Source organism: Diabrotica virgifera, chromosome 7, assembly GCF_917563875.1.
Source record: "Diabrotica virgifera virgifera chromosome 7, PGI_DIABVI_V3a".
Lineage (NCBI taxonomy): Eukaryota > Metazoa > Arthropoda > Insecta > Coleoptera > Chrysomelidae > Diabrotica > Diabrotica virgifera.
The window spans coordinates 231,627,066-231,771,244 of NC_065449.1; the positions used below are offsets into that span (position 1 = coordinate 231,627,066).

Below are 144,179 nucleotides of genomic sequence, written 5' to 3' on the forward strand. Positions count from 1 at the left end.
TCTAAGTTAAAATATATGAACAAAGAAAGTTTTTGCTAAAAAAGTGTTATTTCAAAGGACAGATGTATATGTTTTTATTTTGCAATAAACAAATTTATTAATTTATATCGAAATATATTAAAAATTTAAAATTTATCAATCATTATCAAAGGTCATTGGAATGCCCAATCAGAGCAAACGTATCCGCTGTCCTGCGCGTAACACCAAAAATTAATGTTTATTTAAAAAAATTCCTGACGGAATATTCCCTGTTAGTTAACCGATTTTAATTTTGCAAGTTGCAAATGAAATGTATAGTATTCTTCTCTATGTAAAAAATAATTCAACTTGCTGTCTGCTTTATTTTTAGTCCTGCAACATTTTGAAAAAATGAATTTTTTTGCGAAAGCCGGATTAACAAATTTATTTTGCAAAATCTATTAAACCGATCTTAATTAAATTTGCAGTGTTGTTTTCTTATATCATAAAGTTTTTTACTGCTATTTTGCAACAAGGGTGAGAATTTTTAAAATTTATAACTAATTCTATATTGTAGGAAATTTAATTCCGCAACTTTTATCTCAGTGCGACTTTCCTCGAAAGTGAATACTTTTAAAGTTATAATAAAAAAACGAAGAAAAAAATCGAATTTTTCCTTCCTTTTTTGACATTTTGATTATTTAAACAATGTTTCGGACCTTTTTGAGTGGGAGGATAACTCAAATATTACTATATGAGTTATTTTCAAGTATTTTATGCAAAAAATATGAGTCACCTCTCAACATCCAAATAGTAATATTTTTACAGATGCGCCCTGGTCTATCAAGAATGTTAAAAGTTTTATACAAGGCATAATATAATAAAAACTTTAAAAATATATTAATATACCGATCGAAACGTCTTATTCACTTCTTCTTCTTCCTTAGCTTTCCCCTTGTCAGGGTTCGCCGTTCCTTGCTCTTCAAACTGTTTTCGTTGGTCCTTTCCTTAAGCTTCGCTCTACAGTTCTTTTCCAAATTTACATTGTGTGTGACTTTAACTTTATCCCTCTGTTGTTCTTACAATCCTCAATGTCTCCTTTATCTTTATACAACGATACCTTTACCAATGATACTTTATACAATTGTACCATGGTAGTTGCTGGGTGGATTGAGTAGCTCAGTAACTAGCAGTAGCGGTTCCAAGCCCGGATAAAGGAGGAGGATTTGCGTCAGGAAGGGCATCCGACAGTAAAAACCTTGCTAAATCCATGAAAGGAAAGGTCTTGTACACTGTTTGTTTGGTTGTACCATATTAAAAAGAAGATAGTTTTGTTGGTCGTTTGTCCTTACTGGTAGACTTGGAGCATATATCCCTTTGATTTTCTTAGTACAATCTTGATCATACTTCCGGCACTCTTAATTTTTCTCTATATTGTAAGTTCATCTTAAAGTTTGATTAGGACATCTCTTATTGAATCTATTTAAATAGTTCTAGATCATTCCGTCCGAATAGATCTTGTTGATCACTATTTTAGATCATTAGAGTAATTGTACTAACAATTGTAACAACTTGTAATGAGCCTAACGTCAATTCTACACTGTTAAAACATCCGTCATGGGAAAATTGCTGAAGATAGCTCATAATAAAAATGTGAAATTACATATTTTGTTAATTAGCTTAGAAGCACATTTTTAAGATTTTTATTTCATTTTACCTTGTATTTACCACGAGAAAAATAAATCAGTCTCACGTTTGTACTTGAAACAATAATTTTCCCAAGCTGCTCTATTACAACAACGTTTTTTAATGACTTAAAAACATTTTCTTACACTGCTCATTTACGAAGCCATTTAATCTCAAAAGATCATATATGTAGTGGAGTCACTGAAGGTGGATATTAGCTATTACCTCCGATTTCGTTGAACCTCCATCGATTTGCATGAAAATTAGTGAGTGGTTATAGGATATCTCAAGAAACAAAGGTGACATGGTGCCAACTTGCGCTTTTACCCTGGGGGTGAAAATTATTTTATTAAAAATAACCCCATAATTCCATAGAGGGACAAATAATTTCAAGTAAAATTTGTTATATAAAGTTATTAAAATCAAAACTTTTTGAGTTATTAAAGATCAAAGATTTTAATTTTTGTTGAGAAAAATGCACGTTTTTAACCAATTTTTCATCAATAACTCAAAAAGTGTAAGTTTTTACAAATTATCAAAATTGAAGCTAATAAAAAATGAAATAAACCCCTTTCTACAAAAACCTTTTAATGTTAACTATAAGTGAGTTATAGGTAATTGAATATATATTTTTTTCGGCGAGTAAAAAACTCTTAAGTATTCAAGCTGAAATAACAGGAAACTGATGCATTTTATAACATAAACTTATTAAACATTTGTCAAAGTACTTAAAAATATCTATTAAATGAGCCCCCGAACATGTTGATAGCGTTAGAATTTATACTCCAAAATTTTTTCAAAATTTATCTTTTAAAAATTTTTCCAAAAAATGTTATTTTTTTTTAATAACTCCGTTTGTGTTTACGATTCAGGTTCATCTAAAAACTGTTTTAAAGTTAATTCCAAGTGCTATTTAAGCAAGTTGAATCTAATCTTTTAAACCCCTTACTTTTTTAAAAATAAAAGGTTAAATGACCCCGGTTGCATGGTTCCCACAACAAAATTTAAGATTTAAACGTTTCTATCTCGGTTATTTTTTACCCTACAGAAATAGTAAAACAGGTAAAATATTTGACACAGAAAAAACTAAAATTGGGTTATATATAATTTTTTACGTATATTAAGTATTTTTTTAGTTATCATCAAAAGAATATGAGAATTACAATATTTTTAAAAATCATGATTTTTTTTAATTACACCTTTTTTTTTAAATATGCATTCTAAACTGGTCAAAATTATCGAAAACATTACTTATGCTAATATAAAGAAGTTTTTGTAAGAATTACTATAAATTTTAATTTTTGTGGAAATGGCGTATGTTTTATTTTTCACTTTTCCTAAGAAATTCGAAACGGTTCTTTTATTTTCATTATAACTTGCTTAATTTTTACGCTATTACCTTGTTCTGAAGCTCATTTGATAGGTATTCCGAAGTACTTCAAATGTTTAGCTGGAATATTTTATACATTGCATCGTTTTCCCGTACTTAGATTTGAGTACTCGTCGAAAAAAATTCACATTCAATTGCCAATAACTCACTTTGAACTAACATTAGTTTAGGTCTTTATGTGAGGAATGTATTCAATTTTTTATTATCTTCAATTTTGGTAAGTATAACTTTTTTGTAAAAGCTTACTAGTTTTTAATTTATACGTGAAATACCGATTTAAAACATGCATTTTTTTACGAAAAAATAAAATCTTTGGTCTTTAATAACTCAAAAAGTGTTGAATTATTTTATCACTTTATATAACAAATTTTGCTTATAATTTGTCCATCTATCAACTTATGGTATTATTTTTAATAAAATAATTTTCACCCCCGAGAAAGGGTGGCATCCACCCCAGGATAAAAGCGCAAGTTGGCATCATGTCACCTTTGTTCCTTGATGTATCCTCTAATTACTCACCAATTTTCATGAAAATCGATGGAGGTTCAACGAAATCGGAGGTGAAAACCTTCAGTGACTGCACTAATGTATATGATTTGGCAAATAACAAAACAGGAAATGAGTTTATTTCACACAATGTGTCAAAAGAAATGCAAAATTTGTTTTTAAGACAAAAAAAAGTAAACTAAGTTAGGTTAGATCAATGTATATTACTATACAGGGTGTTTCCTTAATAATTGTCCATATAGTAACTGGAGAAACCTTAGCACAAAGTACGAAGATTTAACCTAAAACACTTAAATAAAATGTGGTTCCTTACTGAGTTACAGGGTGTTTTATCTAAAAATTTAAAAATTATTTTTGCTCAGCATTTTAAAACTATTCGACGTACCCTTTTCATACTCGGCAGGAAGTATAGGTGCTGCACAAACTACTAAATTATGTTAAACAAACGTTTCTGTCTATTACCAGACGCGTACGACGGGGGAAAGTGAATGGTTGACCCTTTCCAAATTCTACGCCACTGGCGGAATTGTTATTTTAGTTCAATTTTTGGATTCTCCAATACTTTCTATGAAAATAATATACTCTTCATTCGTAACGATAAAGTCATTACTCTTCGAGATCTTTGAAGTTAAAAATGAAACGACACGCTTATTTTGAAATGTATTGTGTCGCTTCATTTTTAATTACAAATATCTCGAAAACTAATAATTTTATCGTTACGAATGAAGAGTATATTATTTACATAAAAATTATTGGAAAATCAAAAAATTACACTAAAATAGCAATTTCGTCAGTGGCGAAGAATTTGGGAAGGGTCAACCAGCCACTACCCCCTGTCGTACGCCTCTGGTAGTAGCTAGAAACGTTTATTTATCTTAATTTAGTAGGGTGTACAGTACCTGCACTTTCTGCCAAGTATGACAATGATACACCAAATAGTTTTAAAATACTGGGTACAAATAATTTTTAAATTTTAATCATATGAATCATATCATAAATTAATCAAAATAACTGTGCCGTTTCATATTTAACTTCAAATATCTCGAAAACCAATTAATAACTTTATCGTTACTAAAAATGGCACTAAAATAGTAATTCCTCCAGTGGTGTAGAATTTGAGAAGGGTCAACCATTCACTATCCGGTGTCGTACGCCTCTGGAAATATCTAGAAACGTTTGTTTATCATAATTTAGTAGGATGTATAGTAGTCGCACTTTTTGCTAAGTATGAAAAGGATACGTCGAATAGTTTTAAAATGCTGAGAAAAAATACATTTAAGTGTTTAGGAACCACATTTTATTTAAGTGTTTTAGGTTAAATATTCGTATTTTGTGCTAAGGTTTCCCCAGTTACTATACGGACAATTATTAATGAAACACCCTGTATACTACGAAAATAAAGAAATATATTAAAGTATATCACGGGATCATATTATTATTATGATAAATATTATCAGCTGCCATGAAAATATCCTTCTGATTGCCTTATTTTTCATGAGAAGATCAAAGGCTCTACTACTCGTACTAATAGGTATATGAATCTAACAAATATACTGGCATCTCAAAATCATACTACCATCTAATAGCACCAAGCGTAGTGTCTAATATAAAAATATATGTTATTGTTATTTTTTTATCAATTTCTCCACCCTTCGTAATAGTAATAATGTTCAGAATGTGACGCTCCCCTTATCTAAAACCTATTCTAGTTTCTAAAATTATTTTGTTCAGTATTTTAGGATGTAACAATTAACAACAAAAGAAAAAAATGAGCAACAAATAACAACGCTTGAATTGGAGAGAATGCGACTAAAAACTACAAATGTTAACTAATGAAAAAATTAAATGAAACTTCTTTCTTCTACTGCCTGACTCGATTATTACAATTATCAATATTTTGCGGTTCTGTGTTTAGATATGGATTAAATTTAGTAGGTTAGTTGCAATTTGAGACAATGTAACTAAAGACACTGACTATTATTATAGTCTGGGCTGATTATCGGAGAATAGGCCATTTTTGGGAAAAGTTATTTACCAGCAATTTTATTGCTGGAATCGATCTTATGATTGTATATATTAATAATATAGATATGCAAAGTCCGCAGATTGTGTGCTACTTTTTTTATAAACAAAATGGCGCCCGAAAATCGTGTTTTTTTCAATTGTTGCTCTATAACTCCAAAGATTTTAACTTTAGACCAAAAACACCCAAATAAAAATTCACCGCAATTAAATTCTGCATATAGACGTGTTTTTTCCGATATACTTCGACGAAAACTTTCCCCGGAAAAGCGGGTTTTTCCAACAAAATCTTTAATTTTCAACTAAACTTTAGATAAGTAGTTGTTAATCAATAATTAAATAACTTGGTAACATAAAAGCCCTTTCCGTATATATTATAATTCCAGAAGCCGATGGAAACTGAATGAACAGTTTAGCAACAATTGAAATGTTAATTAAAAATTTAAGGTCGCTATAATAACGACAATAATTATGATACATAAGAATAACTATGATTTTTTCATAAAAAGATACTATACCTATCTAATGTACTTTACAGAATTGAAATTGGACTACTTAAGCGGCCTCAGGAATATTTTAAAATTATAAATAATTTTTTGGCTTATAAACAAATAGAATATCTCGGGAAATGTTAAACTAAATTAAATTGTGAAAACGGTATTCGAAACACAGCGGCAGGACGCTTCTTTTAAAAGAAAAAACGTTTAATTATGACGAGTGGTTCCTGAGATACAACCGGTCAAAATTGACCGAAATTTACGGCAAAGATATAAACAATAGGATCATAATTTTCAAACCATCACCTTTTTATTTTTATCCTCTTTCTCCACACCAATTTTCATATCTTTAAAATCCTCATAACATATATTATTATACGTGTGAAAATTGCCAAAAATAGCAAAATTCCAATCAAAAATTAGGTTGGAGAAAATGTAACCCTCAAAGTTCAAAATCGGTATACGTTAAAAAAAATGCATTTTCTCGGCTTCCCATGGAGCAATTTCCTTCATTCTTTTTTTGTTCCCAAGTAACTCGAGTAGAGCCATCGAACTAACGCATTATTAAATGTCAAACTTGCTTTTGTTTTGTTATAATAAATTAATTTATTTATTAAAACACAATATTTTAATTTGTTTAAATAAAAACTGTTTAAATAATTATACAGCTTTCAAATGAGAATATTTATGTTTTTAACTTTAAAAGGTACACTTGTAGTAAGTTTATCTAAAAAAAGCCTACAACTGAAAAAATATGTAATTTTCTGTTGTTATAAATAATTTAATCTATTATAACAAAACAAAAGCAAGTTTCACATTTAATAATGCGTTAGTTCGATGGCTCTACTCGAGTTATTAGGAAACAAAAAAAGAATGAAGGAAATTGCTCCATGGGAAGCCGAGAAAATGCATTTTGTTAACGTATACCGATTTTGAACTTTGAGGGCTACATTTTCTCCAACCTAATTTTTGATTGGAATTTTGCTATTTTTGACAATTTTCACACGTATTATCGATAGTTTTTATTATACTAATATATGTTATGAGGATTTTAAAGATATGAAAATTGGTGTGAAGAAAGAGGACAAAAATAAAAAGGTGATGGATTGAAAATTATGATCCTATTGTTTATATCTTTGCCGTAAATTCCAGTCAACTTTGACCGGTTGTATCTCAGGAACCACTCGTCATAATTAAACGTTTTTTCTTTTGAAAGAAGTGTCCTGCCGCTGTCTTTCGAATACCGTTTCCACAATTTAATTTAGTTTAATATTTCCCGAGATATTCTATTTGTTTATAAACCAAAAAATTATTTATAATTTTAAAATATTCCTGAGGCCGCTTAAATAGTCCAATTTCAATTATGTAAAGTACATTAGATAGGTATAGTGTCTTTTTATGAAAAAATCATAGTTATTCTTATGCATCATAATTATTGTCGTTATTATAGCGACCCTAAATTTTTAATTAACATTTTAATTGTTGCTAAACTGTTCATTAAATTTCCATCGGCTTCTGGAATTATAATACATACGGAAAGGGGTTTTACGTTACCAAGTTATTTAATTTTTGATTAACAACTACTTACCTAAAAGTTTAGTTGAAAATTAAAGATTTTGTTGGAAAAACCCGCTTTTTCCGGGGAAAGTTTTCATCGAAGTAAATCGGAAAAACACGTCTCTATGCAGAATTTAATTGCGGTGAATTTTTATTTGAGTGTTTTTGGTCTAAAGTTAAAATCTTTGGAGTTATAGAGCAAAAATTGAAAAAAACACGATTTTCGGGCGCCATTTTGTTTATAAAAAAAGTAGCACACTATCTGCGGACTTTGCATATCTATATTATTAATACATACAATAATAAGATTCGATTCCAGCAATAAAATTGCTGGTAAATAACTTTTCCTTGTATTTTGCTAATTAGCTCAGAGTATTAAAGAAACTATTATTTTTACTCTGCAATACGTGTGCACCAAGTAGGATTGTCACTTAATTTTGTAAAGTAAAAGCGCAAGAATTAATTTTGAGTAATACTTCGACACAATTCTAAAAGGTTATGGGCCAAGAGCCGTATTTGAAGTACAGTTATTTGGTAGTATGGTTCAAATGAAATATTTTGAGAAACTCTCTTAACATGGCTACAATCACTAATAATTTGCCACTGCTATCAAGTGAAGAGAAAGATAGACGCTACTAAAATGTTCTGCTGGAGAAGAATGTTGCGAATTTCATGGATCGACCGTAGAACAAATAATTATATTCTAATCTATAAGAGACTCTCCGGACAATCCAACTACAACATGGAGAGACTCATTATTCCAAGAGAGCTAGAAGGCCGAAGAGACAAGGAAGGTGTTCAACGAGATGGATTGACCAGATCGCAAAAGACCTATGCATGATCTAAGAGAAATGACCTGAGGCAGAAATCTATGGAGACGGACCATACAGATATTACGACGACCACTTCAGAGGGTCAAGGACTCAAGAGTGAAAGAGACCAAGTGAAAAATTTTAGAATTAGAATTCTAGTCTTATTGCGCGAAAAATGAGAAACGGAGATTATAGAAAATGTAATAAAGGAAGGATCTGAAGAAAATCAAATGCACCAGGTAAAGAAAAAATATGCAAAGGCGAAATCAATTATACTTCAATGCCTAACAGATAAGCACTTCCTGCGGAAACTTCAAATTGGCGAAGTTCATTAGACAAGGTTTTCGAAAAGAAAAGTATTTTGTTCAAAAGTTTATTTAAAAAGAAAGCTACTATCCCTGAAATTAAAAGGTACACATAGTTTTGAAAAGTCATTAAATTTGAAGGAAAATGCATAACCTTTGAAGCATTATTTGTAACAAAACTGACCATAATCTTTGATCAGTTGATAGACTCAGTCGTTTTGGAAAAGAAGTAATTTTTAATAAAAATAAAATTGAAATAAACGAATGAAAAGCAAAGAATGGAACGCATTTCCAAAGGGGAATGATGGGACATTTATTTATAATAAAATTTTCTTTAAATAAGCAAAGCTTGTTGGACAATGAAGATTCCTGGCACAAAAGACTGCATCATTTGGACAGAAGTGCTATTCATGAAAGGAGGTAAAGCAACCAAATATATTTTTGCCGGGGATATCCTTTCGGATTGTTCCTGCGCCAATTGCATCTTTAACCTCGTTTCAGACCACTAGTATCTATGCATGCTAACCCAGGGGGACCGACGGCTTTACGTGCCTTCCAAACACGATGACGGGTCGTATCATTTGTAGAAACGATAATCTCGTTGGTGGCGAAAATTTAGCCCGTGTGCTCTGGCACAGAATAGGGAACAATTGTTTTCTATTCTGTGGCTCTGGCTTATAAAGACAGTATACAGTATGGTGCAAATGTCTGGAATAAATTCGTTATGTCGTAAGCCAGCGACTCACAAGGTTATTCAATTCTCTATTCGGTAACATCCACATTGTTAAAATTATTTATATAGGGTGTCCAAGAAAAATTATTTTTAATTTAATTAATTGTCAGAAAAAAAAAGAATTATATGTAATTTATTTAATTCAAATTACAATTTACTGCTGTCAGAAAACAGAAAAAAAATGTTTATTTGATAAGTAAACATTGCGTTTCGCTTAAATTCAATTTTCAAACTGCCAAGAGGCAGATGGGTAGCAGCTTGAATATTGAAATTAAGCGAAAAGCAATGTTTATTTATCAAAAACCATTTTCTCTGTGTTCTGACAGCAGTAGAATGTATTTTAGACTAAGAGCCGCTATAGGTGAAAATTCTTATTCATTTTAGGCACGACGGGACCCTATAACTTAAATAGTAGAACCTAAAAGAAAACGTTTGAGCACTGTGCCGTCACTTTTCAGTGGCACATGCGTCTACAGTGGCGCATCAAACTTTCCACTTATGGACGGGATACATAAATTAAAAAATACCCTCCCTCATTACCAGAATTTAATTTTTTTCATTTTTTTAAGTTTTATGTGATTAAGACATAAGATTCATCGTAATTTTAACCCACCACCCCCTTTTCCCTGCCCCCACCATCAAAAACTTTATTTTTCGATTTTATTTTTTTTGGTGGGATGCAATCAATTTTAAAATTTCAAAAAATTTACACGGATATTTAAGGCTTTTATAAAACACGTCTATTTTTTATAGACCTATGGGTTGAATGTACATAACCTCAAAAAAATTTAAAAAAATTTTTTTTTTTGAAAAAAAGTATATAACTTTTTTTTTGGGATAGCTGCAGATCTAATTTTTTCTTAGTCTTGTGTATTTTATCAAACACTATATTTCTAATTTTTTTCAGATTTTTCTGAACGTTATTCACCTTCAAAAATCCAAAAAACTGTTTTTTAGGGGGGTTTTGGGGGGTTTGAACGTGTTTTTCTGATTTTTAAATATTCTAAAGAGCTCAGTTACTTCAAGTTATATATAACCTATAAAAACAAAATTGATTTGATATATTATGAAGTCTATAAAATAGAGAAAATCCCCCAAAACCCCCCAAAAAACAGTTTTTCGGATTTTTGAAGGTGGAGAGACTTACGAAAAAATCTGAAAAAAATTAAAAATATAGTGTTTGATAAAACACACAAGATTAAGAAAAAATTAGACCTGCAGCTATTCCTCAAAAAAAGTTATACGCTTTTTTGAAAAAAAAAAATTTCTTTTAATTTTTTGAGGTTATGTACACTCTACCTATGGGTCTATAAAAAATAGGCATGTTTTATAAAAGCCTCAACTATACGTGTGAATTTTTTGAAATTTTAAAATTGATTGCATCCCACAAAAAAAAAATAAAACGAAAAATGAAGTTTTTGATGGTGGGGCAGGGGGAAGGGAGTGGTGGGTTAAAATCACGATGAATCCTATGTGTTAATCACATAGAACTTAAAAAAATAAAAAAAATTTAATTCTGTTAGTAAGTTCTGTTAACTTTTAATTTATTTATCCCGTCCATAAGTGGAAAGTTTGATGCGCCACTGTCGACGCATGTGCCACTGAAAAGTGACGGCACAGTGTTCAAACGTTTTCTTTTAGGTTCTACTATTTAAGTTATAGGGTCCCATCGTGCCTAAAATGATTAAGAAATTTCACCTATAGCGGCTCTTAGTCTATTTTGAATTAAATAAATTACATACATTCTACTTTTTATGTCAATTAATTTGATTAAAAACATTTTTTTTTTTAGATAAATATAGTATAAATAATTATGTAAATGTTTATATTACTGAATAGAGAATTAAATAACCTTTCAAATGAGCTAGCACACGACCCCTATTCTTATTTAAAAAAATCCATTACCTACGTCGTCACGCCCTGATGGATGACGTAGATGAAATAATTAATTTATTCCAAACATTTGTACCATACTGTATAAGATGCTGAGCCACGGACAGCACAGTTATTTTAAGTAATATCTATTCAGATACAATTCTTAAACAAACAAGTCAGGCTCTAAGATATCGTATAGTATTTATAAAGTCAGTTGAAACATTTCATTCCGAACGCGATTTATACGGCTAGTTCTAATGCTACGGCTAATGCTACTTGGAAATTCGCTATCGCCGGCGACGGTCGGTGGGTGTACATTACATGTTATTTACAGATAAAAAACGCTTCTTGACTAGTGTTAACTCATAACAGTGCTGTACAGCTTAATATTAGTTTAGTATTTTCTATTTTAGTGTCCTATTATTATTCATCGACACTTGACACATAATAATATATGAATTTAAATTATTTTTGTATACCTTTATAATTTTTATCTTTTCTTGAAGGCTCTAGATTCCAATATATAGACCCAATTATAGAAAATTATAATAAATATTCAGTTACAAATAAGTTGTAGTCACTTAAAATTCTCTTTTTAGTCACATTCTCCCAATACTAAAAACAATGAATAGAACGCTGCGCGAAAAATCAGACATCCCCAAGACTAGAGGTGTTCAAGACACCACTAGAGGTGTCCAAATTCTGTTTACGATGATGGTACATGTGTACCCTTAAACAACTTTGGTTTCGCATGGTCTTACCGCAGATCTGACAGTCCAAATCCTTGAAACTGGCCTCGTGTTTGTCCCTCACGTGCACTTTTAGATTGTAACGATTCACGAACTTCCTGCTGCAATAAGGACAAAATACCTGGCACTTACTGTCAGTGGAATACGACATCAAGTCTGAAAATAAATCGGAATAGAATGAGAAAACACTAAAGTTAAATGGTTTTACCTTAATTGCCCACATACGAACTAGATTAAACTGATTCCGACACCACTGTTTTATGAATTGATTTATGAAGAACTATGTAATGTATATTTTAATATATCTTCGCTTAATATAATATACTGCCATCCATAAATATCCTAATATTACAATAAGTTGCGAAAAGTAAATATTTTGGGGTGAAACTCAAGTCAATCGCAGAGAATCGCTTATTAATGATAGGAAACCAGTTTCAAAATGATATTTTTACTTTGTTAGAGTGTGCCAAAAGTTTCCAAAACTTTTGTTAAGAAAATGAATTCAAAAAGTGATAACCAACACCGACCAAAACACAAGGTTCTAAAGGTTCCAACCCCTTTATTCCTCCAAGTAAAAGCACACTTGGTCATAGGTCCACACAGTATACACTGCATGTATTCTAGTGTTGTAGTATTCTAGTTTTAAAGTAATAAAAACGCATTCGAAATTTGTTTCTCCACGTCGCATGCGCTTTGTGTATTGGCACATACTTTAGTTTTATACATAACGCCTTTCAAATATCTGCGAAACTGAAAAGTGAGCGATGTATAAATTTCGAGGGGCTCAGTGGAGGCTGTTCTTCAGAGAGAATGGAAACACCAAATAGTAATGCGAGAATTTATTAATGAGACCTACACTAAGGGTGGTTACCCCAGGAGAACTTTGAGTACTGAGTTATGACTTATTTGCGTTTCAGTTGAAGACTCTAATGATACTAAAATGTGTATTCTTTCTCAGCGGTGGCACTTAGTATTGGTGTCAAGCCACGCGCTGAGTATATTTACAAATATTGAGAACAAAGAAATATACAGTCGGAAAAATGAAAGAATACCCATGAACGAACATATAAAACACGCTGTATTTTCCTGTCACCGTGTCACAAAGAAAATTGCCCAACGCAAGTACATGTAATAATAATTATTACACGTACTTGCGCTGGCCAATTTTTTGTATGACACGGTGACAGGAAAATACAGCGTGTTTTATGTGTTCGTTCATGGGTATTCTTTCATTTTTCCTACTGTATTTGATCATCAAATTAAATAATGCACTTGCCCGAATTATTGTTTACAATTTACAATTCGTGAACTAAATTAGAAACCCGTACATGGCCAATACCATAACAAATTGGCTCATGTGATATACGGGGTGATTGTTCAATATCGGATATGAATATTGAATGTTTGATATTGGACACATTGCATTACACTTTTGAACTCGCTGCTGTCTTATCTTGACGACTCTGTTACACTGCGAGACGACTATCAAATTAATATCAAAGTATCAAATAAAAAACTTGTTAAAAAGATACCAAGTTTCTTGTAAAAGGTATTTTTGTGATTTATGGTATACAGCCAGCTACAGGAAGTTTATTTTCCTCGTGGATTTTAAAAAAAACTTGTCTTTTCACAAGCCTCCCCGATGAAAGGTAAACTTTGAAACACGTGTACGAGAATGATGAGATACTTAAATTGAAGCGCAACTGTCTATACTTATATTGTATATCATCTTTTATCGTACTGTCTGTATGAGCGCCCAGGTTGTTGCGTCCATCTTGAACCAATCTAATCGACTGTTTACCTGCCACTGCTCTATGTCATCTATCCATCTCTTTTGAGGTCTTCCCGTGATTCTTGTCGTCCTCCTTGGTCTCCAATCTAGGATCCTCAGTGTCAACCAGTTGTCATATCTGGCTATGTTTTGGATCTTGTCTCTCAGTGATATTGCAAGAAGGTTCGATCCATTGCTCTTTACTTTGTTTCTAGTTTTTAGCAGATTTTCTGGTAACAGCTACAGTCACCAAGCAGTAGGTACAAACTGGTACTATGTATGTGTTACACACCTTTTTCTTTAAGTTTATAGCAATGGAGGTGTTTTCAAGATATATGCTAGTTACCGAAAGCGGCCCATGCCAGTTGTGTTCTTTTAACTTCAGCATCTTGATTTGGTTTTACCAGTTTGATGGCATAGCCCAACATTTTTTATGGAACTGAAATGCAATATCCAAGATATTATTTAAAGTGACTCTCTCAATGTTTTGTTGATCTATCTGTAGGGAAGCATTGTAGTGATGTTGTCGACTCAATATAACAAATTTTCTTTTAGAAGCATCCATTTCTCTTTCTGTCGTGTTTACACCATTCAATAACTCTTGAAAGCCCTGGAGAATATCGCATAAGATAACAGTGTCGACAGCGTATCAAGAATATTAATCAGTTCCCCATTGATTTTCACTACCAAGTCTTTATCATTATTCAAGAGAACATCTCTGCGCTATTTCCCCTTATATTTTTCTTTTGAGCCACGCAATTTTGGAATTAAATTGTCGTTATAAGCATCTTTAAGTGTGCCCCACTTTTGCTGAAAGCATACTAAAAGGGTACCCCCGTTAAGATAAGAAAAATGCCCTCATTTCCAGAATTCATTTTTCCACTTTTTTACGTCTTATATGATTAAATACACTTAGAACAATTTTAGTCCACTACCCCCTCCCTGAACAACCTAAAAGGCATTTTTCGTTTTTATTATTTTTTTTTCGTTTAGTTTCAATAAATTTAAAAATTTCAAAAAAACTACACGCATAGTTGAGGTTCTTAAAAAACGTGTGTATTTTTATAGACCCGTAGGTTGAGTAAATAACCAAGGGTTAAGGTTAGGGGAGGAGGCGGTGGGCTAAAATTGCGCAGAGTCTTATTGTTTCTATAGTTGATTTTTTAACCAAGAGGAGTAAACTAAAAAGACAGATTCACACCCAAGAAAGTTACTAGAAAAGTCACCAAATTCATCTTCTTTTTTCGTTGATCATATCAGCTTTCTATGATAATCCATACAAATTATATTATACTAACACATCGCTAAAGAATTCTAAAAACAACTGTTTTTATATAAAAGTAGACTAAAAATCTAAAAATTAAAGGAATAATACAGAAAACACAAAAAATCGCCGATATACTTAATTAACCTATAAAATGACAGAAGTGCCAAAATTTCATAAATGTCCCTAGTGTCAAAAGTTAATAAAAGTGGAGTAAACTTGCCTGCGGTTGGACCAATTAGAAACAAGCACTACAGCGCGGTAAATTTGAATCACGCCTCTTGGTTAAAAAGCAAACAATAGTCACATAGAACGTCAAAAAATGAAAAAAAAAATTGGGAATGAGTGCATTTTGCCTATATTAACAGGGGTACCCTTACAAACAATATGGGTATTTTTTTCAAACTGTGACATTCAACGTTATCGGGAACCGATTTGATTGGTATAATAAAAACAAACGTCTAATTGTAAATTTATATATTTTACTAAATAATAATTGTAACTTACAGAGTATATTTAACAAATAATTTAATATAAATTAAGAGTAATATAACAATATAAGTTATATCAATGCTTTAAAAACTTAATGCCCATGACAAAATGTCATACTAAACCTACAATAACCATAAAGTTAAAGCAAGAGAGCATACGCGCAAAAATAGACGCATCACTCTGCAGCGCTACTTTGTGGATCCACAAAGTGGTCTAAATAGGCGATTTTGCAACCCCAATTATTTTGTGATAGTCCAAGAGACAGCGCTGAAAAATCTCTTTGAATTTACTAAAGCTAGATTTTTCACAGTTGATTACTGTGAGTGTGTAGAGAAACATACTGCGGTCGGTCAAGCAAAACGTAGAACAGGGGTTACTGAGAGGATATCAAAGTTGCTTTCCTACGAAGGTAATTAAATCCATTTACTAAGGCTGAAAATCAGTACACACATTCTAAATTAAATATAAATAAAAGTTATTATAGTCGGTCAGCTGTATGACGGGACATAGCCGGTCGGTCGGCCCCAGTGAATGTACAGGGTTATTCACTATATTTTGACCCCCTTGTAAACTGCTTTATTTACAGAATTAGAAAAAATGTAAAATACAAAAGTTATTCGATTTTTAAATTATGATTTTTTGACTTATATATCATACTAGTGACGTCATCCATTTGGGCGTAATGAAGTAATCGACTATTTTTTTTAATGGGAATAGGGGTAGAGTGCTAGCTCATTTGAAAGGTTATTCAATTCCCTATTCAGTAACATAAACATTAACATGATTAATTATACAGGGTGTCCAAAAATTTTTCTTTAATTAAATTCATTGTTTAATTATTAATTCAAAATTTTTTTCTGGACACCCTGTATAAATAATGATCTTAATGTTTATAGTACTGTATAGAGAATTGAATAACCTTTCAAATGAGCTAGCACACGACCCCTATTTTCATTTAAAAAAATAGTCGATTACGTCATCACGCCCAGATGGATGACGTCACTAGTACGATATATGTAAAAAAATCATAATTTAAAAATCGAATAACTTGTATTTTACATTTTTTTCTAATTCTGTAAATAAAGCAGTTTGCAAGGGGGTCAAAATATAGTGAATAACCCTGTAGATTCATTGGGGCCGACCGACCGGCTCTGTCCCGTCATGCAGCCGACCGACTATAATAATTTTTATTTATATTCAATTTAGAATGTGTGTACTGATTTTCAGCCTTAGTAAATGGATTTAATTACCTTCGTAGGAAAGCAACTTTGATACCCTCCCAGTAACCGCTGTTCTACGTTTCGCTTGACCGTCTGCAGTATGTTTCTCTACACAATCACAGTAATCAACTGTGAAAAATTGTACCAGAGGAGAGAATTTGTATTCCTGACACTTTTTGTATCTCTAAAATAAATAAAATAGATCGTTGGAAAATTTATTGGCAAACTTTTTGTAACCTCTCAACAACACAATATGTTTATATACAACCACAAATTCCAAATTTGAGATGGTTTAAGAAATTTAATAACATCCGTAAATATATAACAACCTTAATAAGATTGAGATTTGGTCATGCTTGTTATCCTACTCATCTTGCTAAAATCAAAATTTACAGTTCAGACTTATGTGAAACATGTCAAGAACAAGGAGATCTTAATCATATCTTTTTTAACTGTTCCAAATATATTCAGCATTCAGGAACTCTTTTAAGCAGCTTGCAAACGCTGCAAATATTTCCTCCGTACCAAATAAATAACCTATTGGCTACTAATGACAAAAGAGTATATGATTGTCTAATCAAATTTATACATAGCACAAATGTATGTCTGTAATCAATCTTAGCCAATCTCGTTAACCTTTTTTTTACCCAATTGTTTATTTTCCCTCCTTTTCCCCATTTATAGTAATGTCTTTTAGGAATTCTTAAGAGGTTTTTTTTTCTTTTGACTATTATGACCTGTTTGCAATAGTAGGTATAGATAGACACTTTTTTATTAAGTATTAAGTAAATTAGAATAATATGTTTTTCTTTTTAATAATTTGTATTAGGTTTAATAGTTTTTTTTTTGTATTAGTATTAATTATTATCAAGTTGTATCTGGCTAAATAGCTAAGTGCTAAAGTCACAAATAAAAAAAACTGAAAAATTTAGCTTTAGTAAATTCAAAGAGATTTTTCAGCGCTGCCTCTCCGTCTATAATGGACACCACAGTGGCGAGGATCGGAGACAGTGGCCAGGCACTGTGGCGTCCATTACAAAATCATTGGGGCTACAAAATCGCCTGTTTAAGCCATTTTGTGGATCCACAGAGTAGCGCTGCAGAGTGGTTCATCTATTTTTGCGCTAAACGATATTTCTTTAGTAATCAAATGATTCCTATAATGAATTATAATACGTTAAGAAATAAACATCTCTAACAAACTGCTAAACAATCATTGGTTAACTAACCTAAACTAAACTGCAAGTATATTACTCAAGCAAAATTAATATTATCTTCTAAATTACCAGTCTAACAAATTTGGTTTCAGTTTGCAATATGGCAACGGGTAAGAAATCTTTTCTCAAAATATGGAAACTGTTTTGATTAATTACGTTAAATAATATATGAATCATGATTAAGTTGGTCTAACTTTGGTAATCACCAAAGATGGTGTAGTCCAATTGGTTATAAGTAAAGTTGTTATTCAAGGATATGCCAAATGAAACACCTCGACTAGAGGATCTTTTTGGAATCCAACCTGAAAATCCGGCGAATCTAGAATACACCCTTTAAAATAGGCGATTTTCCTTATAAATCACGTTTACTAATACTAAATAGTATTGAAGTATTCCAGTTTACATATTTTGAAAAATGATTCTGTAAATAAAATTATTAAAATGAAATATATGAATATCACACAAATTTATTAAGGTCACTTATGCTCTAAGGCAAAACATAAGGCACATATTTCTCATAAGTATTTCAAAATTAATTTCTATCAAATATTAAACAATAATAATTAATGTATCTACTTATATGTTAATACGTTACTGTAACATTCGATGCTTCAAAACAGTAACAACTGAAATAAGTAAATAGGTTTTTTGAGTAGACCATTATTGTTCTACATGCTCTCCATATGACCAGAGAAGAGAGCAGAAGTGGCTGGTACAAAAATCTCAAATTTAAGACTTGTTGATAACACTTCACGTAAAGGAGCAAATGAGCAAGAAATGCTAGATCTACTGCGAAGAGTTGAGTTGGAAAGCCTTAAAGTTGGTATTAAAATAATAAAGACAAAACGAAGGTAATGGTGATGGACATATTCAGGTAAGTAACCACTTGCAAGAATACCAGATAGTAGACAGATTCAACTATCTCAGATCTAGTATATCTAAAGATGGCAACTGTGAAGCAAAAGTTCGGAGACGCATTAGTATAACAAAAAATGCGATGAGTCGCCTAAATAAACTTTGGAAAGAGAGATCTACCTCTCAAAAAATCAAGATGAGATTGGTGAATGTACTTAGGGAGCATCCATAAACTACGTCGTAAAAAATTTGAACTTTTTAATACCCCCCCCTCCGTCGTAATTCGTCGTTTAGAGACGACCCCCCCCCCATATCGACGTCTTCGTTGCAACTCACGACCTTCCTTTCATTGATTTAAAAAAAATCAATATTATTTCTGTTTTTTTTAATCAAATATGAGGGGGTAGGCGTAAAATCTTGGTCCAATGCTATTTAAAGGCATTAATTTTTTTCGAATCCTGAGAAAACTAATAAATATATTTGAAAAATTTAAACGCAGAATAAAAGATTACATTATTACTGAGGGTTGAAAGTCCCTTAGAATAAACAAAAGGTTTCTTTTGAATGAAATATTTGAAATGAAAAATTAGACAAAATTTTCTCTTTTTCTTCACCCCTGTAACTTATTAAAATAAACATTATAGATGTTTTCATGAACTTTTGGCCTCGGCAATAATGCAGTCTTTCATCTGCGTTTAAATTTTTCAAAAATCTTTATTAGTTTTTTAGTATTCAAAAAAATTAATGCATTTAAATAGCATTGGACCACGATTCGTTCTTTCAGAACTGTTGTTTCACACACGGTATGCAGCACATAAATGAACTAACAATTTAATATTTTTTGCTTCCAGACGTTGTTCTGCATATAGAAGCGAATGTTTAAACCCAAAGAACAATGTCTTATTGTTTGTTGTCCTGTACAAAAGTGCTACCTAATATTATTTTAACGCCGTGACTGATAAAAACGAAATGAAAAGTATGCGATAAAAGTATCTATAATAGAATTATTCTTTTTAATTTTAACAAAGGTATATTTATTCGTAAAAGTTTTGTTTTATTTTCAATTTCATATCAAAAAATTTACGTTTTTATATGAATATCTGATACTTTAATGCTGGTAGAAGCTAGTAAAAAATTATTTTTATAGACACAATAGCGACAAATTTAAATATACCATTTACGACGTCGAATGGGCACTCATACCCCCTCCCATCTGTCGTACTCCGCCGTAATAAACAAGCCCCCCCTCTTCTCAACGACGTAGTTTATGGATGATCCCTTATGTTCTCAATATTTCTATAGGAGAAAGAAACGTATCACTCTTCGCGACCAATAACGCAAAAAATTGATGTCTTTGAGATGTGGTGCTGGAGAAGAATGTTGCGCATACGACGACACAGTATTAATGTCGTAGAGACCCGACTTGGGTCAATTGTATGTGTGTTAAGTCATAATAATAAATTATAAAGTACAACCCGTCTTTTTTTTTTGAAAACCGAACATGAAAATTAAGTTGGGCTAATATGGCGTGAGTCCAACAGTACAGAGGTCATTAAAATGGAGAATGCACAAGTGTCATAAACTTCAATTGCAGAATATTTTCTTAAGAGGCAACAGTAGCGATCAACAGGTAGCAACAAACGCGGTCCAAGATTGCGGCTGTAATTTTGAATATTTTGTCGAGATATTTGGCACACATATTCGTAATATAATAAAGAATGGCGGTACAGAGCCCAATTTCAGAAATATGTTAGTATGTGGAAATTACTCTACAGGGTGTTAGTAAATAAGTATGAAAAATTTTAAGGGCAGAGATACGGGGTGTTGAAATTATAATTTCAAACTGCCAATTTATTTATTGCTCTAAGACCAGTTGAGCTATGAAAATGAAATTTGGTGAGTTTTAGGAGGTAGTTATTACGAACTTTTTGACATACAATTTAGAATTTTGTATTCATCATTGGCGCGCCTACGGGCAATGGTCAGAATTTTTTAAAGAAAAAAAAATAGTACGCCACTGTGATATTTCGAATTAAAAATTATTTTTAAATTCCACGTCTAATTTATGATAAAAAACCTTTCTTGCCCTTTTTTCACATGGTGCACCGTTTTTATGCAGAAAAATAAAACATCTTGGCGCGTATTTTTCATTTCTTAATACATCATCAAGAACTATCCAATACAATAATACTAAACTAGAACAATAACAGAAGAATTTTATATTCATCATTGGCGCGCGTACGGGTAATGGTCTGAATTTTTTGAAGAAAAAAATGGTACGCCACTGAGATATGTCAAACTAAAAATCATTTTTGAATTCATCGTTCAATTTACGACAAAAAATCTTTCTTTACTTTTTTTCATACGAGGCGCTGTTTTTATACAAAAAAATAAAACATCTTAACGCTTACCAAGTATTTGAGGTCGTTTCCATATGCATAGAAACTTAGTTCAAATACTTTGTAAACGTTAAGATGTTTAATTTTTTTGCATAAAAACGGCGCCGCATATAAAAAAAAGGGAAGAAAGATTTTTTGTCGTCAATTGAACGAGGAATTCAAAAATGATTTTTAGTTTGACATATCTCAGTGGCGTACTATTTTTTTCTTAAAAAAATTCAGACCATTACCCGTACGCGCGACAATGATGAATATTAAATTCTTCTGTTACCTGTAAAGGAGATCATTTTAAACATTTCTTGGAGCTTTGTACCTAGTTGAAATGGTGTTAGTAATATTTTCTGTTATTGTTCTAGTTTAGTATTATTATATTGGATTTCTTGATGATGTATCAGGCTACGGCTTCACGGGCGAGAAATTGACGCTAGCAGTAGCCGTAAAGCGAACTTAAGGTTCAGCGCAACGGAAGAGGAATAGCCGAACTGAACCGACTACAGGACTTGTGCGTAGTCGGTTCAGTTCGGCTATTCCTATTTCGTTTCGCGGAACCTTAAGTTCGTTTTACGGCTACTGCTAGCGTCAATTTCCCGCCCGTGGAGCCGTAGCCTTAAGAAATGAAAAATATGCGCCAAGGTGTTTTATTTTTCTGCATAAAAACGGTGCATCATATGAAAAAAAGGCAAGAAAGGTTTTTTATCATAAATTAAACGTGGAATTTAAAAATAATTTTCGTATTCGAAATATCTCAGTGGAGTACTATTTTTTTCTTTAAAATAATTCAGACCATTGCCAGTAGGCGCGCCAATGATGAATACAAAATTCTTAGTTGTATGTCATAAAATTCATAATAACTACCTCTTAAACCTCACCAAATTTCATTTTCGTAGCTCAACTGGTCTTAGAGCAATAAATAAATTGGCAGTTTGAAATAAAAATTTCAGCACCCCGTATCTCCGAAACTAAGCAATTGCGGACATATGTTTATAGAACAAACTGGCATTAATTTTTCATGTAGAATTAGCCCTTAAAATTTTTCATACTTATTTACTAACACCCTGTATAACTAAATAAAATATTGCAAAAAGGAGCCTGTACCGCCATTAAGAAGAACAAAAAAATAAACTTTCTTCAAATAAACTTTTTTACCCCATGCCTAGATTTTGTGTCATATTGGACCTAGCAAATTTTTTTATCTCTAACAAGAAATCGAACATATTATAACTAAATAACTGATTAGTCAACATAGAGAAAATGTCACTGTCATTTTGACAAACCTGCGTCAGAGTTCTGTTCCGTTATCTGCATAGGGATTACGAACACTCTACGGCGCTACGGTAAAACATGGCGGATACGATTCGTATCGAGTGTTCGTAATACCTATGCAGACAACAGAACAGAAATCTGACGCAGGTTTGTCAAAATGACAGTGACACTTTCTCTATGTTGACTAATCAGTTATTTATTTATAATATGTTCGATTTCTTGTTAGAGATAAAAAATTTTACTAGGTCCAATATGACACAAAATCTAGGCATGGAATAAAAAAGTTTATTTGAAGAAAGTTTATTTTTTTGTTCTTCTTTATAGAGTAATTTCCACTTACTAACATATTTCTCAAATTGGGCTCTGTACCGCCATTCTTTATTATATTACGAATATGTGTGCCAAATATCTCGACAAAATATTCAAAATTACAGCCGCAATCTTGGACCGCGTTTGTTGCTACCTGTTGATCGCTACTGTTGCCCCTTAAATGTAGTGCCACAAGTAGAATTCATGACATATGGCGGTAAACTTTGCTTTAAATATGCTGAATCCATTATTGACAACCCAACCATCAGACGTGCACTGTCTTAAAGCATTAGACTATTCATACAAAATCGATCAGACTTAAAAAAAAATAGTTTAAAGCCAAATACAATCATATGTAATCGTTAAATATTACTATATAAACAATTAAATTATTGTATGTTTCTGGTACAAATCATTCTATTATTTAATACAATCTAAACTTATTAGTCATTTGGTAAAATTGAACTTTTTGTTTAAAAATACATCATAATTAAAAAGTTATAAAAAGCCTTTATTAAAATTAATTTCACCAGATAATTCTAATAATTCGATCACTCACTATAAATAAAATCAACTAGATCAGTGGTTCCCAACCTTTTATGTCTCGCGACCCACCTTCTGATGTTTTTCCATATTCGCGACCCATCCCTCACCCATGATGATACGCTATTCTGTACTCTGTACACTACTTAGCTAATGTAAGATCCACGCCGCGGCCCACCTGAAATGTGCCCGCGACCCACTAGTGGGTCGCGACCCACCGGTTGGGAAACGCTGAACTAGATGAATCTTAACATAAAAATAATATAAAAAATGGGTTATTCACTAAATTAAGAAAACTTTGGTATAAATAATCATTTAGGCTTATAACGACTAATAATATGAATATAACTCGAGAAAAAAAGTAAAATTTGGTAACAGTCCATCCGTAATAACATACTCTTAAATACGGACCATTTATGATCATTCGGAAAATGTTGATTATTTGGAATAGCTTGTTTATATCTTGCTGATATGTAAGTATACTTGAATTTAACCGATCCAAACCAATCTTAAAATCTAGAACTTAGCGCAGTCTTAATAACAACTTATGTTGTTTTAGCTGTTAATTACATGTACTTATGATCTGAAGATAAGTTGTAAAGTGTAGATTGTAGATCACGAAAAAGTTCGCAAGTACAGTACCTACTTGGTAAGTATTAAGTTGTGACTACGCAGTACACAGATTGTAAGTAAATACTTTCTTATTATTTTTATGTTTGTATGGTATTTCTGTTGCTAAATTCCCGATTTTGGCAAAGCACCAGGCCATTTAGAATGATCGTAAATGGCCAGTTATTGAGTTTTAAAATTATTTTAAAATATCTTTTCCGAAGACATATACTCCAGTGTAAAGTTAGATCAGTTTTTTCCATATATAATACTAAAGCATAGGTATTGGGACCGTGCAAGTTCGGCAAAGCGACCTCTATTTCTACGCTCTGTACTTTTATTCGCACTTTTAATTATATTGGCCAATTATATTAGTCCTGGTTGCTGGATAATTGTCAAGACCATAGTCGAAAAAAATAATAAGAAGAAAAAATAAGATGCAGGTTATGTTTAGCAAACGTAAACAATTGTATGTAGTAAATAAAATCAGTTATTAAAATGCAGTACTGCAAGCAAAATACAATTAATTAAATTTACCTTTATATAATAATTGCATATCATATCAATATTGTGGAGCAATATATAATTTTTCTCTGTCAATGACAGAAGGTATGAAATATACGTCAATTTGACAATTTTAATTGACAATATGAATTATTTAAGATAGTTGCAATATTTCTCCGCGACTCGCGCACGGTCGTTTCTCGTTTCCCTTTCCAAGTACTTGCACACCGCGAATAGTTATTCAGAAGTGATCCAGGAGAATTTTGTTTGTGGATTACTTACAAACTGGTAAAACAATAACTTCTGAATATTAGTATAACCTTTTAGACCAGCTGAACGAAAAAATTTGTAAAAAAAACACGGTTTACAGAAAAAAAATATTTTTCGTCAAAATAAAAATTTTTCACCAAAAAGAAAAATGTCACTGAAAAATTGAGAATGACTAAAATCCATGAATAAAAATTCGAATTGTTGATGCATCCACCCTATTCACCAGATTTGGCCCCTAGCGGCTTCTATTTGTTTCAATATACTGAACACACTGTATTAGACTAATGAACTCACAACATATATTAATATGATTGATCCCATTAACTTTTACAATCAAAATTTACTCATTTATAGACTACAGTAAAAACTGATCTAGCTACACCATGGAAAACTCAAGCGTTTATCTCTATTCTTTGAATAGTTTCATTGATCGTCGAAAAATGAAACTTGGCAATATGTTTCCTCAAACTCTCGGCGTTTTTATACATCTGCGAGCATATGACACACTTAAACGGCCCTGCAAATTCTCCGTGGATATTTTTCTCGTGAGTCCTCAAGTGATCCCGCCTTGAAAACTTTTTCATGCATTGTCCACACTGGTAGTTAATCTTGTTCAGTTGTTTTCCTAAATTGCAATCATTTACTATTAATATACATTCACCGGCACAAAATTCCGCCACTAAAAATTTTTGATTAAGTTTGACAATAAATTTAGAACTTTATTATTTGTACTCCAATTTTCAAGACTCTTGCATCAATTTGTAGGTAAATGTATTGATATTGTTTGTTATTATTCCGGTAATAAAAATTTTTGCTTAGATGGCATTATACGGGGGTGAACGGAAGTGTTGTTAATTCTCCTAACTTGAAAAAATTCTGTGGAAAAATTGAAGAGCTAATTTTCTTTCATACTTTTTTCGTATTATCTCGGAGGCATCCATAATATTTTGTTTTTTGAATTATTTGAATATGTATCTCTTTTTTTGTAAAAGCTGTAAACAACAACACTGATTTGAAGGATTATTTAATTAAAATTATCAAACGCACTAAAATTAACAACACCAGACAAAATTAACATCTAACAATAAAACACTGAAAACGTTTGTTTTCTGTACTTCCACAAAATTTATTACAACTATGTGACTACAGCTGTTTCGGCAGAGTGCCTTTCTCAAGTGATTTAGAATTACTATGGGTTTGCCTTTTTAAAGTCTTTAACTGAAGAGGTTGAGGAGTGGGGAGCTGTTTGTCTCGAGTTGGCCATTCAGAATTATATCTGTATTTTTCAATTTATTAATTTCCATAGATTCTAATAAAGATAGCTTAAGGCCTTTATTTTGAATATGCAGAATTTGAAACTGTTCATTAAAAGAATGATTATGATCTAGAAGGTGAAGTGCGTATGTAGAAGTGTCTGTTTTTCTATTGTTGAAAGCCCTTTTGTGTTCTGCTATCCGTTTGTCAAAGGTTCTGCCAGTTTGACCGATGTAAGTTTTCGGACAGTCACCACAAGTTAGTTTGTAAACACCACTCTGTAGTTGTTTTCTCTTTTGGGCTCTTGTTGTTCTTAATATATTTTCTTAAGTTGTTATTAGTTCTGAAAGCTGGTGTTATTCCTTTCTTTTTTATGTATCTGGCTATTTTTGTTGTTATCTTGCCAGTATATGTGATAGAGCAGAAGGTACTGGGTTCTTTCTGTGGTGGTGGATAGACTAATTTCAGGGCTTTCTTATGGAGTTTTTGGTTTCAAATTTTGTTAATTGTTTGTTCGTTATAGCCATTGTTTACTGCTATTTGTTTAATTAACAAAATTTTAAACCAAAAACTCCATAAGAAAGCCCTGAAATTAGTCTATCCACCACCACAGAAAGAACCCAGTACCTTCTGCTCTATCACATATACTGGCAAGATAACAACAAAAAGAGCCAGATACATAAAAAAGAAAGGAATAACACCAGCTTTCAGAAGTAATAACAACTTAAGCAAATATATTAAGAACAATAAGAGCCGAAAGAGAAAACAACTACAGAGTGGTGTTTACAAACTAACTTGTGGTGACTGTCCGAAAACTTACATCGGTCAAACTGGCAGAACCGTTGACAAACGAATAGCAGAACCCAAAAGGGTTTTCAACAATATAAAAACAGACACTTCTACATACGCACTTCACCTTCTAGATCATAATCATTCTTTTAATGAACAGTTTCAAATTCTGCATATTCAAAATAAAGGCCTTAAGCTATCTTTATTAGAATCTATGGAAATTAATAAATTGAAAAATACAGATATAATTCTGAATGACCAACTCGGGACAAACAGCTCCCCACTCCTCAACCTCTTCAGTTAAAGACTTTAAAAAGGCAAACCCATAGTAATCTAAATCACTTGAGAAAGGCACTCTGCCGAAACAGCTGTAGTCACATAGTTGTAATAAATTTTGTGGAAGTATAGAAAACAAACGTTTTCAGTGTTTTATTGTTAGATAAAATGAACTTCCATCAAGTAACGGTCGAATCCATCAATTACAAAATTAACAACAACACAATTCAATAGCAGGTACGTCCACCTCTCGCAGCAACGATTGCTCGCAATCTGTTTGACATCGAATAAATAAGATGTGTTATCCTTGCCTGTTCTTGCCTATTCTAAATTCATCATGGCATGCGGGCCCTTTTAATCTTATCAATCCAACCTCTACTTAAGATATCTATGTTTATGGGTAAGTCAGTGTTTTTATTTACAAAAAATTGCGCAGCTCTTACAAGAAAAGAGATATTTGGATAATTCAAAAAACAAAATCTTCACGATGCCTCCGGGATAATACGAAAGGACCTGAAAGGACTATGAAACAAAACCAGCTCTTCAATTTTTCCACAGAATTTTTTAAAGTTACGGGAAAATACAACGCTTCTATTCATCCCCTTAGTATGCCATCTAAGCAAAATTTTTTTGTTGCCGGAATAATAGCAAACGATATTAACCCTTAAACGCCCAAGGGTGGGTAAAAAATGTCCACCTAATGCGTATTCCTTTGTAACATATTTATTACGTGTTTTAAAATTTAAAAAAAATTATTTATTGTTAAAAAGACAGCCCTTTATCGAATGTTAATTTGGTTCTACCGATATTTTTAAAAATAAAAGTAATATCTTGAGTTAAATATGAGCCGGCATAAAAAGTACACCCTTGATAAAACTTGTTTCTAAAGGTTTCTATATAATTTCTTATTGGTAGGAACATAATCCATATAATTATCGACGTATATTTACATAATCGACATAATTATCTGCCAATGAGGAGGCTGAAAGGAAGAATGTGGAAAAAATCGACAAATCTGAATTACTGGCTTTTACTGTTATGTTAATTTTGATGTACACTGTAATTTTGTTGTAAGGTTTGTAAATTATTTATATTAATATTTTAGAAGATGCTGTGTTTATTAAGAATAATATTCTTAAGTTTAATCCATTTCCAACAACTCTCAACAAATATATTAGCTGTTTTCGAGGTGGACATTTTTTACCCACCCTTGGGCGTACATGGAACCTAAAAAAGGTTGGGCGTTTAAGGGTTAATACATGTATCTACAAACTGATGCAAGAATCTTGAAAATCGGAGTACAAATAATAAAGTTATAGTTATAAGGTATCAAACTTAATCAAAAATTTTTAGTGGTGGAATTTTGTGCCGGTGAGTGTATATTTTGAGCTATGTACAATGTATTATGTAAGCAAAATAGCTCTTACTTGACTAATCCTTCAGTAACGCAGCGTAGCAGGCAATAAAAAACACGATTAAAAGTTAGTTTTATGTTATATTTCAAATGTAACAATGGAATTATCAAATATATGAATCGTATTCTGAGAAATGAGAGCATAATTTGTATTTTATTGCAGGTTTTATTAGAAGTTTAAGCTTTATGATTTAGCGCTAATATGTTACAGCAAAAATTGTCAATTTTGGAATATTTCATACTTAAAAAATTATAGATATCAGGTAAAAATTATAGGTAAAAAAATTATGAGACTGGCTATATACCAACGCATTGGCTGCTGTCGACTTTTGTGACGATACCCAAAAAATGAAATACTAGAAGTCGTAGTGACTACCATACCATCAGCTTCATAAGCCATGATTTAAAAATATTTTTTCGAATTTTGCACTCAAGGATGTACCAAAAAATGTCAGAAAAACTTAGTGATACACAGTTTAGGTTCCACAATAACAAGAAAAGCAAAATTTAGTCTTCAAGCTAGGGTACAGAGACGCAGAGATCCCCGCCATCTGGTATGTGTTTTATCGAATTTGAGAAGGCCTTTGATTGAGTTAAATATACGGAAATAATGATCTATTGCTATTTTTCAGCAGGTAGATACAGTGGAACCCCGATAAGTCGGCCCCGATAACCCGGAAGTCCGGCTAACCCGGATTGATTTTCATCAGATAAACATTTTGATTTTCAGTACATATTTTATATTTTGACAATGACACCCGTTCTGGGCGTCGAAATGTTAATAAAATTATTTTTTCAATTTAATTGTGGCCTTATTTCCCATCAAAATAGTTAATTATCAGATAAACATTTCAACAATAAAAATGTATGTATGTAATATAATATTTGAAAGATAATGTGTATTTGTGTAATTTGAACTATACGATAGTAAAAATGACTCATGGCACAAGCCGGCAGAAACAACAGGAACCTGTCTGTAGTATTCCTTTATTTTTTATTTCAAACTGTGTTAGCATTGTTTAAGAAAGACTATTTAAAAAATTATTTTTTAATCACTGGTCTTAGTTTTCACTGTTCTTAATACATAATAACAAAACATCGTTCCGATTGTGACTGTATGAATACAGTATTGTATTGTTCGCTTCTGTTTGCTTAGGTTTGTGTTTGAGTGTTATGTTATTTCAATTCTAACGGAGTTTATCTGTAAGTATACCGTATTTTATTAATTTTTACCATATTCTCCGGCTAACCCGGATTTTCGATAACCCGGATCGGCCGCGGTCCCAATTAATCCGAGTTATCGAGGTTCCACTGTATTAATAATAAAGACTTAAAGTCTTACTGGCATCAATGTCCAAACATCATAATTTGCCGGGATAATTTTGAAGAGGTACAAATATGAAGGGTAGGACAGGGCTTCATTTTGTCCCCACTAATATTTAACATGGCGTGTTGAATCAAGGGTCAAGGGAGTTAGTTGGGCCAAGGTATCGCGATAACCGACAAAGAATAGAGAATACAAGAAAATTGGTAGAATTTACTATTAATTCTTGACTGCAAGATGATCAAAACACAACATGGAAAGGGCCGGCGATAACGGGCCTGTATGGGATGCACTGCAGGTGGGCGCCCTTGTTTGGGGGCGCCCAAATGAGCTTTTTTTTTCTGATGATGTTTTACAAAATACTAATTGAGAACAATCTAAGGGCGCCTGTGCTAGAAAGCAGACGGGCACCTCATACCCTATCGCCGGCATGTTGGTAGTACGTTTAAATACTGATGACAAATTAAAACTAATTTCAACATCTTTCAGAATACGGCTCAGTGATAACTAAGTAGTATGAAATTTTAATGCAGTAAGCTGATACAAAATAAGGTACTTCGATAAAAATTTGTAAGAAATACTGCTGAACTATTAATAAACAATTTTTATAAATATTACAGTGACATTGATGTATGTAAATTAGAATAAACCAAATAGCAATGCACAACAAAGATAGGCACACAATAACATGAAGGAATCTCTCAATTTCGTCTCACTGAATTTGATGACTGTGGTGTAAAAGCTTGAAAAAACCTCACTGATGATGAACTCTTTTGTTCGAAAACGTTCTATGATGTAAGCCTTTAAGGGAATTTTTAAACTAAATATACCTTTTATAAAGGATTTTAACGAATTTGCATATTATTCCACATATAACATAATCCAATGCTGAGATAGTAGATAAAGCGACTGTCTTTATTAATTCTCATTGCTCAGGTATAAATAACAAGGACCAATTTGTGGACTGTCATTGTATCAGCTTACTATAACCGTTGATTGATAAATACGGATAGTATTATCCAGTATATTTATCAGTCAACGCTATAACTACACATTCATTATTATCACATGCGATTCAAACATCTTAAACTCATAAAAAAATATTAAAAAGTTGGATATTAATATGAATTCTGTTTTCATAAAAAATCAAACTCATAGTTTCACTGAAAGTATATATATATATATATATATATATATATATATATATATATATATATATATAAACTATTAAAAATACTATTCCCAGTATTTACCTTTATTTACTTGTCCAAATCAGTGTTGTCACATTATTAATATCGTTCTAATAGTCTCTAATTTGTGTGTCTATTGTAGTCAGGAGCAGTACTAATAATTCTCGAGACCTTACTTATTCACTTCCAGCTATTTTCATTCAACGCTTTTAAAAATGTTTCATATATAGTGAGAATAAAAAATGTTAATGCTTATATGGGATTACCCACAGTTCGGTTGTAATGATAATTACATAGTTTTGGGCAGGATAGATCTGAGTTTGTTGTCTGTTTTAACTGTTGTACCTATTTCCTATCCTGTTTAATTTTTCTGATAAGCCCTTTACACCAAACCTAACAACACAGGGGAGAGGTCAAAGACAGTGACGGTTTAAGGCATCATGGGGCCCTAGGCGGTCATAAGAAGTAGGCCCCTTTATAGCGACCATTTACTTAAAACAAATTTACAGATATTTATGTTATTACGACAATGTAAAAAAGATCATTTTTCCTTTTTTTTTACATTTCGCAACAACTTCTCATTAATAAAGAAAAAAGGGATATTGTGTCGATATATGATTTTGCCCTGGGTATGAGTGCCACCCCTTCGGGGGTGAAAAAACATACATTCAAAATAAGTACGGAAATGGCTAAACTGATTAACTCTAAGTAACTCTTCTAAGTAACTTTTGTTCTATCGAGTTTTTTCACTAAATCAATACTTTTTGAGTTATTTGCGAGTGAATATGTTCATTTTTCAACAAAAAAACACGTTTTAGACGGTTTTTCGCAAACAACTACAAAATTAAGTTTTTATCGAAAAAATATTCTTGGAAAAATATAGCGTATACAAAATTTAAAAAAATGGTGTATGTATGAAGTATGTAGACCCAGTATAAGCAGAGCTGGAGCTAATGACAAGTAGATTCTTATTCGACAAATTCCAAATCAAATATTTCAACGTAAATAACCAAAAAATAAAGCACTTTTCGGTGAAAATCATCACAACTTTTTTAAAGTGGTAAAAAATTTTTATTTTTGTTTTTTTTTTAAACAAGTTTCAAGTATCAAAATTAAGCAAGTAAAGCTTAAAATAATGTTGATTCTATTTTTTGACAAAAAAATCTTGAAAATTTATGAAAATCTTGGAAAAAACTTATATTATTTATGATCTGTAAGTGTCACCGGTTCACAGTGCTTATATTTCTTAACATTCGGATTTAAAGTAAAACAACTTTTTGAAATTTTGAAAAATTTTTTTTTGCTTTTCTGAATATTTCAGATTTTTGCTTTTTTGGAAGATAAAAATTGGTTAAGATATGACTGTTCAAAATTTGCATACCTTGGGTAAAGAATTTTTCATTTATTAAAAATTAATAAATGAAAATAGTTTCTATCCTTGTAGGATCGGTACTCACCGGAGGGACCGCAGACGTTCGGATACAATTAGCGTCTCTTTGCAAGAACAATGACGACTTTGCTAAGTAACAAGATATTTACTCAACACACACACACTACCCATTAGACTAGGTACCTGATTGAAAAATCCACTGTACCATGCCAATGGCCATTAGTTGTTGTCGAGGCATTAAGCCAAATAAAAAAAATTGCATATACTCGTGATTAGTGACTTGTTCAAGTCCTTTCTACTACAGCCCTTTTATAAATAAGCACTTAATACCGATAAAGCTCACAGAGCATATAAACAATACATAAGTAAAGTAGCTTGTGAAGCGGTAAGGATTAATTTCATTTGGGATGTTAATTAGGGGGTTATTTTAACCAGTTTTTTTTATCCAAAAAATGGGATCAAATTTATTCTGAGCGTATATTGCTTACTTTTTATGCTAGAAATTTTTTTAAAAAAACAAGAATATTGCTTTTTTAAACATTTAAACAAGTTATGATGAGTTTTCCATGAAAAGTGCTTCGTTTTTTGATTATTTTACGTTGAAATATTCGATTTGGAATTTGACGAATAAGAACCTACTTTTCATTAGCTACAACTCTGCTTCTACTGGGTCTACAAACTGCACACATTTGTTCAATTTTTTTAAAAGCTATATTTTTGCTAAGAATATTTTTTCGATAAAATACTTACTTTTTGAGTTATTTGCGAAAAACCGTCTAAAAACGTGTTATTTTTTGTTGAAAAATGAAGATATTCACTTGCAAATAACTCGAAATGTATTGACTTGATGAAAAAACTCTACTGAACAAAAGTTGCTTAGAATTAGTCAGTTCCGGACGTATTTTGACGGTATATTTTTTCACCCCCGAGAAGGGGTGGACTCAACCGTGGAGCAAAAACATACATTGGCACAATATCAATTTTTTCTTTGACATGTTAGCTATGCTTATACCAAATTTCATGTCAATCCAAGCTCTTGTTTCAAATCCAAAGGTTTTTTAAAATCCGGAGGTTTTGCAATATTTTACCGTGAGTGAATGGACTATAAGGCCCATCGGTGGGTAGAAATTGAAAAAAAAACGTACAAAATAATTACCAGCTTCTAAGCAAAATTTGCTTGCAAAATTGATTACCACATTGAGGAAATGATTAGAACATGGAATATAAAAATGCCTTTGAAGATAACTGCTTAATTTGTCTTGGAAGTCGGTTGTATTTTCCTGATATTTGACAGAAAACAAAGCAAAAAACTGAGTTTGATTGGAAATCATAAATTAAACATTCTCTTTTTTTTGTCTCAGTTAGCCCTATTTGATTTTTTTACCATTTTAATTTTTTTTTAATTACTGCTTAAATAATTCAATATTAATTAATGCATTTGTGTGGGATGCGGGCCCCAACACATAGAATTATCACAGAAATACACATAATAATCAGAATTTGATATATCACAGTGCGTGAAACATCCATCCTCGTATCTTTCCAGCCACAGCTGGGTGTCGCCTACAACCATCATAAGCAAAGTACATTCGAACCTTAATATCTCTATACAACAATTGGCGGTTATTCACACCTTCCCAACAAATTTCTCTTAATTTTTTGATAATGATTTCTGGAGTGGCAATCGAAACGTCAAGTATTTTTTAGGTATATGTAATTGTCATTACAACCGAACTGTGGCTAATCCCATATAAACATAACATTTAATTTAAACATGCCACAAGTCAACAGTTTTAGAGCTAAATAGTGTGAATAGTTTTATAACATGACGATCTATCTGCCTGTTCACATGTAATATGTCTGTATTACGAACTTTTCTCACATGTAATTGTTTAATATATTTACTCTGAAATAAAATGTATAGGTCCATGATTCTTGATCTAACACGCTAAGTTGGTTTAGCCAGTCTCCTCGAACATCCTTCTGTAAATAAAACTTCGAAATATCGCTAGAAAATTATTAGTATGATACACTTAAAAATGTTAAGGGGATGCTATATTAGACTGTCTACTTACCATGCAAAAAACTTTAAAAATATAAACAACACAAAATCACAGCAATGCGAAAAAAAATTAACAACGCAAAAAATGATTTAGTAAAAACGTAAAATGCTCGTCAAATAACAAATAAAATATATGTACAAAATTAACAGGTTAAATTTAGCTATATAGTATCTATTATGTATCTTCTTGATTATTATATTGTATCCACATTATTACGTGGAAATAAATAGTAAAGAATTAGATTTACAGGGTATTCTATATATTTTAGACATTTACAGCAAAATAAATAATTTGTTCTGATCTGCTAAAATTGCTGTCGCCAGGGGGGTACAACGGTCTCCTTTATTTAGATTTACTTACCCAAGTTTTTTTATGTATTTTGACCCGTGGAACACGAATTTTTTTGGTAACAGTTGGTCCGGATGTCGATAAGCTGTTATAAACAAAAAATTTAAAAGACGATTTTTTGAAAAAAACATTTTTTTTGTATTTTTTGGGTCATTCTAAGTAAAAAATGTTATTGCAAGTTTTTTCGTAAGATGCATAGTTTTCGAGATAAATGCAGTTGACCTTTCAAAAAATCGAATAATTGCAATTTTTGAACCCCAATATATACAAGCTGTACGCTCCCGAGGAAGCTGAAGCTGTTTTCACTTGAAGATCCTTTTTGTGGGGGATCATCCCATTCTGACTTTGGTTTTACAATTGCTGGTGTGACTTCGCTGTTTCCACTACCTTTCTCCATTCTTCTCTCTCTCTGATTTTGCTTCCTATATTTCTAATTTCCATACTTCTTAAGTCTTCTTCCACTTGTTGTCTCCATCTGAGTTTAGGCCTGCCTCTGGTTCTTGTACCTGGTGGTATCCATTCGGTTATAACTCTTAACGGATTGTTCTTCTCTCTTCTCATTATGTGTCCATACCATCTAATTCTCTGTGCTTTTGTTGCTCTTACTATGTTCTCTTGACCCATCCATTCTTGTATTTCGTGGTTCATCCATTGCCTTGCATCCTCTTCGTTTTCCCTCTTTGGTCCCAGAATTTTTCTCTCAAAAACTTTCAGCTGCTCTTCTTCTCTTGCTGTTAATGTGAATGTCTCCAAAGCGTATAGCACTATTGGTCTTATGGTCGTTTTGTAGATTTTCATTTTTGTATTTCGGCTTATCTTCTTATCTTTGAAAATTTTTTTATTTCTGTAGAATGCTTTGTTTCCTGCTTGAATTCTTCTTTTCATATCTACACTTTCATTTCTTCTGTTGACTAATACTCCCAAATATTTGAATGTTTCAACCTCTTCGAAGCTGTGTGCGTCTATTGTCATTTCTGTCAGTTGCGTCTTCTTTTTTTTACTTACATTCATGTATTTTGTTTTATTTTCATTTATTTCCAGTCCTCTTAGTTTGGATTCGTTTTCTATTTCTTGAAAGGTTTTCTTTAATGCCTTTTTATCTGTTGCTACTATGGTTATATCGTCCGCATATCCAATTATTTGTACTGTATTTTTATTTATAGTTCCTGCGTTTGACAACTTTTTTATTATCTTATCTAATGATAGAATAAATAGTACAGTTGAGAGCGCATCTCCTTGTCTTACTCCATTTTTAATTTTTATTATTTCTGTTCTCTCTCTTCCGGTGTCTATTGTTGCTTGGGAATCTCGCATTGTCATTTCTATCATTCTTATAATTTTATTTGGTATTTTGCACTCTTGTAAGTCTTGGATCATTTTTCTTCTACTTAGTTTGTCAAAAGCCTGTTTAAAGTCTAGAAAAAGTATATGTGCTTCTCCGTCGTACTCGTATGTTTTCTCTATCGCTTGTTTTAGTGTATGGATAGCATCTATCGTGGATCTTCCTTTTCTGAAACCGTACTGGTAGTCTCCTATGCTTTGTTCTGTGTATATTGTTAGTCTGTCTCTAATTATACCAGTCAGTACTTTATATGTTACATTCAGTAAATTAATTGCTCGGTAGTTTTTACATATCCTGTGGTCTCCTTGTTTTGGGATTGTCACAATAATTCCTTTCTTCCATTATTCGGGCATTGTTTCCTTATTCCATATATTCTGTATTAGTTCATAAATCTTTCTGTATAGTGCTTCACCCCCGTATTTTATAAGTTCTGCACATATTCCGTCGTCTCCCGCTGTTTTCCCGTTTTTCAGTTTGCATATTGTATCTTTTACTTCTGTATAGGTCAATTCTTCTTCTTCACCTTGTTCCGGGTTCATTATTGTTTCTCTTTCTTCTTCTACATCCGTTTCTTGATACATTTCTTCGAAATACTTCTGCCATGTTTCTGCTTCTATGGTTACATTAGCTGTCCGTTTTCTACTACCTAGCTTTAAGTATTGGTACAGTGGTTTTGAATTGTGTCTCTTATTTTCTGTTTCGATCTCGTTCATAATTTCGTCTACTTTTTTATTTTTCTTTGATTTAAACAATTTCTTTGTCTTTTTCCTTTGATCTTGGTATTTTTCTCGTTCCTCTTCTTTACCTGTGCTTAGCCATTTCAATCTTGTTTTATTCTTTTCGTCCACTGCTAGTTTGCACTCTTCGTCAAACCAATTGTTTCTTCTTTCTTTTTGCATTTTTCCAACTACTTTCTCTGCTGCAGTGTTTATTCCTTGTTTGATTTTTTTCCACTGCTCCTCCATTTCTTGTTCCTCCTTGAACTGCATCTCTACATTTACTGCTTTTACAAATCTTTTTACTCCTTTATCTTTCAATTTATCTACGTCCCATCTTCCCTGTTCTTTTCGTCTTTCATTCTTTGTTGTTTTTATTTTACATTTTGCAATCACTAGCATATGGTCCGAATCGATGTTTGCCCCTCTGTGAGATCTCACGTCATTTATCGACTGTTTGTGTGACTTTTTAATAAGTACATGGTCTATTTGATTCCCCTCCAGACTGCCTGGTCTCATCCATGTTATCTTGTGTATGTTTTTGTGTTTATATCTCGTGCTACTTATGTCCATGTTTAATGCCGCTGCTAAATTACATAATCTTTCTCCATTATTGTTTGTTGTGCTATGTAATGAGTTTTCCCCTGCAACCTCCCTAAAGCATTTTTCTTTACCTATTTGTGCGTTGAAATCGCCTATAATAATTAATATATCTTCTCCCGGGATTTTTTCGGCATTTTCTTCTAGTGTTTCATAGAACTGTTGTTTTATTAAGTCATCACTGTTTTCTGTGGGTGCATAGACATTTATTATGGACAACTTGTTCGGTTTGCTGTTTACTCTTATGTATGATAATCTTTGACTTATGGGTTTAAATTCCATAACTTTATGCCTCATTTCCCCTAACACAATAAAAGCAGTTCCTCCATATCCTTGTTTTTCTTCTCCAGCATACCATACTGTATAATTTTCTTTTTCGATTTTTCCATGTCTCCCCCACCTGGTTTTGGTTAAACCTTGATGAACCCCAATAACTTTTGATTAAAAAATAAAATAGCAATTCTGCTTGCAGCATTTGAAAGTTTAAACCAATTTATACCGATTTTGATTATTTGCATTGCTAAAAATTAGTTTTTTTTATTGTTAAACAAAGCTCTAAACAAATAGTGCTTGAGTGATGTTTTCAATGCATCTCTCATTTAAAATCGAACGAGTAGGAAGGTACAAGTGCAAGCGCCTGTAAACAGCACGCATTGGGCACGCGTCAAAACGCTCAAACTCTATTTTTTATAGCTTTGTTTCACAATAAACAAGATAATTTTTAGCAAGGCAAATAATCAAAAATGGTATTTGACTTGAACTTTTAAATGCTGTAAACAGAATTGCTATTTTATTTTTTAATCAAAAGTTATTCCGCTTCAAAAATTGTAATTTTTCGATTTTTTGAAAGTTCAACCGCGTTAAACTATGCATCCTACGAAAAAACATTTAAGGACATTTTTTGCTTAGAGTGTTGGGACACTAGAATCTAATATATACACTAGATATGATACGTTGTTGTGGGAAACCATATATAGTTTAGTTTTACGATTAGTATATTGTTTTTAAGAAGTTGTCAAATAAATTAATAAGAAAAGTCACACTTTCACGTTTCTCTCTCGGCATAAAATATAAATAAAACACACAAGAAATTACATTATTGGCATCCCTGGTTAATTGTAAAACATGCAGAACCTAAAGCTAGAGAGGGAAACAATAAAAGGATCCCTGAAAAAAGTTTTTAAAGAAATTGAAGAGGTGAATCCCAGTGACGAGAAGACAATACAAAGACTCCTGCAACAAGTTGATGATAAAGCAGAGCGAGTATTTCTTCTAGACAACAGCATAAAAGACATTCTATTTGCAGAAGAAACCAGCACGGAAACTAGGTGCCGTGGCCGTTAGTAGGCATCCGCTATGAGAGAAATTTTTTGGAAAATACGAAAATATACATTATTTTAAGCTATTCTCAAAAAAAAATTTTGCGGATTATCCATTAGTTTTCATAATAAAAGACTTTGAAAATTGGATTTTATACACTTTTTTAGACCGCCATATTGATAATTACATGTGACGTTGCTGGATGTTGCCAAATCTATAAAAATTTTTAGTTTTACAAGTAACAAATTTTGACGCATTTTTGTGGGGAAATGGACCTAACCTAACCAAACCTGGACCGTACGGGCATCGGTACAGGAGGGATTTTTCTCGATTTATCTTTGAAATCTAGGGATTTTTAATGTGTGACATAATTTTTATATTTATTGCTAGTGCCACCTACTATGTAGTAATTAAACAATTCAAATTTAACAATACAGTTTTCTTCAACTTTGTTGGCGTTTATTGTTTTGTTACAAATTGACAGCTGACAATGACATTTTCTTATTTTTTTGTTAACATTGACAGCTGACAATGACATTTATAATATTTAACAAAAGGTAATGACAGTTTCTTCTTTTTTTTTGTTGACATTGACAGCTGACAGTGACATTTTCTTCTTTTTTTGTTGACATTGACAGCTGGCAAGGATAGTTTTTTTTGTTGACATTGACATCTGACAATGGCATTTTCTTCTTTTTTTGTTGACATTGACAGCTGACAAATGGTACTGACAGTTCTTTCGTTTTTTTGTTGACATTGACAGCTGACAAATGGTAATGACAGTTTCTTCTTTTTTTTGTCGACATTGACAGTGACATTTTTTTGTTAACACTGACAGCTGACAATGACAGTTTTTTTGTTGACATTGACAGCTGACAATGACATTTTCTTCTTTTTTTGTTGACATTGACAGCTGACAAATGATAATGGCAGTTTCTTCGTTTTTTGTTGACATTGACAACTGACAAATGGTAATGACAGTTTCTTCGTTTTTTGTTGACATTGACAGCTGACAAATGGTAATGACAGTTTCTTCTTTTTTTGTTGACATTGACATTTTCTTCTTTTTTGTTGACATTGACAGCTGACAATGACATTTTTTTCTCTTTTGTTAACATTGACAGCTGACAATGACATTTTCTTCTTTTTTTGTTGACATTGACAGCTGACAAATGGTAACGATAGTTTCTTCTTTTTTTTTTGTTGACATTGACAGCTGACAGTGATATTTTTTTCTTTTTTTTGACATTGACAGCTGACAATGACATTTTCTTCTTTTTTTGTTGACATTGGCAGCTGGCAAATGGTAATGGCAGTTTACATAATAAATGGCAGTTTACAATTAATAAACGGGCAGACTGCAATTGCGCGCAGCGGTCAGAAAGGAGGAAGACCTAACCCTTCGGTCCAAACCTAACTTACGGGTAACAGAGTGAGAGAACCGCAGGAGGTATTTGACCGCTGCGCGCAATCACAACCCACCCTAATAAACATAGTTTAATTTGTATCTCTCCATTGACCTCACCGTACATAAACGGCGACACTGTCTTTCTTTGCACTTAAACTGTTTTTTAATTAATCAAACACTTTGCAAATGTTGGATTAATTCTAAATCGCTTTTTTGTGTGATATTATTAATATCAAAATAAGAAGTTACATCCATTTTTCGATACTAAACGTGAATGACAACTAATCTTGTTTTGACAAATTTTCAAATTCCAAAGATATTTTGATTTATTTAAAATTTTAAATTACATCAAATATTTGAAACAGAAAACCTTACGATAAAAATTGGCAACCTAGCACAGTCCTTGTCGAATGTCGATCTAAATGTCATAAACATTTTGTGATTTTGTGTTGTGAATTTGATTACTTGATTGCAAAAATGTTGACAGAGAGAATTTAAAATTTTGTTGGATTATAATATTTTCAATATAATCCAGTATTCTAATAAAAATAATGAATTATACCGCACTAATATGGATTAATAAGATATAAATAAAAGGTCAGTACCTACAAATATAAAATATACACTTCTATTTGGGGAAAATATGTCTGAAATTAGTAAGGTTATGTATGGAAGAAACCAATTTTTAAAGTTGATTTTTATTTAAATGAATGAGTAATCCGCAAATTTTTTTCGGGAAAATAGCTTAAAACAATGTATATTTTCATATTTTCCAAAAAATTTTACCCGATGCGAATGCCTACTAACTGCCACGGCACCCGGAAACTATTAGCAAGGAATTAAATGATGAAGAAAACTTTCGTGACGAGGTAGGAAAATTTAGAATAGAATGTGAATACTTGATCAAAAATTTAAAAACTTTGAAAGATCAAGAAAATAAAGGTACAAAAAATGAAAAACCTGTCAAAAATTTACATCTGCCAAAACTTGAAATAAAGAAATATGATGGAAATGTCAAAAATTGGATAAATTTTTGGGGCCAGTTTAGAAAAATCGATGAAGACGCAGACCTTCCAAACGAAGACAAGTTCCAATACCTGATCCAATCAACAGAAGATGGCACGCCAGCCAGAAGCCTTGTCGAAAGCTTCCCACCTTCCGCTGAAAATTATAAAATAGCCATTGACCAACTGAAAAATAGATTCGCAAGGGACGAAATTTTAATTGAGGTATACGTTAGGGAGTTATTAAATTTAATTCTAAATCAACAAACCTCAAAGGAGGACCCAGGTATGGCTTTATCTACTTTGTATGATAGGTTGGAGACTCAGCTTAGGGCTTTGGGAGCACTAGGTGTTACTAGCGACAAGTATGCAGCGATGCTTTTGCCACTTGTTGAATCCACGCTACCTTATGAGTTGCTTAAAATTTAGGAAAGAATACCTTGCGGAACTAGTAAATTATCTAGTGAAGGTTGGTGATGTAGTAATGGTTGGTTCCGACAACGTCAAAAGAATAAACTGGCCCATGGGCAAAATCATTGAAGTATATTCTGGGCAAGATGGCATCCAAAGGGTCGCAAAAGTAAAGACAAAAAATGGTGTATTGGTTCGTCCATGTCTACAACTATATAGAGTTGAACTACCTATCAATGATATTCAAGAAAATTTAAGAAAAGACAAAGAAGAATCAACAGAACAAGATAAGTCAGAAAAGGGTAAAAAGTCAAGGTATGGAAGAACATTGAAGACTCCACATAGATTCACTCCCGCCTGATTCCTGGGTCCGGAGAATGTTGGGACACTAGAATCTAATATATACACTAGATATGATACGTTGTTGTGGGAAACCATATATAGTTTAGTTTTACGATTAGTATATTGTTTTTAAGAAGTTGTCAAATAAATTAATAAGAAAAGTCACACTTTCACGTTTCTCTCTCGGCATAAAATATAAATAAAACACACAAGAAATTGCATAGAGTGACCCAAGATATAAAAAAAATGGTTTGTTTTGTGCAAAATCGCTTGTTTGTAATTTTTCAAGTTTTTTGTTCATAACAATCTTGTCGACATCCGGATCAACTGTTACCCAAAAAATTCGTATTCTACGGGTCAAAATACATAAAAAACTAGGGTAAGTCCATCTAAATAAAGGAGGCCGTTGTACCCATGCCATGCCACATTGTTTGATTTGCTTGTCTAGATAATTGCTAAGAAGAAATGCGTTCAATGTGCGTCCCCGTTTAGGATTTTGTCCTCTTCAGGGTTTGTAGTGAATGTATTGTGTGGCAGTAAAAGCAAACAGTCCGAAAAACACACTGGGGCAAGTGTCGTGTCCTGGTGTTTTTCCTTGGTTATGCCGGACGGTGGTGTCCAGAAGGCCAGAAGTCAACAGAGAAGAAGGTTTTGATGGATTGTTGTTGGTTCCATAGACATTTACGTGTACTGTCCGTGCTTCGCTCTCGACCAGTCTCCCTAGAAACCATTGTACTACGCAGGCGAACCTGCGTCCCTCGTGGGCGGTCAGGAGGTGGCTTTTGAGCGAAGCGTGGACAGTGAGCGTTCGAGTGGAGAAAATAGTTGCGGCTATTTTCTTGGGACGAACAGGTATAATTGTGCAATGAAGTTGGGAAACCGCAAAAAACCAACTTCTCCCTGTTCGGGGTAGGGAAGAGGATATGTTATAGGTGGGTACGGAAGGCTAACGGAGTAGCCTCGAGGATGTTTTCGTACTCTGTCGGGAGTTCGTCAATGCATGTTTGCATTAGAGCAGACGGTAAATGAATCTTTTTGCGTTTGGGCGTTCGGCAGAGTACGTGGCCGGAAGATGAACAGGAACATTTGAGAGATTCTTGTGTGTCGGAGGGGGGGCCGTTGATTACTTTGATTGTGAAGTTCCTGTTCAGAGAGTTTATTCTCTCGGTGATTTTGGGGATGTTTGAGATGTTATGGATTTCGTTTGAGGGGTATCGCCAGTGCTCATAGTTGCATCTACGCAAGATTCTACGTTATGCCCCCAGCAACCTCTCTTGTTTTGCTCTAGCGCAAAGAGAGTAGATGCATGATTTGTACTCCATGACGGGTCGAATAAAGGTCTTGTAAGTGTGAATGAGAGTCTTCTTGTGTGTCTTGCCAATTTTTCCAGAGAGAGGGTTGAGAAGTCTGGCCCTGTTCCTTACCCTATCTAAAGTTGCCTTTAGATCTGCGTTCCAGTTAAGAGTCCTGGTGAACAGTACTCCCAAATAGTTCGCAGTCGGGCTAACAACAAGCCTTTCTCCCAACAGACTAAGTGGATATTGGTCGTCTTCATTAAGGCCGTTGTATCCCCTGGCTACAGTACTATAAGTTTCTGAGCTGATTTTTTTTGTTGCTAAATTTTAGTTTTAAAGTTTTAGGGTAGCATTTAGCAAACTGAAACCTTTGTAGTTTTCTGGTTATTTATTCTGGTATTTTATTCTATCTGATAGTCTTATAAATAATTTCGTATTCAATCTCTACCAACAGCTTTTCTGTTCTTTAGTTTTTCAAGTTGTCTTTGTAGTTCATGCTTGCTTATGTGAACTTCTCCGTTTATGGTAATTTCAGGTGTTTGTGGCTCTAACGTCACTTGTTGTCTCTCTGTATATAACTTCTTTAAGGCTGTATGACACTATGCATTTTCTTGTATCATTTCTAATATCGTTTCTGATATTAGAAAATTATCAAGTATATTCAAATGGGAAATAAGCCACAATTTTACCTAAAAATGATTTTATTAACGTTTCGATGCCCAAGTCGGGTGTCGTTGCCAAAATACAAAATAATATTAAATAAACAAAAATGTTGTTGCTTAGTAAAAAATTCTTCTAATAATTTATTTAATCTGACTCATTTATATCGGCAATTCAGACACGTATTATACATTTTAAAGTAGACGACTTTAAAAATGATATTGCCAATATTGATGAGTTGCGTTCCTGGGACGACTTTACTAAAAGATAGTTCATTCGATTACATGAAATCAATCCCAACTCAAGAATAGCCGCCACAAAAAATCATAGCATGTGATCTGTCTTTAAAAAGACAACCAAATGCAACGGTGGTACTGAAATTCTCGCGTTAGAGATTCCATAGTAAATCACGAGTGAAAACCAGGAAAAACCTCGTGATACTATCCCGACATCGCAAGTATTTGGGTTTACATTTAGTTTACTCTCAAAACTAATACCAAATTCTGACTTGATATTTTAAATTTTAAATAATACTAAAATACTAAATATGTACTAACTCGATATGTTACTGATTTACTAATTGTGGTATTTTCTTTCTATTGACTTCCTCCTTTAGTATGGGTAACCACATCCTACTGCATTCTACCGAGGAATTTGCGACACAATTGGTTTCATTTAGCATAATTAGAGCTGCTTCTTTTATTTTTCTCTTTTTACTATCTGCTTCTTTTAGGACTATACTTGAATCTCTCCACTGAACTCTATGTTCATTATCCCATGCGTGTTGACATATTTGAGATCTATCAAATTCTCTATTTTTTATATAAGACTGATGTTCATTTACTCTAACGTCTAATGGTCTTGACGTTTCACCTATATAAAATTGTTCGCATCCACAAGGTATTTTATAAATACAATTCTTTGTTCTTTCTTGTTCACTGTTAGGTTTAGTTTTAGATAGAATAGATCTCAATGTGTTTGTTGTTTTGAATGTTGTGGATTTGTTGAATTTATTTCCTATTGTTTTAAGTTTCTCTAGTACATATTTAGTATTTTAGTATTATTTAAAATTTAAAATATCAAGTCAGAATTTGGTATTAGTTTTGAGAGTAAACTAAATGTAAACCCAAATACTTGCGATGTCGGGATAGTATCACGAGGTTTTTCCTAGTTTTCCCTCGTGATTTACTATGGAATCTCTAACGCGAGAATTTCAGTACCACCGTTGCATTTGGTTGTCTTTTTAAAGACAGATCACATGCTATGATTTTTTGTGGCGGCTATTCTTGAGTTGGGATTGATTTCATGTAATCGAATGAACTATCTTTTAGTAAAGTCGTCCCAGGAACGCAACTCATCAATATTGGCAATATCATTTTTAAAGTCGTCTACTTTAAAATGTATAATACGTGTCTGAATTGCCGATATAAATGAGTCAGATTAAATAAATTATTAGAAGAATTTTTTACTAAGCAACAACATTTTTGTTTATTTAATATTATTTTGTATTTTGACAACGACACCCGACTTGGGCGTCGAAACGTTAATAAAATCATTTTTAGGTAAAATTGTGGCTTATTTCCCATTTGAATATACTTGATTATAAAAATGCCACAAGAAAATAGCTTCAGAACAACATTAGAAAATTATATACATTTTCTTGTACGTACATTTGTGCCCTGTATGACACTATGCAAGTTCTTGTATCGAAAATTGTATGTAATTTGGCACGTGATTGGTCGCAATTTTGTTTGCCATCCAGTGTCACGTTACATTGGTATTGTCACAGTGTATGGTAGTACTGCGTCTGCAGCTGATTTTAAGGATTTTATAAAATTTATAAACTTTTAAAAACTTATAATGTTAACGTTTAACATTTTAATGTTAACCAGAATTTTCACGTTGACTGTTTGAGGTTGATTATTTGTGTTTTTATTTTGCTTTTATATTTCTGATAAAATATTTGCATTAGAATTATCTTCAGTTTGTTCCAAATTAGGAACTATTGTATTTTCCTCTATTAAAAAATTATGCAACACAATGAAAGCCGAAGTTATAGTTTGAGCTTTACTAGGAGCTAAATATATGGTTATTAGTAGTCCCAGTAGTCCATATATTAAGTATCAATAAAAGATTTATAAATAATATCTAAAAAAACACAAATAAATTCATAAAGACATAAATCATATGATCCCATTTTCAGCCGCCATTATGACATTTAGATGTTTTACCAGCAGGTTTTACGTTTTTGCTCTTTGCGCAGAAATTGGCGCAGTTCTTGTACAAGAATCTGTGTCTGACACAAATTCTTGTATCGTTTCTGATATCGTTTCTTGTATCTGTGTATGACACTATGCGTTTTTTGACATATCAGAAGCGATATCAGAAATGATACAAGAAAATTCATAGTGCCATACAGCCATAAGATAGTCAATCCATGCATACTTTTGATGAGTTTTGGGGTCTATTAATTCCTTCTTAATGACTTAAAAACTTAATGACTGAGAATTGACTAATTAAACAAATAAAAAAATAAAAACAAAACTAAAGAAGTGTAGTCCTTGAAAAGATAGGGCGAAGAATGATGAAAGAAAGGTACCAAATGCGTAATTCCTGGAATGAAGGAGATATGAATGGAAATTCAATTTATAACGCAATTTTTAAAAATAAACAATTTGTGTTTGATAATGTACTAAAATAAAATTTGACTAGTTTAACAATATGTATTTCATAAAAGTGCAAGCTTTGCAAAATCAAGAAGATACATCGTCTTTTCAAGCAGTATAGACATTTTAATTCATCGACTTACCTTGTTCTGCTGAAGAATTTAAATAATCTGAACCCGAGGATGTGTTCAAATGATTATCCCACGTTTTCAAGTTGATCGGTTCTTTGATATCGTCCAATTCAGGTTTCACAGCATTGAGTATATTGGAATTGTCATTGGTTGATTGCAGTTGACTAGTATTCAATTCACATTTTGGTTGAACTGGCTCGAAGTCGGAAGATTTTATCGGAGATTGTTGATTTTCTATCTGTAAACAAGAATCATGTTTTAAATGGTACAGTAGCATTTTTTTGTTCCATTCTGTATAAGGTTTTAATTGACGTATTTCAAATATCCGAAAGAGAGTTTTTTATAAACATTCGAATTGAATCTAAGAATCTTAACGAGAATAAACAAAATTTAATGTTTATTTACTCAGTCCAAAGTGATTTGCGTCTCAAAAATAAGCAAAATAATTGTTGTGTATATTGAAAAATGAGTTATTTTTTCTTAAATCGTTTCTTCTGTTTCGACCATAGTAATTTAAAATGAGTAACTGAGTTTTGACTCGATATCGGCTAGCGATTGCCGATTGGCAGATCCTTTCCTACACATAAAAAAAACTCTTTGACATTCAGCACGGTACTGCAGAGATTCAGCAGACATTGGCCAGTGTAGTGGGATTGTCCCAGTACCTTCACCTCCCGCTTAGAAATAAATCATTAAAAAAGAATGTGTGTGTGTACTTTGTACGCCCGTAAGAAGTTATACTTCTATTATATGATTTCAACGAAATAAATATACTTAAAACAGTTTATTTGTATTTTATTTAATTATTAAACTAATTTTGATATTACCACTTTCAAAAAAATTTTATTAAAACAATATCAAAAATTAAAAAAAAAAAAAAGAAAAAAGAATCGTCCGTATCAGGATTTGAACCCGGGACCTCCGCGATCTGTAGTCGAATGCTCTACCAATAACCCATCAGGATCTCGATTTTTGACTCTTCGCTTCGTTATCAAACGTATTCGCTTCGTATCTGTTTAGTATACGTAGCGAATACGTTCGATAACGAAGCGAAGGGTCAAAAATCGAGGCTCAGGACTTTGTGTACCCGACTTCTCGGACGTAATTACAAACCACGGTGACAAATAGACACGGTGGTAATTAGACGGTTGACGGTAAGCGGAAATAACATACTTACAAACAAATCTACCCAATTAGCAGCATACGCGGATGATATAAACATAATGAGCAGAACAATGAATGCAGCGGAAGAAACCTACATTGAGTTGAAACAGAGTGCAGAAGCAGTAGGGCTAGCAATAAACACAAATAAAACAAAACTACTCATACAAACCAGATCAAATAGACCGGCGCAACAACACTTTATTGACGATATAGAACAAGTGAATAGATTCACGTACCTAGGAATAGATATGGTTGCAAGCAGTGAAGAAGAACTGGAAATAAATAGAAGGCTTGTGCTGGCAAATAAAGCCTATTTCGCGATGGGCCACATATTCAAATCGCGAGACGTACACCGGAAAACAAAACTCCGGGTATATAAAACAATAATCAGGCCCATAGTAAGTTATGGCTGCGAAACATGGGTGGTGACACAGAAATCTGCCAATGCATTAGATGTGTTTGAAAGAAAAGTATTACGTAGGATACTGGGCCCAATAAGGGAAAATAACAACTGGCGAATTAGGTATAATAGAGAAATACACGAGCAATATAGCGAACCAACTCTAGCACAACACACTAAACTACAGAGATTACGGTGGGCAGGGCACGTGGTCCGCATGCATGAGAATAGAATCCCCAGAAAATTGCTGAATGCAAGAATGCAGGGAAGAAGACCGGTTGGAAGACCTAAAGAGATGGGAAGACGAAGTCGATGAGGATGCCAGGAACTTCCTGGGAACGCGTTCATGGAAAAGAACAGCGGTAAATCGAAATGATTGGAGAAGCTTATTGAAGGACGCCAAGGCTCGATTTGGGCTGTAGTGCCATTGGATGGATGGATGGTGACAAATAGATCAAGTGAAGTATAAAAATATAAAAATGTTTAATACTTTTATTCCCGAGGAAGAAAAATCCAAAGACACAAAAATTATAATAAATATATTTACTAAAAACACTAACATATTCTTTTTAAACCATATTGGCGCTGATACATACCTAACTTAAATGATTTAGCAACTAACAACATACTGTCTGTGTGAGCATGCGCTCAGGATAATAAAAATTCACTCTCACTCGCGCCTAAAGAAGTATAACTTAAAAAAAATTGCGAAGATACAAAATACAATTACTGTAGTTTAATCCCATACAAAAAATATTTCAGTGTAAAACATGCCTCAAGGAAATAGTTTTTGAACCTTTGTAATACCGGGTGTCCACTTATATTTTCCCCCATTTTAACTGCCTATAACTTCTAAACGGCTCACGATAGAAATATGCGGTTTTCGCTGAAATGTTTTATTTTAGTAAAAGTTTTGTCTGAATGGATTGAATTTTTTATATCGCTTTCAAATACGAAAAAAAATGGCGGATTTTTGAAAAAAAAAAACGTTGTTGACTTTTTTTAATGGAACACCCAGTATATTTTTTTGTAAATTGAAAGAAAGGTCATTCACGTATCCAGCGATATAAAGTTTTTCAAAATCGGTTGTCAAATCAGTGAGTTATTAATTTTTAAAATGAGAGGTGCAACGTGGATATCACATACCTCAATAACATAACTAAGCAAATTGATATTATGTTATGTGATTTCCACATTGCATCTCTCATTTTAAAAATTAATTGCTCAGTCATTTGACAACCGATTTTAATAAATTTTATATCGCTGGATAGGTAAATGGCCGTTTTTGCAAGTTTTTAGGTAAATGACCATTTTTTATATCGTTTTTAAATAAAAATGGCGGATTTTTGAAAAAAAAAAACGTTGTTGACTTTTTTTATTAAAACGCCCAGTATATTTTTTAGTAACTTGAAAAAACAGTAATTTACCTATCCAGTTAGATAAAAATTTTTAAAATCGGTTGTCAAATGACTGAGCAATTAACTTTTAAAATGAGAGATGTAATGTGGAAATCACATAACATAATATCATTTTGCATAGTTATGTTATTTAGGTATGTGATATCCACGTTGCACCTCTCATTTTAAAAATTAATTACTCAGTGATTTGACAACCGATATTGAAAAACTTTATATCGCTGGATAGGTGAATGACCTTTCTTTCAATTTACAAAAAAATATACTGGGTGTTCCATTAAAAAAAAGTCAACAACGTTTTTTTCAAAAATCCGCCATTTTTTTTTTTCGTATTTGAAAGCGATACAAAAAATTCAATCCATTCAGACAAAACTTTTACTAAAATAAAACATTTCAGCGAAAACCTCATATTTCTATCTTGAGCCGTTTAGAAGTTATAGGCAGTTAAAATGGGGGAAAATATAAGTGGACACCCGGTATAGTTAATTTAAGAGCCTAGGCGCAAATATTTTACGGCTATCCCTATTTTTTCTTTCTTTAGACGGCAAATTACGTGTAATAAAATTCTCACTGGTATGGAGATGTAAACATTAGTTGACAATGACACTGTCATTATTAACTTAGAGATGGCTGTTGAATGTTCTTGGATAACCGTTACTTGTATAATCGCTTAAATTATTAATTCAGTTAATATGATTATTTTTTCACTTTGTATTCAGTGATTAAAATAATTTATATGCTATACAATAAGAACAAGATTAAAAATGAACATGAATAAAACCAAAATCATGACAAATACAAACGACAAAATAAATGTAAATATAAATAATGTCAATATTGAGGTTGTTGACGAATATATATACCTGGGTCAAATAATCAAAGCTAATAAAGAGAACCAAACAATTGAAGTACAGAGAAGAATCCGATTGGCGTGGGCAGCATTTGGAAAGTTAAGAGGGATACTAAAAAGCACAAAGATACAACAGTACCTAAAAACCCGTGTATTTGACCAGTGCATCCTTACTGTTCTGACGTATGGCTCAGAAACATGGATATTAACAAAGGCCAACATAAACAAAATTGAACTCAGAGAAAAATGGAAAAATCCATGTTGGGAATAAAACTACAAGACAGAAAATCAAACAAATGGATAAGAGAGAAAACAAAAGTAAAAAATGTAACTGAACATATAACAAGGTTAAAATGGAGATTTGCGGGCCACAATGCGAGACAGGAAGATAAAAGATGGAATGCTGAAATACAAAGCTGGAGACCGTGGACAGGAAGAAGAGGAAGAGAAAGAACTCAGATGCGATCGAAGAACGATAAAAGCTGCAGGAACTAACTGAAAAAACGCAGCCAAGGACAGACGGAATTGGAAAGATTTGGGGAAGGCCTATGTCCAAAGTTGGATAGAAATGGGCTAAAAGAAGAAGAAGATACAATAAAAACGAATAATAGAGAAGAGAGAAAAAGTGATAATGATTTTTTTAATAACATATTGTTACTGTGGAACGCTTAGATAAATAATTTTGAACATCTTTAACAACAAAATATTTGTATCACAGAATATAGCCTGGTGTTTTATTTGCTTGGATCTTCCATAAATAATAAAAACAAATAACATTCTATTAATTTCACATCTTAAATCAATTATTTAACAAATACACTATCAATATTATTTAATAAACAACTCAAAATATTCCTGAAGCTGTGTCAAATATTTAGTGGCCTTGTTTGTCACTCTCTTGTCACCACATTCCGTGCGACTGAGTGCATTGTATGACAACGATAACGAATGTTCGATTTGAAAAATATCACCACGGATATGGTGTTCATTTTTTTCGAATCCTGGAAAAACTAATACATATTTTTGAAAAATTTAAACGATGGGCTATTTGAAATTAAACATCACACTCAATTTTCTCTTCTTTTTCACCCCTCTAACTTATTAAAATAAACATTATAGAAGTTTTCAGGAACTTCCTACTCTCGGTAATGATGTAATCTTTCATTCCGCGTTTAAATTTTTCAAAAATACTTATTAGTTTTCTCAGGATTCGAAAAAAAATGAATGCATTCAAAAAGCATTGGAATGAAATTTTGCGCCTACATTCTTAATTTAATCAATACACACCTTAGAGCGTTTGCCACTCACACCAGCATTACTCAAATTTTTTGTTCGTTTTGTCATTGCTGGAGAAGGAACCATTGGTGTTGGAGATGAATGTGAGTAGGAAGGGAGTTCTACATCTGTTTCAATCAGTTCATTATATATTTCATTTTCTTCGTCATTGTCACATTCGGCTTTGTTATCTTTGGAAGAGGATCCATCCTCACCCTAAAATTAAATAAAAATAAAATAACATTTAAAAAATGTAATATTTCTGAACAAAATAACGAATCCACCAATCAGAAATGGTAACACCTGGGCCAGAAATGATAAAGAAAAATCTGAAACTTTTGGCAAATATCTGAAAAAAGTCTTCATGCCCTTTCCTTCAGAATTATCTGCTGAAGAAGAACACGAAATTACCGACTATCTAAATGTACCCTTCCAAATGGACCTGCCTCATAACAAGTTCACTATTAGAGAAGTCAAACAAACAATTATGGAAGAAATTAACATAAAAAAAGCTCCTGGTTTCGATTTGGTATCTGGAAAAATTCTTCAAGAACTATCCGAAAAGTGCTATAGACTTATTACTTACATTTTTAATTCGATACTACGACTAAATTATTCCCTAGCATCTGGAAAGTTGCCCAGATCGTTATGATAGCCAAGCCCGGGAAGAAAACAGAAGAGTTGTCTTCCTACAGACCGGTAAGTCTACTGCCAATTCTTTCCAAGGTTTTTGAGAAGCTATATGTTAAAAAGCTAAAAACTATAATAGACGAAAAGAAGATAATTCCAGATCACCAATTCGGATTCCGCAATAAACACGGGACAATAGAACAAGTTCATAGAGTGGTAAATCAAATCAATAAGGACCTGAATAGTAAAAGATATTGTTCAGCAGCTTTCCTCGATATATCTCAGGCTTTCGACAAGGTGTGGCATGAAGGATTGCAAGTTAAACTAAAGAAGCTACTGCCCCATCCCCAGTTTCAACTTCTAAAATCATACCTGACAGATAGGCACTTCCAAATATAACATGGAAGTGATATACAGAGCTGCATCCAATAAATTCAGGAGTTCCACAAGGTAGCGTACTTGGACCGATTCTGTACTTATTGTATACTGCAGACGTGCCATCAACACGACTTACCACTGTTGCGACATTTGCCGATGATACAGCCATTTTGGCGTCCCACACTGACCCAACATCAGCCTCTAGGAACCTGCAAACTAGTCTAAACAAGGTCCAAAACTGGCTAAAAAGATGGCGTATTAAAGCAAATGGAGTGAAATCAACACATGTGACGTTTACCCTCCGCAGAGAAACGAGCCCACCTGTTCAATTTATTGATTGTCAACTTCCACAATCTGATAAAAGCGCAAAATACCTCGGAATGCACCTGGATCGACGACTGACTTGGACAAAACACATATTCACTAAGCGCAAGCAACTTGGCCTCAAATTAAGAAACATTTATTGGCTCATCGGTCGCAGATCAAAACTCTCCATAGACAATAAAATATTATTATACAAAACAATCTTAAAAACTGTGTGGACCTACGGCATCCAGCTGTGGGGAACTGCTAGTAACTCCAACATATCCATGTTGCAGAGGTTCCAAAATAAAGTACTACGAACTATTGTTGATGCTCTCTATTATGTCAGTAACGAAATCATTCAGCATGATATCCCTTTAGAATCCATCAAAGATGCCATACATCGTTTTAGTGTCAACTATAGTGAAAAAAAAAGAATGTGTGTGTACTTTGTACGCACGTAAGAAGTTATACTTCTATTATATGATTTCAACGAAATCAATATACTTTAAACAATTTCTCTACTACTTTCCAAAAAATTTTATTAAAATAATACCAAAAATTAAAAAAAAATAAAAGAATAAAACACACACAAACACATTGAGAAATGCCACAAATGATTTCTGAACAATAATTGTTGCCAAAAATTTTAATTAAATACGTATTTTCTGAAAAAAATTATATAATAATATACTTACAATCATAAAATCTATAAAAAAAATAAAAAAATAACAACTTGCTTGGGCCTTGAACCCACTTCACGTCTACCGCGCCGTACGAGAGTTGAAGTGATTTCCCACTACACCACATTCGCGTATACGTCATGTGGGAATATACACAACCTATACGTTTACACCATAAACTTTTTGACATTTTGTTTATTTATATGAATCAAATTATTAGTTTGATTTTTGTCGAATTAAAATACAACAAAATATAGAGTAAGAAAACGATATATTAGATGAAGATTTGTAGAAAGTTTGTTCGTAATCAGATTATGTAAATTAAAGCATTGCCTACTAATAGGTAACTACATTATTTTTTTTACATTTTCCAAATAGATAGGTATGAAGATAATTTTTTATTGGAATACAACTGAAACATTTAGAATTACTTACTTGCGGCTTTTCAAAACTATTTAAAAAGTCACTATAATTATAAATTTGACTTTATTTCTGTCCTCACAACAATAAAAACTAATATATACGATATTTTTGTTTACCGATAACTTCCATATTGAACAATTATTGACAGATCATTTCAACACCCAATCAGAGCCCGTATAATGACTAATACCATACTGTCGGTGTGCGCATGCGCGCAGATCAATAAAATTTCACCCTCAATTAAATCGCGCCTAAAGAAGTATAACTTCAAAAGTGTCAGTGCACCCGAATCGGTAAGCGGCCCAACTAAACGTGTGCGATGCCAATGAAATCCGTAGGCAAAAACGTCTACTGCCATCCGATCTATCTATATCACACAGACTTCAGTTTAGGTTTTTTAAGGCAAATTATTCTAAATTCATACCAACAATGTTTAACTTAGGTTTAGATATATTTAAAAGAGATTATTCATTGGAATAATACTCTACATGTCCTCAGCTTCATTGTCAGAAAAAACGCTTATTGCCTAATAGGCAGATTGCAGATTTCTCAACGAGTACATAAAAAAAAACAAAAAAAAAAACAAAATAAAATTATTAATCAAGTAGAACTAAGTAAAAGAATGAGTCGTTATTTTGCATTGTTAAAAAGTATGTGATTTCGCAAAGATTGAAGTCTCAAATATTGGTCATCTCTTGAGGTTGCACATCCTGTTTGCCTTGACCAGGTCACTGTATGCTTCAGTCTCATTGTATCACTGTACTATACGAAAAACAGTCAATTGATGGATATGCAGTCCCCATGCAATATCTTCTTGTCTGTAACCTCATTGGCTAAAGTACCAATTTTAACACAGACTAACTTACTTAAAAGTGGCATATCAGTAAGAAAACTGCAGAATCAAAAATAAAACTTTCCAACTGACATATTCAAACTGACATTTCAATACCAAGAAACAAAACAAGAATCATTGTAAGTCGCCAAAGCACACTTTGCATATTATGCGATGTTTGTTAGTTTGTGACATTAATGCTTCTTCAGCTACAAGGACTATATCCTTATTATAAGGATGCTTTTATCTCTAATAAATGAGGGTGTTAAAACCAAAGTGGTGTAAGTCATATTTTTGAAATGATGTAAGTCTTGCTTTATAATCTTGATATATAGACCTCTTAATAGGAAAAGTGGTGTAAGTTTTTACTGTAAATACTTACACTACTTTTCCGGATTCTCCTGATGACATGAGGTCTAACATTATCATGGTTATAAAGCAAGACTTACATAATTTCAAAAATATGACATAAAAAACTTTGGCTTTGGCTTTAACATCCTCAAATTATAATGTACCTATTACCCCAGGCTGTGGGTGAAAAATAGGTCGATTTCAGGATATAATTCAGGAATTTTTGAAACCTATCAGGTGTTGTAAAGGACGATGCCAGGAATAACTTCTACCAAAATGTAACCAAACATATTGTGCGCTTTTTTTTAATTGCGATTTTCATTTGTTAAAATTGCAATTTTTATTGATTTTTAATTTTGTAGCTTAGGATATTGATTTTAGAAAAAAACTTTTTAATAGAAAGTTGTAGTAAATTAAAAAACCTACAATTTGAGCTATGGTATGTTTAATTTTGTTAATTGGTTATTGCAAAACAGCCTAGGAAAAGTCCAAAATGGCCGTTTTTTACAATTGCATTATTTATTGTACAAATAATTTTTTTTATTTTTTAAAGCTTTAAACTGAAGATCTTTCAATTCCAAACGTAAAAAAAATTGTAAAGCCAGATTAACGAATTTGTTGCTTAGATATTATAAATTGTTTATCCCAAGAGGTCAAATGTCGAAGGCTATAACTTTTTGAAAAAAAATCGTATAGAGTTGGTGAAACATCTAGTTTCCTTCTAAAGAGTTATACTTTCATATTCTGATGTCAATAAATGCGTAAAACATTTTTAAACCTCTAATTTTTGGGTTTGAAAATAAGGGGGCAAATTTCGTTATAAACATTTAGAGCTGAAGCGGCGCTGTACATCCTATGAGTTTCTAACTTACAGATTATTGTTGCTGAAGATAAAACAAAGATTTATAAAAAAATAAAAAATTTCTACGACCAACTGAAGCCGAGATAATTGTTTTTTTTTAAGTCGTAGTGCCTTTATTTATAACAATTAAGAAATTATTTTACAGTCATTGACTAAAGAATGACTTATATTATCTTAAAATAAAAATTTTTATAAAATATAATTACATTTAATTATTAAAAATTATTTTTAAAATCGGTGCTTTTGCGAGCGGCCGAATTTTGCAAATCGCCCGGCTTGCTTCAAATCCGCGCGGTCGGAAAATTTTTACGTAACTTGTATTAAATTTTGACAGAAAACAATTTAATAATATTACCATTATAATATACAGTCTATTTACCACTGTATTTGTTTTTCTTGATAAACTTTTATATGTGAAATTTCATTTCTGAAGAAATAATATTACAAAAATGATACATATATATGAAATATATAAGTATATTTTTAATTTTTTCATTGTTATATAAATATAATAATAATAATGTTACTTCTTACTATAATATACAATATAAAACTTTTTCTTCTTGTAGTGACTATTCTTTTTGGATTTCACATATAAAAGTTTATCAAGAAAAACAAATACAGTGGTAAGTAGACTGTATATTATAATGGTAATATTATTAAATTGTTTTCTGTCAAAATTTAATACAAGTTACGTAAAAATTTTCCGAGCGCGCGGATTTGAAGCGAGCCGGGTGATTTGCAAAATTCGGCCGCTTGCAAAAGCACCGATTTAAAAAATAATTTTTAATAATTAAATGTAATTATATTTTATAATAATTTTTATTTTAAGATAATATAAGTCTTTCTTTAGTCAATGACTGTAAAATAATTTCTTAATTGTTATAAATGAGGGCACTATGATTTAAGAAAAAAAAAACAATTATCTCGGCTTCAGTTGGTTGTAGAAAATTTAAATTTTTTATAAATCTTCGTTTCGTCTTCAGCAACAATAATCTGTAAGTTAGAAACTCATAGGATATACAGGGCCGCTTTAGCTCTAAATGTTTATAACGAAATTTGCCCCCTTATTTTCAAACCCAAAAATTATCTCGGCTTCAGTTGGTCGTAGAAATTTTTTATTTTTTTATAAATCTTCGTTTCATCTTCAGCAACAATAATATGTAAGTTAAAAACTTATAGGATGTACAGGGCCGCTTCAGCTCTAAATGTTTATAACAAAATTTGCCCCCTTTATTTTCAAATCCAAAAATTAGAGGTTTAAAAATATTTTACGCATTTATTTACATCAGAATATGAAAATATAACTCTTTAGAAGGAGATTGGATGTTTCACCAACTTTCTACGATTTTTTTTTTCAAAAAGTTATAGCCTTCGACATTTGACCTCTTGGGATAAACAATTGATAATATCTAAGCAACAAATTCGTTAATCTGGCCTTACAATTATTTTTTATGTTTGGAATTGAAAGATCTTCATTTTAAAGTTTTAAAAAATAAAAAAAATTATTTGTACAATAAATAATGCAATTGTAAAAAACGGCCATTTTGGACCTTTCGCAGGCTGTTTTGCAATAACCAATTAACAAAATTAAACTTACCATAGCTCAAATTGTAGGTTTTTTAATTTACTACAACTTTCTATTAAAAAGTTTTTCTCTAAAATCAATATCCTAAGCTACAAAATTAAAAATCAATAAAAATTGCAAATTTAACAAATGATAATCGCAATTAAAAAAAAAGCGCACAATATTTTTGGTTACATTTTAGTAGAAGTTATTCCTGGCATCGTCCTTTACAACATCTGATAGGTTTCAAAAATTCCTGAATTATATCACGTTTTTTCACCCACAGCCTGGGGTATATGTTAAACATTTCAGTATAACACATTCAGGAATAAAAAAATATACAACATTTCAAAGATATACAATAAACAACAGTGGCATACCGATAGATCAGCGGGCTCTGGCTCCAGTTGGGATGATGGCTCGATTTGAATTCCATATAGATAGGTCACCGTTTAGAACATATAGAGAACCTCACTTTGTGAAAATTTTAGCCCCCTAGGTGGTCACGTGACCTACCTAGAGCCTAATCAGGCTTTTTATGTTTTTATCTCAGCCGCATCGAGAGCTAGCGAAAAACTTTAAATGAAAAAGTTCTAAGTTTCAAAAAGTTCTGGTCGAAACTTTTTTTTTAATTTTTGGCGGGAAATTTAAATTTTAGTACGATTTTAAAATGTTAAATGAGTATAAAAAAATAACTAAGGCATTCGTTCTCACGAAAAAAATTTATAACGTGTATTTTTGCAGTGTTTCACTATGCAAAATCTTATGAAGTAAATCCTCATTTTGAATTTTCGGATTAATATAAGTGACCGATTTTTTTCGAAGCAAAAAGCTCGTTACAACGCGGGCCTGGTTCCGCGGAACCATGCTAATCCGCGGAACCATGCTCAGTACGCCACTGATAAACAACAAATACCTAATGATTGAAGATAAAAATATGCAATATTTTTGTTTGTGTATCTATGTACAGGGTTGCGAGAAAGTCTGGCAACACGGTAATTTCTCGGAAACCGCTAAAACGATTTTTATAAATTTTGGTGGGTAAAGGTTTTCAAATGCGGCCGATATTATAGTGTTAAGGGGGGGGGTATGGTTTGAAATATTTAATTTTTTTTTATTATTTCATATAAAAGTGCATACTTTCAAGAATAATCTCTGAAAATTTCAAAATAATCGGAGTAAAATTACCAGAGATACAGGGTGTTGAATATCCCTACCTTCGACTCGCGTTGCCGCTACTTCGCGCCAGCACGCTTGAGCGTAGTGAGAAACGTTAAACAACTGTTCGCCTTCTCTTTTGTAGATTACTCCGCAATTCAAAAAACACATTCCAATGTTCATCACTTTATGATTTGGCAGACAAATAAGAAGATGAAGATGCAGTTGTCAAAACTTTAAACGCATTTTTCTCAAAACTGCTTTTTCAAATGCAGTGAACACTGTAACTGAAAAACTACTTGACCGATCTACCTGAAATTTTGCATAGATTTTCTTTGGACATTTCGTGAGGTAACAACGTCGAGATATTTTTCGTTTTGTGCTTATTTTTTGTCAACAATATTAAATCTGTTGGTTTTCACAAAATTTTTATCAAAAATTTCGTATTTTTGACTTCTGAGTGATACCAAAAAATCAAAAATCATTAAAAATAAAAAAACTCGACGTTGTTACCTCGTGAAACTCATAAGCTAATTAAATCTTTTTGAATTTTTTGTTTCGTATGATCCAGTGATGAGTTCTGATGTCCACCGCAAAATCCATTTTTTTTGAGCTGCCTGCCAAAATTTGTCGCCAATGGCTTATTTTTCAATATTTTGGATTTAATTTTTTCTTAAATATTCTTTGAATTGTACTTAATATGTTTATTTAATTTAAAAATAAAATAATCCTACCATGGCTTCGAAAAAAATTCACAAAAATGTGCTTGATATGTTGATTTCAAACCATACCCCCCCCTTAATTACATTGTTGTCAAATTTTCCATTTTTCTAGAAATCTAATGAACTTTCTTATTTCAAATGGAACACCCTGTATATTTTTTGCGTTTTAAAATCCTTAAGAAATACTGATTATTTTTCATGTAATATCCCCTATACCTAAATGCCATAATTTCGGAATTATTGCTACATTTATTAAAAAAAAATTTTTAACAAATTTAAAAATCAATTTTTTCGGCCCGGGTAGACATTATTTTAGGCTCTTTGGATCATTGGGAACAAAAAAGGTCTTTTTAATTTTCCGAGTCTTTTTAAGTTAATCATTTTCGAGTTATAAACAATTTAAAACTGAAAAAATGGAAAAAAAAAACGATTTTCTAGGTTCAAAAACACAAGCAAAACATATTATTTTTGAAACTACGAACTACCTAAATTCAAGTTCAACGCCTATTTTATCAGCTACCAATAAGCAATTTGGTCTTATTTCATTCTATAACATTGTTTTTTAGTTGTTAATGCATCCCGATCGCCCGTCCTCACATGTGCGCTTCTTTAATAATTAAAAAAAAACAATGTTTTAAAATAAATAAGACCAAATTGCTTATCGGTAACTAATAAAATAAGCTTTGAACTTGAATTTAGGCACTTCGTAGTTTCAAAAATAATATTTTTTACTTGTGTTTATGAACCTATAAAATCGTAATTTTTCCATTTTTTTCGTTTTAAATTGTTTATAACTCGGAAACGATTAACTTAATGAGGAAAATTAAAAAAAAACACCTTTTTTCTTCCCAATGATCAAAGAACCTAAAATAATGTCTACCCGGGCCGAAAAATTGGTTTTTATAATTTGTTGAAATTTGTTTTTTTTTAATAAATGTAGCAATAACTCCGAAATTATGGCATTTAGGTATAGGGAATATTACATGAAAAATAATCAGTATTTCTTAAGGATTTTAAAACGCAATAAATATACAGGGTGTTCCATTTGAAATAAGAAATTTCATTAGATTTCCAGAAAAAGGGAAAATTTGAAAACACTGTAATGACCACTATAATATCGGCCGCATTTGAAAACCTTTACCCACCAAAATTTATAAAAATCGTTCAAGCGGTTTTCGAGAAATTACTGTGTTGCCAGACTTTCTCGCAACCCTGTATGTTAAACATTACTACTTACAGGATCATCCCCTGTCAATCCTTTTACTTGAAGCAGTTCAGCAGTTCTCAGAAATTGTGTTAAATTTTCCCTTAATACACTGACTTCCCCCATGTACATAAATTCCAAAATATCCTTCATGTTCTCATGTCTAACATCTTTTAATATTACGATAGGATGCTTGCAGGGGTTGGCTTTGAACATTTGTTTAAAATAGGGACTGCAGATGGACAGTACGATTTTATGTGCTTGCAAAAAATGACCATCTACAGCTAGTGTTACGTCTACCATTTCTGCACTTTCTAGAAGATCGTGGAAGCCTGAAGTCATGTTGGAATGAAAGTTGTTCCATCTCAATGAGAACTGTTCAGTTGTTGCCATTTTGCTAAAAATAGTTTTATAATAATAATAATAATGTTTATTCAACATAAATATAACAATATATGTACATGATATGGTTATACATATTATGAATATACACAATTTACAAAATAATCAAATATAATACACTAGCATCAAGCATCAAAATTAACGCACCACCTTAAAAATGGGACATTTTCGATGTCTCGTATTTCCTAAACCTGTTGTCCGATTTTAGTGATTTTTTTAATGTGTTGTAGCTTTATTCTTCAAGAATACCGGTGTAATAATATTGTTGCTAAACAGATAAGTGTCATTGTATACCGGGTGTAACAATGATAGTGTGTTTTTTCCTCAAATTGGAACACCCTGTGGAAGGGTGTTCTTCTTCTTCTTCTACGGCACTACAGCCCAAGTTGAGCCTTGGCCTCCTTTATTTTTTGCCTCCACCCTTGCCTGTCTGTGGCTGCTCTTCTCCATACACAGACTCCTAAAAGGGCTTGTGCGTCGCTGTTTACTGTGTCTTCCCAGCACTTTCGTGGCTTCCCAACCGGTCTCTTTCCTTGCATTCTAGCATTCAGTGCTCGTTTTGGTAGCCTATCCTCTCCTATTCTTATCACATGTCCGGCCCATTGCAATCTTTGTAATCTAATGAAGTCTGACAGGGGCGTTTCCTTATAAAGTTGATAAAGCTCGTTGTTGTATCGACTTACTTACTGCTCGAAGTACTTTCCTTTCGAATGTGTCGGGTTTGTTTTTGGATGTTTCTTTCAGCACCCAGACTTCACTGCCATAGCATGTTATTGGTCGAATGAAGGTTTTATAGATTCTCATCTTTGTATTTCGGTGGACACTTTTTGACCGAAATATATGGGAGAGGGCAAAATAAGCTCTGTTTGCCTGCGTTATTCTCTTCCTTATTTCTCCATCTTCTGATCCGTCGGCATATATTTCTACTCCCAGGTATGTAAACTTTTCAACCGTTTCAATGTCATCTTCATGTATAATGTTTTCTGGGACTATATTTCTTCTCGTCTGAGTCATTATTTTTGTTTTTTCTGTGTTAATTTCCAGACCTAGCATTTTTGTTTGTGTTTTTAACTCTGCATATGTTTCCTGTGCTCCTGTTGATGTTCTACTCATAATATTAATATCATCAGCATAAGCGGCCAGTTGAACCGTTCGGTTGGTCAGTAGATTTCCTCGTCCAGTTTGCATTTGCCTAACCGCATACTCCAGTGCCAGGTTAAACAATGTTGGGGCCAGCCCATCTCCCTGTTTTAGTCCCTGCGAAATGTTAAAAAAGTCTGTCCGGTGGTTTTGTGGAATATTCTAGCGTATATAAAATATCCAAATTAAAACTTGACCGTAGCCTTAGGCTTTCTTAACATTTTGCTTTTTGATTCATTCGCTTATGTTGGATAATAAAAAAGTTAGGTACTTTAACAACTAGCATAATTAACATAATTAGGTACATATATTTTAAATCTATTTATGTTATCATACCCTTGTTGAAAATCTACAAAGATTTCGTAGATATCTGTTTTATCTTATTTTATTCCAGGCTTTAGCTAATATTTGTTTTACATTGAATAGCTGGTCAATAGTCTGGTCTGAATCCGGCCTGGTATTCTCCTATGATTTGTTCTGTGAAGTGACTTAATCTCCAGTTTATGATCCACGTAAACACCTTACAGTTCACAGAGAGTAAGGATATGCCTATAGTTTTTGCATAGTATTAAAAACAAACAGAAGTGACACTCTCGTCAGCGTCTTTGAAGTCTCGTTTGGTAGAGGCGGCCATCCTGTAGCGCTTAAGGTGAAAAATAATACGAATTAAATACTTAGGTCATACAAATTATCAAATCTTTGAATGATCTCAGTAGTTCCAACAGCTTCAAGAAGACAACATATTAAAACAAATGTACAAGGTTAAACCAGCAGCAATAGGGATGTTCACAAAAAATTAAAAAGTCATTTCAAACATGTAAAACGATTAAGAAACACCCTAGGAATAATTGTCCAAAATTTCAACAAAATTGAAAAAGCCTTTCTATAAAAAATCTTTATTAGAAATCTAGCATTATTTCAAATTTCAAGAACGCTTCTCTATTGGCCTGACGTCACTAGTTGCATACCCCAAGCGCGCGCCATTCTCATAGTGTTACTGTTTACCTGTTTGACGTTTCAGGTCATTTTATTTTGTTCTCTTCTTGTTTTATCAGGGTTAAAGTGAAGTTTTATAGTGAATTTGTTTAGTTTAAAGTGGATAGACTGTTTGTAAGGACATATTTTGGGTTTTACAAAAATAAACAAATAAAATGGAAGAAGGTTTTCAGAAAGCCGATTCGTATAAACGACCGACTGTAGTGTAGATGTAACAATGGTGTATGATTTATTGCATCTTGTAAAAAAATAAATCTACCACAGCTTTACTGAGTGTATATTCCGTATAATTTTCCATGTCTTCTTTAAGCTAAAAAAATAAATGCTTAATACTCCACAAAAAAAATAGAGAAAGTTGTATGCATGCATTGTACGCATGCATATTGTATACATACATTGGCTGGTTATTACTTTACCTTGGTTAGGTGTATTAAAAATATTTTTATTCTTCTTCATGTGCCTTGTCCGTTGTGGACGTTGGCTATCATCATGGCAATTTTAATTTCATTTGAGGCGTTTCTGAATAACTCGATCGATTTTTGTCCAAATCATTGGCGTAAGTTTTTAAGTCATAAGTGTCTTTTCTTCCGGGTCCGCGTTTGCTCTCTATTTTACCTTGCGTTATCAGTTGGAGTATACGATATTTATCATGCCTCATGATATGACCGAAATATTTAAGATTTCGTTTCTTAATTGTAAAAGAGATTTCTTTTTGTTTTCCCATTCGACGCAATACCTGTACGTTGGTCTGGGTCGCCCAGGATATTTTGAGGATACGTGGATACACCCACATCTCGAATGCCTATAGCTTTTTCATTATTGTCCAGGCCTCTGCGCCATATAGCAAGACCGGAAATAATAACATTTTAGCAGCCGCATTTTTAGTGGGAGAGATATTATGTCGCAATGGGTGAAAATATTTCTCATGCATGTTGTTAAATGTTGCTATGTCCTTTTCAACTCTAGATCTTATTTCGGTTGTTTCGTATTTCGAGTTGACAACTGTTCCAAGGTAAAAAATATTTTTGAACTTGGGTATTATACATTTTCATTTCAACCAATCTTTTCACTAAATTATTAATGATTTTAATATAATATAAAGTCATACCTACATCCACATGTAGTTATTTCAAGGTTTACTTTTACTGTATGTATTATTAGAATCCCGTTTTTAGGAATATCCCAGTTTAAGGAATACAAATTTGAGGTCCCGAAACTTTTTCATTTACTCTTATTTCGGTTGTTTCGTATTTCGAGTTGACAACTGTTCCAAGGTAAAAAATATTTTTGAACTTGGGTATTATACATTTTCATTTCAACCAATCTTTTCACTAAATTATTAATGATTTTAATATAATATAAAGTCATACCTACATCCACATGTAGTTATTTCAAGGTTTACTTTTACTGTATGTATTATTAGAATCCCGTTTTTAGGAATATCCCAGTTTAAGGAATACAAATTTGAGGTCCCGAAACTTTTTCATTTACTCTTTAAGGGGGTAGGTGCAAAATCTTGGTCCAATGCTATTTAAATTCATTCATTTTTTTCGAATCCTGAGAAAACTAATAAGTATTTTTGAAAAATGTAAATGCAGAACGAACAATTACATTATTACCAAGGGCCGAAAGTCTCTGGAAAACTTCTATAATGTTTATTTTATTAAGTTAGTTCTTTAAGTTAGTTATTTTAAGTTCTAGCTGCAACAAACCATTTCTTTTTCTGTTTTAAATTGGCTGAAACGGTAATAAAAATCTTGTCAGAACTGTTTTTTGATGTATTTACACACCCAGGAACAAAACACCACTTATTTGGCTTTACTTTTAATAATTAAATACGTAAAAAACTGCGCACATTCAAATACACTGAGTAAATAAGTATACAAAACTAGTAGTTGATCAAAGACGTTACGACTGCTGACGTCACAGACCGTAGCCTCGCTGCAGGGTACCGTTTTTCTAGCCTCCAAGAAAATCAACATTATGAACTCATTTATCTTAAAAAATATACATTTTTATGATTGTTACGTTTTTATATACCTTGTAATCTATTGAATTTAACTATATTTGAAAATTAGTGAACATCCCTATTGTGTTAGTATGCACCTAAGTTGCTAGTCAAACCTTCAAGTTTAACAGTATGCAGAAGTGCAGTGAGCTCTACAACTTTTCACTGCAATCTGTCTGCCAAGGTCGCAGAGTGTCATTACTGTTTGTTATATAATATATGGGGGTTTTTGTGGCTGAGTTAGTCTCCCTTCCTGTGGATTCGGCATATAATTCCTTTTTTCCAGTCTCCCGGAATTTCTTCTGTGAAACACATCTGTTAGGTATTAATTTATGGAATCTCTCTATCAGTGTGTGTTCTTTAATTTTGAGAATTTCTGCTGGCATGTTGTCAATCCTTGGGGTTATATTATTCTTCAGGGCTTTAATGACATCCATTATCTCCTGTCTTGTGGGTGGGTTTGTTAATTTGTTATTCTGGTTCTGACCTTCGGTTATCTTGAAATCAGATACTTATTCTTATAGTACTGTGTATTATTTGAAAGCAGGAATTACTTCTTTTTACAAATTAGTGATATCCATTTTATTCATGAGTTTATCTTTAATCTCCACAGGTTTAAAATCTCTTATATTGGTAGATATCAATAGTATTGAGATAATAATGTAAAAAGAAATCATTAAAAATATCAATACAGACAATACACAGTTAAAAGAAAATAATTAAACAAAACAACTAAAAAGTGCATACAAATACAAAATAATAAGAAATAAAGTACAAAGTGGTTACTCTACTATCAAAAATGATCATTTAAAAACAATACAAAAACAAAATTAACTTGATTAACAAAAATGTACTTGAAACTCTGTATTTTAAGATGAATAAATTAAATATTAAATAGGATGTAGGTTGAATAAATTAAAAAATGATAACTACAAAATATTTATTATTGGACCTATGTCAACAGTGCAAATTAAAAGCAAAACAATACACTGTCAGCGATATATACACTTCGTCCTTTTATCTTTGTTAAAAATAGTTTAGGTTTAGAGATGCACCTAAATATAATTATGTTCTAATTTAATCATTAGGGAAGTGCATTTAACCAATTAACCTATAAATAAATCAGCTTACTCACCCTATTTTAGAATTACCAACAAACTACAATAAATAACAATGTTTAAATAAATATTAAAATTCGTCTAAGAAAAGTTACATAACATCACTAAGAACTGTAAGCTGAAGCAGAGCTGAAAACACGAGAACAACCCTAATTAACCATTTCCGGACCAATCCGGGCATCCGGGATTTGTTGATTGATGAGGATGGAACATCGACCGTTTTCGACTTTTTACGAGGATCGAAATAATTGGCTACAAGGCCTGTAGATCCAGACTATAGATCCGTGCAATGACGTAAAAATCCGTGGATCACATTCAGCGGCCAGGGTTGCCACTTGTAACATAATTACCGAATTGTAACATATTTTTTCCATATTATTATTATTATTTTGATAAAAAAAAACAAGTAATTGCAATCTTTTTTTCCCTGGAAGCCGTCTGTTGTGAACCGGTCGTACTGCCGCCACTTGGCTTATTGTACATCTTCCATTGTACTGGATTGTCTGGAATGAAACCCATTCCAGAATTCCGGAACCCTGTACCAGCTTATACTGGTCTAGTGGGCGGGTGCCATACCTATTTTGAGTCACTTCGATGTCTCCGAAAAGTGTTTGCCGCCTTCGATCCAATGCCTCACAGTCATGCAAGATATGATGGACTGTTTCAGGCTCTCTGTTACAGAGTCTGCAGCTCAAGTCTCCATGAAACAGCTCCATTGTATGCAGGTGACCCTTAAGACCGCGTCCCACCATCAAATAATTTGATCAAACTGGTTTGAGCAAACTGAAAGTGACAGTTAGTGACGTCACATCCTGAGTGTTCATTGTGGATAATAATGAAAAATTTTAATTTTAAATAAAGTACAAACAAGTTAGACAACTCAATACAAAAAATTTGATCAAACTAGACTGATAGTGAGAGCACAGATTTTTAGAATTTCAAAAAAACTGCAATTGTGACGTCACTTTGACGTACTTCCGGAGTTTGCTCAAACTGTTTGATCAAATTATTTGATGGTGAGACGCGGCCTTTAACTGGCGCATGCCCAGTGAGGAAACCTGTTATGACTCTGAGCTGATTCCTGCTTGTTTTCAGCAATAATTCAGCCCTACTATGACAGTCCGATATACAGCTTGCCATATGTGCTTGACCGGGTATACCCTCCCAGTATGAAATGTGTTGATTTCGGATCCAGGCTTTTTGGCACTCCCACGGCCGGCTCTGGACCCAGGTATTTTGTGCCTGATGCTCTCCTGGCAAGTGCATCAGCTCTTTCGTTGCCGTATATGACCAATGACCTGGAACCCATACCAAGTATAACACTGTTATGTTGCGCCAGTCTGTCAAGTTCGTGTCGACATTGCCACACTAGTCTAGAGTTCACCTTAGGACTTATAAGAACCCCAATGGCTGCTTGACTATCTGTGCACAGTGGAAATTTTTGGGGGAGAGTTCATGGATCTTGAGGGTGATTTAATTACTTTTCTCTGATGCAAGGTCACTTAATTATTCTTACCACCCCTAGGATAAGTGGGTTTTCAATTATTTTTTGGATGGGCCTAAAATTTTTTTGTTTGACCGCTCTCGGTTTTTCTTTTTTTTAGGATTATTGAATTGATATTTATTTTGTCTGGGGGGGGGGGGTCATAACCCCCGTGACACCCTCTTGCTTGGATCTGCCACTGTGTGTGCATATGTTAATCCGCTGCAGTTCGAAGACCCTCAAGTTATTTTCTCTTACTTACTGCAAGATTGCAAAAATCTTTGCCTGAAATACGGAGGTATATTCTCCCAGTGGAATAAAAATGTTGAAATTTCCACCACTACAGAATATTCCTGCGCCCAAACCATTTTCAGTTTTAGACCCGTCTGTATACCAGGTGTAACCCTGCAGTCTGGGTCGAGAGCTCTGTCCTATTCCTCTCGTGGGCAAATGTCCACTGGAAACAGTACTTCAGGCTTGTATCTGGATGTCATATGGTCAGAAATCATCATCCATTCGGCATCATTAGTTTCATTTATTATTCTACTATGTCCTGCTTTAACTGGTACGTTGCTCAGGTTTTCGCAGTCTATAATATTCCATTCTCGCCTTACCTCTTATTATTATATGTAAAGGAGAGAGATCCAGTAGTACCTCCATAGCTAGCGTAGGCATACCCCTCCTAGCTCCCGTGATCCCGAGACAAGCAAGTCTTTGAACCTTGGTTAATTTGATGATGGCACTCTTTTGCTGCACTCTTGGCCACCTTATTGGTAATTTGACTTGGTAAGTCCTAGGTTTTCACCCAAAGTGATCGAAAGTAGAACCGGAAGTCGATATTTGAAATATTCGTGTAATTGCGGCGGAGCAGCACATTGAAAATCCGAGTTATGAAGAAGTAGTTCAAAATAATAAAGAAACTAAAAAACAGAAAAGCGCCAGGAACGGACGGAGTTTCGGCAGAATTGTTGAAATATGGAGGATCCGAACTCTGGGGAAGAATTCATTACCTGATAAAGTTGGTATGGACCAAGGAGCAAATGCCGGAGGAATGGGCAGTTGGTCTTATACAGCCAATATATAAAAAAGGATATAAGAGGAAATGCCAGAATTACAGACCAATTACATTGCTAAATGTAATATACAAAATCTTTTCTGGCATTATCTATAATAGATTGTCAGAATACTCCGAAAATATAATTGGTGATTATCAAAATGGATTCAGACCATAAATAGAGCCACTACAGACAACATATTCATACTAAGAAAAATACAAGAGAAAGCTTATGAATACGACATATTTATACAGGGTGTCCCGAAAAGATTGGTCATAAATTATACCACACATTCTGGGGTCAAAAATAGTTCGATTGAATCTAACTTACCTTAGTACAAATGTGCTCGATTTTTTACAAATCGATTTTTTTAATATATCGAAAACTATTAGAGATTTTTTATTGAAAATGGATATGTAACATTCTTATGGCAGGAAAATCTTAAAACAAAATTATAGTGAAATTTGTCCACCCCATAAAAAAATTATGGGGATTTTGTTCCCTTAAACCCACCCAAACTTTTGTGTACGTTCCAATTAATTTATTATTATGGTACCATTAGTTAAACACAACGTTTTTAAAACTTTTTTGGCTCCTAGTATTTTTTCGATAAGCCAGTTTTTATCGAGATGCGGCTTCTTTTTCAATATATTTACCCAAAAATTTTATGGGGGTTTTGTTCCTTTAAACCCCCAAATGTTTGTGTACGTTCCAATTAAACTATTATTGTGGTACCATTAGTTAAACATAGTGTTTTTAAAACTTTTGCGTCTTTTTTTTCATAAGTTACCTTTTATCGAGCTGTAGCTTCTTTTTCAAAATATACCTAAAAATGTAAATTATAAATAAATTTTCAGATTATTAACAGGTCTCTATAAATCGTACATAACCATATCCAAATATGTGGTGGATTCGACAAATATTAAAAATATCTCGATAAACACTGGCTTATCGAAAAATTACTAAGAGGCAAAAAAGTTTTAAAAACATTGTGTTTAACTAATGGTGCCACAATAATAATTTAATTGAAACGTACACAAAAGTTTGGGGGGGTTTTAAGGGAACAAAACACCCATAAAATTTTTATGGGGTGCGCAAATTACACTTAAATTTTTTTTTAAGATGTTGCTACCATAAAAATACTACATGTTGATTTTCAATAAAAAATCTCTGAGAGTTTTCGATATATGAAAAAAAATCGATTTTCATTTTGTAACTTCAAAGGGCTGTAACTTTTTTTGTGTGCACTATTGTATATAGGTAAGTGAGGTTCAATCAACATATTTTTGACCCCAGAATCTGTGGTATAATTTATGACCAATCTTTTCGGGACACCCTGTATAATATGTATATAGACTTTAAACAAGCTTTTGATAGTGTGAAAAGAGACAAAATGCTGGAAGACCTCCGTAATCTAGGTATAAAATATATTACCCTTATAAAAATGACGTTGCAGGGTCCAAACGCAGTTAGAGTAGATGGAGAACTGTCTCACCCCCATGTTGATGTCAAACAGGGGAGACAGTTCTCCATCAACTAGTTCTTGAGGCAGTCATCAGAAAAGCCAATGTAACTCGCCATATAAATACCAAAACAGTACAAATTACTGCATATGCAGACGATGTCGCCATTATTAATAGAAGTAAGACACGACTAATAGAAACGTTCAAGGAAATTGATCCTGAAGCACAAAAAGAGGGCTTAAAATAAACGAAACAAAAAATAAGTATATGACCATCAAAAGAACCCCTGAGAATAAAAATAATATATTGAACGTGTGGATGCCTTCACATATCTGGGCACAGAAATCAATCAGAAGAATTCCGTAATAGTAGCGAAATTAATGCACGTATTTCCAGTGAAAATCGTACATACTATGCTAATAAAAGATTGATGACATCGAAATTATTAGAGAAAAGAACCAAAATGACTATCTACAGAACCTTAATTAGACCCGTGGTGAGCTATGGTTGTGAAACCTGGGTGATGACGAAAAGGGATGAAGCCCAACTCAGGACATTCGAGAAAAAGATACTGAGAAAAGTATATGGCACGGAGCAAGAGGAAGACGCCACATGGAGAATCAGGAGGAACAACGAGATTAATAAACTGAATGAAGGGTATGATATTGTAAGATTTGTGAAAAGTCAAAGACTGTCATGGCTAGGACATGTTCAGCGACAAGAAGATATGAAAACGACAAAGAAAATATTACAGTGGAAGCCGGTAGGAAGGCGAAAGGAAGGTAGGCCCAGGACGAGATGGTTGGATGACGTGGAAGACGACCTGAAAACCATGAATATTAGACAATAGAGGAGAAGGGCACAAGAGAGATCTGAATGGAAAGACATAGCCAGACAGGCAAAGACCCGTCCAGGGTTATGATGCCAAAAGAAGAAGAAGGAAGAAGAAGAAGTGTAACGTTGCGTTGATTGATATATGATTTTACTGATTTTGAGTAATTTTTACTAAACTCTCGACTTCAAAACCGTCAAAATTTCTGAGACACACACGGCACTTTCAGTTAGAACTTTTTAACCGTAAACGATATAAAATCCAAGAGTATACATTTATTCCCATCTTTCCGAGGTCAACTTTCTAATCTTTAATACCATCCTTGGGTTATAAGCTTGCATACAACACCTTATTTGCCATCATATCTGTATTAATAACGGATGAGTTATATTCACGTATTGACGGACAGACAGACAGACAGTCATGAAACCGAAAGTATATATATTTTTACTCGTCTTGCTAAGGTGCGTCGAATAATGTATCGCTTGTACTTTCGGTTGCATTTTTAAAACTGGAACTCCTAGGTCAAATTTCTCACGTGCCTTCAGTATCGTCCTTGGATCATAAGCTTTCATTTGACAAAGTAGAATTCTCCAAAAATATGGTAAGTACGAGCAAAAGAACTTTTAGTTCTGATTCAGATTCGACATTGTACTCCTTCCTCGTATCTTCCCTGTATTATCACTTATCAGACTGTTATGTCATATTATACGTTGAGAACTGGATGAAGATATTAAAAATGAAACACTTATTGACAAATACTGGTATAAAGGCCCCGTCTCACCATCAAATAATTGACAGTTATTTGATCAAACTTGACAGTCAAACTTGACTATAGTTGATTTTTTAACCAAGAGGAGTAAACTAAAAAGACAGATTCACACCCAAGAAAGTTACTAGAAAAGTCACCAAATTCATCTTCTTTTTTCTTTGATCATATCACCTTTCGATCATAATCCATACATATTATATTATACTAACACATCGCTAAAGAGTTCTAAAAACAACTGTTTTCTGTTTTTATACAAAAATAGACTAAAAACCTAAAAATTAAAGGAATAATGCAGAAAACGCAAAAAATCGCCGATATATTTAATTAACCTATAAAATGACAGAAGAGCCAAAATTTCATAAATGTCATTAGTGTCAAAATTTAATAATAGTGGAGTAAACTTGCCTGCGGTTGGACCAATTAGAAACAAGCATTACGACGCGGTAAATTTGAATCACTCCTCTTGGTTAAAAAACAAACAATAGTGACACAAACTATACATACTAACTGTCACTTTGTGTCACTAACTGTCAAGTTTGATCAAATAACTGTCAATTATTTGATGGTGAGACGGGGCCTTAAAATGTTTCTCAAATTCTATAGATTCGTATTTGAATGTAAATTTGTTTGAAGAAATTGTAAAATAAAATAATTTCCAATAAATCACGATAGTTTTGGCAACATCGTACCATACTTTTTTCATTTGACTGGTGACATCGCTGTCATGTTGCCAACTTTTGTTCGTTTACATACCTCCGAAATAAAAGGAACTGTCATAATCCGAAATTTAAACAGAGCAAAATTATGAGGTTATGTATTTGAAATTTTATAAAGTTATATGATGTCTTTTTGGAGACTTCAAATAATATAAAATACAATAATTATGGCACATCGGCTGTTAACTAGTTGTAGAAGATTGGAAAATCTAGTGTGGAAAACATTCAAGCAAAGTAATGTAAACTTTTCACAGGTCAGTTCAATTATTTCATAACAAAATGATTTCTAACATAAGACTTTTCAGCAAAAATTTTCTTTAAAACGAGCTGTATTAGACGAATGGCGATTATTTTGCGAGAAGCCCCCTAAAGGATTTGAAAAGTACTTCAAGCCGGGCGGGGCAAAAGAAATCAAAGAACCTCCCAAAGAAAGTAAGGAAGTGAAGGGGAAAGATGGAAAGACTGAACCACAGAAAGAGCTTCCAAAGCCACCACCAAGCAAGGCTCCAGGTCCTGGCAGTAGTTCTAAGCCCTATGAACAGTGGTCATTTGGATTGTTTGGAGGCTCCGGAAGAGGGTAACTAAACTACGCGTCATAGAAAACGGGCACCCTAAAAAATGGGTAATTTTTGAGGTTGCGTATCTCCTAAACTTGTTGTCCGATTTAAGTAATTTTTTGAATATCTTATAGCCTTATTCTTTGTCAATATCTCTGTAATAATATTTTTGCTATACATGTAAATTTTCATTGTATACCGGGTGTACGAATCAAACTGTGTTTTTTTTCTCAAAGTTCGCAACACCCTGTGGAATATCCTAGCATTTATAAAATACTGAAATTAAAACCCAACTATAGCCTCAGGTGTTCTCAACATTTTGTTTTTTGATTCATTCGCTTATGTTGGATAATACAAAAGTTAGGTACTTTAACAATTAGCCACGTTCTTTTTCAGTCAGGGTGTTTCTAAACAAGTGCGACAAAGTTTAAGGGGTAATTCTGCATTAAAAAATACTGACAGTTTGCTTTATAATCGTATGTCCGCAAATGCTTCGTTTGCGAGATACGGGATGTTGAATTTTTTCTTACAAACTGACGATTTATTTGTTGCTTTAAAACCGGTTGAGATATGCAAATGAAATTTGGTGGGTTTTAAGACATAGTTATTGTACATTTTTTTATATACAATTAAGAATTTTATATTCAGCATTGGCGTGCATATGGGTAATATGATCGGTCATATTACCTGTATGCACGCCAATAGTGAATGTAAAATTCTTGATTGCAAGTCAAAACATTCGAAATAACTATCTCTTAGAACCTACCAAATTTCATTTGCATATCTCGAGCGGTTTTAGGGCAATAAAATAAATCGTCAGTTTGTAAAAAAAATTCAACATCCTGTATCTCGTCAACGAAGCATTTGCGGACATAAGTTTATAAAGCAAACGGTCCTTATTTTTTTATGCAGAATTGCCCCTTAAAGTTTGTCGCACTTATTTACAAACAACCTACACTGATGAAGAACATGACTAGATGTTAAAGTACATAACTTTTGTATTATCCAACATAAGAGAATGAATCAAAAAACAGAATGTTCAGAAAACCTGAGGCTATAGTCGGGATTTAATTTCAGTATTTTATAAATACTAGAATATTCCACAGGATGTTGCGAACTTTGAGAAAAAAAACACAGTTTGATTCGTACACCCGGTATACAATGAAAATTTACCTGTTTAGCAAAAATATTATTACTGAGATATTGACAAAGAATATGGCTATAACATATTCAAAAAATCACTTAAATCGGACAACAGGTTAAGGAGATACGTGACATCAAAAATGACCTATTTTTTAGGGTGCCCGTTTTCTATGACGCGCAGTGTATTTATAATCATACTTAATCTCATGCTCTATCTAAAATAGTTTAAATAAACATGATTTATCACATTTTATAATAAAAAAAAGAATGTGTGTGTACTTTGTACGCACGTAAGGAGTTATACTTCTATTATATAATTTCAACGAAATAAATATACTTAACAGTTACAATACAAAAAATTAAAAATAATTACCAAAAATTAACCAAAACAATGCCAAAAATAAAAAAAAAAATATGAATTGTCTGGGATTTGAACCTGCTATCTCGCAATCTCTCGATCTCTGGTCCAATGCTCTACCAACCAGGCTATCAAGGCACGTGTTATTGACGTTTCGGATATACATAATTACACATAACGGTGACAAGTGAAATATAAAAATAGATATTTTATTATTTTACGCCCAAGGAAGACAAATTCAAAGACACAAAAATTATAATAAATAATACATTTACTAAAAAACACTAATATATTATTTTAATGGCTTATTTGCGCTGATACATAATTTGAAAGATTAGCAACTAAACGTCATACTGTCTGTGTGCGCATGCATGCAGATTTATGAAAAATTTTACTCTCAATCACACCTAAAGAAGTATAACTTCAATAATTGCTCTCATGATAGTAATTTGTAGGGTTAATTTATTAATTATGTCTAATTAAGTAAATAATAATCCAATGCAACTTATCAGCAATGTTTAACACATTCATGGACACGCTTCAGATGTAGACACATTTTCATATGGAGTAAGTGTCTTGCAGTGTAAGTAAGAGTATGCAGTTGTGTCCCTGAATGTGTTAATCTACCAAGTTAATTGAACATGATGATATAAGGCAAGAAAATATTTCACACAATTTGAAATAAATTATTTTATTGTATAATGGTGCTACAGTTTCATGAGTATATATTTTATTGTTTATTTATATTTATAAGAAATATTTGACACTCACTGTTTTTGACTTTGACAACCTATTCACCTAAGAAATAATAATATTAATAGTTGAATTTGTTGTTTATTGAGTTTGTTGCTGCCCAATAAAAATAGTTGGGATGAACTATATAGGGTTTGTTCCAACTCGATACAAAACCGTTCTTGAATAGTTACGTGCAAGCTCATAAAGAGTAACGAATAATTATGCACAGTAACACATTTTTTGTTACTGCACATACTTGTAACCGTTCAAGAATGGTTTTTGTGACAGGTTGGAACAAACCTATAGTACTTACTAATGAAGTAAAAACCTCACATGTAGGTAGGTGGTATATAATTCATTAAAAAATTTTTTCTAAAAATGATCCAAGATGGATAAAATCACAAACGTTTTCGGACCAATCAGTCCATCATCAGGTGGTAGAAACTTCAGATCCAAAGTAGTTGGAACTAGCTACATATTTAGGTCAAAAGACCTTAATGTAATAATAATTATGCCATTTAGGCTACAAAAATGTCGACAATAAGTCGATGTCACAAGAAATTAAATTGCAACGGTATTAAAAAGTGGTCTTCATCTTGGCCTCAAACTGACTATAGTCAGTCTGACTATAAGGTCTTGACTTTAGGTCAAAAAAACTTAATGTAATAATAATTATGCCATTTAGGCTACAAAAATGTCGACAATAAGTCGATGTCACAAGAAATTAAATTGCAACGGTATTACAAAGTGGTCTTCATCTTGGCCTCAAACTGACTATAGTCAGTCTGACTATAGTCAGTTTGAGGCCAAGATGAAGACCACTTTGTAATACCGTTGCAATTTAATTTCTTGTGACATCGACTTATTGTCGACATTTTTGTAGCCTAAATGGCATAATTATTATTACATTAAGGTCTTTTGACCTAAATATGTAGCTAGTTCCAACTACTTTGGATCTGAAGTTTCTACCACCTGATGATGGACTGATTGGTCCGAAAACGTTTGTGATTTTATCCATCTTGGATCATTTTTAGAAAAAATTTTTTAATAAATTATATACCACCTACCTATATGTGAGGTTTTTACTTCATTAGTAAGTTTTTATTATGGTATACAGCCAATGAGAGGAATCTTTTCCTTTATATTTTAAACCTATAGTACTTTTCTATTAGTTAATAATGAAAAAGCCTAAGAAAAGGTAGTCATCATCATTCTCTTTGCCTTATCCCTATGCGGGGTCGGCTTCCCTAATTGCATTTCTCCACACAATTCTATCTTGGGTCATATCAATGTCAATCCCCTTTACCAACATGTCCTGCCTTATCGTCTCCCCCCAGGTCTTCTTTGGTCTTCCTCTCCTACTCCTTCCAGGAATCTGCACTTCAGCTATTCTTCGTATTGGGTGATTAACATCTCGACGTTGAACATGACCAAACCATCTTAACCTATGCTCTCTCATTTTGGCATCAATTGGTGCCACACCTAGACCTCCCCTAATATACTCATTTCTAATTTTATCCTTCTTTGTCACTCCATTCATCCATCGTATTATTCTCATTTCTGCCACATGCATTCGTTGTTCCTCTTTCTTCTTCACTGCCCAACATTCAGTTCCGTACATCATAGCCGGTCTTATGGCTGTTTTATAGAATTTTCCCTTCAGCTTCATTGGAATTTTTCTGTCACACAACACACCACTTGCTTCTTTCCACTTCATCCATCCAGCCCTAATTCTACTGCATGCATCTCCATCTATTTCTCCATTACTCTGTAATACCGATCCCAGGTACTTAAAACTATTGCTTTTTACAATCAGTTCACCATCCACAGATACCATTTTATTTGTAGTAACTCCATCTTTAAATGAACATTCCAAATACTCTGTTTTTGTCCTACTAAGTTTTAAACCTTTTTCCTCCAGAGCTTGCCTCCACTGTTCCAGTTTTTGTTCTAAGTCTCTCACTATTTCCTACTAACACGACATCATCAGCATACATTAAGCACCATGGAATGTTACCCTGTAGTCTCGCTGTTATCTGGTCCAAAACTAATGAGAATAAATACAGACTAAGCACAGAGCCTTGGTGCAATCCTACTTTCACATGAAATTTATCAGTCTCTCCCACACCTGTCCTAACACTAGTTGTTACTCCCTCATACATATCCCTCACAATCTTTACATATTCACCAGGGACTCCTTTCTTATTGAGTGCCCACCACAGAATCTCTCGAGGAACTCAATCATATGCTTTCTCAAGATCAATGAATACCATATGAGCGTTTGTTTCTTTACTCCTGTATTTTTCCATCAACTGCCTTATAATGAAAATTGCATCTGTTGTTGATCTGCCCTGCATAAAGCCAAATTGATTCTCGGATATTTTGGTCTCTTCACGTATCCGTCTATCAATTACTCTTTCCCATATTTTCATGGTGTGGTTAAGCAGTTTTATAGCCCTGTAGTTTGTACATTGTTGTATATCTCCCTTGTTTTTGTAAACGGGTACCAGTATACTGCTTCTCCATTCGTCTGGCATTTGTCCAACTTCCATAATTCTATTAAATAGACCTGCTAGCCACCTTGTTCCTGTCTCTCCCAATGCTCTCCTCACTTCCCCAGGTATATCATCTGGTCCTATCGCTTTTCTTTTCTTTATTTTTTGAAGCGCTTGAGCCACTTCCTCGTTTATTATTTTGGTGACCATTGCTGCTACTGTCTCCGTTGACTCTACAGGCTGTCTGTCAAATTTTTCATTTAATAAGCTGTCAAAGTACTTTCTCCATCTCTTTTTGACATCCCTTTCGTGAACTAGTATTTATTATTTTCATCTCGGATACATCTAATCTGATTAAAATCTTTTGCTTTCTTTGCTCTCTTTTTGGCTATTTTATATATCTTCGTTTCACCTTGCCTGGTATCAAGTTGATCGTATAGGTTTGAATACGCTTCTGCTTTGGCTTTTGCTACTGCTACTTTCGCTTCCTTTTTCGCCACCATATAGTTTTGGTAGAAAAGGTAGTATCAAAGAAAAGGTAGTATCATTGTTTAAAAAAGAATAGTTGGTCAACGCAGTGAATAAATTTGTTTCATTCTAATTGAGTCAGTCACCAGATATCACCATCATTTCTGTCAGGGTTGCAATGTCACGCGTAACTACGATAAATCCAAAATGGATAGACACAAAGTTGGATACGATCCTATTCATAACACACCAACTCTCATACATATTAAGAAAAATAAATATATGGAAGAATATATTTAGAAATTGAATTAATGATATTGTGCTATTATATGTATAATGTATAGTAGTAATATAGGGATCAGGCCACTCTTGCTTTGAGTGCTTCATATTTCCTTATAATATATTAATCAAGCTGCTATAAAACCAAATTTTTTCATCAAGTTTGAAACACTTACGTTATGTCTTAAGATGCCTTTTTTCAGCCTTCCTATTTGTCAAATGCTCTTCAATCCTAAGTTGTTCTTTTATCTTTACGTGATATCTTACAATTATTGTATATTAGGAATTTTTCGGGTGGAGTTAAAATAATTTCTTTTCTCTACCTGTATGACTAAATCACAGAATAACTAACCACACAGAAGCGAATCTGACAGTTGTTTCCATTGATTTTGTTGGGACCGAAATATTTGCCCTTGTGCACCACTTATAGAATAGAACTTGATGTTCTAAGGAATAGACCATTCCAAATGATGTAATATTTTTGACAAGTAGTTATTATTTAAATATGAAATATGAAATTTATCTATAAAATATAAATAAAATATAAAATAAAACATAGATAAATATAAAATTTAACTATAAACAACTGTCACTGTCAGTCGTAAAAGTAAGGTTGCACCACTTACGTGACGCATGAGCATGAAAATTATGTTACTGTTTTCGGCCTGAGTTTCGCTTCTGTGTGGTTAGTTATTCTGTGACTAAATACCAACTAACTGTATTTAGGATCTATAAAATACAGTAGTTGGTAGTACTGGGCAGTGACATATCTAAACATTTTCCTTGTATGGGGGGAACTTTAAATGAAACATCAACCCAAAGACATTCCCAAACTACATAAAAGACATAAATAATATCTTATATTTATTAAGTTCTCTTAGTTTTCCTAACTAGCGGGCTTATTGGGTTGAATTTGTCTGTCTATGACTAAAGTTCCATGTCAGCTAATGCATTTTTATGTTTCAACAATTGTTTTCTTTCATTTTGGACCTTGTTGGGGAGGGGAGTTTCCCCCATTCCCCCTTGTTAATTTGCCACTGGTACTGGTGTTACCAAGTACTGAGTCAGAACTTCTAGAACAATCTAAATTCTGACTCATTACAACCAAACCCAAAGCTTATCATATCAGGGTAATAATTGATTTGATTATATTGTCTGTAGCATTTTGAAATATTTTGTTTGGCACCTAGTGATGAAGTTTTAATTTTAATCATGTTTGCAATGATTCCCGGGTGAGTTTTTGTGGGCTATAGACTATTACCATGTATCCTTCTTAGCTAAATCTATATTAATTTAAGGAAAAATGGTTTTAATAAGAGTTTTTATTATTATTTGTGAATAATTTATAAACGTAATTGTTCTAAAGGCTTTGCATACCAAGAAAGAATAAGGAAAGACAGCTTTAAATTAAATTCGATTTGGGGCCACCACCATCAGGTGACCAAGATTTCTGCTTTTCAGCGTCTTCGGAGCCGCTGAATCGAATTTAATATAAAGCTGTCTTTCCTTACTTCATTTTACCCATATTTGAGTACTAAGGATGCAGAATTCTGTTGGAATTTTATCTAGATAAGTGGGCAGGTGATGGATGTATATTGTAGATTCACCCATGTCTGCTATTTATTGGCCTGTCTTTATAAATTTGTAAAAAGCTCAGGCAACAGATAGTTACCAAGGATTCTGCACTCTGACCTATAGATAATTTTTTTTAGGTAGATGTAGCTAACAAGTCCGTACGCATTTTATATTTTATCAACATGCATAGTTCGACAGCTTGGGTTTAGTTCGCTTCGGGGTACACCACAGGTAGCTCTGAAGACGCTGAAAAGCAGAAACCTTGATCAGCCGATGGTGGTGGCCCTGAATCGAATTTAATCTAGCTGTCTTTCCATATTTGACTTTATTCATATTTTAGTACTAAGGATTGAGAATTCTGTTTAGTCCAGAAAGCCACTGCGCATCCGCTAGGAAAAATATTCCGATTCGGATTTTTTGCACAATCTTACTCAAAAAGCACCCCTTTTAACAAATTTGCATGTTGCCAGGACCAAAAGTGGGCCAAAAATTTTTTAAACGATTTTTTTTTGTTTTTTTCCTAAAATTATTTTTTTTGCATGAAACAAAGTTTATTTAGGTTTTTCGGATCATTCCAAACAGAAAAGGTCTTTAGTGACTTTTCTCTAAAGTTGATATTTTTTGACATATAAGCGATTAAAAACTGAAAAATTGCGAAATCGGCCATTTTTAACCTTCAAAAACTATGTGAAAAACTGAAAATTTGAATGTTGCCAAGGTAGGTAGATATTCTTTAAACATCGATTGATGAAATCCCGAAGAGTTTTTTGCAATACAGTATTCAAAACTCCTTTGTTTTTTAATTTCTAATCACCGTTCCATGTGTATACAGTATGGTGCAAATGAAAGGAATAAATTCGTTATTTCGTAAACCGGCGACTTTAAGGAAAAAACCCGAAACAGGTCGATTTTTATTTTTAAGTTATGATATTGTGGCATATATGGTATACTAGTGACGTCATCCGTCTGGACGTGATGACGTAATCGATGATTTTTTTAAATGAGAATAGGGGTCGTGTGGTAGCTCATTTGAAAGTTTCTTCAATTCTCTATTCAGTAATGTAAACATTTACATAATTATTTATACAGGGTGTCCAAAAAATTGTTATTAAATTAAATTATTTGACAAAAAGAAGTAGAAAGACACCCTGTATAAATACTTATATAAATGTCTATATTACTGAATAGATAATTAAAGAGCCTTTCAAATGAGCTAGCACACGACCCCTATTCTCATTTAAAAAAATCATCGATTACGTCACCACGCCCAGATGGATGACGTCACTAGTATACCATATATGCCACAATATCATAACTTAAAAATAAAAATCGACCTGTTTCGGGATTTTTCCTTAAAGTCACCGGTTTACGAAATAACGAATTTATTCCTTTCATTTGCACCATACTGTCGGTGGAAAATAGTGTCGCGCACGCTTGATTAGCAATTAAAAAACAAAGTAGTTTTGAACATTGTATTGCAAAAAACTCTTCGGGATTTCATCAATCGATGTTTAAAGAATATCTACCTACCTTGGCAACATTCAAATTTTCAGTTTTTCACATAGTTTTTAAGGGTTAAAAATGGCCGATTTCGCAATTTTTCAATTTTTAATCGCATATATGTCAAAAACTATCATTTTTAGAGAAAAGTCACTAAAGACCTTTTCTGTTTGGAATGATCCAAACAGTGTTGCCAACCGCGTTTCTCTAGATTATCCGATGATCGCTCGAAAAAGATCCGATTTGTCATGAAAAGATACGCTCACAGGCGTAACCAGGGAGGGTTGGGGATTATAACCCCCCGCCCCCCATTTGGATGGACTTTTAGCTTTCTATGCTTAACACCATTACTCTTCCATACCCCTCAGAGGGGCGCGACCCAAAATAGTGACAACTCTACCTTATCGATAATAGTCTACGAGAAGTGCAGGGTAAATTGAAGATGGAATTACAAAAAAAACTTTGTATGCCTTTGTACTCACTTTATAATGCTCAAAAAATTACAGGATCTGGATTTCAATGCATATTTTTTTTATACTTCTCGTATCAAAGTTGCGCGTGAAGTTAGGCGTGTTAATGACAGTAGCAGTTTTGGGAGCGACCCCTTCCAGAGACCATCCAGTAGTTGTAAGCCCTCTCCCCTTAGGATCATCTCGCAGAGACCATCCAGTAGTTGTAACCCCCTTCCCCTTAGGATCATCCTGGTTTCTTTTATCTTTTTTTTATATTGAATACATTACTGAAAACCCTTTGTACACTCGACGCTAGCGTTTGAAAATGGTAGAACAAATAGTAATGAAATTACTTTTTTTAAATTAGGAAACAAATATATGTTATCTTCATTTTTTAATTTTACCATTTACCCATTATAAAAAAGTATTTTCGCTAACCAAAACTTATTTCAACAGACGTTTACTTGAGCATTGCACTGTACATAAAATAAAAATAAAACTCAATCGTGCAGCAGCTATCAAAGACTAAAAACCCATAAATAAAATCGGACGGCAGAATCCCTGTTTTTGAAATTTGAATTGGATCAGTATGCCTTATGGTGGAAAGATTTGTGCATTCAAATTCTAAAGAAAACAATTCGCACAGGTCCCCTTTGTCACTTCTTATCTTAGATAATTACCATAGAAATTATCCGATGTCGTTAACATCCATCCAATATATAGGCTATTTATAAAAATTTGGGTAGAACCAAAGAAAATTAATGTGTTGTTGGGAATATATGAAAGAGAAGCGGATTTTTTTAAGTTTATTTTTGTTATTAGTCTGTTGTAGTAGATACACTGAAAAATATACGCAAATATCCGATTTATTTAAGGATACGAAGAAGATACAACAACTCTCAAAAATATACGCAAATCGGATAATTATCCGCCGATTGGCAACACTGGATCCAAAGAAGCTAAAAAAACTTTGTTCCATGCAAAAAAAATAATTTTAGGAAAAAAACAAAAAAAATGTTTAAAAAATTTTTGACCCAATTTTGGTCCTGGCAACATGCAAATTTGTTAAAAGGGGTCCTTTTTGAGTAAGATTGTGCAAAAAATCCGAATCGGAATATTTTTCCTAGCGGATGCGCAGTGGCTTTCTGGACTAGTTGGAATTTTATCTAGATAAGCGGCCAGGTGATGGATGTATATTGTAGATTCTCCCATGTCCGACATTTATCGGCCTGTTACTTTATAAAATAAAAAGCTCAGGCAACCAAGGATTCTGCACTCCGGCCTATAGAGAATTTTCTCTGTCACCACAAAAGAAAGTTGTAACAAATACTAGATTCCTTAGCTGAACACGAAAGGGCTCAGCTAGCAAATTAAATAATTTTACACACTTCAAAAAATTTTTCTTTTCCTATTCATTCATCTAATCCAAATAGACTCTGACACTTTTTAATACCATGTACAACTCTGGCCATTGAATAGTTTACACCCGTACATATCTGTATTCGATTTTTTGAATTTTTACCTTGTTTAAACACACTTTTTACGTCAAAGTGATCTGATATTTATCTAAAATTATCAGAACTGGATGCGAATAAGGGTCCAGGTCCTGATGGATTGCCTCCCAGCTTTCTCAAGTACTGTTGTTTCATATTATCCAGACCTCTTTTTCACATCTTTAATCTATCCTTAAATGAGGGTGAATTTCCAGAATGTTGGAAAAATAGCTTTTTAACACCTATTTATAAAGCGGGAGATAATTCATTGGTGAATAATTACAGGCCCATTAGTATAATTAGTGTAATACCAAAGATATTTGAATGTTTTGTATGTGACTATCTTAAAGCTTCACTTGAAAAACAGCTAGTAGACCAACAATTTCAATTTCGGAATAGCAGATCAACCGAATGTAACATACCAGTGTTTGTGGATTTCCTGAGGAAGGCTTTGGAGAGGGGCTGTAGGGTACATGCACTGTACACCGATTTCTCCAAGGCCTTCGATCGGGTCAACCAGAGTATTTTAATATTAAACTTAAACAAATGGGTGTTAATGGTCCACTTCTTGAGTGGCTGAGAACATACTTGATTGACCGAGTTCAGATAGTGCGTATCAGGGATTTTGTTTCCAGTGAGATTAAGGTTCATTCAGGAGTACCTCAGGGTTCTCATTTGGGGCCCCTGTTATTTAACATATTCGTCAATGATATACACCACTGCTTCCGGCACAATTCACCTCTTCTTTTTGCAGATGATCTAAACTTCTATACAATTATCAACAATACAGAAGATTGTATTAATCTTCAACATGATCTTGATCGGTTGAGTGAGTGGTGTATGTTGAATTACATGGCCCTGAATGCATCCAAGTGTCATTGTATAATGTATTATCCCTCTGGGGCTCAGTGGAGAACGTTGTTCAGATGGAAACACCAATAGCGATAAAGAAATTTATTTATAGAACCGACACTAGGGTAATTTTACCCCGGGAGAACTTTTGAACACTGATTGGTTACTGGTACGCATTTAGTCGAAGACTGATGAAGACTCTATTTGAAGTTACATCTTGACTGCTTGAGTTGATTCTTGAGAATGATTCTAAATGTGTATTCTTTCTCAGCGGTGGCACTTAGTATTGGTGTCAAGCGACGCGCTGAGTATATTTACAAATATTGAGAACAAAGAAATATATTTGATCATCAAATTAAATAATGCAATTGCCCGAATTATTGTTTACAGTTTACAATTCGTGAACTAAATTAGAGACCCGTACATGTAATTATATAATAACAAATTGGTTCATGTCATATACGGGGTGATAAAAATATACTGTTCAATATCGAATATGAATAATGAATGTTTTATATTGGACAGTCATGCTATTTCTTTTGGACGATCGAGAGACCCAATAGAGTATAATTATAATATGTATACAGAATATTCCTGTTGACTGGGTTACTGAAATTCGTGACTTGGGAGTTAACTTAGACTGTAAACTTTTATTTGAATCACATTATACCTCAAAAATTTCCAAATCTTTACAAATGCTTGGCTTTATAAAAAGATGCACTAGAGACTTTCAGAATATTGAAGCAAATAAACTACTATATTGTTCTTTAGTTAGACCTCATCTAGAGTATTGTTCTTGTGTATGGTCTCCATCTTATAATATTTACATATCAAAAATCGAGACAGTCCAACACAAGTTCTTAAGGTACGTAGCATATAAACTGGGTATACCTTTTGAGTTAAATCATGTAAATTATCATCAAATTGAAACTCAATTGGGTATTCTCTCATTGCGTGACCGACGAGTAACTAAAGATGCAAGGATGCTTTATGGCATAATTAATTCAACAGTTTTGTGTCCTCAGCTACTTGAGCAGGTTGGTCTCCATGTACCTCTCCGTAGAACTCGATTGAACCAAAAATTCTATGTTCCTAACCATAGAACCAACTATGCTTATAACACCTTTTTATCTCGAGCACTACAATGGGTAAATATTCACCCTGATCTAGATTTCTTTGCACCGAAGTCTGAATTCATTTCAGGCTTCAGGCGTATGTTTGTTTGAGTAGTTGTGGAATAGGTAGTCATTATTGTGATATGTAAATCTGTTTATATATTATAAACTTGTAATCTTATTGGGCTGCAGCCCGTTGAAAATAAATAAATAAATAAATTATCAGTGGATGACCCAGAATCATTACCATTGGCTCTACAACCCATGGTGGGTCTTGGCCTGTTCCAGAATCAGCTTCCTTTCCGTTCTATCCTTCGCCTTGGTTTTCCAATTTCGCACTCCCTAACACTTGCAAGTCGTCTTCTACCTGATCCTTAAATTGTGCTTTGCGCCTACTTCTTCTCCTCACTCCATTCGGTGTCTGGCTATAAATGTGTTTCGACAGCTCCACCTCATTCATTCTCTCTAAGTGGCCTAGTCACCGCAGCCTGCTATAAATTTGTTTCGACAGCTCCACCTCATTCATTCTCTCTAAGTGGCCTAGTCACCGCAGCCTGTTTATTTTGATAGATCTACCAATACTGAAGCGTTTTACATGTCTGCTCTGATGGATACAGGGATAAGACTAACTACTTGAACACTGGGGGGTCGAAATGGGGCTAAAGAAGAAGGAGCAGGCACATAAAGCTTCTTTGCGAACGACAGCTCAGGTTTTGTTGGTGGGTCGTGGAATCGTTAGGGGGGTGAGAGGGTTTAAAGATGACTAACTACCATTACCAAATAAATAAAGGATACTTACACAGACTAGAGGACTTTTCTACTATTTAAAAATGGACGCCGTTTGAAATAAATCCTCTGGTTCATTACTGGGTACATACTGGACATATTCTGTACTTACTGATACCAATTGGGGGGACATTCATCTTAGATTCCTCTGTTGGGCTTAATCGGGCTACCTTTATCCTCAATATTGGCTTCTATGCCAAATTCCTTTTTTTTACTCTACTAAAACTCTTTTAAAACGACTTATAGATGAAAACAGGTTCAAGACAATGGAGACAGGACGAAATTGCTAAACAAACATCTCATTGGGACATCAATACTGGAACAGGAGTAGAACATCACCACACAAGGCCGGCCATCAGCTACGCAATTCATTTATACTGCGTCGTACAACCTATACGGAGTACCCGATTTTCACCGTAAAAATCCAATATCATGGGGTGAAATCCTCCACGAGTACTCTGAACAGGCTACAAACCCTTCACACAACTTCACATAGCGACAATGCAATACTCATTACCGGCAAAGTAATGGTTTTTGATGAGCCCCACATTGCTGGCTCGACACACCAGCGAAAGGATACCGTGGGACTGATTTGCGCTTCTCCCCGGACACCGGGTGAAACCACAGATCAAGAAAAGAACCGCGCAATTACCGAGCGATTCTGATCCTTAGAGGTGCTTATTCAGTTCAACACACAAATTTCAGGGGAAGCGCTACGCAATATTCTTTTTATATTGCGAAACATTTTGAAATATTTCTAACAGGAGCAGCTTAGGATATTTTAATGATATATAAATTCACAAAATAAATTAAAAAATAGATATTTTTCTTGAGATAGGATATAAAATTAATGAATGCTATTAACAAAACATTGTAGCGGAAATCCATCTGCTACAATACTAGGCTCACTATAAAGGTGGTAAAGCTCAGACCCAGAATAAGTTGATTAAAATTAAAAAATCAAAAGCTAAATCAAAATAAATGTAAAAATGAAGGTGTAAAGTATGTGACCACAGCTGTAGATATTATAAAGTTTTGGTGTAAATGAAAAAAATCTATAATTTTAAGAGGTAAATTCGAAATTGTTTTAATTGCTTAATTGCATAATTATTTCTAGGGGAAGTGGTGGTAAACCCTTTGGGGATTCTGAAAGGGACAAATGGTATGTCCTGGGTGCAGTAGCAGCTGTAGCTTTCCTAGCAACCGTGACCATGTGGGAGATGGGTTATAAAGAAATCAGTTGGAAAGAGTTTGTACATAGGTAAGTTATATTTATTTAATTACAGGTTAAGATATTTGTGTAACAATCTTTTTAATACCACAGGAAATTTAACAAAATTTTATTAACGGATAAACTATTCTGGATTCATTACTAGTCGATGGTGACAATTCAGGTTTCTTTATCTAAAATAGAAATTAGATCAGCTATAATTTATAGCTAATCTTTGAATTTGCAGGAAATATGGCTTCTCTAAGTCTACTCATTGTTGAGAATACTGCATCAGTATTTATTACTTGAAAACAATCATCATTATCATCAATGGCATTATAAATTTTCCTGAGTCTTTGCTATATGTATTTATTATTGCCTGCTATCTCCATTTTCTCTAGATCATCTTTGACAGCATTTTTCCACTTTTTCTTTTACTAAGTTCTTTTATAGCTCTTCTTCTAACTGACCTTTCTCAAAACACATTGTTTATAAGCTATCTCTACTCCATATCACATGTTCTGTCCATCTTAGTCTATTGCCTTTATATATCTCATATAAGTTGTAAGTGTTTTTGATCTTTGTAATTATAAAAAATTCTCTTAAAATATTGTTCTTTATAGGAAGTATTCTTCTTTATAGGAAGCTCTGAAGATTGCAAGTAACATGCTGAACGTACTTAGCTGATTTTAATACAAATTTACACACTATCAAGTTTTTTGAGAATATATACCTGTTGCTGATTTGACCTATTCTTTATATATCTCATTATAGTCCTGTCGCCAGGGGGAATACAATTCAGATGGACTTACCCAAGTTTTTTTTATGTATTTTGACCCGTAGAACACGAATTTTTTGGGTAACAGTTGATCCGGATGTCGATAAGATTGTTATAAACAAAGAACTTGAGGAATTACATAACAGCGATTTTTCGCAAAACTAAACATTTTTTTTGTATTTTTTGGGCGATTCTCAGCAAAAAATGGTCTTACAAGTTTTTTCGAAGGATGCACAGTTTTCGAGATAAACGCGGTTGAACTTTCAAAAAATCGAAAAAGTGCAATTTTTGAACCCGAATAACTTTTGATTAAAAAATAAAATAGCAATTCTGCTTACAGCATTTGAAAGTTCAAGTCAAATTCTATCGGTTTTGATTATTTGCATTGCTAAAAATTAAGTTTTTATTTGTTAAACAAAGCTATAAACACATAGTGTTTCCCGTGCCCAATGGATGCGTTTTAATGTACGTAATCTACGTAGAAATTGTATGTATGCGCGCCTACTCGTTCGATTTCAAATGAGAAATGCATTGAAAACATCATTCAATCACTATGTGTTTATAGCTTTGTTTAAAAATAAAAAAAAATAATTTTTAGCAATGAAAATAATCAAATTCGATAGAATTTGAATTGAACTTTCAAATGCGGTAAGCAGAATTGATATTTTATTTTTCAATCAAAAGTTATTCGGGTTCAAAAATTGCAATTTTTCGATTTTTTGAAAGTTGAACCGCGTTTATGTCGAAAACTATGCATCCTACGAAAAAACTTGTAAAAACATTTTTTGCTCAGAATGGTCCAAAAAATACAAAAAAATGTTTTGTTTTGCGAAAAATCGCTGTAATGTGATTCCTCAAGTTCTTTGTTTATAACAATCTTATCGACATCCGGATCGACTGTTACCCAAAAAATTCGTGTTCTACGGATCAAAATACATAAAAAAAGTCCATCTGAATTAAGGAGGCCGCTGTACCCCCACTGGCGACAGGACTATTAGACTTTCATGATTGAAAACTTTTCATAACATAAGGACTTTGCACTATCAGATATATTCCCTTTAGAGATTTTTTTATGCTGAAACTGGATTGAAAGCTTTCTAGTATCCATACAACTATTTAAGACAGCTAGTTCAAGAACACTTTGAGCATATTTAGAAAAAATAAGTTTAAAATTGGTAGGAAAAGATTGGTGGAAATGCTGTGTTGCAAATACTTATTGTTCCATTATATGCGGTGTATCCCAACAAAAATTTGTACCCTCTTAAAACTCAGCAAAATGAATGTTTTTAGTTAAATTTTGTTATGTATTAAAAGTTAGCTGAAAAACTTAAAAATCAACAAAATATAATCAAATTTATCTATTTTTTAGCTATTTGCAACGAGGAGTAGTCGAGAGACTGGAAGTAGTGAATAAAAAATGGGTACGAGTTAAACTTTTACCTGGAAATACTGTTGAGGGAGCGGTAAGTAATAAAAGTTCACCATAAAAAAATGTTTTCCCTTTCTTGAATCTGTTTAATGTAATTAAGATATTAATCCAAATTTTTCATTACTTAAAGGTATTATGGATTTAAATTTAAAGTTATTAAAGCCTGGGTAAATGAAAACAATGACCAAAGTAGAGAAATGAGGACATACATTGAAATTGCACGACAAGCATTTATAAAAATGAAAAAAATACTTGTTAATCGAGACCTTCCTCTGGAGCTGAGAATAAGAGCTACGTGTTCTCGACTTTGTTGTATGGAATGGAAAGCTGGACACTTAAAGTAGACAATATAAAGAAGTTGAAAGCATTTGAGATGTGGTGTTATAGAAGGATTTTGAAAATACCATGGATCCAACAAGTTACAAACGTATAAGTGTTAAGAAGGCTACAAAAGGATTGCGAGGTCATAAAGAACATCAAAGCAAGAAAGCTGGATTATTTAGACCACATTATCAGAGGTGCGAAATATGAGATATTAATTGCTCATAATGCAAGGTAACAAGGTTAAAAGATCCGTAAAAGGAAGACAAAGAATTTCCTTGTTGAGAAACCTAAGAGAGTGGTTTAGATGCAGCTCAGTAGATCTTTTCAGAGCAGCCGCCAATGAGGTACGGATAGTTGTGATGATAGCCAACCTCTTATAGGAGAAATAACTACAAGAAGTAGAAGAAGGTTATATTATTTTGTTTTAGTTAATAATAGAAATGTACATATTATACAGGGTGTAACAAAAATACAGGTGATAAATTTAATCGCATATTCTGGGACCAAAAATAGGTCGATTGAACCTAACTTACCTTAGTATAAATATGCACATAAAAAAAGTTACAGCCCTTTGAAGTTACAAAATGAAAATCGATTTTGTCCAATATATCGAAAATTTCTAGAGATTTTTTATTGAAAATAGACATGTGGTATTTTTATGGCAGGAGCAACTTACAAAAAAATTATAGTAAACTTTTGACACCTCATAAAAATTTTATGGGGGTTTTGTTCCTTTAAACCCCCCCAAACTTTTGTGTACGTTCCAATTAAATTATTATTGTGGTACCATTAGTTAAACACAATGTTTTTAAAAGTTTTTTGCCTCTCAGTACTTTTTCGAAAAGTCAGTTTTTATTGAGATATTTTGAATATTAGTCAAATCCACCACATATTTGTATATGGTTAAGTACGATTATGGAGACTTGGTAATCGTATGAAAATTGATTTATAATTTACATTTTTAGGTATGTTTTGAACCATATTAAAAAGAAGCCACATCTTGATAAAAGGTGCCTTATCGAAAAAATACTAAGAGACAAAAAAGTTTTAGAAACATTGTGTTTAACTAATGGTACCGCAGTAATAGTTTAATTGAAACGTACACAAACATTTGGGGGATGTAAAGGAACAAAACCCCCATAAAATTTTTATGTAAACATATTAAAAAAGAAGCCGCAACTTGATAAAAACTGCCTTATCGAAAAAATACTAAGAGGCAAAAAAGTTTTAAAAACAGTGAGTTTAAGTAATGGTACCACAATAATAATTTAATTGGAACGTACACAAAAGTTTGGGGGGTTTAAGGGAACAAAACCCCCATAAAATTTTTATGGGATGCACAAATTTTACTATAATTTTTCTTTAAGATGTTCCTGTCATAAGAATGATACATGTCCATTTTCAATAAAAAATCTCTAATAGTTTTCGATGTATTGGAAAAAATCGATTTTCATTTTGTAACTTCAAAGGGCTATAACTTTTTTATGTGCACATTTGTATTAAGGTAAATTAGGTCCAATCGATCTATTTTTGGTCCCAGAATATGTGATTTAATTTATGACCTGTATTTTTGTTACGCCCTGTATATACTTGCAGTATAAAATTTGTAGAAATGGATACATATTTTATTTTTCTCGTAATTTCTAGGTGTTTATAAAAACGATTTTTTAATGATTTGTAGAATATAATATGGTTTAACATAGGCAGTGTAGATTCATTCGAAAGAAATCTAGAAAATGCACAAGTAGATTTGAACATGGAACCTGCAAACTTCATACCAGTTATATATAAAACAGAAATAGAAGCAGCAAGCCTTTCTGGTATGCTTCCTACTATACTTGTAATTGCTTTCCTAATTTACATGATGCGAAGATCCGCTGAAATGATGGGCGGCAAACGAGGCAAGAGAGGAGGAGGCTTGTTTGGGGGTGTGATGGAAAGCACTGCCAAGTTGATTAATTCCAGTGATATTGGTGTTAAATTTAAGTAAGTGTTTATTATAATTTTTTCAATTATTTGTATTACTATATGAAATCAATATGAGCTCAATATGAAACAAAAACACAGTACCTATGTCGAGGTGCAGAAAAAGCTACGAAAAAACTGGACCTGGACTAGGAAAAAAATAAAAGTTGTAAGGAATACATATTAGATTAGATTAGATTCGAGTAAAAAAGCAGTTAAGCTTATAAAAGAGAAACCTCTGGAAAAAGGTTCCAAAAGGGTCCGTTCTGAAGAGAACACCCCCGAAGGCCAACAGGTTGCAGTAATTATCAACACTAGTAGTGTTTTTCTACAACAGAAAGAGCTATGGAAAGAGCAATGTTAGGTATACGACTGTCAGATAAAAAGAGGAGCGACTGGGTAAGATCAAAAACAAAAGTCGAGGACATAACAACAAAAGTTGCCAAACTTAAATAGAGCTTTGCAGGCCACACTGTTAGACAAAAAGACCAACGTTGGAATGCCACGATACAACATTGGAGACCTTACCAAAGTAAACGACCGAGAGGAAGACCACAGATGAGATGGGTTGATGATATTAAAAGAGTAGCCGGAACGAATTGGAAATATGTTGCTCAGGATAGAGACCGATGGAAGGAGTTGGGAGAGGCCTATGTCCAAACGTGGACGATAGAAGGCTAAGAAGAGTGTTTTTCTTTCTAATTCTTATTCACACATGATACACGTGATATTGAAATTTATAAATTTAATATTTTTAGGGATGTAGCAGGATGTGAAGAAGCAAAAATAGAAATTATGGAATTTGTTAATTTCTTAAAAAATCCACAACAATATATTGATCTTGGTGCTAAAATTCCAAAAGGGGCAATGTTAACAGGTAAATAATGATCAACTTAAATCACTTAACCCCTTCGCTGCCGATCACGCACCAGCGCCTGATATGGTTACGTCAGTCAGGTGCCGTTCACGCGCCAGCGGTTACTTCAGTCAGGTGCCGTTCAACAAAATGCCGAGTTCCATCCTCGTCGATTGACAGCGAATGGGTTAATCTATTTATTCCTTGTATTCCTTGTATTCGTATGTATTCCTTACGTTATAGTGGCCGAATGTTTTCTGATATATAATTATCCGCTCTGAGCTCGTAGGTAGAGGGGATAACTAAAAATTCGCGAGCGCCAGTAGTGACAAGTCAGTGAACTTTAACTGGAAATTTGACGTTCTGCATTAAGAGTTGCACATAATTTTTACGAAGTGTCTCATTTAAAAGGCCGAAAGTTCCTTAGAATAAACAAAAAGTCTCTTTTGAACGAGATATTTAAAATTAAACATCACACTAAATTTTCTCATAGGTTTTCACCCCTGTAACTGATTAAAATAAACATAAATTTTCAGGGACTCTTAACCCTCGATAATAATGTAATCTTTCCTTCTGCGTTTAAATTTTTCAAATATACTTATTGGTTCTCTCAGGATTCGAAAAAAAAAAGGAATGCATTTAAAAAGAGTTGGTGCGAAATGTTACGTTTACGCTCTTAATTAATTATTTAAGTGCAATAAATGCATAATTTAATATTTAAGAAGTATTCGTATTATACTATAATTATATTAAATTATTATACTTTTTTGCAGAACAAATTTTTTCTAATATTATCGATCAACATAAACTTCAAAACGATAAGCAAAATCTTAAAAATAATCATAATGAATAATAAATTGTGTACTTGATTGATATTAACTATCGATTACAATCCAATTATTTCTTTACGTTGTAAATGTATTACACGATAAGAATTATAGACCTGGATCCCGCGTAAGAAAAAAAAGTTGATTAATAGCAAGCTGAAAATTTGTTAATAGCTTAACGGTGTCTAGTCGGACAAACATTGATGCACGGGAACACTGAAACAGGGGAAGTTTTAACGGTGGAGCATGATAAACGTGTCGTCCTGACAAGTTTATGATGGTGAAAAATAGCAAGTTGTTTTTAAGTTTATTCAATAGCCAACGTTATATAATATATGAAAAAATGTTTGTCCGACAAAAAGGTTGGGCATTTTAACGAGTCCGACACGTAGAACATGTCACATCACAGGAACTATGTTGGTGATGAATAGCAGTCTGATTTTTGCATGAGAGTTTAATGAAAGGTTAAAAAAGCAATTGGAAGTTCTGTCGGACAAAATGAATGGGAAATTTTCCTAGTCGGACATTCTAAACATGTAAGATATAGACAAAAATGTTGGTGATAAATAGCAAGCTAATTTTGATTTGTTTATGTACAAATTATATTTTGTAACGCAAAAAGTTATATGTCGGACAAAAAGTTTGGGCAAATCGAAGGAAACAAATAAAATACATTTTCTCACAATGACTTAGTCACATATTGATAAAGCTATTTTAGTTGTATATTATTATTTATATTCACATATTTGCATGTGCATATATATACATGCACACTCCAAAAACAGTGAGGTAAGTATCAATGCATGTATATATTGCAAAACAATTATTTTTTTGGGTTGAGTTTGTTCTAGATATTCTCAAAATGACAATAAAAAATGTCAAAGAACATATGAAAGCAATCTCTTAGGGTTTTCTAATTAGGCGCATCAGAAAGTACGGAAAATTTCCTACAAAAAACATTGTATACATTTTTTTCCATACTCAAATCTTAACCCTGTAAACGACATTGAAAAATGTGAAGAGTCTAAAACTTCGGTGCTTTTAAGAATAGACGTAAATATGACACATTATGCTTAGAAGTATGTGATTAGAAGGCTGCATTTGTCAGTGTGACACTTTGTGCTATACAAAGTAGTATTATTTGCCACGTGTGTTGGAAATTAAAATTTATATGGATTGTTTTTGTGTCTATTTTTGAGTGTCAACAGTTTAAATTTTGTCTCCAAATCAAAAGTGAAACCATTCAACGGAAAATTTTTGAGTAATTTTCGAACATTTTACAAAGTTAGTAAAATACTTGGTCATCAATTCAATGAGGTTCAGTTGCCAGATAATTGTGAAAGTTCTATTGAATTACGTATTTTTTATGGGAAATAAGCCACAATTTTATTAAAAAATGAATTTATTAACGTTTCGAAGCCCAAATCGGGTTTCGTTGTCAAAATACAAAATACTATTAAAATAAAACAAACATGTTGTTGCTAAGTAAAAAAATTCTTCTAATAATTTATTTAATCTGACTCATTTATATTGGCAATTCAGACGTATATTATACATTTTAATAAAATTGTGGCTTATTTCCCATAAAAAATACGTAATTATAAAAATGCCACAAGGAAATAGCTTCAGAACTTCTATTGAATATCATTCTTCGTGCTATAATGCTTTGCTTGATTGAAAATTGAATACCTAAATAAATTATTACTAAAATTGTATAACGTAATTTTTCTCAACTTTCTACAAATGAAATAATAATGTAATTAATATGTCACATGGCAAGAAATAATTTGCTGCCAAAATAAATCGATTAGTTTAAATTTGAAGTTACGATTGCAATTTATTATGAATTATTGTCAAAAGTGACAGTTTTTCTTAAATGGAAATGTATTTATAGACATAAGGGTAGACAGGGAATACAGTGCAAAAAGTCGATAGGTGGTCTATCTATCTCTTTTAACCAAGCGATCCCGCGCATGTGGCAGACAAAGATAGCTAGACCACTCAATCCATAATATAATTTGCCTGATCTACTATAAATGTATTACAGTGAGGTATCTAAATGATGTTGACATAAATCGAAAGATATCGATTGTAATTGATTGCAGGTACTTTTGACATAGAATAATCACCCCTTATTGAAATTTCAAAAATTATTTTTTTAAATTGTTCGACTACAAAATCTACCCCTTATTTTTTTCCGACAACAGTCATTCTTGGTAAGGAATAATTTATTTAATTAAATTTCGTCTTTGTCGGAAAGCTATTTATCACCAGCATTTTTGTCTATGTCTTACCTGTTTAGAATGTCCGACTACGAAAACTTCCCATTAATTTTGTCGGATAGAACTTCCAATTGCTTTTTTAACCTTTCATTAAACTCTCATGCAAAAATCAGACTGCTATTCATCACCAACATAATTCCTGTGATGTGACATGTTCTACGTGTCGGACTCGTTAAAATGCCCAACATTTTTGTCGGACAAACATTTTCGCATATATTACATAACGTTGGCTATTGAATAAACTTAAAAACAACTTGCTATTTTTCACAATCATAAACTTGCCAGGCCGACACGTTTATCATGCTCCACAGTTAAAACTTCCCCTGTTCCAGTGTTCCCGTGCATCAAAGTTTGTCCGACTAGACACCGTTAAGCTATTAACAAATTTTCAGCTTGCTATTAATCAACTTTTCTTTCTTACGCGGGATCCAGGTCTATTAAATAATACGTTTGAAACAATTATTATTTGACAACGTGGAATGACGCATGTTGTCGTAGGAATGGAGACACTTCTGTTGTATGTAGGCATATGAATTTATTAAAATTCTTAAAATTTATCCACAAGGGAGTGCAAGTACAAAACGTTTTCGGTCAAACTGACTTTCATCAGTGTAAACATCCAGTGTACAAGTAATTGTAACTAGCCACTTCAATAGGTGTAAAAACCTCTAAATTACATTATTGTTACATTCTATATTAAAAAGTAGTCGACATAAAGTCGATGTCTTAAGATTTTAAAGATCACATGTGAATGTATTTCATCCTTGCGCGAAAATTGCAAATAGGCAATTTTCGAGCAAGGATGAAATACATTCACATGTGATCTTTAAAATCTTAAGAGATCGACTTTATGTCGACCACTTTTTAATATAGAATATAACAATAATGTAATTTAGAGGTTTTTACACCTATTGAAGTGGCTAGTTACAATTACTTGTACACTGGACGTTTACACTGATGATGGTCAGTTTCACCGAAAACGTTTTGTACTTCCACTCCCTTGTGGATAAATTTTAAGAATTTTAATAAATTCATATGCCTACATACAACAGAAGTGTTTACTTCATTCCACGTTGTTATATTGAAGGTATACAGCCAACTACAGGGTTTACCCTTTTTAAAGTTTTAATTATTATTTGCTCTTCTCCTTTCCTCTTTAAATTCCCGGCCGAAACAAATCATCCGATAGATGGCGATACCAGCCATACCAGCGAAATTCACAGAAGATAGGCAACACTTCTCTTTCCAGCGAAATTTCCAACGAAAGTTGTACTAGTAATCCGCTAAGTAGGTGGCGATACCAGCGAAGCTCAGGGCGTATACAAATCTTTTCTTTGTAATATTAAAATTGTATTTTTTAGGTCCTCCTGGAACTGGTAAAACACTTCTAGCAAAAGCAACAGCTGGTGAAGCCAATGTGCCGTTTATCACTGTCTCCGGATCTGAATTTTTAGAAATGTTTGTCGGTGTTGGTCCCTCTAGAGTAAGAGATCTCTTCTCAATGGCCAGAAAACATGCCCCTTGCATCCTATTTATAGATGAAATAGATGCCGTTGGCAGAAAACGTGGCGGAAGAAGTAAGTATACTATACAGTAAGCTATACAGTATACTTTTGCTTGTTATGTCCTACATATACCAGGTTCTCTTCTTGGTTGCCCATATAGTTTTTGTTTTTGCAGAAATGTTTCACAGTCATCATCATCACGTAGCGCTACAACCCTGGGTGGGTCCTGGCTGACTGTACAACTTTCTTCCAATTTGTTCGGTCTTCCATCAACCTAGGGTCAAAGGGGATGTTCATTTTCCGGAGATCTGCTTGGATGTTATCTCTCCATCGCATTCTGGGACGTCCGAGTGGTCTTTTGCCTGTAGGAATCTCCTCCCATACCAGTCTTACAAGTCTCTCGTTATTAAGTTTGTGCACGTGGCCTGCCCATCTTAGTCGCTGTGATTTAATTTCTTGGACAATATCGGTGTCATTGTAGAGTTCTTTTAGTTCGAAGTTGGTTCTGATCCTATACTGGTTTGTGTTAATGTCGTGGTGAGGTCCGAAAATTTTTCTAAGTATTTTTCGTTCAAAACGTCTGAGCTTTTCTTCGTTTGATTTGGTCATGGTCCACGTTTCGCAACCATACGTTAGTACAGGTCTGACGATGGATTTATAGATTTTGATCTTGGAACTTCTTGTAAGATTTTTTGATTTTATAAGCTTATCCAGTGCGAATAGACAGCGATTTGCTGATTGGATTCTGTCTTTTATTTCTTCAGTAACATTGTTTTCAGCTGTGATTACGGCCCCCAGATACTTAAAACGTTGTACTCTTTCGAAATTGAAGGTGTTGACCGTCACATTTTGTACTATCCTGTTTCTTCGTGTCGTTCTATTTATACACATATATTTCGTCTTCTCTTCATTAATCCTCAGCCCTACTTCGCTTTTTGCTCCTTCCACCGTGTTGAAAATGGCTTTTGTGGATAGGATGGAGTCTCCAACGAGATCAATGTCATCTGCGTATGCTGGTAATAACTTGGGACCTTGAACCGATAGCAGTTCTGTTTTTATTTCGGCCGACCTCATGTTTCACAGTCTCTGATTCCTGATCGCAGAGCCGTAGTTAAATTGGCCATTGTAAATTCATGTTCTCTAGTAAGTTCTCAGTTTATTCCTGCTATTATTAGTTCCTCTGTTGTTTTTGTACATGGTCCACAATGAAGATTTTTACTTGTGTTTGTTTTGGGATTCTATCCTATCACTCATGACTTTCTCGGATCCAGATCTCTAGAGCCCTTCGAACTGCCACCTTTTGTGCTTCCAGAAACATAGCTTTTCCATTTGGTTCGTCGATTCTCTTTTAGCAGGTTGATCTGTTGTTTTTAGTCGCTTTCGATGACCTAATGCCCTGGTAATAGGACAAGCTCAACCTTGTTTCGGTTTCCCAGTTTATTGAGTTCTCCGACGCAGTCACACACCAGTCTAGATGTCACTTCCAGATGTGCATGTGTCTTTAGTGCCGCTTGACTGTCTGCATATATGGATTTGCTCTTATTCAAGAGGTCTCATTATTTCTTCTTGCACATTGCAGCATCGCATAAATCTCTACTCGGAAGGCGGTGCAATTCCTCCCCAAGCAAAGCTTTCGCAAACACTTCTGGGTCATATTCCTGTCCCCACACCCTCTCCAGTTTTTATCCCCCTGTATACCAGATCTTCCCCTTTGTCTCCATACATCCCCTTTCGGGAATAAATACCTGGTATAAATTCTTAGAATTGCATCATTTTGTCAAGTGATCTGATTCTAAAGTGTCTAAAAATGTACAAGAACGAAAAATAAATAAAACAAATATTCTGTACAAAATGTTACATTATTTATTTATTTGTTTTTGGTAAGGTTTCGGAGGCCATTCGGAACAGGAAAACACCTTGAACCAGCTTCTAGTAGAAATGGATGGATTCAACACTACTACGAATGTTGTAGTACTTGCAGCCACCAACAGAGTAGACATTTTAGATAAAGCCTTACTTAGACCTGGTAGATTCGATAGGCAAATATTTGTACCAGCTCCAGATATCAAAGGCAGAGCTAGTATTTTTAAAGTACATTTAGGTAAGTGTATTTTTGAGTTACAAGATTTTAACCTTAAAATAACTTTTAAGGGGAGGTATGTTTTGAAAATTTAAAATTTTTTTATTATTTTAAATGAAAGAACATAACTTCAAGAATATTTTCTGAAAATTTTAGCTTGATCGAAGCAAAATTACCGGTAATATAGCATGTTGAATATCCCTACCTTCGACTCTTCTTTGCAGCAGCTTGGCGCCAGCCCTCTTGAGCGTAGTGAGAAACGTTTAAGAGCTGTTTCTCTTTTCTTTTGTAAATTACTCCGCGATTCAAAAATATCTTCCGGTGTGCATCACCTTACGACATAACAGACAAAATGAAATTGAAAATAAAAGTGGGCAAAACTTTAAACGCGTTTTTCTCAAAACTGCTGTTTTTAAAGGCGGTGGACCTTACGACATAACAGACAAAATGAAATTGAAAATAAAAGTGGTCAAAACTTTAAACGCGTTTTTCTCAAAACTGCTGTTTTTAAAGGCAGTGGACATCGTAACTCAAAAACTACTTGACCGAACCACCTGAAATTTTGCATAGATTTTCTTTTAACATTTCTTGATGTAAAAGTTGATATTTTAAAACGTTTTTATATACTTGGCTTGGTCGGTGTCACGGTCTCCGCAAATTTTGTAATCCATTTTAAAAATTGTTCTAGGCTACGTAGGTACCTGAAATTTTCAGAATAGCTTTGAACTAGCTAACAATGCAATATTTAACTGCTATTATACAGGGTGATTGATTAGTGGGGTAAAGCTCCGTAGATCCGTTATAGTAATGGATAGCAAAGTTAATAACAAAAATTGTAGCCAACTTGGAGCTTCACATTACAAAATTAGTTAAAATGTTACAGGGTGTTCGATAACATAGTGGCAGATCAAACTTATGTTTTTTTTTTAATTTAACACCCTGTATTTTATTTTATATTCGAAATCTTCTTAACTTCTCCATTACAAAAATATAAGGGTTTGGTATGTTATACAGGGTATTTGCAAAGTTATAACAAATTTTATATGAAAATCGTAACAAGTTCAACTCCCTGTATAAATAAAAATAAGCACAACGGCAATGGTTTATTGATGTAATATTTTTTTATTTACTGTAAAAATTTTCATAAATGATTGATAGTTCTAATTTTCTTTACATTGAATACAGGGTGAGTCAAAACGCAAGTACATTATTATTTTCTCAGTAATTTTAAATGAAACAGCCTGTATTTTATATCACTATCGAAAATTACTATTACCGTTCTTTAATTTTTATATAACATTCCCTATGTCTAAATTTATTAGTTTTTGAGATATTTTCATTTTTCAGAGCAAATTATTAATTAAGGATCCTTTCCAAACTTTAGGTAAGCCATGACTGAATTGTCTAAAACTGACAATTTACGATTACTGATTATCAATCTGTAATCAAAATTGGCTACCATTTTTGTTATTAACTTTTATTGCTATATATTACTGTAACGGGTCTACGGAGCTTTACCCCACTGATCAATCACCCTGAATGGATAAATCGATTTTTTTTTATTTCAAACTATTTTAAAAATGTGGCTAATGCAATGATATTTTAAAGTACGTTAAAAAATCGATATCTACAAATTAATGGTAGCTCAGTGGCATTAGACTGCAGATCGAGAGTTCCCTAGTTTGAACACGGCTGTTGCATATATTTTTTAGTTTTTTTAATAAATAATTAAAAGTTGATATACTTAAAATTCATATTTTATAAGTTAATTATTATATATAAATATTATAATATATACCATTTTAAACAACCGTGGTATTATAAAAAGTACTTTTTTATACTAGTGTAATTTTTGGAATTATAATTTTAACACTTAATACACCTACTAAAAATTCATATTTTATTCCTTCGAAACATGCTGTGTCCTGTATGTAACAAAACCATGTTATTATAAAAAGTACTTTTTTTATTATAGTGTAATTTTTAGAACGTTAAGCATTTTATATCGTCAAATTATTTTATATTCTCTCATATTTTTTTATAAAAGTGTAATTATTTTGTTTTATGCTTATTTTTTGTATAACAATAATAAATAATATTTCATAATATTATCAGAAACCAAATTAACGAAATTTGTTGTAAAAAAAATGAAAATCAACGTATTATGTTGATTTTCATTTTTTTTTTACGACAAATTTCGTTAATTTGGCTTCTGAGTGATACCGAAAAGGAAAAAATCGTTAAAACTAAAAAAAACTCTACAACGTTACCTCGAGTAACTAAGCTAGTATAAACTTTTTGATTTTTTTGTTTGACATAATCCAATGACGAGCCTAATGTCCACAAAATCCATTTTTTTGGAGGTGTCTGTAAAAAATTTGCCTCTGTTGGTTCATTTGTCAATATTTTATCTTGAAATTTTTTTTAATGTTTTTTGAATTGTACTGAATTTGATTATTTAATTTAAAAATAAAATAATGTTACCGTAGATTCAAAAAACAATTCACAAAAATGTGCTTGCAATGTCGATTTCAAACCATACCCTCCCCTTAACTATAATCATAGTCATATAATACCTAGACTGCGAGCTGCAATAAATTATTTCCCAGTGCGACAGAGAAAACTGTTGTAAGCAGGGTATGCATCTCTTTCTAATCGACGGCAGTGGGAAAGTCACGTGGTCGATAAAACCCGTCGATTAGAAGGAGATGCATACCCTCTTTATAACATTTTTCTCTGTCGCACTGGGGGAATAGTTTTAGATTGCAGTGTGCAGTCTAGGTATTATTTATGTATATGACTATAATCTTCGTTAAAAATTATAACCTTCAAATCACCTTTTACCTAACCTGAAAATTTTTATAAGATTAATAAATTTTCTGCAATTTCCCGAGTTATTCACATTAGACAGAATTGTTAATTTCAATTTTATTTAGGTCCATTGAAGACTACTTTAGATAAGAGCGAGTTAGCAAGAAAAATGGCCGCCTTAACACCTGGTTTTACTGGAGCCGATATAGCGAATGTATGTAATGAGGCAGCTTTAATAGCTGCCAGGGATTTAAATGATTCGATAAATATGAAGCACTTCGAACAAGCAATTGAGCGTGTTGTGGCTGGAATGGAGAAGAAAACGAACGTTTTATCACCAGAAGAGAAGAAGACCGTTGCTTACCACGAGGCCGGACATGCTGTTGCTGGATGGTTCTTACAGCATGCTGATCCCTTATTAAAGGTAAATTATAGATGTATCTTATGGAGTTTGTTGAGTGGAAAAGTTTTAATTTTAAATTTTTATAGTGCGGGAAAAATGATCTTTACGTGCCATCTCTGCGATGGAGGTTGGCAATCATCATGGCTATTCTGATCTTACATTTCTCTCAAGTGACACATCCATGGGATTCTTCTCCTTCCTATACTTGTCCTGCCTTGGATCCAGTTTCTCCCACTAGAGCCTTTTTTCATAATTTCTTCAGAGTATGCGTTGAACAGTATTGGCGACAATACACATCCATGTTGTACTCCTCTTCTAATTTCGAACTCTTCTGAAGTGTGTTTATTAATGCGTATATGTGCCCGCTGCTTATAACATAGATTTGTTTTAATTCGAAGGTCTTTGTAGTTTATTTGTTTTGTTTTGATGACATCCATTAGCTGTTTGTGGCGAATTTGATTCAAAACCGTCTAGTAATCTATGAAACATACATATCTATTTTGGTTAATATCCAAACATTTTCGGATTAATACATAGTCCAAGTTTTTGGTAAATTCGTTTGTGATGTGAATGGTCCTTGAACATTTTAAGTGTGTGGGACATCAGACTTATGTGTAATGCTCTGGTGAACAATGATGCAGTGGTACATGCATCGGAGCGTTGGCCGGAAGCCAATTGGACAATTGTCAATATTATTATCTTTAAATATTTCTAAATATATTTCTAAATTTTATTTTAACTCGGGCAATATTCAAAATAATTATTAGGCAATCATTTTTCATATATGTACTATACAATATATTAGTCCAGGGCGGATCTGTTTTAAGATGGACGTTGAGAGGTGACTCTATTTTTTTTTGCAGAAATTGCTTGGAATTAACCCATATAATAATAATTGAGTTATCCTCCCACTCAAAAAGGTCCGGAACATTGTTTAAATAATCGAAATGTCAAAAAATGAAGGAGAAATTCGATTTTTTTCTTCGTTTTTTGATAATAACTTTAAAAGTATTCACTTGCGAGAAAAGTTGCACTAAAATAAAAGTTGCGCAATTAAATTTCTTACAATATAAGATTGGTTAAATTTTTTTAAAATTGTTACCCTTGTTGCAAAATAGCAATAATTGCGAAAAAAACATAAAAAAACAAGTTTTCGCATTTTACGTTTTTCAACCATTTCTGCTAAACTTAGGACTTTATATGGAAAAGCTTATCAGAAAAACTTTATATGATAAAACAATACTGTAAATTTAGTTAAGATCGGTTCAATAGATTTTGCAAAATAAATTTTGCAATCCAGCTTTCGAAAAAAATCATTTTTTCAAAATGTTGCAGGACTGAAAATAAAGCAGATAGCAAGTTGAATTTTTTTTACAAATATGTAGAAAAATACTGTACCTTTCATTTGCAATTTGCAAAATTAAAATTGGTTAACTTCCACGGCGTCAGGATTTTTTTTAAGTAAACATTAATTTTTGGTGCTACGAGGAGGACAGCGGTGTTCGATTCACACAAGTTGATTTCCACCAAAATTCTTCCAATATTTATCTAATATATTATTTTCTTACTCTATATTTTGTTAATGTTGTTCTGAAGTTATTTTCTTGTGGCATTTTTGCAATTAACTATTTTTGATGGGAAATAAGCCACAATTTTACAAAAAAATGATTTTTTTAGTAAAATTGTGGCTTATTTCTATATTTTGTTGTATGTTCATATTTTAATTCCACAAAAAGCAAACTAATTTGATTATTGTTTTTGAAAAATTGTTTAAACAATTGCATATTATGTTTAAAAATAATACACTTTTATTTTCTAAGTTAAAATATATGAACAAAGAAAGTTTTTGCTAAAAAAAGTGTTATTTCAAAGGACAGAGTATGTGTTTTTATCTTGCAATAAAAAAATTTATTTATTTATTTCGAATTGTACTAAAAATTAAAATTGATCAATCATCATCAAAGGTCATTGGAATGCCCAATCAGAGCGAACGTATCCGCTGTCCTGCGCGTAGCACAAAAAATTAATGTTTATTTAAAAAAATTCCTGACGCCGTTGTAGTTAACCGATTTTAATTTTGCAAATTGCAAATGAAAGGTACAGTATTTTTTTATATGTATAATTTGCTGTCTGCTTTATTTTCAGTGCTGCAACATTTTGAAAAATTGAATTTTTTGCGAAAGCTGGATTGTAATATTTATTTTGCAAAATCTATTAAACCGATCTTAATGAAATTTACAGTATTGTTTTATCATATCATAAAGTTTTTCTGGGTGAAATAGGAAGGTTCTAAGTGTAGCATAAATTGTTGAAAAACGTAAAATGCGAATACTTGTTTTTTATGTCTTTTTTTTTTTCGAAATTATTGCTATTTTGCAACAAGGGTGGCAATTTTTTTAAAATTTTTAGTTAATCGTATATTGTAGGAAATTTAATTACGCAACTTTTATGTCGTGCAACTTTTCTCGAAAATGAATACTTTTAAAGTTCTAATCAAAAAACCAAGAAAAAAAATCGAATTTTTCCTTTATTTTTTGATATTTTGATTAGATATTTAAACAATGTTCCGGACCTTTTTGAGTGGGAGGATACTCAAATATTATTATAAGAGTTATTTTCAAGCAATTTCTGCAAAAAAATATGAGTCACCTCTCAACATCCAAATGTACTAATATTTTTACAGATGCGCCCTGGTCTATGTACGGACTATGGGCTAGTGATGTAAAAAAGTACCTATCCATTACAAAGTAACGGGTATTTGTCCGTTACCGATTCCTCGTTGTTAGAAATATCTACTCGATATTTTTGGTGTAATTTACTATTTTATTTTGAAAATAAGCCACAATTTAAGTTAGAAATTAAATTTATTGACGTTTCTACTTCCACATCGGAAATCGTTATCAAGATACCGATTTCTTTATTGTATTTTTTCACATAAGTTGTCACATTTTTTCAAAATTGGGTGAAAACAATAATAAGTACCGAAAACTATTACCATTACCTTTTAAATACCATTCACTAAAATCACAAATATTGTACTCTAACTGAAAACTAAAATAGTCCAGAGAAATAAGATCTTTCTCGTGACACATCCCCCTCCAGGCCGAAACCAAATTTTTTGAGTAGTATGGACATCTATATTATTAACCTATATGTTTCCTGCAGCCTATTTTGATGATATACATAGTTATAAACAAATGAAAATCAAAAAACGGTAAATTTTCTCTTTTCTCGTCTATTACTAAAAAGTGAAGCATTCTAAACAAATTTGAGGTTAAGAAACTCATAAATCATATAAAAAACTTCAATATGGCGTTCGCTGAATATGTCTATCCTTATTTGTTGCTTAGAAAATTGCAAAATATGTAAGTCATAAATTTTGAGATTTTATAAATGTTCATAACTTATGTAAAAATTAAGTCAGAACCTTCTTACTTGTGCTGAGAGTTCTAGTGCTTAAATTATATTTTAAATTTCAAAGCAATTGGCCAAATAGTTTAAAAGTTATTTAATTTGTTTATCTCAAATTCATTTTTCTTGTAACACTATAAGTCAGAAAATTATGAGTTTACAGTAATACTTCGGACAGTTTATGAAAGAAGAACATTTTTACTCTTAACTTAATTAAAAAAAAATGACAAAAAGTAATTTTAAACAGTGAAAAATTAGTTTGTAAAAACATGTCGATTTTTTGCTTACTTATAAACAATTAGAATAACTTTTTAACCGTTACCCGTAGAAAATAGTTATTTATGAAACAGTTCGTGTTTGCACAGTTTCATACAATATTTTATCTACGATAAACAAATAAAAAAACTGTAACTCTTCGTCACTGGAATTCATTTCTATTCTACAATTTTTAGAACTTTGACGTTTAAAAATTCTAATTTCTTTCAAACCACAAACATGTCAAAATTTTTGTTGTAATTTATTGCTCATTATGTCATCACCATGACAACGCGAAAGTTAAGGATATTTGATTATATGAAAGTGTGTCAAAAACAGTGCGAAAAAGTAAATCCCATTTAATAGTATATTGTACAAGAGAGAAAAAAGACATATTTCTCACGAGCGCAGAAGTTTGCTGGCACGAGCCGAGGTACGAGGCGAGTGCCGCAAATCAAGCGAGGGAGAAATATGTCGTTTTCTCACGTGTTGTACACTGTACTTTTTCTATGGATGCGTTTTTGTCAAGAGTTCAATCTTCAAAATTAAATAATTTAGGTGCTATTATGTAGATTATATGCCAAAATTGAAATAAAATACAATATTATATACATATGTAGGTATTTAATATTCTTAATATTTATATACTTTTATTTATTTAAAATTATAGTTACCAGATATATTTGAACAGTTTTGAAAGGTAATTCCTCGTAAGTTTTGATTTGACACATTTTATTTGACAAATATATTTGTGTTTGTATTGTGCATGTTACCATGGAAACCGCGATTCTACGGATAGAACCCGTGAGAAAAAATATTTCTCACTGCAATGGCCGACTTTTCTCACATCCTGAGAAATTGTTCGTTTTGAATGTATGTAAGTAGTGAGAGAAGTTGCACATTGTATAGCATCCATAGAAAAATTACATTGTTACTTCACGCACACTTTAAATCCTTCACGCACTGCTATCTATAATGACAGTTTCCACAAACTAAAAACTTATGCATAATATGACATAGAGTCGATAAATTATTTTTTCATATTTAGAAAGACTGAATTTTTATACACATTTAGAAAGAAAAATAATTGTCCTAGGATAATTAGGGACGAAGTTAGCCCCCCTTTTTTTAATTCACATGTTCTTGCAAAATAATTTTTATTTTTTGTCATTTTTTTTTAAATTAAATTAATAGTGTAAATCTTCTTTCATAAACTTCCAAAGTATTACTGTAACTTCATCATTTTCTGACTTATAGTGTTGCAAAAAAATAAATTTGGGATAAACAAATTAAATAACTTTTAAACTATTTGACCAATTGCTTTGAAATTTAGGGTATGATTTAAGCACCAGAAGTCTCAGCATTCCGTGTAATAAGAAGGTTATAAGTTAATTTTTAGATAAGTTATGAATATTTATAAAAACTCAAAATTTATGATTTATTTTGCAATTTTCTAAGCAACCAATAAGGATATACATATTCAGCGAACGCCATATTGAAGCTTTTTATACGATTTATGAGTTTCTACTCTCAAATTTGTTTAAAATGCTTAACTTTTTGATAATAGACGAAAAAAGCGAGAATTTACCGTTTTTTGATTTTCATTTGTTTATAACTATGTATATCATCAAAATCGGCTGCAGGAAACATATAGGTTATTATTATAGATGTCCATACTACTTAAACAATTTGGATTCGGCCTGGAGGGGGTTGTGTCACGAACAGGATATTTTTTTCCTTATTTCTCTGGATTAAAAGTACCGAGTTCCGAATGTAACGAGTATAAAGTATCGGGTATTGATAGTAGAGAGATTTTAGACCCTCTACTTTTTGACGTACGTTAAACGTAAAGCGTTATACTTGTCATGCGCACTGAGTGATAAATAAGGGATAACGTGCTTGCTTAAAATAGTTTTTGAAACCATTCTCGGCAAAATTTTCTATATTTTCAAAAACCGAAACAAAAATAAAAACTAGATACGGGTCAAATTATTATAATTTAAAAAATATGTAGATATATTGTTTTTGCCAATCCCATGAACCTCTAGAAAGGGTGTTTATAGTGTCAATATTTATTGTTTTGGTGCAATATTAACGTGCAAATATTTAGAATGGTGTTCATTTAAGTAGAGAAGAACAAGTTGAGGAAACTGAGTTTGTAGATAATTTAGCAAATTTAAAATATGATGATGAGTCGGCTGAAATAATGGCAGATTTGGCACTTTATCGGTCTAAGGAGTGATTTTTTGGAAAACCATTCGTTGTAAAATCAATTGAAAATCTAGACCCAACATATGGTGAAAAGGTACATGTTTCGGAACAAAATTAACTAAAATAGCAGTTGATATATTAAGCATGCCTTCATCCAGTGCAGCGACTGAAAGAAGTTTCAGTACTTATGGTTTTATCTACTACTCTAAAAGAAACCGGCTCAATGCTGAACGGGCTCGTAAGGTAACTTTTATTGCTCACCATTTAAAATTGTTAGACGTAGACCAAGCTGAGCTGGCCACTCGTGAAAAACAAAATCCCACAATTTCTCATCAGTACATTCAGAATGTAGGTGACTAGGATGAGCTAATGATAGAAATTGATTCTGAATCTGAGGCCTCATCTTTTATCATACCACATCGATTATTTGCTGTTAAGAAGAAAATTTAATTTTTTTATCAAAGAAATTTTGTGTTTTCTGTTGTTTTTGTATTTTTTTTATATACAAATAACACTGTTGTTTCGTCTCATAATTTTGTATTTAAGATCATGATTTTTAATACCCTATTTTCCATCTTCAACAATATTCTTAAGCGCGTCATGGGGTTCATTCTCAGAAAATTCTCCATATCGAGAATATTCTCCGATTTTTCATTCTCGAGAATTTTCCAACACTAGCCACAATGGAAGAAAATTTATTAAGACGTTCACCAAAGACAATTTACTACTTTAGGAACACAAAACATCCATCCTAAGTTTAACAAGGCAATTCAATCAAGTGCCAGATTTCTCAAGAAATGATGTAATTTAGAATTATTCTACCAGGGTTGCCAAGCAGATTATATTCAATTATATAATATGTTTATTACCTGATAGTTTTTAAGAAAAACAAATTTTGATTACAATTTTATACATCGTTACTATATTTTTTATTCTAGTTGTCTTTGGTTTAGCTCATATGACTTTTTTTCGTTTTTTATGATTTAATTTAATTTAATTTATTCAATAAACGGCAGAGCCAATTTACAAAAAATGTATAAAAAAATGAAATATTATGGTAAACAGTAAAGATAACCAATTTTAACCTAAAATAACAAATAACAAAAGATAATAAAAATGACAACAATGACAACAATAAAAACCAACAAAATTAAATTAGTAAATTAGTAAATTAGTATTTATATTTAGGATTTATATATATGACATTTGGCAATCTTACAAATACGTAATCCCTTAATAACGTTAACCTTATTTCTACCTAAATAAGGGGATACCTTATCCGCTAATAAAGTAATACGTTATTTTTCAGTTAATGCGCATGAGCAGAATAGCGTATAACGTTTAACGTTGCTGAAATAAAAGGCTTAAAAACTCTCTAGTTACAGTAACGAATCTTTGCAAATATTCAAAAGTAACGAAAATTTACATCATTGCTATGGGCGCCAAACAACGTTGCCATTTTTGACAAAATATAAAATGTTTGTTTTTCTATCTTAGGTTTCGATCATTCCCAGAGGAAAGGGACTAGGTTACGCCCAATATTTGCCAAAAGACCAGTATTTATACAGTAAGGAACAACTTTTCGATAGAATGTGTATGACTTTAGGAGGCCGTGTATCCGAAGAACTATTTTTCAAGAGAATCACTACGGGAGCTCAAGACGATTTGAAAAAAGTCACGCAGAGTGCCTATGCGCAGGTAGTACACTACGGTATGAACGACAAAGTCGGTAATGTTAGTTTCGATATGCCTAGAGAAGGGGAAATGATAATGGAGAAGCCTTATTCAGAAAGTACAGCACAACTTATCGATATAGAGGTAAGTCATTTTAGAGTTAATACAAGTTAATTTAACTCTTAACTTTTTTTTATTTAGTTTCTTAAGTCAAAACCGAATTTCACTTTTGATCTTTTACATTTAGGTTTTTGGTAATTTTAATTTTTTAATTGAATTTTGTTTTTAAAATAACCACTTGACTTTCCGGGCGTTTTGAATAAAATATCGTTGTTGAATGGTGTTCAAGACCACAAGCAAGTCATTTTAGAGTTAATACAAGTTAATTTAACTCTTAACTTTTTTTTTATTTAGTTTCTTAAGTCAAAACCGAGTTTCACTTTTGATCTTTTATATTTAGGTTTTTGGTAATTTTGATTTTTTAATTGAATTTTGTTTTTAAAATAACCACTTGACTTTCCGGGCGTTTTGAATAAAATATCGTTGTTGAATGGTGTAAACTTATAAACAATAGATAAAGACCACAAGCACAACTAAGACTTGAATAAATTGTATATATACTAAGGATTTCCATAGTTTTCACTGTATTCCTTCACTCAACCGTTCTCTCCAGCTCCTTCTGTCTTGCCAGTCCCCTTCCTGTAGATTTTTTCTCTCCATTGCTTCGTCCACTTCATCTCTGAAGGATCTTCGGGGTCTGCCAATCTTCCTTTTTCCTATCGGGCTCCACTCTTCTGACATGTCCGTACCAGGTTAATCTCTTGAACAAATTGTCAAATACAGGGTGTCCCCGAAAATAGTGCGTTCCTTTAAGGTATGGATATAATACATAATGTAGAACAAAAAAGTCCTATAACATTTTTTTTCTAAAGTTAACTGTTTCCAAAAAAATTACATTGTTCTCCATATAAGCGAACTTTTATTTTCATAAAATTTAATAATCTGGCATCACTGTACAAGAACTGTTTGTGACTTAGGTTATTGACACCAGAAATGTAGGTCAGACAGGTAGACACCTGCAAAATAATTATACCACCCCATGTTGGAAAATCAAATAAAACAAGCATTTGTTTGTTTGTTGAGGAGGAAGACAGGGTTTAATGTAAATACTAAAGGGTCATGCTGCAACTATTTTTGAATTGTCATTGTCATTGTCAAAATGTATTTTGGTTTTTTTGGCCCAACGGTTGAATTTAGAGAAAAATGTTATTAAGACTTTTTTGCTCTACATGGTGTCTTCTACCTACGACACCCTGTATTTTAAAGAAAATCAGATATCTCGGAAATTCTCTATCGGTAATAAGAAAAGCAGTCATCGACATAAAAACAACGAGATACCCTTCTTCTCCTATGTACTGTCTCTATTGAGGTTGGCGACCAGTATGACATTCTTGTCTCTTCTGAGCTTAGCAAATGAGAGTTTCCTTCAGTTACGGTTCAGTCTCGTATATTCCTGAGCCATGATTTCTTTTTTTTTTCTATACAACGTTTTTGTTCAATTTGTCGTCCATCTGGTTCAATAGGCTGATCTGTTTGATATCTCTGAAAAGGAATTTTTCCTCTACGTATCGTGGGTCGTTGGCTGCTTCTCGTAGTGCTTCACTGTGGACAGTTATAGCATTACAAAATTCTGCTAAAATGTTTTGTTTTAAACCCGCCTTATGAACAATTATTCCTTGTATTTTGTGTTGGTGATACCATTCATTAAAATATTTTAAACCCCGCCCTGTTGAAACGTTCCACTAATAAGTCGTATAATTTTAAAATTGATGGCCTCGAAAGTTCTTTGCAGGTGTCGACGATGCGACGCAAATCTTTTTCGTCGAGTACACACATGTAAAGGCGAAAGTCGCACATTAATTGCGCGATTTTTCTTAATCTGTGGCCTGACCCGATATCCGGGGAGAGGAGAGTTTAGTTCGAAATGGATATTTGAACCGTACACACCGGTTTTACGTCGAACTCACAGAAGCCACACCTACCGGTATAAATTGGCTATTATCGCTATGTGAAGTCAATTGAATGGTCTACAATTCGTTCTGTGTCTATAGAAGAAACCTCCCACATTCCTCAAAACGATTCCACGACCTGCCACCGAACAACCACTGAGCTGTCGTTCGCAAAAGAAGGTTTGAGTGTCTGCTTTTTCTTCTTTAGCCCCATTTCGACCCCCAGTATCCATGTAGTTAATCTTATCTCTGACCCCATCTGAGCAGACATTTAAAACGCTTCACAGTTTTAATCTTCTTTCTGTTCGTGTTGTAGGTCTGTTGCCGTGCGAGAGATGCGTATATCAAGATGAGCAATATGATACTATCGATGAGCTTTGTCTTTGTTCTGAATGTTAATTTGCTTCTCCTTCCATTTAGGCTTCTAATATTGCCTGGGACCATTTTTGCTTTCTGTTCTGTTCTGTTCTTGTAACATGGGATGTGAACGTGAATCTCTTGTTCATGGTGACCGAGGGGAACTTTGCTTCATTTGACCATCCAATGAGATTGTCCAATAATATTGGACACTATATCTCTGGTATATTGGACACTTCTATCGGGGTAGTACGCCGTGTCTCTTCCTAAACATCACTGTTCGAGTCTTATCTGGATTTATTGCAATTTTCCAATACGTGCACCATTCTTTTAGGGTGTCTAGTGCTGTCTGAAGATTTATGGTTATTGTCTTGGTTTCTGTGTCAGTTTCTGAGAGAGTACAGCTTCCTGTGGTACTTATGCCTTCGAAATTCCGACTTTGGATAGGATTTGTCATATGAGAATCCTGAATTTTCGGTTCTCGGAAGGGGAGGTACGGTACGAGGAAAGTAACTCTGTGACGACATTGCTATATCCATAGGTTGTGATTACTCTGTCGAATCTTGTTCTCATGTCTAGGAAGGTTGTTCCAATGTACTGTCTATAGCTACAGCCCGCTGCGATGTATTCTATGAGCCTGCGTACCTGGTGTTCGCTTGAGTGTTTGGCTCTAAATCCAAAATGAGCTTCTGGTAACATCTGTAGTCTTTCTCTTTCCTCTTCGAGCCTTGAGAATATCTATCTTTTAACAGTCTTGCTAACTGCTGACAGTAAGCTTATTTGCCTATAGTTTTGTGGAAGAATGCTGTTTCTTCCTGTTTTATGGTATTATGGTTTTCCTTTCCATCGATTAGGGAATCTTCTGAATTTCATGATAGAAACACTCTTTGACTTTTTGGGTAGTATTATGAATGTAGACAGCAGCCAATGGGGTGTATTCTGTAACATTTCCGTTAAATTTAAGAGGCCTCTAAAATTTAACTTTTAACGGTCCTCTAAAACTTTTCGGTTAGATTGTCATTCTGTAAACACATATTATAGAGGACCGCTAAAATAATATTATTTTAGAGGAATCCTCTAAAAGGCTTTGGAACAAATACGGCAACGTCGCACGTTGATCGTTTTGAACTACTTTTAACCTAGAAATTGACCGAAAACTGACTGTTAGGGCCAAAAACCTTAAGAAGAAGAAGAAAATGACAGTTTCCTAGAAAATAATATTTATTATATTTAATTATTTTTTAGTAAAACTCATATTTTCCAATTAAACATTTTTATTTATAAAGTTATACATTAAAATATTGCTGAAAAAATGAATATCTTATTTTTTCTTCTCCCCTTCGACACTAATTTTGGTCAAATGGTCTATTTTCAATAACATTAAGGTCATCTTATTAATCTGCATCTGGTTATAAACCTTCTGAAACTTTACCTTTGTAATCATTTGGTACGTTTTGTAATGTTCCACAATAACTTTAAATAATTTTACCTGCATTAATAGGATTTAATTGCTTTGACAAACATCTTTGACTCCAACACTTTTTCAATAACATTTCTAGGTACATACTTGTAGGTACCTACTTCCTTTGAAATGGTAATTGTAGTTATTTACTTTCCGGTCAATTATTTACTTTGTGTTTATGTTGTAATCTGAAATCAGCTCTACAAAAAGAAACAAACATTTGAATTTTGTTACTTATAGGTGTAGTGTGTCAATTGTAAAGTAAAAATGAGACTTACCTTTCATTATGTGAGCGGCCGTGGGTAACGGCATAAACGCTGGCCTCATACGCCAGTAGACGTGGGTTCGATCCCTGCCAAAGACAAACCATTTTCATTTCCAATAATGACACGAGCCGTCTCACCGTGCCTCGGAGAGTACGTTAAGCCGTCGGTCCCCCTGGGCTAGTGTACATCGACACTAGTTACTTGAAACAGGGTTAAAGATGTAATTGGCGCTGGAACTATCCGAAAGGATCTCCCCGGCAAAAATGCCATACGATATTATTATTATACCTTTCATGATTATTTATTAAGTACTTCTTCACCAAATATATTATAAAAAGCCATTTTCCATTTTTAAATATTTATCTCCAGTATAATACAAGAATAACAAACTACTATTCATACAAACATAACCCAACAAAAATAATCAAACCACTGCTAAAAATTTAGCGGGTATGTTTTGACATCCTCTAAAATATTTTTATTTAGAGGGAGTTTTAACGGTTTAGGTTATGATTTTAACGGATGTATGATTTACAGAATACCCAAATATTTTTAGCGGGCGCTAAAATTTTAGAGGCCACTAAAATTTAACGGAAGTGTTACAGAATACACCCCAATGTTTTCAATAAGTGACATTCAACAAATCCATCAAACATTTTGATGACGTCAGCTTCAATAAGTGTTAGAATATTAGTTGGCAGCTCATTAGGAGCGTTGTATTTGCCTTTAAAAGCATAACATTCAATCTAATATACGAATTCCGAACCTATATACTGATCAGTGTAATAATAATACGTAATACAAAGCAAACTTTAAAAATATATTAACCTTCTATGATTTTGCAGGTTAGGAAATTAATCGATACTGCCCATAAAAAGACCACCGCCCTGTTATCAGAACGCAAGAAACAAGTAGAAAAAGTAGCCGAACGTCTATTGCAAAAAGAGATCATCAGCAGAGACGATATGATCGAATTACTTGGCAAAAGACCCTTCCCCGAAAAATCAACCTATGAAGAATTCGTCGAAGGTACTGGTTCCTTAGAAGAAGACACCACTCTACCAGAAGGTCTAAAAGAATGGAATAAAGAGCGAGTCAAAGATCCACCAGTAGCAGAAACACCACCCTAAACTTAGATTTTTTGCTAGTCTCAAGTAACAACTAAGTGTGAGCGAGGTTTATTCTGTTTATTCGTAATACCATAGACACCATAAGTAAATTACCGCTGCAACAAAACATTTTATCATTATTTTTATTGTCTATGTACATACAAAATATTATAATAAACTTGTTCAAATGAATGTTTTTGATAATTGATGGATTCGACCGTTACTTGATGGAAGTTCATTTTATCTAACAATAAAACACTGAAAACGTTTGTTTTCTATACTTCCACAAAATTTATTACAACTATGTGACTACAGCTGTTTCGGCAGAGTGCCTTTCTCAAGTGATTTAGATTAATATCGGTTTGTCTTTTTAAAGTCTTTAACTGAAGAGGTTGAGGAGTGGGGAGCTGTTTTTCTCGAGTTGGCCATTCAGAGTTATATCTGTATTTTTCAATTTATTAATTTCCATAGATTCTAATAAAGATAGCTTAAGGCCTTTATTTTGAATATGCAGAATTTGAAACTGTTCATTAAAAGAATGATTATGATCTAGAAGGTGAAGTGCGTATGTAGAAGTGTTTGTTTTTCTATTGTTGAAAGCCCTTTTGTGTTGTGCTATCCGTTTATCAAAGGTTCTGCCAGTTTGACCGATGTAAGTTTTCGGACAGTCACCACAAGTTAGTTTGTAAACACCACTCGGTAGTTGTTTTCTCTTTCGGCTCTTATTATTCTTAATATATTTGCTTAAGTTGTTATTAGTTCTGAAAGCTGGTGTTATTCCTTTCTTTTTTATGTATCTGGCTATTTTTGTTGTTATCTTGCCACATAGTAATCTAAATCACTTGAGAAAGGCACTCTGCCGAAACAGCTGTAGTCACATAGTTGTAATAACTTTTGTGGAAGTATAGAAAACAAAGGTTTTCAGTGTTTTATTGTTAGAATGTTTTTGAGATGAAATTTTACGTAGAACACATGTATCAGTAATGTAAATAAGTAATGCATTACACAAGAAGTTTTTCAAATGATTTATTCATCCGTCCAGCCAGTTCTGTTAAACTATACATAAACGTCACTCAAGGTCAAGGTATGTGTCAAGTGAAAACCCTCCAATAGCGAATCAGTTTAGACTCAACTTACCAGAGAGCGTTTCACGAGGTAATCTAACTTTACTTTCTGTATCCGGAACACCAACAACTTTAAATTTTGTACTTCCAATTGTTGGCCGCATAGATGGCCTGCAATTTGCTAAAATCTATAAAAAGTCTTCTTCTGTGCAAGTCTCTTTCATCTCTGTGCATGATAGCAGATGGTGACTATTCTGATCCGCGCCACAGTCGCAGGTATCGTCCTCCTGTACTCACTTTTGTCTTTTATCCTTCTCATTCGTTCGTGGCTGTTCCTGGAAACTGGGTATCCACTCTCAGCAGTTCCGTTGATCTAGTCACCTCTAGTCGGATCTGTCGTTCCAGCTGCCTTCTCCATTGTCTATACATCAACCATACGACGAATATGAATACTAGGGCAAACGCTACTATTCCCAATATTTCTGGAATAGATATATCGTATCCCTTTTCTTTAGTAGCTGTGGTGCCTCCGCTGTTTCCCGCTTGGTTTATAAATATTTGCTCCTCCTCCTTGTTTTGGTTATTTCCCATAACTATTTCTTCTCAGCGTCCTGTCGTCTCAGCTGTCCCGCTGTCGTCTCAGCTGTCCAGGTTTAAAGGGCCAGGGGCGCCTTGTTAAGTTGGTCGACTGCCATGATACGTTGCAGAGTTGGTATAACTAATATATATAAGTTGCTAACTTATAACTTTATTTATGATTTACAACATCCATCAATATAAGGTTACATTAAGATGTTGTTTCGCGGGGTAGTCCTTCAGGACACCCTTCTCGCATGACTGCAACTAGCATAGTAACGATCTTAATATGAATAATAACAATACTATAATGCCAATATTAATCCCTCTGTGGGCTATTTATATCTTCTTATAATTCGGACTTTGAAAAGTAAACTATACGTGAGTCTCTGCGAGGTTACACAAACTCCGTCAATCAACCTTCGTTTTGTTTGCATATGTAGAAACAACATTTTTGTAACAGCCTAATTACTTAAATTATATACATTCTTTGATACATATTATATTATATAGTAAGGGTTTTTCCCTTACTGTACACATTGAAGGTTCTCCCCTAAGTTGCCACAGCTGTATTATCAGCGTAAATAAATTGTCTTGTTTTTTGATCGTTGGTGTATATGTTGTATAGAATGGGCGCGAGGACACTTCCCTGTGGGAGTCCATTTTTTTGGTCCCTCCACCGACTTTTCTTGGACTGGAGCGTTACGTAGAAGGGTCTATTCTGGAGGAGACACTTTACTAACTGTTTAATTCGGAAATTCTTTGTAATTTCATAGAGTTTTGCCAGCAGCCGTTGAAGGTTAACTATATCGTAGGTGGAAGTTAGGTCTATGAACGCTACTATCAAGAAAAAAAATAATTGGATACCTTCAGATGCGATTAGATATTGCAATTGCTGGATCCAGCATCCAGCAATCCAGCTGGACCCAGCGCTTTTTTTCACATGCTGGATCCGCAAACGTGTCAAATTCGAAATAAGTTACTTAATGTCTTCATTAGCCTCTTTATTCAAAGCCGTGAGTTGGCAACTTGCCATTTTATCGCCCTGACAGTAGCTCAGTATGCTGGAAAGTTTCTATAGCTTAGAAGTTTGCATCGATAAAGCGTTGATATACATTGATTCTGCGATCAAATTCTCTGGCAATAATCAATGAGTTAATTGCCACTTTTAACCGGCTGTAGAAGCTCTTTACAGAATAGATTCGACTTTGATAACGGCCGACACAACCGTGAAATTTGTCTTAGACAAACTAAATGGCCAGGACTTTAGCCTCAATGCCGATCTATCGGAAGCACTACGCAATAGAATCACGAAACGACGTCTCTATGAGATTACAAGTGCATTAGTGTATTTACAAAATCAAAAAAAGTATGACGAAGGACTAAACAATCCTGGTTACTTCCCCACGCCGAAAAAGAATGCAATGCGACAAGAGATAAAAAATTTGTTGATTTGTATAGATAAACAAGTAACTGTGGAACCAGTGCAAGAGATAATGGAAGAAAAGAAGATGGGCCAACTAATCCGGAGTCTATGAATTTTACTTTGGAACAAGACCTTGAGGTTGAATTGAAACGAGAAAGAGAAAACATTTATAGCCAAAAAACTGATTCTCAAAATTATTACGAAAAGATTTTGGAAAATGATATTGCGGTTTATGAGCCCAAAGGAGCGAAAGGCGATCGTTTGTCAATGGTCTATGACTATTTAATGACCTTAAAACCGACCAGCACAGAGCCGGAATGGCTTTCTCCGCGGCCTATGTTTTTAAGATATCACTTACATAAAACTAAATAATTCATGTTTCCGTTTAGAAATTTAGCATACAAACAAAAAAACATTAAAATCATGTTTTTATTTTGATTCCACATGTTGCTGGATTCAGGCCAATCTTGCAAAAATCCAGCTGGATTGAAAATGCTGCTGGATTGCAATCCCTAGATGCGATATTTTAGCTGTCTTTAACTTGAAAATGTGAGCCAAGATTGTTTATGTAAAAATTCGCTTATTGTCGTCTTGGTTTTTAAGCGTTTTTCTGTCAATAATTATTTCTAAGAGCAAAATTGGAGATTATGTCGAACTTTTTCTGCTAATTGAGAGTTTTTATTTGGCACATACTTTAATTTTGTGTGACAGTTGTGTATTTTACTATGATTATAGTATCATAGATGCTGAATAACTAAGTAAACTCTTGTATCAAATTATTTTGAATCTAGTTATGTTCTATAAATTATACTGATGGCATCTTCCCACAGTTATATCACTCAGAGATATTCGTTTACTTTATAATATACTACTTTTTTAAATGAAGTAAAAGTCAGACTTACTCTCAATCTTTATTATAACTTCCGACGACCGGTTTCGCTCTTTAAACTTTGTAGAGCATCTTCAGGTCAAAGGTAACAAGTTACAAAATGATTCGGATACAAGGTGCCATCAACTCAGTTTTCATTATCATGATGTTTCTTTTAAAGTTATGTTAACGGGATATGGTGGAATAGACGGGCGATGCAGCAAAGGTGAACAAATCTATGGGAATTAGGAGTTCTTGAGGGTGATGAGATAGTTGGTGCAAGTTAACCAGCAAATCTATGTCTGTTGTTATGTTTGTGTAAATCAAATTAGTGAATGACTTTTTTACAATTTTAATGTGTGTTGATTTTAAAGATTTTATTTTATTTTATTTTATTTTAATTTTATCTATATTTATATGTATATTAAAGAATTCTATTTATTATTAATGTACGATTGACAACGTTTGGATCGTAAATGTATTGAGTAATTATTGTGTATGTTAGAATTTGATTGTGCAGTTGTAAAATGATTATTTTAAGGTCAAAACCAGATCTGTGACGTGTACTGCTCGTGTGGGACTATTGTTCTAATAAGAGGAGTAGGGTGATCGAAAGCTTATTAATTGTAGTTAAAATGCCATATCGGCAGTCAAATAATAAATAGCAATACAAAGTAAAAAGGTGGATTTAAATTAAATTAAAAATTAAAACAGCAATGTAGGCAAACAAAACATTACAATTTAATGGTGGAGAATTGGAATAGAAATTAAATAGAAATATAACTGTATTAGGAAGTAATTGTTTGTGAATAGCAACTATGTTTTAAGTGATATAAGCTATGGATAGATATTAATAAACTATTGAACCAGATAATGGAAATTGGTAGTAAATTATACTTTCTTGGTATACCTACATTGTGCTATAAAATTTGTCAATAAATAAATACTTGCTAGTTATGTAAATTCACCTCACATAGAAACACACAGGACAAAGGACGATACAACAAAAAGAGGGATTGTTTAGGTCTGGAGCACTACATTTGATTTTTAATTTTTTAATTTAATTTAAATCCACCTTTTTACTTTGTATTGCTATTTATTATTTGACTGCCGATATGGCATTTTAACTACAATTAATAAGCTTTCGATCACCCTACTCCTCTTATTAGAACAATAGTCCCACACGAGCAGTACACGTCACAGATCTGGTTTTGACCTTAAAATAATCATTTTACAACTGCACAATCAAATTCTAACATACACAATAATTACTCAATACATTTACGATCCAAACGTTGTCAATCTTACATTAATAATAAATAGAATTCTTTAATATACATATAAATATAGATAAAATTAAAATGAAATAAAATAAAATAAAATCTTTAAAATCAACACACATTAAAATTGTAAAAAAGTCATTCACTAATTTGATTTACACAAACATAACAACAGACATAGATTTGCTGGTTAACTTGCACCAACTATCTCATCACCCTCAAGAACTCCTAATTCCCATAGATTTGTTCACCTTTGCTGCATCGCCCGTCTATTCCACCATATCCCGTTAACATAACTTTAAAAGAAACATCATGATAATGAAAACTGAGTTGATGGCACCTTGTATCCGAATCATTTTGTAACTTGTTACCTTTGACCTGAAGATGCTCTACAAAGTTTAAAGAGCGAAACCGGTCGTCGGAAGTTATAATAAAGATTGAGAGTAAGTCTGACTTTTACTTCATTTAAAATGAACTCTCACATGCAACCCATTCAAGATTTAAAACTACTTTTTTACTTTATATAATAAATTTGTAGCTTTTTAACAGATTTGATTGTCTTGAAATGATACTTATTTTGACCGTAAAAATAGTTTTGTTGGTCTGTTTTTTATTAGGAGTTTCAAATTTTATCCAGGACTTATAAATCCGTCTCCGACTTGATTGTTACATGAGATATATCTCAGGAATAATTATATTGTAGTCGTATTGTAAAATACTGGGATCAGGCATTTGTACCAGCACGAATTAGCGATATGATTCTATGTACAATGTTAATAATAAAGTGTACATTTTGTATTAGTGATTTTCCCTGAGTGTTTGTTTAAATCGAACTTATGTTTTGTTAAAATCTAGTTAATAAAGTTTTAAACAAATTATGGCTTTTAAACATAATTTCTTATTGTCAACCCTTCCAGTACTAAAAACGAACATATTCGCAAAAATTTTTCGAGCCGGTCGGACCTGACACGTACAAACTACAAACATACAGATAAGCCTGCATTACCATTATATTGATCCATCACAAAGAACTCACAAATATATTGTCATAGATAAAGAAAGACAGAGAGGAAGAAGAAAATCTAATTATCTAATTGTATAATAATTTGTATTACGTTAAAATATTCCGTTTTTAAAATATTTAATTTTTTGTATTCACTATGTAAAATGGGTCTAGGAAAGTTGGTCGAGAACACTTCGTCGACGGAAAATTGGTCGACAACATTTGGTCGACAAACAGTTGGTCGAATGCACAATTCATCGAATGGACAATTCGTCGACGAACATTTGACCGAATGGAATTTTCGTCGACAAACTGTTATTTATCTTTAGGATAAAGGGATTAATGGTGACAAACGACCGACGGGTTGTTGGTTTTTATTTTGTGAACTGGAATATTGTATTAGGGTGATTCCATTTCAAATCACTCAATTTTGGATCAAAAAAACTTTTGGATCTCCGTTTTTGAAGTTATACTTCTTTACCGGCGATAGAGGGTGAATTTTTATATGTTAAAACCTATCAGCCCGGCGCATGCGCATTATAACTTTGTTCTGATTGGATGTTCAAATGACATGTCAAAAATTATTCCAAATGGCGGCTGTGGCACAGCTGTACCTACACTAGGTTCGCTTTCAAGATGCAGTAGAAATAGAAATAAACAAACCAAGACACGTTAAATGCCACTAGGAGCACAACCGGATCATAATCTACAATGTATATACATTGTACATTCAAAATCATGATTTCCAAAGTTTATACATTGTAAATTATGATTCGGAAGTGCTCCTAGTAGCATTTAACGTGTCTTGGTTTGTTTATTTTCTACTGCATCTTGAAAGCGAACCTAGTGTAGTTTGATTATTTATGGTTGTTGCGTTTTGAAATTTGTGTGAAAAGAAACAAAGTTAGTTAATAGTTATACTGCCTTTTTAAATAGTTTTCATATACCTATATTTTTGGACTTTTGGACTATTTTGGACAAGGAAAACTCATTGTAATTTGGTAAGTAGTTTTTATTATAATCATATTGTAATTAAACATTTGGATTAGGTTGGAATACATACATTTATTTTCTCAAGAATGGGGATTTTAGAGAGAAATCCCAAATTAGGTCCGATTTTTATTTTTAAATTATGATATTTTGGCGTAGATTTATTTATCTAGTAGGTATGTAATGCTTTGATTTACATACTTAATTTGATTACCAACAAAAGTTCTACCAATTTTCATCTAATATATTGTTTTCTTACTGTTTTGTTATTTAATATTTTCTTCCACAAAATTTAAACTACATAATTTAATTACATATATATTTAAAACAACTGTCAAACAGTAAAACGTTCAGTTACCCTATTTTTCCACATGAAAAATAATGTGGGATTGGACGAGTGAGTCTAGGCTTCGATTACGAATCAAAGCGGCATGAAGTTCACGGGTTCGATTCCCGATGCAAGCTTTTATTTTTTTTTTATTTTTTTTCCATTTTGTGATTGTAAGTATATTTGTTATATAATTTTTTTTTTAGAGAATGCGTATTTAAAATTTTTGCCAACAATTATTATCGTTCAGAAATAATTTTTTCTTTGTGGCATTTTTCAATGTGTTTGTGTGCGTTTTATTCTTTAATTTTTTAAAATTTTTGGTATTGTCTTAAAAATCACATAATATGTAGTAGAAGTATAACTTCTTACGTGCGTACAAAAGTACACACACATTCTTTTTTTCTGAAACTTGGTGTATAGCTTCTGCGGGACGTAAAAATAAGAGATTTAAGGTCAAAAAATCTTCTTCTTCTATTTTTTCTCAAAATGTTATTTTAAGCGATTTTACCGATTTAAATTACCCAGTAATTTATTTTAACAATGGTAAAATAATTCTAAGAATTTTGGACATATGTTTATAATGTTACCAGTGCGGTTAAATTCAATAGAAAGTGCTTCTAAGAACAATTCGCGGGTGAATTAGAATATACGAAAGACTGTGTTGTTATCGGAGTTTACCAGAACTATTTGGAAAAAGTCGGGATTTCGGGTGAGATATGAAGAAGAGGTATATTTGTTTTGGCCAATAGAACAGAGGGGATGTCATTGATGGAAGGGGAAGTGAGAAGACAGTTTCTTGGCAAGAGAGAAGAAGGAGTGGAAGCCCGATAGCCAAAAGGAGCAGTTTGTGTTGAAAGAGAAAAAAAGTGTCGGTCTTCGTTAATCAAAGCCTTATAGGCACCCGTAAACACAAAGTACTAAGTAAAAGTTTTTTTAAGTTAACATTAAATTCAGTGACAAGTGGTAGCAGTTGTACCAAGGTATCAAACTTATATATCTATCAATATTATCTGTTGCAAGGATTTCGGATTTCTTTGGTTTCATCGATCGACGTCTACATAAAGACTCCAGGGTAATTGGACATAAACTTTTACATAAACAATTTTGTAATTTTTTTAAATTGACTTTTAGTCGAGGAAATGAAGCTGGAAAAATGGCAAAATCTCGCAATTTTTTCGTCCAGCATCGATTTGTACAAAAATTTGGGATTAGGCTCATTTCACCCTTTAGTTCATTTTCTATATTGAGCCGTTGTACGCTTTTGGTTTTTTAAGGGTGAACACCACCCCTAATTGTAAAAAATTATAAAATAACATTTTAAACTTTAATATTGTCAACATTTGCTTCTTATTAGTTACATAATGATTGTTTTGTGCTTTAAGATACATTATCACAATATTTCAACCCTTAAAACCACCCTTGTTGGAGCTATATATGAAAAGTTTACTTATCCTAAAAGAATAATTTCGGCTTGCATCAATTTACATAAAAAATTGGGGTTAGGATCATCTTACCCTGTACTTCATATTCTATATCATGCTCAAGGGCGTTGATTATTTTTAGGGGTATAAACTACCCTTATTGTCAAAAATTATATAAAAACATTGTAAACTGTAATATAGGTAAAATTTGGTTTTGACTGGTTAAATAATGATTGTTTTATGCTTTAGGATATAATATAATATTTCAACCCTTAAAAACCACCCGTAATAACATTGTAATTTTTATAAGTAGACAATTTAATAGATCTATGCAGAAAAAAAGTAGAATTAAAGAATTACAAAATCATTTATTTACACAAAAATACGAATTTACAAATATATAAAAATACACATGCAAATAGTTTTTTAGTCATCAAGTATACAAACCGGCTCTGTGTTATTATATAGGTACATTGAAAATGCTCTATAAGGGGACTATTCGAATTTTTCGAAAAAAAAATTAGTTTTATAAACATAGCTCCTTCATTTTTGGCGATAAAAAGTTTTTTGAATTACAGTTTTGTAGTATTTTTGAAGAGTAATAAGACTGTGTAAATTAAATTCCGTAAGATCCCTTAATTTTGAATTGAGGTGGGCTTAAATGGCTCGAATAAGGGGATTTTTGCTCGTAAATAGATGTTTTAAACAGCTAAATCTCGCTAACTGTTCACTGTAATGAAAATATATGTATAAGGAAATTTTAGCCATTGAAAAAGCTACAATTTAGTACTTTATCATTTTTCTCGTATCTCCAGTATTTTCGGAGATATTTTGAAGAAAATGATAAAAAATGCAAAATTGCAAAAAATCCATTTTTATTTAAACTCCAATTTTTCTAAAATTAGGCCTTTTAAATAGGTAAAACTTCTTGGGTGTATTGATAATATAAATATAAAAGGAATTATAGAAAGGTGAAGACCAATTTTTAGTTACAAGGGTAGGTAGGAGGTTGTTTTCACTGTTTTTTTCGTAGAGAAAAATAGGTACCGACTTTTTTTTATCATAAGTTGCTCAATTTTTATGCTAGAAACTTTTTATTATTTTTTTTTGAAAGATCTTGTTGTATGCTTGAAAAAACATTATGTAAGTTTTCCTGAAAAAATGCAAAGTTTTCCCGTTATTTGGCTTTGATTATTTCAAATTATGCATTTTACGAAAAAAGCTAATTTTAGCATGCCGTATCTCGGTTTGTATTGGTCGTAAAAATATTATAGAAAAACAGTTTCGTTTGTGTTACTAAAAGATACAATTTTGATATCTACAATTTTTTTGATTAAATGCATATTTTTCGAGTTATTCTCAAAAACTCTCTAAAAAAGTCGATTTTTCCGTCGAAAAACTGTTACTTTCAACCACGAATAACTCGAAAAATATTAGTTTTACGAAGAAATGTAAAAACATTTTTTTCTTAAAACTACTTTTTACACCGATTTACATGGTTAAAATGTAATAAAAAATTCCCACCCTCGAGATGGGGTGGCAACTACCCCCAAGGTTTTAGCGTACAGCAGCATGATATAGAAAATGATCCTTGGACTATTCCCTACCTTCTGTGAAAATTTCAAGTAAATCCATGCTGGACGAAAAAATTGCGAGCCAAAATGCTTCATTTTCTCGACTATTTTGTTTACCAGTTATAATTCATTTTTACATCTATACTGGGTAACTTTGTATTTAAAAATAATTTGTGGTAGTTTTCATATTCGTTTACATTTATTTACATAATCATTTCATAGATTGTTTGTTTAACAGTTTATTCTATTATTAAAATTTGTGTTTAATTCTTTGGTATAATCAATTTTTGTTAATATACGGTTACATTTTACTTTTGAATTTTATTTTTCCATGAGTTTTCTCTGAGTATTGGTTTTGCATTTCTGTGATTAGATGACGTAAAATCCTGAGATAATTTATTGATTTGAGCCAGCCCAATAAAAAGATTTGTTATATAATAATAATTATAAATAAGTGTAAGTGTAATTTTAAATGCTTACATAAAGAAAATAAGTAAAATCAAAACAATATATTAGCAACTACAGGTAAAATCTACCAGTCTTTGGGTTCTTGTCTACTCATGTCTCAAGTGAAAAAACAATAGAGAAAGAATAAAGGATTATTGCTCCCAAGATTTCTGCATTTTTCGGACAACTCGAAAGTTATCAAAGAAGATAAATTGTTTAAGAGAAGGTTCATTGTCGATTATTATAGACAAGTATTAAAAAAATTTATGTATCCTTTTTTAAAACTCGTTATTGACGAAAGTCTTATGCTTTTCAAAGAAAGAATACCGTTTCGTCAGTACAAGGTATATTCCTTCAAAGAGGCAACCATAAAATTTTTTATTATTGTGGATTGCGAAACGGGCTGTATACTTGATATCCTTATATACAGGGTGTAACAAAATACAGGTAATAAATTTATTCACATATTCGGGGACCAAAAATAGTTTGATTGAACCTAACTTACCTTAGTACAAATGTGCACATAAAAAAGTTACAGCCCTTTGAAGTTGCAAAATGAAAATCGATTTTTTTTTCAATATATCAAAAACTGTTACAGGTTTTTTATTGAAAATGGACATGTGGCATTATTATGGCAGTAGTATCTTAAGAAAAAATTATAGTGGAATTTGGAAACACCTCAAAAATTTTATGGTGGTTTTGTTCCTTTAACCCCCCCCCCCAAACTTTTGTATACGTTCCAATTTAATTATTATTATAGTACCATTAGTTAAACACAATGTTTTAAAAACTTTTTTGCCTCTTAGTACTTTTTCGAAAAATCAGTTTTTATCGAGACATTTTGAATATTTGTCAAATCCACCACATATTTGTATATGGTTAAGTACGATTATGGAGACTTGGTAATAATATGAAAATTTATTTATGATTTACATTTTTAGGTATATTTTGAACCATATTAAAAAAGAAGCCACATCTCGATAAAAGGTGCCTTATGTAAAAAATACAAACAGGCAAAAAAGTTTTAAAAGACTGTGTTTAACTAATGGTACCGCAGTAATAGTTAAATTGGAACGTACACAAACATTTGGGGGGTTTAAAGGCACAAAACCCCCATACATTTTGTATGTAAACGTATTAAAAAAGAAGCCGCATCTCGATAAAAACTGCCTTATCGAAAAAATACTACGATCCAAAAAGTTTTGAAAATATTAAATTTAACTAATGGTACCACAATAATAAATTAATTGGCACGTGCACAAAAGTTTGGGGGGGTTTAAGGGAACAAAACCCCATACATTTTTTAGGGGGTGCACAAATTTCACTATAATTTTTCTTTCAGATGTTCCTGCCGTAATAATGCCACATGCCTATTTTCAATAAAAAATCTCAAATAGTTTTCGATATATTCGGAAAAATCGATTTTCATTTTGTAACTTCAAAGGGCTGTAACTTTTTTTATGTGCATATTTTTGTCCTAAGGTAAGTTAGGTTCATTCGAACTATTTTTGGTCCCAGAATATGTACTTTAATTTATGACCTGTATTTTTGTTACACAATTTCCGGCAACATAGTAATGACTTTGAAAAAGGTTGGGTTGATTATTTTTCAAACAAAATTACGGCTTCCAAATAATGAGATAAAGAAGACGTCCATATTTTATCTACAATTCACAACAATAAAATCAAAACTGTAACTAATAGTATGACTTGAGTGTAATGAAAATATGGGAGGAGTGGACAAAACGGACACACTACTGAGTACCACAGAAACTAAGAAAAACCGAAATGGTGTAAGAATGTGTTTTTTCGTCTCCTAGATTTAGCGGTTCTTTACGACTTATTGGAAGACATTTTACTTCTATCCTAAAAGGCCTGATAATATTAAATCTGTTGTCAAGCGGTGTATTGTTTGTGCAAAACAGAAGAAGAGAAAAAACCCGGGTATCGTCAACCAGTAAACGAAAGTCTGTTCAGGATATGCAAATACTTCCTACTGTGCAATAAAAACAAAAATCTAACGCTTCTTTCACACACTAAGAATTTTGACCGTGCGATGGTTGAAATCTACATAGTGGCTCGAGCAATCATGTGGAATCTTTTTCCCTTCACCGCTTGAAACGTTCGGTGAAGGGAGAAAGATTCCATATGATTTCTCGAGCCACTATGTAGATTTCAACCATCGTACGTTCAAAATTCTTAGAGTGTGTTTCGAGCGTAACACTGGTACGACAAAAGGCAAGACTGTTATATACATACGCAGATACTCCTGAGAAACAAGCGCCAGATGAAGAAATAAAAAGGAAGACGGCGAAGAAAGTTGCTAAATTATATGACAGGAAGACAGAAAAGGAAGATAACAGAAAGAAAAGTCGATTACAATTCTAGTGAAAATTCGTCTGAGGGTGAATCCGATATTTGTCTTGAATACTGCAAACTGCATTCTAATAGGGAGGATTGGTTACAGTGTACCGAATGTTGAAAATGGGCATACTTACAGTAGTTGTGCAAATAAAGATCCATATTTAATTTTGTGCTTTGTTCTGATCATTAGAATTCTTATTTTTTTGTTCAATTTCCAACCGGTAACAACCAGTTTATAACATGCTTCCAGGAGAAAAGAAAAACGAACCAAAATTAATTTAAGGTTGAAAATAAATACACCGGTATACGGATAGCTATTTTAACCTCGTATAAAAACTAAATTAAATACTTAGTTTACTAAACAAGATCACAATTGCACCATTAAAAAAATTCCAAATTCTCAAAATACTGAAAAAATAAATCTGAAAATTGTTTTCTTCATAAACGTTTCTATTTTTCCATTCCGATTTAAATATGAAATCAATTAATTTATTATAGCAGTAACTGTAACTTGTTTTATAACATTGAGTGCGAATACCGAGATAGACCTGGGTCCCGCGTACCAAAAAAAGTTGATTAATAGCAAGCTGAAAATTTTGTAATAACTTAACGGTGTCTAGTCGGACAAACTTTAGTGTATGGGAACACTGGAACAGGGGAAGCTTTAATTGTGGAACAGGTTAAAAATTTGGAACGTCAGACTACGAAAACGTTCCATGTATTTTGTTGGACAGAACTTCCAATTGATTTGTTACCATTTCATTGAACTAGCATGCAAAAATCAGACTGGTGTTTATCACCAACTGGGCATTTTAATGAGTGGAACACGAAGAACATGTCAAATGACAGGAATGGTGTTGGTTAGTAATAGCAGTCTGATTTTTGCATGAGAGTTTAATGAAAGGGTAATAAATCAATTGGATGTTCTGTCCGACAAAATACATGGGACGTTTTTCGTAATCTGACGTTCCAAATTTTTACTTAAGTCCCCTTTTTTCTTCAATCCTGGCAGGATCGCCATGTGACGTTGGAGGTTGCAACGAAGACACTACCCCGAACAAACAAACTTAAACTTTTTCCATAAACTTTATTTTAATAATTAAATGTATAAGTAAATTACGTACGACTTGAGATAGGTCGGGAAACACCCATTGACCCGGAGGTAACTAGATACCCTCACTACGCGAGTGAGAGTGCAACAACAACAACGTATCAGGTACACGACTTTCCTATTTATATCTGTTATAGTTAAAAACATGATGATTTTTATAACTTTCACTGTGTAGAAAAGTTCTCTTTTATTGCCTATTCTATATGCAGCACTTCTTCGTTTGAGGTATGCAATGCCCATGAAATTTTGAGAATTTTCCGACAGATACAAATTTGAAAGGCATCCAATTTATTTACGGCTCATCTTTTAAGAGTCCATGTCTCAACTGCATATAGAAGAGACCAACGCAGCATTTTGATATACGTAGTCGAATTTCGAGTTTTATTCGAGAATCACAAAGCAGTTTCTTGATTTTTTCGAAAGATTTTTTGGCCTGCTCCATTCTCGATCTTATTTCTTGGTCAGGATTTAGGCTGCTATCGATCCAATATCCCAGATACTTAAATTTATTGACCTGTTCTAAAATGTCCCCATTTATTGTGCAAGGTTGAGGTACGTTTTGGTTTTTTCGGATTGAGATCAGTTTGAATTTTTATTGTTAATTTTTATACCAAATTGCTCACAGGTCGAGTTGGTCTTGTCTATAACTTGTTGTAGACCCAAATCGGAATCCGCAATCAACACCGTATCTGATGCTGTTGATATATTTACGCCATTCACCTTGACTCCATACTTGGATGGAATCCTCTTAGCTTCTTAGTTTACTGAATAATATAATACCGATACAAAAAAGAAATCTCTAAATATGAAATGTTTTCTTCATAAAAGTTTTTATTTTTCCATTCCGATTTAAATATGAAATCAATTAGTAAATTATAGCAGTAATTGTAACTTGTTTTATAACATTGAGTGCGAATATCGTGAGTAAATGTATAAATCTATGGGTATTTGGCGCGGTCGATCCCATCCTACTCCCTCTGCTGCGAGTGACAGCTGATTCAGGCCTGACGTTATTTGTCCGAAACGAACAAAAACAACAATTGGAGATTTCAAACGACAACAAATTTAATTGTGAAAACGAGTTTGCGTTTTCGCTAAGTTTTTACACCGCCTCCCCAGACAAAAGAGCTTTAATTTTACTGATGGAAATGTCATGTACGTTGGCTGCTTATGTTTTTAACTCTCGCCTGGTCTGGTTCGCTGCTGCTCCGTCTTTGTGGCCTAATTGGATAAAAGTTTTATGACATTTTGTATGAACTGAATGCTCTCGCTGCCGTTGTATCTAGATCCACCTACTCCATTTCGAGATGCCACGACGCGAACGTTGTCACTAAAATGTGTATCGAATTTCTTTAATTAGCCTTGGTAAATATTTTTCGATGAAGATGGTTGATAATATAAAAATGTATTCTGTACAATTCTTTAGAAATTTTTATTTCGATAGGCATAGAAATTATGTAATTTAAAAAATATTATTTTTTTGTTACAGGGTACAGTTAAGAATATCGTCCATTCATTTGTAACATTTTTTAATCTTTAATTTATGTACATCCATTTTTAATTTATTGGAGTTTTTAACACTATATTATTAACGCAGTTTATACCAGTACAAAGTGGAGTCAGACAAGGTGACTCGTTAAGCCCACTGCTCTTTAATATAATAATGGACGAAATAATAGAAGCAGTACGTAAATGTCATGGTTACAGAATGGGGAACAAAGAAATCTAAATATTATGTTATGCAGACGACACCGCATTAATCGCCGAGACAGAAGACGATCTCCAAAGATTAACACACATCTCCAATATAACAGCCAAGAAATACAATATGATAATATCAGCAGAAAAAACCAAATGAATGACAACATCTAAATACCAACTACGATGTAAAATCGAAATTGATGGGAAAATAATAAAGCAGGAAGCAAGGAATAGATATAACCAGTTACGGAGATGTTGAAGAGGAAGTACGACAACACAGCTTAAAAGCAAGTAAAGCAGCGGGATCTCTTAATGACACAATCTGGAAGTACAAACACCTAACACAACACACAAAAGCAAGAATCTATAAAGCAGCAATTAGACCTATAATGACATACACGGCGGAGACAAGACCTGACACATCTAAAACGAAACGACTACTCGAAACAACAGAGATGAAAATACTACGACGAATATCAGGGAAAAGTCTGTTGGATAGGGAGAGAAGCGAAAACATAAGAACATCATGCAATGTAGAAGACATAAATGGATGGGTGACAAAACGGAAACAGTAGTGGAACGAACACATTAGTACAATCGCAGAGGATAGGATAGTACGAATAGCATGAGATAAGTCACCAAATGGACGAAGAAGTATTGGCAGACCAAGAAAAAGATGATGCGATAACTTAAACAATTTAGGAGGCTAATATTGAAGAAGAAACAGACTTTAAAGCCTACATACAAGAAGGAAGAAGAAGAAGAAGATTCAGTGCCTGACTCATGCAAGATATTGTTGGCGGTTTCAGGTTTTTTGCTACAGGGTCTTTAACTAAAGTCTCAATGAAACAGTCCCATTTTATACAGATGTCTCTTAACTGGCCAGTCTAATAATATAATAAAAGTATATATATGTTACAGTTCAAGTTGATTCTCCGTTAGAGTTGACTCCAACTAGTTGGAGTCAACTCCAACTGAAACGAGCAGTAAAAGTTGATTTTAAAAATTTAAATCAACTTTTACTAGTTGGAGTTGACTCTTCCTGGATCGATTCAGTAAATGTTGATTATACGAGAATCTCAAGTGCATTTTTGATGAGTGTGCGTTTCTTTGTTTTGACCGTTTCAACTACTTATTAGTATAGTCTGTAACGTCGCCCCCGTTAGGTAAATTATTCTGATTCGATTTTTTGCACAAACTTACTCAAAGAAATACATCCGTATAACAATCCTTATAACAAATACACAGGGTGTCACGCGGTACCGCGGTCGAAAAATTGTTTAACCAATTTCAGAAAAGTCAGTCATTAAAGTGACTCTTTATCGAACGAGTCTGATATTACGAGCAGAGGAACAGACGCGTTCGATAAAGAATATTGAGGTGGTGCGTACAAAATTGTATCGTCAATCATAAAAAACATTAACACTTACTTACAACTTTGAGGAATTTTTTTTAATTTTAGACGAAATAAAAAATTCGTATGACAGTAATGACAGATGACTTTTGCATGATGGCCGGTTTTGCTGTTTAATCGATAGTAGTTATCAATATTGTATACCTACCTAATTACTAAATCTGTAAAGTTTTGATTTATTTTGTATGAATATAATTGCGAAACACTACAGAATTTTACTTTTTGACATAAATTTTATTAATAATAAGATAAATTTTGTACAATATTTTTAATAATTAAAGTAAATGAATTTTAATTTCACTCAAATAAATAATCGATTGCTGCCATTGACCACTTACATTCAGTCTCGGTTAATTTGATTAATTATCGCGGCAGGTAAGGTAACATTCTTCTTTCAATACAACAAAGTGTTACTTTACTGCCGAAAATGAGGGCAAATGAATACAATAATGAATGATTTTAGTGAAGTTTGGTGATAAACAATGATTTTAAACAAATTCGCAAAAATACATCATTTTTTCACTTCGTACAAATTTTTTTTTAATCCGTTGGGCCTTTTTTCTCTAAAATTGACTGTTGTCGAGTGATTAGCGACTTAAAATTTTAAAAACGCCAAAATAACCTTTTTCAAGGTTTAATAACGCGGTTAAAGATAATTATTATGAAAGTCGAGCGAGCGGCCGTGGATTAACGGCATAATCGCTGGCCTCATACGCCAGTGCACGTGGGTTCGAGCCCTGCTAAAGACAAACCATTTTCATTTTCAATAATAACACGAGCCGTCTCACCGTGCCTCGGAGAGCACGTTAAGCAGTCGGTCCCCCTGGGCTAGAGTACATCGACACTAGTTACTTGAAACAGGGTTATAGATGTAATTGGCGCCGGAACTGTCCGAAAGGCAAAAATGCCATACGATATTATATATTATGAAAGTCAGAAACTAAAAAAAATCAAAGATTAAAACTACCCCTATAAGATCCTGAAGAAATTTTTGTCATTATTTCATTAATAAGATATTATTTTTAATTATCAACAATGAGCACTAACCGTGTATTGAGGCGGCCGTCAATGTGAGTGCGAGTGAGATTCACCATTGGACGGCTGGAATGGTGCATCTCTTTAGCACTCACCATTGACAGCAGCCTAATACGCACTTAGCGCTCATTGTTAATAATTAAAGATAAAGCTTAGTAATAAAATAGTGACAAAAATTTCTGCTGGATCTTGTAGAGGGGGCTATAAACTTTGATTTGGTCACTTTCTGACTTTCATAATAATGGATTTTAACCGAGTTATTAAGCCTTGAAAATGGCTATTTTCGCATTTTTCAAATTTTAAATCGCGTATAACTCGACAACAATCAATTTTAGAGAAAAATCACAAAATACCTTTTTTTGCTCAGAATAACCCAAATGATCTAAAAAAAAATTGTTCGAAGTGAAAAAATTATTTTTGTGAATTTGTCTAAAAAAAATTGTTTAAACAATTTATCGATCAAGGTACTGCCTGGTACCCAGTAGATTTGTTATAAGGACCTCTTTTTGAGTAAGTTTGTGCAAAAAATTCGAATCGGAGTAATTTACCTAACGGGGGCGACGATACAGCCTAGACTAATTTGAACATATTCAGTAACATTTAATTTCTAGAATCGGCTGTTTGTGTGAATCAGAATCAACTTTTACTAAATGGCATTGGGAAGAGTATATTTTTCCTAGTTGGAGTCTACTTTTACTAGTAAATGTTGAATACAAATCTTCATTTTATATTTATAATCAACTTTTACTGACACCAGCCGTTGGAGTTGACTCCAACTAGTTGGAGTCAACTCCAACTGGATAATCAACTTGAACTGTAACATATATATTATATAAAAGTCATATAATATAATATAAAAAAATTGTATTTTAAATAATATTTCTACTGTTAAGTTGACACTGTGTGAGTGACATTTTTAATTTCGGCAAGAGACAACTTTAATACATCTCCTAAGTACTTTTGAAAAGGGTCCGGTGGCATTAATTATTAATAGACAACTTCTCATTTTGTGTATTGGATAAAAGCTGTTTTAAAATGATAACACACTGTTTTTAAGATATGAGGGGATTTTATCCCAGCTTTTAAATTGGAGCAGGTATTAGGATGGCAGATTTTTTCTTAATATAAAAGGGAAGTGTCCATACCGTTGGCTTGAAATGAAATAAAAATGTCAATCTGAAATTAAATATTTGTTCGTTATGATATGACTGTTTTAAAATGTTTTGCAAAGCGAAGTAAGATTACATTGCCTTATATATGTATATCAATTTGTATAGAATGCTCCAACAGGATGCAAGATTACCTTGTGGATGTCTCTTTTTATCTACATAAGACGAGAACCAAAGTTTTAAGTGGTTGATTATAAAGACTGATTAATACATTTTTGTCGAAGCAAGGTGCATTTCGGTTTTGAAATAAGTAATAGTGGACGGCGTGTTTAAGTTAAGTAGTTTTATTTTACTTTGAAACACAAAAACTCTTACTTACTGTACAGTTTGTATTACAACAAATTATTAACTTTAACTTTGACCACTTTACTATATCTGAATACGAATTGATTTTGCGTGGGGCGAAGTGTCTTAGCTTTGGAAACGTGAGTTTTAAATACGTTAAGTTATCGTTAACATTGAACTTGAGAATTTGCGGATATATACGTAGAGCGCGTGATGAGTATTACCGTCCCAACTGAGGACTAGCGAATTTATGTAATGGGAAAGAAACAGCATTTTACAGGAGATTTTACCCAAGAGGGAAAAATAACCTTTCAACGGATATTATTGTAATACCATTGCTAACACATGGAGCAGAAACATGGTGACCTACAGATCATGGAAACACTAACTAAGAACAGCGTAACCTTGAGAGCAAAAAATCTTAAGCAGAATATACGGTGGAATAAAAAGGCAAGGTATGTGGCGTAGACGTTATAACTTTGAGTTGTTCAGAAATTTTGGACAACCTGAAGTTATAAAATTCATTACACCTATAGGTGTATAGGGCATTTTTTCATGGTACAAGAGTTAGAAAAATTTTTGATGACGTGCAACAAGCCAGAGAAAGATCGAGACTTAGGTATCAAGTAAACTTAAAGGAAGACTTAAAATCTACTGGAGTTAAGGCATTGGGAAGAGTTGCCAACGGCAGAGGAGAATGGACGATTGTTCTGAAGACAGTCTTCGCTCATAACGGGCTGTGATGTGACTGATGAATATGATGAGCTAGCTCCTGCTTCATCTCATATGTCAAAACCTTCTCAACAGAAAACAGTATTTTTATAAAAACAAAACTTGGAAAAAATCCTTTCTAAAAGGTATACAATTTTTTATTAAAAATCCCTTTAAGGGCTACATCACAGAACGTTTTCGATTTTATAAAAAATCATCATCAGTGTTAAAACAGGTTGGATGCCAGTTGAGCCACCAAAGAAATATTAGGGTAAAAACCCTTTAAATATTATATAGTTGCATTAAAGGTGCATATTTAAATAAAAATCCTTAGGATGGATACATATTAAACAGAATAATGCGCTTAGGTAAGGTATGGGCCTTCCCAACACGTGGAATGTAAATTGAGTTGTTTACATTACGATGATTTAATGGTAACTAAAAACAAAACCTTTTCTTTTCATTTATCCTGCAGTGACATTCTGACTATCCTTTTTCCATTTGTCTCCCAATTACTGTTTGATTATTTAAGCAAAAATACTTCAATTGACGTTTCCTACTCTTAAAACCTTACATTAAACCGTGAATGTTTTATATACGAAAGAATTTCATCTAGGTATAACATAATATTCAGAAAAATAGCAATAGAGCAGCGGTAGTATCGTGTCTTCTTCTTTTGTTGAAAATACATACGCATGACATAAAATTTCTCAAAAGGGCCTCAAAATTCCGTGGGTACTCTTAACCGACTACGGGCTCCTACCCCCTTTACCCTATAGTCAGGAAGAAGAAGCTGAAGAACTGGTTAAATGGCAACTGGCAAAGCAAAAAAATAATGACAATAAACACTTGGAGTGGTAATTTATTCTTTATATTTTCTTTAATATTCTTATTTTATTTTTATTTTACTAGAAATAGTTTCATAGAAATACTCAAAAGTGCCCCAATGTAGTAATTGTATTTTATAAATACAGCAAAATAAAATTTTAGCTAAACTAAAGCGAATGACAAGCTGTATCCTTTACCTACCTAAAAATCCTTTTTATTTTGTATCTTAATTTAAAAAACAAGCTTACACATAATATTATAGTACCTAGTTTCGTCCCTACCTAGTTTCACCCCTAACCAAGTACGGTTATGATTAGACGTTGCACCAGAATATTCCACCTATCTTGTGTTAGCCGCCAAACGCTAAAGACCTATACCTTGACTTGGCCGTGGCAAACAGTACCTCTCTCAGTACGCTAACCTTTCTCTGGCTTCAACTATCTCTGAACAAACGCCTTTTCTCTCTGTGCAATAGTAAAGACCAAAGAGGTTTCCTTGTTAGAATGACAGGAGCCTTCAGTACTACAGCAACATCAGCTTTAACAGTATTGACTGGTGTAATGCCCATGCACTTGGAAACACAAAAACGTGCATGTAGATATTGGCAAAGAAAAGAAAATTATGAAAAAATAATACAATTAATGGGAATAGAAATCAGAACAAAAAGAGAATTAGAAGAAATATTAAATAGAAAATGGCAAAACGAATGGGATAATTCCCCTAAAGCAAGACGTCTCTATAATTTTATTCCAAATTTAAATAATATACCAAATTATTTTAACCCAAAAAAAGGATTAATCCATTTTCTTACAGGGCACGGTCCGTACCCTACATACCTACATAGATTTAACTTAAAAGACAATCAATATTGTGAATGTGGAGAAATAGGCACACCAGAACACATAGTATTTATTTGCGAAAGACAAACAAATACACAAGAACTACAAAGAATGAGAAGAGACCTTGTTGGCATAAATATAGAAAATATAATAAAAAATGAAGAATTATTTAATACACTAAATAATTTAGCGGACATAATATCAAAGAAACAATTAGAATTATATAATATTAGACGAAGAAGAAAGCAAGTAAATAATATCCAACCTCTATGAATATGAATAAGAAATTATACAAAAAAAATTAAAATTACATATAAAAATATAAAATAAAATATTGGAATAATTAAATAAATATTTATATAATAAATAATTAAAAATTAATATCAAATATAAAATAAAATAAAATAAATCAAAAATCAAAAAAAAAAAAATATTAATCAAACAAAAAAAAATTAAACTAGAAACTTGAAATTTTAAAACTCAATGGTCTGAGGCTCACCGAAATACCATTGAGAATATCATAAAGTCGATTAGACCTGCACTTAAAATTATTCGTGACTATTTTTAGATGAATAGTGCTGGCGTTTCTCATCTGAGAGTGAGAAATGGGAGCACTTTTATAAAAATTATATGTTCAAAAAAAAGTAATAATTTATCTTTTGTTTATTAGTTTTTGTTATATTTGTTATTATTTGTTCATTAGAATTGTTTACAATTTGTAGTTTTCATAATTAGTAGTAGATTAGGGCTATATTGTTAATTAGTCAAATAGAAAAAATTATTAAAGTAATAATATTGTAATAAACTACTGTAATCCCATCAGGAAACGACCTGGATTAGTCACAAGAGGCCAGGTCAATTGTATAGTACTATAAATAAATAAATAAATAAATAAATAAATAAATAAATAAATAAATAAATAAATAAATAATAAATAAGTAAAGACCAATCCGAGGAAGACAAACCGTTGATCCGCTAAAAACAATTATTAAACCTCGTAAGAGAAGCAACCGCTTGTAAAACTGGCATATGTAACGTTGATCGATGCACGAGTGGTGAAACAGTGACTTGTGTAAGATTTTTTATAAATTTATAATATTGTCTTTATACCAATACCCCTCTCTAATCTCCTATTGAACCAAAACCTAAAAACATACAGTCCACGCCACTCTGAAATTACAATAGTAATAATTTCACATATATGTACATGCCTTACTTTCTTTATTATTTCTAATCTATTTTCTTTATTTTTATTGTACTAGAAATAGTTTCCTAGAAATTAGTACTTAAAAGTGCCCGAATGTAGTAATTGTATTTTACAAGTACAGCAAAATAAAATTTTAGCTAAATTAAAGCGAATGACAAGCTGTATCCTTTACCTACCTAAAAATCCTTTTTATTTTGTATCTTAATTTAAAAAACAAGCTTACACAAAGGGCCTTTATACTCAACTCGTCCCGTAAGGCGTTTTTTACATCCGTCGTCCCCATAAAGAAACTACAAGGACAGGTATAAGCGTGTAAACAATGCAACGCCAACGACAATGTTCCAATGGCAGTGTTGTGCAGCCTGCGTCACGTCACTAATTACCATCTCTAATTAAAACGCGCTCTAGATGCGACTTTCTTTATTAACAGCTCACGCTAGAGCTCTCCAACCGATATTAGCATATGCGAATTCAAGGTCGTGTTGCAAAATGGGACGAGGGGAAACACTACAATAAGTACAATTTCTCAAATTGAGTCTAGAATTTTCTTTTTCTTTCTCTCTTTGTCCCATTCCCTTTACCCTATCAAGATGTCGGATTTGGGCAAGTTATTTTAATTTCCATTCATATCACCCATCTCGTCCAGGGTCGTAACTACGATGTTAGGGGTCCCGGGGCAAAGGTGATCTGGGGGACTCTGTCGGGGGGTCTGGGGGTTTACCCCCCCGGGAGGCGGGGTCCGGAAAAATGTTTTATAAACCCCTTGAAAACGCATTTGAATGGATTCTATGACTGAAGTTTCTTGAACCTACATATTGCTATTTTAGTTGACCAACACAAAAAAATTTTGAAATCACCTTATTTTTTATTCGCTTTAAAAAATTTAAAACAAAAACAACAAAATGAACAGATAGTAAAACAAAATGAGATAATACAGGGTGTTTCATTGTGAAAGTAACATACGTTAACTGCAGAAAGAAGACATTTAGGCGGTCTCAAAAATAGCATACTTAATGGGTCTTACTCCATTAATAACAAAGATACTGAGTGTTTTATCTATTTTGCCATTCTCTAAATTGGTTCATAACTTTTTAACCACACTGTATATTTATTTTATATTTGGCACGCAAATATCGTTTAAGGTGTACAATAAATTATATTATTTACAATTGTAAAAAATCCAGGTCCGGAGTAAAAAAATTGGAAAAATATTCCAACCCAAAAACAACACCCTGTACATTAAATTTTTTTAAAATGGATTTTTCAGTTGAAAAGAGGATGAAAAACTAAAGTTAGTAGTATACTTTGAATTTTTGGCAAAATGATTTTTCTGGTCAAATTTTGAAATTATGTGAATTTCGAGAGCTCTAAGTAGAAAAAATTGAAATACAGCTTAAAACTTGTCAACCGCACTATATATTCATTTTTTATTTAACACGCGAATATTCTTGTAGGTGTCCAATCAATTAGTTTATTTACAAATAAAAAAAATCCAGGTCCGGATTAAAAAATATTGTATAAATGTTCCGACCCAAAAAAAAACACCCTGTATATTAAATTTTTTTAAAATAGATTTTGCATTTGAAAAGCTGCTGAAAAACTAAATTTAATGGTATACTTTGAATTTTCGGCAAAATATTTTTTTTTGGTAAAATTTTGAATTTGAATTCTGAAAGTATGTGAATTGCGAAGCTCAAAGTAAAAAAAAATAAAATATGATTTAATTTTAATTAATACCATTATTTAATCTAAATTGGTAAAATATTAACATGTTGACACATAACAATAATTTTTGATGGTGGTACTTTTGAATAAGTACTTTAGCTTTGAATAGTTATGCTGCACATTTTCTCTGTTTTGTTATAATTTTTAGATACTTTGTTGATTAAAGTGATGTATTCTTTATTGACTCTTTATTATTTATTCATTATTTAAAGATGAATATTCGCCATATACTATTTGTCACAGATAATAAAAAAACACTGAAATGTTTTAACATTTTACCAATTTAGATTAAATAATGGTATTAATTAAAATTAAGTCGCATTTTAATTTTTTCTACTTAGAGCTCTCGCAATTGACATAATTTCAGAATTCAAATTTAAAATTTTATCAGAAAAATCATTTTGCCGAAAATTCAAAGTACATATACCACTAAATTTAGTTTTCATCCTATTTTCAAATGGAAAATCCATTAAAAAAAATTAATATACAGGGTGTTTTTTGGGTCGGAACATTTTTACAATATTTTTAATCCAGACATGGATTTTTTATAATTGTAAATAAAATAATTGATTGGACACCTAAAAGACTATTCGCGTGTTAAATATAAAATAAATATACAGTGCGGTTAATAAGTTGTAAGTTGTATTTAATTTTTTTTCTACTTAGAGCTCTCGCAATTCACATACATAATTTCAGAATTCAAATTCAAAATTTGACCAGAAAAATAATTTTGCCGAAAATTCAAAGTACACCACTAAATTTAGTTTTTCATCCTCTTTTCAACTAAAAAATCCATTTTAAAAAAATTTAATGTCCAGGGTGTTGTTTTTGGGTCGGAATATTTTTCTAATATTTTTTAATCCGGGCCTGGATTTTTTACATTTGTAAATAAATTAATTTATTGTACACCTTAAAGGATATTTGCGTGCCAAATATAAAATAAATATAAGGTGTGGTTAAAAAGTTATGAACCAAATAAGAAAATGGCAAAATAGATAAAACACCCAGTATCTCTGTTATTAATGGAGTAAGACCCATTAAGTATGGTATTTTTGAGACCGCCTGAAACACCCTGTATATTGAAACAATAAAAAGAAAATTTCTTGAAACTTCAAAACTGAATGAAAAAATATGAAGATATGAAGGTTCATTTTGAGAAAATGCAGGAAAAGGTAAATCAGATTGCTGAGTAGATACAGCGAATTGAAAAGGTGGAAGAAAAATTCAAGAATGCGGTAGAATTCGATATGGAAAAAGTGGAAAATAAAATTGACGGAGATAGGAAAATGTCAAAAAGGAGGAGACCGTCGGGAAGTAATTGTATACAGCTCTAATGAGAGCAGAATCCTATTTGACGAGGATATTGGAAAACGATATCCGGTACATTCAGCAGTGACACTCTCGAAGGCGAATACCGTTACTGCTGTTAGATTTATTATGCTGTGGTACTGGTAGGCCTGATGCCAATGTGCTCATTCCATCTTACCCTTACCTTTATTTTCAATATGTGGTACCATGTGGTTCCGTTCACGTACCAAGATGTGTTCTGGGGTAAATTGGTTAAGACAAAGTAGCTGGGACCGGGGGCCGCTATTCCGGTTACATTTTAGTTTTTATTTCACCAAAATAACTACTTTCCTCAGTAAAAATTTATATCTTTACGAAAGGTCTCGGGGGCCCCAGCTTAGCCCGGGCCCCTCTTCCAATGGAATTTTAGGTTTTATTACGCCGAAATAACTAATTTCCTAAGTAATAATTTAAATTTTTATGTTAAGGTCTCGGGAGCTCCAGCTCAGCTCAGGCCTCAGGGGGCCTTTTCTAAGGGTTCTGTTCCAATTGCATTTTAGTCGAAAATACTAAATTCTCCAGTGAAAAATTAAAACTTTATGTTCAGTTCTAGGATGACCCTGTAAGGTCTTTTTAAAATTGTGTCATTTGAAAATATTTCGTGGGGATCGGCTTTTAAAATACATATTTTTATTTTCCTCGTTAAACTCTATGCACGGTCAAAAAAGGGCACCTGCGGGACCCCCCTTAGCTGGAGGCCCCGGGGCACTCCCAATGGTAGTTACGGCCCTGATCTCGTCTATTCTTTTCTATTTCCTGCCATTATTTTTAATTTCTCGAGTGATTTTTGTTTTATTTTTCCAGCCATTACTACCTTGGTTCTTGGTCTGGTTCTTTTTACGATGTTCTTTGGCTTCATTTACTTTTCTTGTAATTCTGTTGCGTTGCATCCTCATCACATACCAATACCAGTTCATTTGTGTCTTTGCTATTTTATTGATTATTGGTTTTTATTTGGCCATTCTCCTAATAGTCTCCTTGCTTAGTTTATCCCATTTTGTCTTTCCAACTATCCTTCTTAGGAGTCTCATCTCCATCTCCATTGCATTTATCCTGTTCTTATATTTTTACAAAATTGTCTAGGCTTCACTTGCATAGTAGTGCATGAGCCAAAGCTTTTCACCTCGCAATTTTTACAGAATGGATCAATTTACTTGAAAATTTGAGAATAAGTAGTGGATAGCCCATGGATCAAAATATATACGATGCCGATAGGCGCCTTTACCATGGGGGTGGTTGCCACCCCAACCCGGGGGTGGAAATTTTTTATTATATTTTGACCGCAAAACTTAACAAAAACATTCATTCTAAGCAAAAAATCTTCTATACATTTTTTTGATAAAATTAATAGTTTTCGATTTATTCGCTCTCGAAAGTGTTAGTTTTATATCTAAAAAATCAATTTTTATCGATGGTATACTCATTTACGATTCACTCAACTTTTGCCGTAGAACAAATTTTATCAAACCAAGTTCTTGCA

At 32.8% G+C, this 144,179-nt stretch overlaps 2 protein-coding genes and 1 long non-coding RNA gene across 4 annotated transcripts; 2 read left to right on the forward strand and 1 right to left on the reverse strand.

Moving 5' to 3' along the window:
* Positions 1–11,291: 11,291 nt before the first annotated feature.
* Positions 11,292–67,085, reverse strand: LOC114327263 (protein bric-a-brac 2-like). Of its 2 annotated transcripts, none has more exons than XM_028275807.2 (5): positions 66,649–67,085; positions 61,001–61,364; positions 51,867–52,070; positions 46,763–46,988; positions 11,292–12,247 (listed from the first exon to the last, which is right to left on the reverse strand). In XM_028275807.2, the coding sequence occupies exons 2-5, from the start codon at positions 61,358–61,360 to the stop codon at positions 11,991–11,993; spliced, it is 1,047 nt and encodes a 348-aa protein (XP_028131608.2). In that variant the 5' UTR covers positions 61,361–61,364; positions 66,649–67,085; the 3' UTR covers positions 11,292–11,990. The 2 variants fall into 2 exon arrangements, with proteins under 2 accessions (XP_028131608.2, XP_028131609.2); XM_028275808.2 differs by lacking the exon at positions 11,292–12,247 and adding an exon at positions 24,531–25,432 and having other exon boundaries at positions 66,649–67,075.
* LOC126887724 (uncharacterized) lies at positions 25,569–118,143 on the forward strand. Its single transcript, XR_007699169.1, has 2 exons — positions 25,569–26,274; positions 116,617–118,143. It is a non-coding gene; the product is annotated as an uncharacterized LOC126887724 (long non-coding RNA).
* On the forward strand, positions 72,996–116,176 carry LOC114327264 (AFG3-like protein 2). The gene is made up of 11 exons (XM_028275811.2): positions 72,996–73,206; positions 73,258–73,529; positions 87,878–88,021; positions 90,118–90,211; positions 92,183–92,487; positions 93,225–93,343; positions 97,793–98,008; positions 99,822–100,037; positions 102,953–103,251; positions 110,605–110,925; positions 115,721–116,176. Exons 1-11 carry the CDS (start codon positions 73,120–73,122, stop codon positions 116,003–116,005), a joined length of 2,358 nt encoding a protein of 785 aa, XP_028131612.1. The 5' UTR covers positions 72,996–73,119; the 3' UTR covers positions 116,006–116,176.
* Positions 118,144–144,179: the final 26,036 nt, after the last annotated feature.

Excerpts from the sequence above, each read along its gene's own strand:
- LOC114327263 (XM_028275807.2), bottom strand. The coding sequence starts at position 61,360 with ATGGCAACAACTGAACAGTTCTCATTGAGATGGAACAACTTTCATTCC. Across the intron at positions 52,071-61,000 it reads GATTGACAGGGGATGATCCT|GGTGAGGATGGATCCTCTTC; the intron begins GTAAGTAGTAAT and ends ATTTAATTTTAG. Across the intron at positions 12,248-46,762 it reads AAATTCTTCAGCAGAACAAG|ACTTGATGTCGTATTCCACT; the intron begins GTAAGTCGATGA and ends ATTTATTTTCAG.
- LOC114327264 (XM_028275811.2), top strand. The coding sequence starts at position 73,120 with ATGGCACATCGGCTGTTAACTAGTTGTAGAAGATTGGAAAATCTAGTG. Across the intron at positions 73,530-87,877 it reads TTTGGAGGCTCCGGAAGAGG|GGGAAGTGGTGGTAAACCCT; the intron begins GTAACTAAACTA and ends AATTATTTCTAG. Across the intron at positions 93,344-97,792 it reads AAAAGGGGCAATGTTAACAG|GTCCTCCTGGAACTGGTAAA; the intron begins GTAAATAATGAT and ends TGTATTTTTTAG.